Genomic DNA, 144,179 nt, shown 5'->3' with positions numbered 1-144,179 from the left:
TATGACGTATATTTCGTGAAACAAATTGTCACGCAAGGAAAGTGGGTGTGGCTTGTGTTTTTACTGTGCTTCAGGCCCTGTTTACACGTACATGGTTATTTTGAAAAACTGAGACTTTTCCCTTCGTTTACACCAAGCGTGCCGCACAAGCCTTGAAAAGTGAAGCCAAAACGTCTCGATCCCCCCCAGTGACTAGTCCCAGTATATAAACTCGGCCTCCCCATGTTATACAATGGGACTTGAGACCAACTAAAAATTGTAATTATACTTCAATTATCTTTTTTCCGAAGCTGGTTTCTGTCATTTACTGTAATTTTTATCACGCTAATTTAAATTCCAATGTTTGTTTTTAAAATAAGTTTGTTTTTAGTTAGTAATTTAATGATATAAAAACGGTGGTGTCACGTCATGATTGACAGCTGTGATATCGTGTGATATGCGCATTCTGCAAGAGCGAGGGCGAGGTCTTGATTCCGCGGCTTTACTTCCTGCTCACTACTGCGCAGGACTGGTCCCGAAATCACTGCTGCGCAGATTCAAGACACAAGATGTCAGCGCCGTATCGGGACACTGGCAGCTTCACTTTTCATCAATGGAAGAGAGCGAACAGGCGTTGCCCATCTTTTTTACAGTCTATGGTTTACACGTAAAGGGAGAACTGAAACCGAATATTTCTAAAAACTCCGGCCAGAGTGGAGATTTTGAAAATCTTCGGTTGTACGGTTGCATGTAAACTGAGACAAACGGATGTTAAGGCAGCCAAGGTCACAGTATGCGCCAGAGCTCGCACCTATGCCAAAAGTGCGAGCTTGTTCAAAATAGGAACAGGAAGTGATTTGTTGCTGTTTTGGGGATTCTGATTGGCTTACGTAGCCTTGAGCTTCTTGTTACACCGCCACCTAGAGGTTTGGGATGCTCTTGACGGCATATATACATGGGTACGTGTCAATGAGCACTTTTCTAAAAACGGACATGTGTGCACGAAGTTATTTTTGAAACCGGAGCAACCCATTCTCACCAAAAAGCATACAAATGACACGCAGTGTGATTATTGTGCAATAGATATGCCAAATTCCACTTTTGCGTGCATATGATACGCCAGTCCTTCCCGTTCACTTATATTGCGAATCGTTTCATGTCGTTTTATTTATTGGTCGCTTGGGTTTTGGGTTAGAACCATTTTTTGTAACATAAAATGACATCCTAACCCAAACCCTGATTCTAACCCCAACTCCAAGTGACCAATGATTTAAAAATAGACAAAACATGGAGAAACCTATATATTAAATTACATCCTAAAGCAAAACCCAAATCTATCCCTAAATCCAAGCGAAAATGGTTTAAAAATGAGAAACCAATAAATAAAATGACACGAAACGATTCGCCATGTAAGTGAACGGGAAGGACTGGCATATCATATGCACACAAAAGCGGAATTGGCGTATCTATTGCACGGTAATCACACTGCGTGTCATTTGTACGCTTTTTGGTGAGAATGGGTAGACCAGAGAAATGTTTATGAAAACGTGTAAACGTATTCTGAATCGATATAGAAAAGTAGGCATTTTATTCTGAAATTGTGTAGTTAAAGAATGCCCCCAAGCCGACTAGCTGACGTGATCAGGGAATTATTGCCAAAAGAGGACAGAAGTACATTTTCAGATTTACTTTGAAAATGTCCATATCTGGCCATTTAGAAAAACTAAGCATTTTTGGTTAAAACAACCCAGCATAGATATATTTAAACCCAACTTTTAGTTTGCCATACACAGAGGATTTAAACTACATTGCTTGTTTTCTTCATTATGAGGTAAATTCACAAGTTGTTCATTACATTTTCAGTGAAAGTAAGACCGTATATCCTTAATAGTGCACTGCTATTTTCTACTTGGGTGGTGAAAGCTTACAGTAATTACAAGAACGTTCCAATAAACTGCTACTCTTACTATTTTATTACACAAACAATATACTTCATTTGTGCAAACAGTTCATTGTCCACTGGGCTTGTAGTGGCCGATAATTGATTCATGTGGGTGATTTTCTTAAATGACTCACTGGTCTTCTGGGAAAGGTGCTACTACAGGCTAATTAAAGGAGGTGATTATTGCATAGCTACAATGGGATAGTCAGGTTGGGAAAGGGTTGCAGAGCATGCAAAGGTTAATGATTATCTTCTCCAACACTATAATGAGATCACTAATCACCTGAGGCAAGGAGAACTTCAATACTCCTTCTGGTCACACAACTAATATAAGTTGCCTCGCTGCATCTTATCACACAAACAAGTCACCCAAGACTAACTTGATGTAAACATGCTCTTTGTCATTCTAAACTCTAAATTTAGCAGCTTTTGTGTTTACGCACAAGGGATTTAGTTTCAAAAGCACTATAATGTACCGACGGTTTATCAGACTAACATCCTGTTTATGACTATGTGACACGTTTTGTAGATGAGCTAGATTAAATTCAAAGAAAATAAATCTTCTGAAAGGAATAAACAAACCATCGGGTGGAAATGCACGATTCCACAAACACTCCCTCTGTCTCAAAGCTCCGAGCAGAATTACATCCAGGGGAAAATAAAATGCACTGATGGGTTTGAATAAGAGCCAGGACTTGCCTCAAATATAAATCTAGCTTTGCCGACATATGTCTGCATCTCTACCAGTAAACACACATATTTGAGTTTAGATTGACAGATCAACAGCGGGACTCGCAGTTGCAACGTAATCTAAATCACAACTTAAGGTGGGTGGTAGATAAGAGGTGGAAATATTTGTAGTGCCCAGAAGTCCAGCAATAGAGTGCCGCAGGGATGATGTATTTTTGTAGGCCAACCTAGAAGTTAGCGGAAGTTGTTTCCCCTGATTAAAAGCCCATTCATTTTTCCCATATACCTTTGATCATCCCAAAAATATCCTCTGTGTTTGACAAAAGTTTATGACACACATTTTGACCAACAAGTTAATCTTCGCAGAAGAATACAACTTTTATGAATTTTGAAGTCTAAAAACACATTATTTTCCACATATCATACATTTATAGCCCCAAATATCCTGCCTTCCTCAAACGCTCTGATTTTGTACAATGCTCATCGATCTGAAAAGCGCTGTGTCCCTGATTGGTCAGCTAATCTGTACGTTGAGTTTGATCTGAATACTTCTGATGTCAGCCAGAAATATGACGCTTCTTATCATGTTGAAAAGATTCGCTCACAATGCAATGTGGACAGGAATTAATTTACAGGCTGTGAGTCTAAGCGGGAGGAATTATGATAATGTCGGTCTTGTCTACATCACCAATCCCAGGAAGTAAACTGTTGCCTACAATCCGTGTGTTTGTTGTAGTCCAAGCAAAGAGTTTTAACTTGTGTCACTGTTAACTTTGGGGTTTGTACCATTTGCATATCGTTAACATACTAATACACACTTACACACCAAAGAAAAGATAAAATTGTAAATCGGGCCATAGTTGCTCTTTACAGCTAACCTCAGGATACAAGCGAACTATACTATGGTCAGTCAACATCAATGTCATGACCATCAAGCTTTGGACAGCTCTTTCAAACATTATAAAATACATTTAAATCATTTCCTAAAGAGCAAATACTCTGAGGATGAATGTTGTTAGAAATTATTTCCATAGTTGTGTTGTTTTTGAGATCTTCATGCATGATGACATTTTAAGTCTCAGACAAAGTCTGTAGTCCCATGTAGCAATTACTCTTTTAAAGACACATTAAAGCTTTAAAAAGTCAAGAGAGAGGGTATTACTGGTGTGGTTTATGTCATAGAATAAAATGTGAAAATATCTTTGGCTTATGCTAACCCAAAATTAGAGTTTAACCAAAATCCCTTTTAAAAAACATTGATTTTAGGACGATGGAACAGGAAGTGCTAAAATGCTAACTCACTTCTGGGTTTTCCTACAATAATATGTCATCCCTGCGGCACTTTATTCCAGCCGAATTGATGTGGGATCCAGTATAATTTACTCAATATATTTTATATTAAAATAATATACTCTATAGAAGTTTATAGTTTATAATAAACTAAATAGAAGTTCAATATATGGTCTGGGACATTAGAAAGAAACATTAACCTATGGGGAGAGTACAGAGGAAAATGAAGGAATACTGGGGGAAAAGGAATAGTAATTTTCAAATTTGCAGATTTCAAAACCCACAGATATATGAGACGAATGAAAATAACTGCTTCCATTCTATACTTGAAAATAAGATGAAAAATGTTTGAATGAAAAGTTTGAAAATAAAGTATTAACCTGGGTACAGTTGGAGCTCAAGGAACCCAGGGGTTTGGATACAGATGTGGACCTTTGAAGGAAACAAAGTACCATAGTGATTTCTACCTGCTGGGTCAGTTGGCAAAAAAAGTTCTGTTTTTGCAGTTTTCTTTTGGCTTCCTCAGCAGCAGGGCTCTTACAGTACAAAATCACAGGTGTGACGTTGTTATATACAGCCTAAGTCCTGTATGGCTACTGCTGGCCTGTTGAGGCTTTAGGGAGCAGAGCAGGTCTGTAAGATGCATTCCACTGATGAAGTAAAATAAAATTTACAGGCCAATTCTGGATGGATTACCTGCTAAATGTCTTCCTCCTTATTTTTTAAACCTTATCAGCTCCTGCACCGTCCACACAACCTGAGAGACCGTGGCTACTTTCCAACAGGACAGCACTCTCTGCCAAGACTAAATTATCATACTTTCCAGGACGGCTGCATATTATTTATTGTTTACAGTTATGCTACAGCCACATTCTTTGGGGTTTCCAGGGCAAGCGACTAATGAAGCGTCAATAGATGGGTGCATAATGAGCAAAGCAGAAATGATAAATCAGTGAAAACTCTCATATTCAATGAATTATTGAGACCTTGACTCCAGTGGTCTGTAATGAAGACAAGGGAGTGTGATTGTATGTGCAATGTGTCTTTACATTTCTCTGTATAGACTTCTATTTGGTTACAGCCTGAAAAACCCTAAATTAATGGTTTCTATCACAAATACCATTGTGAACCATCAGTTAATTGTCATTAAAACATTACAAAATTCCTTGTACACTGTCAGAAAAGAAGTACCTGTACCTTTTCTGTCACTGGGGTGATACCCTTAAAGTTTTATTTTGTACCTATGTACAACAGATTTAAATGCTGTACCTTTTGGGGAACAAAAAAATACACAGGACCTATTTTGTACCTTTAGGACCAATGTTAGGGGTACAAAACATAAGGTACACAATAAGTCCAGTAATGTACCCAAAAAGGTAAAACCTGTGTTTTGTATACTTGTAAAGGTACAAAATTAACCTTTGAGGGTACCACCCCATTGACAGAAAAGGTACAGCTTTGTTCCTTATTTTTTCTGACAATGTAGTGTGTTTTGGTTGGACCTTATTCCAATAGGATTTAAATGCTTTTAACAAGTGATCTATACGTTGCTCTTTATATATATATGCTCTTTATTGAGTCACATGCCACACATTCCATGCACTAGCCCGTCTCTTTTCACACATCCAATTGTATTTTCTCAAAGCACCTTCTCTGCAATCTATCATCATATATCTGATGTGATCTTAAACTCCAGAACTGACAACAATGACTGTGGTGATGATATTATGTTAAAGTGGTGTCTATTTAGACTGATCAAGCGCGTGTGTTCTCAACCCGTGATCCGTGCGTTGTCGTACAACCTTACAGTTGGCGAGTAAACTCCAAGAAAAATATAGAATGGTATGCTGGTATGTGACAGCAATACATCATGGGTAAACATGACAAACATGGGATGTGCCCTTTTAACCAGTGTTGCTTTGGTTTTTATGAGCAAATACAATGAACACTGAAAGAGATGGTTATCAGGATCTGAAAGATGAGAAACGATAAATCAGAAATCTGAAAAGAATGTAAAACCAGAATGTTTTGTTTTATTTTGCAAAGTATTTTGGAAGCAAAGTAAAGTTGACACATAACATGTAAGATATTTTCATATTTTAAAAGTCCCGTTCTTCCTGATCCTATTTTTTTTAACTTTAGTTAGTGTGTAATGTTGCTATAGACGGTTTCAGCAGTAACAACATAAACAAGCGGCTTTCGTGGTCCTCACGTAACTTCCGGTTAACTCCACGAAGAATAAATAACAACAAAGTTCTTTTAAAGTAATTTATTTATATAGCAAAAAAATAAATAACACGTAGATTACATAGGAACCCAAAACATTTTTGTTATTTTTAATGAGGTATTTGTTTAAGATTTCAGTTTCAGCAACTAGTCAGACCATTAAACAAACAGAAACCGGAAGTAAAGTTCAGACCAGATGCGTCACCGCACGTGCGCCCGATAAAACTTTCTATAATAGCATAAATAATACCTGTAAAATAATAAAGCTCAAAGTTCACTGCCAGGCGATATATTTTCTTTAACAGAAGTCCTCTTTCAAAGCCTACAGCGAATGGCTGGTTTGGACTACTGCCCTCCACTTCCTGCTTTAATGACATCAGTAGAACAGTTTTTTGACTAAACTCCGCCCACAGGAATACGTCAGTCACCAGCTAAGCTAACAGCAAGCTAAGCTGCTATCGAATCACAACACACTAAACAAACTACAAAATCAGAACTTGTTACGTATTTCTGAAGGAGGGACTTCACAGAACAAAAAAGACATCAGCCCGTTTTTAGGACAGTGAAAACAGCGCTACACAGATAATTAAATTGTGTGAAAAATACAGCGCTTTTTACACATGAAACATGAAGACATGTTAAATTGCGCACTGTAAACACAATCAAAGCTTCAAAAACACAGAAAGAACGGGACCTTTAAAATCTTTTATCCATAATGTACAAGTAAGCGTAATGTGAGCTATTCCACAGAATGCTATTATAAGCATCACACGCTTATAGATTCAGCTTTGATAGGACGTTGTATAGGGGCTTTGTTTCTTAAGCATCCAGGGGAGTAAACACTCATCCAAACAAATCTATTTTCACCCATTTTTTCTCACAGCTATCTAGAGATATTAACTCAGGGATGTATGGGGGAAGGAGGGTGAATGAGGCCTAATACCTGTCTAAGAGTGTCAATCAAGTGTCAAAATCTGACAGAAAGTACATTATCCTACTGCCCTCAGAGGCTTACGGTGTCCACGGAGCCAGGATGAAGCTCGTGGAAGGGGAACGCCTGATGAGCTGTGAAAATGGCTTATTAAGTTTTCAGATGCCATATCTGTTATGTCAGGGGAACTGGATTTCAATTTAATAGCAAAAGAAAAAAGGTTTTATACCTATTCAGAGGCAAAGTGCAAACTTGGCGTGCCTTTGTTACATGCAGCTATAGGTATAGCGAAGAGCTTTCAGAATGAGAAAAATTGCTAATCTCACCCTCCAAACCGGTGAGTTCTCTGATCCTCTGATGCTAAACTATCTGCTTTGCAGGAATTAAAAGCGATTTTTCTGCCACTTTTTGTCTTCTTGAGTGGCGGTTTCAGATTTCACATGTTAAATCTTACATTTTAAGAAGACATAAAGCACAATTGTTTCTTGATTTAATTATCTGATATGATTGTGTTGGCTATGATTCTTCAATTAAATCCACGTTTCAGAGCACTTATGGTCGGAACCAAAATCCTATAAGTCGGTTTCATTTTCAAGGTTTAGAAGATAACTTTGCTTTATTTGTCACCACTGACACATTTCTAAAATATGTTCCTTGTCACGTAACACAAAAACTTGCTTTTAGAACAGTATCCCACCCAAGGCCAAGCTTTGAAAATTTGTGCAATTTAAAACTTGTTTTGTCATCCTGCCTATGTAAAAAACATTATTTACATTTTGCTGACACGTTATCCATAGCATTGCATTTCAAATGTAGCTTTATATCACTACATGCATTCCCTGAGGAATGCACCCATGACCTTGTCATTGCTAGTTCAACACACTACCAGCTGAACTTCAGAAACCTATGGTTGTATATTAATAGTGTTGCTGACCAATGTGTGCCAGTAAATCACCTGCAGCTCTCGCTCGTTTTCTTTCTCTCTGCTATGTAAATAGACAATGTTTGCCTGCATTGCTGCAAGTGCAAAAAAATCCTATTAATAATTTAACTGTGCAGCATACAGCATCTTTTGTGAATCATCATACCAAACACTGTTAAGATGTAACTAGTTGGAATGACAGAAACTATTGAAGTTTTTCTAATTTAACATAATGCAGTACGGCCATGTCATTGAAAAGCAGTTAGCACACACACTCCTGCTGAATATATTGTGCAGGAAAAACTCAATAATTGTTGTAGGCGGTGCTTTTGAAATGGAAATCTGCAAAAATCTTGCAGCTGTGCTTGCCAGAAAGTCACGGTGTTGACAACATCTCCGGCATTACAGAATGGTATACTGATGTCTGTTTATTTTACAGTTAATAATTAAATACAAACTTAACCAACCTACTTGAATCTGCTTTGTACTTTAAAAAAATACTGATAAGCACTATGTACATAATAAAAACACTCATATTGAATTTAAACTGAAAAATAATGGGAAACATATAATGTAGATGGAACCTGAATAAACATTGTAATGTAAAAAAGGATATAGGCATATCTGGCAAAACAATTTTATAAATAATACACTGTAAAAAAAAATGTGCCTCCCTAACTAAAAAATTTCTAGTGACTGGTAACATTGAAATTTTCACTTGGGCCAATAGATATTCTGTGAATGGAGTTTTATCAATTGTGGCAACGATCTGTAAACATTAGCCCAATGGGAAATAAAAGGTTGAGCCAATTGAAAATAAGAAACCATGTTTTTGCCCAATTAACTTTTTTAAATTGTGGTAGCATTCTTATTTTAATTGACCCTCACTGAAAATATTTAATCAAATGTATTGTCTTCTTGGAAAGGGACTGTAAGGGACTTCTAAAAGAATACATATTTTTGTTTAACTGTAAATTAGTGTGGCTAACTCTAATAAAAAAACATTTAAAAAAAAGTATTTGCATTGTGTGAAAAATAACCTTGATAAGAGGAGTTCAGAGTGCAAAACCCTCTAAGTGTGTCTGACCTGACATGGAAAAATTTAGAAACTGAACCACATATTTGGTGGCACTGTGATCCACGTCACTGACAGATTGGGGATGTATTCAGGTCCAAGTACTCACATAGGACACAAAAGCTGCATCCGAAACCCAAGGCAGATGATTTGTTGCCTTGTCGGCTCACGAGGCAATGACTTCTGTGCCATGAAGGCAGCTTCAGGAAATGCATTAGGACAGCCTTCATAGGCAGTGTAATGGAATTCTGTTTGAAATATAAACAGAGAGTGCCTTCGTGATAACTAATCTCATATTTGAAAACAGCAATTCTAATTTCTCTCTAGAAATGCAATAAAAAGATCAAAAGGTGTAAAAAGTTAAAATGAAGAGTTTGGATCCAAAACACAATAAACGCCATTTTTAAAAAATCAATATTGTATCAGATCAGTATTAAAAAGTAAATTCTTAATTTTACGCAAAATCCAATATCCGCCATGTTATTCTGTCATCTTTTCTCTCTATTTTCCCAAAACGCAATAGACCCTTTTACTGTTTGTACACAATGATGACGTGGCAACGCATGCACGCGCATATTGGCAACGGAAGTACGGCAAGAGTAAGCAGTGAAGCAACAGAGACAGAGAAAGTTATTTTAAAAAGTTAACTTTCTTAACTTTTTCAACACAGCCACCACATCCATGTACTATAATGGATAGAAGACGTTAACAGATGGCCAAATATAAAGTGGCCAGAAACATATGAAGAGTTTGGTTCCAAAACGCAATTAATCCATTTTGACTAATTTGGGTAAAAACGTGTTTTTTAAGTGACAAGATTAAAACTACTATTTTCTGTTAAACTTTCACATAGCATCTTTAGATTATAATAATATTAAAAATTCAAATCCATAACTTGATTTTCATAGATTTATTATAAAAATGATTTATTTTTTTCCAAGTTTTTTTTCCAAAATGCTATAAATCTATTAAATCAATATATAAATGTGCATTCATCTTTGCCATGTTATATTCATTTAGTTGAACAGTGGTATACACTGATTAAAAAATAAACATTAATGGCATTAACCAAAACAAGCAATCGGCTCCCAGGTGCCTCTCGTGTAAATTATTAGATGTTGATGACTTAACGTTTCTTTCCCGTCACAGAAAACCACCACAGGTTTATCAATGTCATTAAAGTATTATTTTGTTTTTGTTTGTTTGTTAATCACGAAATACAAAGTAGATGAGGAAAACTAGGATTCCTTGTAGTCAACGTGCCACCATTGTTTATTTACAAAGTGTGGAATGGTGCGGTGTAATTTGTGGAGCGGATGTATTGCATTCTGCAGAGAAGGAGGACTGGCGTTTATTGCGTTTTTGGGAAAAAAGGGAGAAAAGATGACAGAATAACACGGCGGATATTGGATTTCGTGTAAAATAAGAATTTACTTTTAAATAATGACCTGATATAATACTGATTTTGGCAGTAACTCATTTTTTTTAAATGGCGTTTATCGCATTTTGGGACCAAAATCTTCATATATACGTATATTAGTATATTGAACCAAACGCAACAACCAGACGTTTTGATGCTGGGAAGTTGCTAACATATTTGAACAACTGGGGAACAACACCACCCCCGTTGCCAAAATGCGCGTGCAGGCTATTTGATCACGTGGGCTGTAAAAGGGTCGATAAACACCAGTACTCCAGAATCTGCAGACTCTCTGCAGAATGCAATAAATCCGCTGAACAAATCACAGCCATTTTTTTTCTCGAACTCGACCAGGCTCAACTAATCACATTCTTTGTGCACCCACACGCATTGAATTGCGGGACAAGACGATAAAGGTATCTCGGGAGTCAGGAAGTAAACCAAACATTGGATTCGGACATGCCTTGATGCCTTACTGCTTTGGAATGAGAGATTTTGGAGGCAGCCAAGTTTTCTGGGATTAAACAGATTTCAAGCAAAGGTAGGCCTAACGGATGAACATATAATACGTGCCATGAGCATTCGCTTAATATCATTGTCTCGTTTTTGATGAAGGTAGTGTTTAGCAGCTTAAATGCGAATATAAGTCTTCTTAAAGGGGACATTTCACAAGACTTTTTTAAGATGTGTCCCCAGAGTATGTATGTGAAGTTTTAGCTCAAAATACCATATAGATACTTTATTAAAATTGCCTCTTTGTAGGTGTGAGGAAAAATGTGCCATTTTTGGGTGTGCCCTTTTAAATGCAAATGAGCTGATCTCTGCACTAAATGGCAGTGCCGTGGTTGAATAGTGCAGATCAAGTGGCAGTGTTATCCCCTTCTGACATCACAACGAGAGCCCAATTTCAATCACCTATTTTTTCACATGCTTTCAGAGAATGGTTTACCAAAACTATAGATATTGGGTTGTTCTTTTACACATATTCTAGGATGATAGAAGCACTGGGGACTCAATTATAGCACTTAAACATGCAAAACGTCAGATTTTCATGATATGCCCGCTTTAAATATGTGACCCAGTCTGTGTTTTTATGTGCCGTGATGCTGCATTTACTGTATGATGCTAAGGTCAATGCATATTTAACACTGCCATATCAGCCAGGGCAACCTAGACAAAAACTTACTAAACTTTTAATTACTTCTTATATTGTGTATTAGCTTAGGCAGACAAATCACATTTATAACCATTATAACTTGATGCACTTTGTTTTATTAAAAATACTGAAGGATGCCATAAAATGAACTTAATTGAATATTGAAATGAATTAAATATTGTCACAGAGGCTTATTTGCATTAATTCATGCTTCCAGTGATGTTTTTCGGATGCTTAACACAGTGCAGCTGTTCACCATTGAGCAAATTTTGCCCGTCTGCCAAAAATAAGAAGGTGCTTAGCTTACCATTCAGACAAGCATCCTGCCCAGGTACAGCAGCCGGGCATGGACCAAATGTAGCAACAGTCTAACATTACTCAGCCAACTTATTAATCATCCAGCCATGAGCGAGAGAAAACAGTCTGTGTGGGTTTTCCATGCTGTGAAATGGTAGAAGGTGGCCCTGTTTGAATGTGAAGGATGGCTAGCTGATAGGTGTATAATTTCAGTGTTACCCCAGCTGCCAGAGGCAGACCTTAAATGCTGACGGTAGTCAATTTGCTGATCCGTGACCCACCAGCCGGTGTTGCATCACATCACTATGCTACAATCTGCATGTGCGTGTTAGCAAAACATCACTCCCTTGGAATTAATGTTAATTTGTGTTTTTGCAAATATGCTGCATGCTAAGACATTAAAGGCTTTGTGTAATCTCCCCCGTGACTTTACGAACCAGCTCAATAAGTTTCACTTTATGACTACAATTATTAGCTAAATTTATTTTGTGTGAGCGTAATAACTTCAAATCGTGTAATAACACCAGCTGCCATTATCAAACGGAGTGGGAAAAAATAGGTGTGAATTTGTCCTTGAGGCGTACGGCAAATATGGAGTATATTGATTTTTAATTTTACAAGAGCACCACCAATAGTGATCCAGAAACCTTCAGCAATTATTGTTCAATCAGGAGGCTAATGACACGAAACACAGGCTCGAATGAGTTCACTTTAGGGAATGCCATTGAACACACACACATGATATCCACCAAAGCATCTGTTGTGATGAAGGCAAACAATATGCAATTGGTTTTCAGCAATCCAAGTTGCAGAGCCTTCCTGCATATTCATATGGGCTTTATGTTCATAGGGGTCTATTACAAATAAATTGCTTTGTTGTATCTTCATTCACTTTCATATGTGCAGTGTTAACTAGTGCTTGTAGAGCATTTAACACAAGTTAAATACAATGGTCAGCAGTATGTCTATAAAAAGCACATGTTTAGCTCTGTAAATAGATATGAATGGCTGTGTATAAGTTATTAATTTTGACAGGGATAGAATTGTAACAAAAAACAACATAGTTTTACAATTCCAATAAATTATAAAATGTCATTCCTTTTAATTTTTTATTATACATGTCAGACAAAAAGTACAAGCCTGCTGAAAAATCCAGCGATAAGCTGGTGAGCTGGTTTTAGCTAGTCTCCCAGCTTGATTTTAGCTGGTACTGCTGGTTTAGCAAGCTGATCTAGATGTGTTTTGGTCACCTTTTAAGCTGGTCTAGCTGGACTTAGCTGGAAGACCAGCTGACCCACCAGCTTAAACCAGCTACTGTCACCTTAAACCAGCTAAAACCAGCTACCAGCTTATGCTGGTCTTAGCTGGATTTTCCAGTAGGGAAGAGCTATCACTTGGATGGCACTCTTTACATTTTTTTTAAATGTGTACCATTTAGGTATATATATGTACCTTTGATGTAGCAATGTCCAGTTTTGAGGTACCATTATGTGCCTTAGAAGGTACAAATATGCACTTTGTAGGTAGAAAGGTAATTTATAATAAAAGATCATTTAAAAACAAATCTACAGTGGCAACCTTTTGTAATTTCATAGTTTTCAGATTAAATTTGTCATAAAATGTGATCTGATCTTCATCTAAGTCAAGGTTATTGACAAACAATGTGTCTAAAAAAAATAACAAAATATTCTGATCTTTCATGTCTTGTACTGAGAACAACCAAAAAAAATTCAAAAAACTTATCTGACCTCAAAAAAGCTAATTGGAGTCAGGTTTTAGCACACCTGGTGTCAATATGATAATACGTTCGGAGGTGTGGACTACAGCTACTTTGACTGATAAAAACCCCTTAAACTTTTGGAGTTTGCTCTGCACAAGAAGAACACGCTTATGTGAGCCATGGTTTCCCAAAAAGAGCTTTCAGAGGAGATATGATCAAGAATTGTTGCTTTACATAAAGCTGGAAAGGGTTACAAAGTTATTTCAAAGACTTTAGAAATTCACCTTCAAATGGAGTTGCTTCTACCAAGAAGTGGGCGCCCAGTCAAAATGACACCAAGAGCACAACGAAGACTAATCAATGAGGTAAAGAAACAACCCAGAATGACAGCCAGAAATTTGAAGGGATCATTGGAACTTGCTAACATCTCTGTTCACGAGTCTACAATACATAAAACACTGAACAAGCAGGGTATGAAGTTTGCAAAAGAGCACATTGACACTCCACAGTGGTATTGGCAAAATGTTTTGTGGAAACTAAGATTGAATTGAAATACATCTGGCATAGAAAGGGCACGGCGTATCATCATGAAAACATCATCCCATCTGTAAAGTATGGTGGTGGAGACATCTTGATTTGGGCCTGCTTTGCTGCATCAGGGCCTGGCCAACCTGCAATTACTGAGGGGAAGATGAATTCCCAAGTATATAAGACAATTTTTCAGGATAATGTGAGAATGTCTGTATGCCAGATAAAACTGTGTAGAAGGTGGGTGATGCAACAGGACAATGACCCAAAACACAGAAGCAAGTGCACAACAGAATGGCTTGAGAAAAACAAAATCTGCCTTTTGGAGTGGCCAAGTCAGAGCTCAGACCTCAACCCAATAAAGATGCTATGGATTGATTTGAAGAGTGCCATACGCATGAGACGTAAAAGGATATGACAGAGATAAAGCAGTTCTGCAAGGAACAATGGACTAAAATTCCTCCTTAACAATGTTGAGGTCTGATCCACAGCTAAGCTACAGGATGTGCCTGGTTAAAGTTATTTTTGCCTCAGTCATTAGTTCTAAGGGTTCACTTACTTTTCCACAGCCATTTTAAATGTTGAATGAGTGTGATCAATAAAGACATGAAAGATCAGAATGTTTTTGTTATTATTTTTGGACACATTATGTTTGTCCATACCCTTGACTTAGATCAGATAACATTGTATGACAAATATATTCAGAAAACCATGAAATTCCAAAAGGTTCACATACGTTTTCTTGTCACTGTATATAATAAATAATCTTATTTCTTGGTTTCTTTTTAGTTGAGGCTTCTAGTCATCGGACTTACTGGCCTGACCCATAATCCTTTCTTGTGTGAGGTTTGCTCTATACTGAGCTTCTTGTTTGACCTTGGGAAACAAATGAACAAAACAATCATACATTGTACTAAGCCTACAGAGGAATCATAAACATAAGATATCAGTTAAGGAACCCACTGAGGTTTTTCCTCATACCATTCCTAAAAGTGTTTTTATAGCTTCTTGGATTAATAATATGAACACATGAGTGAAAGTCAAGGGAGAGGGGAGGTGAACTTCTTTCACTCTTGCTGATAGCATGAACACAAATAATGAGATGCCTGCAAAGTTTGAAGACATCGTCATCATTAAAGAACCCACATGGACTTTTGACTTTAAACACAGGTAAAATTTCCTTGAGGGAATGAAAAGAGGGATTATGTAAGCTTTAAGGGGATTGGAGGACGTATAGCCCAGTTCCTCTGCCTTGTTTCATCTTTTGATTCAGTTAATTCTTTGTAGGGTGGTGAAAGCGCTGACTGTTGCCTGACTCTCTTTCATTTGTGCCCTTCTTTTTCTTTCTGTCCTTCTCTTCTTCAATTTTATCCCCCCACCTTCCTACCCCCCGCTCGCTCTCATTTTTAAATGAAATGCTGTTTAACTCTTCTTTATTTTTTCCCTAGTTTTTGTTCCTCCTGTCACCTCACAAGTTGCCTTCACTGTTTGCTCTTCTCTGCACCTCATTCTTTCCATCACAGCATGGTATAACATACTGATGCTGACAGGAAGACTCCAGAGTCACATCCGAGTTAGCCGGCAGCTCATTTTCTTAGGCATATTCCAAACACACTACTGTGTAGAAATAGGCACTGGTGACCCCACTCTGTGCCACATACTGTAAGTGCGGTGTTCACAAAAGCTATTCAGAAACTGTTTAACAAAATCATACAGAAAAAAAGAGGTTCCCTCAAAAAAAAAAAAAAAACACCTGGTTGATTAAGTGGATAAATGCATGGGTGTCTGAACCTTAATATGTGGGTAGGACAAGACCCACCCACTTTTTAAGGCCAATGATTTTGGACCCACTAACTTTTTCTCGAATTTAGCATTTAACAGATTTATCTAAACTCCATTTCGTGTTTTTAATACTTTTGCCAACTGCACTTCAGCAAGGGCAGTGACTCAAGGTAAACAAAGAATTTGTTTAATTAAAGGTGCTCTAAGCGAATTCACGCTTTTTAGACCATACTTTTTTTTGTTACATACAGCAAACATCTCCTCACTATCTGCTTGCTGCCTGTCCGCTGATCAAATGTCACACAGATTCGCTTAGAGAACCTTTAAAAGGCACCAAAATGCAAGAAAATGTTGTCTACTCCAGTAAATGTTTTTGACCCACCCATATTTTTTTGCTTTCGATGCCCACGGATAAATGTATCACCTTATCATATATGAAATGATATATGTAAGGAATAATTGACGACGGGCCATTGAATTATAAGAAAATAATGCACACCCAAGGGTTACACCACGGGTGTGCATTATTTTCAAATAATTGAAAGGACCGAAGTCAATTATTCCTCTTATACAACGGTTATCACAAACATTGCTCTGGTGCCTATTTTTTTAGACATTTAAAAGGTTAGGTGTGCATTTTACAGAAAAATAATCAACACCCATAGAACATTTCTCAGCCAATCAGAATAAAGCTTTTAACAGGCCCGTGGTATAAATAGGAAAATAGTGCATTATAACAATTATTTTCAAATATTTTATCTTACATTTACATTTATTCATTCAGATACTTTTATTCGAAGTGACTTACAAATTATAGCTTATTCATTAGTCAGTGAGCTAGCAATAAGTGTAGTCTCAACTTAAAACCTGAACTGAAATTTGTTATAGAAATTTTCTCACTTGGTTATACCCCAACTTTAAAAAAGTTTATGTAACTATTTGATTATTATTTTAAACGAATAACAATTATAATGCAGTACTTTTAAGCAGTGTTTTAGCCAGAGGGGTGTCTGGGGTGGCACTGGACCCCCCTCACATCCAACTGGCCATCCTGGGTGCCACCCTAAATTTAAGAGGAAAGAGCATAACGAAGACTAATCAATGAGGTAAAGAAACAACCCCAAATGACAGCCAAAGATTTCAAGGCATCATTAGAACTTGCTAACATCTCTGTTCATGAGTCTACAATCAAAAAACACTGAACAAGAAGCGTATCCACGGCAGGACTCTGTGAAGGAAGCCAATGCTTACTAAAAAGAACATTGCTGCATGCCTGAAGTTTGCAAAAAAGCACATTGACACTCCACAGTGGTATTGGCAACATTTTTGTGGACTGATGAAACTAAGATTGAAATATTTGGAAAAAACACACAGCGCTACATCTGGAGTAGAAAGGGCATGGCATGTCATCATGAAAACATCATCCTATCTGTAAAGTACAGTACGGTGGAGGAGACCATGATTTGGGCCTGCTTTGCTGCATCAGGGCCTGGCCATCTTGCAATCATTGAGGGGAAGATAAATTCCCAAGTATATCAGACAATTCTTCAGGATAATGTGAGAATGTCTGTACGTCAGCTGAAACTGTGTAGAAGGTGGGTGATGCAACAGGACAACGACCCAACCACCCCAAATTTAATGCACTACTTTCACTTCCTCCAATAATTCCCTTCCAAATAATCTGCGTGTTTACTTTCACATGCGGCAGCGCATTGTTAAAAACAAATATTAAGAGAATATTAATGTACCTTGCAAATTTTACATAATGAATTCAACGTAGGCTCATAAAGTGTGCCTTACATTATGTTTACATCTGTGTTAGTAATGCATGCAGTGCAGAATAATGATATTTATTTAATGTGGGGTAGTGTAAAGTAATCAGCAATCATAGATTTATTCATATTTTTATTATACAGGGTTACACATAGGTTTCGTTCATGGATTATGGACCACCTATAGAGTAGCCTTGGCCACCCGATTTTTAAATTCTAGTTCCTCCAATGTAGTACCAGCAAAAATACTGGATATATCAAGATTGAACACTCTTTTTACTATAAATAGGGGACAATGCAGCACTCAATATGGCCGTTCTGGAAACCAAAGTCCCGCCTTAACAATAATCAATCAATAAAGACTGATAATTATCTGGGGGAGGGGCTCTGTACAGAGTGAGGCGCTGACCAACCTTTGAACATGCACAGTAGAAATGACCATAAAATTATGTTTTTAGTGCAATTTATACAATACAATACAAGTTTATTTATATAGCAAGGTTTAAATACAAAACAACTGGAGAAAACAAATGAAAATGAATTTGTTAAAAACCTAAAAAAAAAAATGAAGCTTAAGAAAAGTTAAGGTATGGTTGATGTCAGGTTTAATTGTAAGTTGGAAATATTTTAACTGCGATTTTAGTCCATGAAATTAGAGATATCTGTCTTTTCCAACTCAAGTAGATAAGACTTCTGTCTTGCATGACTTAAATAACCGCCCGAGGTGTTGCAAACATGGCACAAGTGGCTGCCTACTGGTGCAACTTCCCTAAAGGGACTTGGGTATCAGGCAATGCTGATTCATTTTTATCTCTGTAAAATTGTCTAACAACTGTTTCAGTGGCAGTGCCTTCAATGGCACCGACCTTCTCCATACAACTCTCATGATTTTAAAGTGCTGTATAAATTCTTTTTTATATTATTCATTTCCTTTTGGCAGTTAAATTGTCCCTGGAGCATTCAGTGCTAGATATACCTTTAAGGAATTTGCATAGATCTATTAGGAACTATACATGTGAATGAGGTCCCATATCTGATCAACTGTAAATCAGGCAATTTTACTTTCCATTCATCTCTTTCATTTCCATTGATCCTAAAGGGAGCGAGCCATGTCAAATGAGAGGGAGAAAAAAGTTTTTTTGTAAATCACCTTGATGAAAGTCCAGATTTCTGCTTGTGATTTTGAAAGCCTCACTGACGTGTTTTCACATGAGCTTAAAAACTATTCATCTCCAGATGTGCGTGTCAGACTCCCCCACACTTGCAATGCAAAATGTGATTTGTCTGTTTATCCTGGGCCTAAGTTGTAACGTACGGTAACATTGCACGCTAAGCTTGTGGACTGACAGGGACCTGTTTCTAAGACCCTTTTTAATTCAGGCCAAAGCAGACATTACAAAATGGCCATAAACCTCCTTAGTCCTACATAGTGCACTAGTGTATCACGCCAGTGTGACTAACTCCTAGTGGCCATCTGGATGTCTTCATCTGTCAACTTCAAAATCAGTGTACAACTACACAAGTGTCCCTGTAGTCCATATAACCAGGCAAATGGCACAAAGGGAAATATAGATAGTCATGTTGTTGACACGATAATCATGTGTGGTCCAAGTGGAATTATAAAATCACGAAATGCATTTTAATTTATGCAGAAGCTTTTATCCAAAGCGAGTTACAAAGCTTATTCTTTCCGTATGTGTATTCCATAGAAATAAAACTCTATGTTAGCTTCCCAAAAAAGAATCTGATTTTACAATATTGCATGCTAACATCAGTAAATGCATTTGAACCAACGAGTACGTTTACATGCATATAATAAGTGGATATCAAAAACTGCTTATTATAAAACTGTTTTTATGCGTTTACATGCAAATCAATAAACCGGCTATGCAGACAACTGCGTTTACATGGGATTTGGAGATTTGTCAGGCTTCTTGCAGGTATGTCATTGCCTATAGTACATAATAGTCGATCAAAAAGCCGACGTCATATCTGTCTTAAGCTATATTGTTTTATCTCTTTTCGTGTCTCCAGAACCTGTAAATATAACATCAGTTTTTATTTTCGCAGTTTCTCTGCCATCTGCTTTAGTAGAGCAGAGACTTTTATGCGTTACTTTGCACTTACTTCCGCGTCTGATGTTTCACACGCGGAGACATGCGCACATGGACAAAACCGTGAGAAAGACGGTTAAGGTGTTTACATGCCACGCAAAATCGGGGTAATGAGCAAAAAAACTACCTGTGTCGATCTGTTTTTGCTTACGCCGTTTAAGGGCTTTTCCCGATTAAAGAAAACCGTTTTACACGTTTACATGACCACACGTGTTATCAGTTTATTAAGCATAATCGGCGTAAGACTGTGCATGTAAACCCACTCATTGAGCATGCAATATAGTTTTTTTTAGCTTTGATACATTTTTGTTCATGCTAGTTAATACCAATACAGTTAAGTTTATTGTGCATTAATAGTTACACCTTTAACTCCTATTAACAGTTACAACTTTTTATTTTAAAAATGTATTTGTTAATGCTTAAACAAACATAAACTAAGATGAATAAATGCTGTAGAAGTATACTGCATTGTTTGCTTATGATAGGACATTTCACAAGACTTTCAAAGATATAAAATAAATCTTTACTGGCGGTTTCCCGGACAGCGATTAGCTTAATCCAGGACTAGGCCTTAGTTTAATTAGGAAATATAACTTGTTTTAACAAACATGCCTTACTAAAAACATTACCTGCGTGCATTTTGAGGCAAAACAAAGGGCACTTTAAGATATGTCAGTTGAAGTTGTTTTCTGTTTGGACAGGTCTTAAACATTTTTTAGTCTAGGACTAGTCTAATCCCTGTCCGGAAACCGCCCCTTTTAGTGTCCCCAGAGTGCCTATGTGAAGATTTAGCTCAAAATATCACATATACAATTTATTATAACATGTTAAAGGAAAACACCACTGTTTTTCAATATTTTACTACAGTATGTTCTTACCTCAACTTAGATGAATTAATACATACCTATCTTTTTCCAATGCGCGCACTTTTAATCTTTGTACAGCGCTTTGTGAATGTGTTAGCATTCATTATGGCTCCAAACAAAAGTTTTTTTTTGTGCCACCATACTTACTCGTGTAACTACTCAGTCTTTAAAGGATTAGTCCATTTTCTTAAAAAAAATCCAGATAATTTACTTACCATCATGTCATTCAAAATGTTCATGTCTTTCTTTGTTCAGTCGAGAAGAAATTATGTTTTTTGAGGAAAACATTCCAGGATTTTTCTCATTTTAATGGACTTTAATGGACCCCAACACTTAACAGTTTAAATTGCAGTTTCAACGGAGTTTAAAGGACTCTAAACAAAACAAGGCATAAGGGTCTTATCTAGCAATACGATTGTCATTTTTGACAATAAAAATAAAAACTATCCACTTTTAAACTACAACTTCTCGTATATCTCTGGTCCTGTGACGCGCCAGCGAAACCTCACGTAATTGCGTAATGTCGTGGAAAGGTCACGTGTTACATATATGAAACGCACATTTGCGGACCATTTTAAACATTTTGGGGCGTATAGCTTCGCATTTGTCATCCGTGACCTCTTGATAGACGAGAAGTTGTAGTTTAAAAAGTGTGTTTTTTTTCTCGTCAAAAATGACAATTGTTTACTAGATAAGACCCTTATGCCTCGTTTGGGATCGTTTGAGTTCTTTGAAACTCTGTTAAAACTGCAATTAAAATGAGAAAAAATCCTGGAATGTTTTCCTCATTTCTTCTCGACTGAACAAAGAAAGACATCAACATTTTGGATAAATAGGGGTGAGTAAATTATCTGGATTTTTTAAAAGAAAATGGACTAATCGTTTAAATAGGGAAAACATGGAAGTGTTTGGTGGCTTCTCCCTGTTTGGAGCCATAGGATTGAATGGGGCTAGGCTAAATGCTAACACTTTCACGAGGCGCTGTACAAAAGTGAACGCAATGAAAATAGATAGGTATGTATTCATTTTGTTGTTGTTGAGGTAAGAACATAGTAAAATATTGAAAAACAGTGGTGTTTTCCTTTTAAATTGCCACTTTGTAGGTGTGAGCAAAATGTGCCATGTTGGGCGTGTCCTTTTAAATGCAAATGAGCTGATCTCTGAACTAATGCGGTATTATCCCCTTTTTAGAAGATTTCAATTACCTATTTTTTCACATGCTTGCAGAGAATGGTTTACCAAAACTAACTTTTATAAATTTTCTAAGCACTGGGGACCCAAATTATAGCACTTAAACATGGAAAAAGTCAGATTTTCATGATATGTCCACTTTAATGTTAACGAACTTTATTGCAGATGTTTGGCCAACCAACCATATTGCAAAATGTTACAATACAGGTGTTTGTTAAGACAAAGTTGTACACCTTATGCTTATGTGATAGTATAACCTGAGAAAGCAGACAAATTGTCTGAGAAATACAGACAACGTACAAATAAGTATTTAAGTCAAGCAGACCCTGACAAGCTTTGATTGTAAACAACACCCACACCTCCCTCCTCTCAAAACTGTATAGGTTTTATTTCACCCACATTTTGTGCAAGCTGCGGTTAAGAGCTTAAATCAGTTTTGTTTGAGCGATAATAATGGTCACATAAGAGACATGAACAGGCTTGAGTTCTTCTTTAATGAATGCAGATCAATCAATGCATGGAGTTTATTGCCGCCTCTGGTGACAGACTCACATAGCTCAAGATTCATGCAGTCCCTCTTCTGTCTATGATTTGTACTGCATGGCGACTGATGCTCTGTACATAATTCAATTACAGATAAAAGAGCTTTGTTTTTCATGTTACGCTGACAATTAGTGAAGTTAAACAGCCCTGCTGTCTGAACTGACAGATCACTGCAGCACGCTTTCACAGCACATAAATGAGGTGTCATTGTCTTTCCCTCAGACAAACACTTCGGGAATGACCTGCCACAATAGAAGTTTGAAATTGATGTACATGTTCAATTTCATTAATTGTTTGATTTGAAAAGGGCAAAGTGAGTTATGATTAAATTCCTACAATTTGCTTTACACTGAGATATTAGTTACTTGCTGTGCCAAATTTCATATCCCATATATATCCCATGAGTGCATACTTGTGACTATATACTTTCCCATATGTAAAATATTAGGGGTTAAACTAGTCATAATTTTAAGATTACAGTGAACTTAATACAGTAGATCAAGCTGATTAGACAAATTCATATTAGCTTTTTTATATTTTTTCTCAGCCATAACTTTTTACTTAACTGTTTAACATTGTTACACACATTGTGCCTACTGCACATCTGTGACTACACCAACAGAAAGTTTCAAATGCAAACGTTATTCAGCCTCCAACATTCTTAGAAGTAATATTCCAACACCCGCCTGGATCTGTTGGGACACCGTATTACCAAACTATAAAGAGGAATAAAAATTGCCCGCGAGCGCTCGCCAAGCCCATGTCTCTCCAGCCGTCCACCAGGGTTTCTGTCCCGCTGGATATTAAATCTCTGGGTGGTTTCCCTCCAGGCCCTCACAGAATTCAAACAGGCCGACAGTGCTCCACCCTGACTGAATGGAGAGATCAGGCTGACAGCATGCTGCTCTGAAGATGTACCACTCTCATTATGAATGAGCCGGGGTGAACTGAGATATTTAAAAAGGACTTTTGGCCTATCCCTCCATTCATTTCAGCTCAGTTGTGTAGCTGCTTCACAGTGACTGAGGATATATAAAGAAAAGCCATGTAGTTCTGAAGGAATATCACCTTTGTATAATAGCATGTGATTGTTTGCTTATAAAGAGATGTAGTCCAAAAACAACACTCTTTCTACTGTGAAAAATATAGAAAGTAGACGCCACAGGGATTAAAGAAATAAAGCGCCCGTCTTCTTATGCACGCGAAGAAAGTGTCTGGCATCTGGGGTCACTGTGCTCGCGGTTGTTTTTGTAGTACAACTATTGCCTTCTTTGTGCCTAATAAACATTTGTGTAACCCATTGTGCCTGATCACCGCTTCAAAGAATGCAGCTAATTTGTACAATATTGCTATAGTTGTCTAGTACGCTCAGCCGTTCCCATTTAATTGTATTTCAAACGAGTTTAGGTGAAATTACAATACCTCTCAATTTTATCTCTGAAGGGCCATATTTCTACCCAGGAAAGACGCACTAAAGACCTACTCAGAATGAAGTATACTCATAAATGATTAGCTCTTTGTGAAGGCTCAGCTTGGAGCTCAGGTACAACTTCGCTCGCACAAACGGTCATCTCCACATGACTACTACATTCTAATCTCAATTCAGACTAAAGAATTCAATTAACTGATGCCATGGAAACATTAAGCTGATGAGGACTTAATGTGCCAGCACCTAATAGTAGCTAAATGTGTATTCTGAGGTTCAATATAAAGATTTGGGGATTTTCTTTTTCTAAAGTAAACGAAACTATTTTGCATATACTGAACAACAATTCGTTTGTGAAAAGCTGCAAGGGGACCTGAAAAGCTTGATGCTGTCACTCGAGATTCAGTTGAATGAGAATGTTAATGAACATTTTGTTGGTTATAAATATTCAGATGTGAATTAATACATGTTTACATGAGACTAATTTGGCTCAGAAAATGAACAAAAATTGCTGAATCTTTGTCGTTTTCATCCAACTTTTCCATCAAAAAGGTGGCTAAATTTAGATGTTTGTCACTAAATAATATCCATCATAAACATTAATAGGTAAAAGTGGTTAGCAGCTAGTTTAATACGCTAATAATGAGCAACATGGAAATATGCAACACAGGAGCCTGCATCGAGGGTAAAGAGGATTAGAAATCATTTGCATAATAAACAGGCCAAACAACAAAAACAAAAAATAAGAAAACAGAGGTAAATAAACCTTGAAATGAGTCCTTGTCTGCCTGCATCCATTTGTGATGTACAGAGTTTATTAATCAATATTTGTGGGCCATAATTACAGTTGTTTTACTCGGTCTAGGAAATGGAGATTCATAAGTGACCTGTAACAAATGCATTATACGTTCAGGGGGTAATGAGGTCCCTTTCATGCTTTCATTTATCAGTGATTTGGCAAGTCATCTGAGCAGCAGGAAATTAACTTTACACTTTTTAATTGTGTTTTGTGTTTATCTCGATTCCTTGGCGCCGCTTAAAACCCCAGCAGTTCAATCTTCATAGTGCAAGGTTTTTTTTAGCAGAAATGCATATAATGAATCAATGCATCCACACCCATTGCCCAGAACCAGCAGGGTACTTCCCTTTCATTAGGTGACCTTCTAAAAACACAGCAGTCAATGTTTATTCGTCTCTTATCTGTTTCTATGTCTTTATATCTACACAACAGACCACCTGCCCTTCAGTCTGTGGACACAGGTTTATGATTTTTATAATAACTTTTTTCCTCAAAAGACACTGTATATATTTATAGTTTTGTGTTTTGCACATTAAATAGTACTTGCAAACAATTCTTGTCTATTTGTAATGTGATGCAAAATTAAAATGCAAAACAAAAAGTTTACATTTTTTCTAAATTTGTCATATTTAATTTAATGTCTGTTCCTTTGTAATACACATATAATTAATTTACAAACACATATGAAACAAATAAAAATGTTTACAGCAAAAAATCAACTTTTTAAAGTCTACAGTCAACTTAGCAAATAGTTAAAATATTTGCATTTTAATTTAATAAATAAATAAATAAATGAATAAATATAAACTAAACTGCATTGTTTTACTTGCTTTTATGTAATATGTCACAACATTTTTATTTTAAAGTTTGGGAATTCCCTGAAAACTTAAAAAAGTTATTTCTGACCAGGCCTTAATACTTAATAAACTTAATAATAGTCTAACTTATTTATCCTTATTAATAATAATAATTTCTTTAATAACGTATTAAATTTAGATGTTACCACATGAAGTACAGACATTTAAGGCTATGCGACCAACCTTTATTACAGTGCAGGTTATGAGTAGACTATTATTTCAAAACAGCAGCCAGACATGACAGGCACGATACAAAGTTTGCTAAAGCTTTATGCACTTATATGATGATGTAATACTCTTCAATGACTTGGGAAAAAATATAAACGTTTTCCTTGGATGTCGTGACATGCTTGAGTGCCCTACCCACGGTTCAAGTCTTATCTTGATAAAGGAGGCTTCTGAATTTAGCAAGTAGTTCTCTCTTAAACCACCCTCTGTCTCTCTTAAAGTTTTTTTTTTTACTGTCAGTAACGAGTAGAGTAGAATACGTTGCAAACTAAAATATTTACATAGTCTACTTCAATGTAAAATAAAACAACATTTTAATAAGCACAATTTCAACAAAATCATTTAAACGACTTACAACACTTGTCCATCAGTCTTTTCCTACATTGTCCGACAAGGCAAAAACAGCATTTAATCCGAAGGTTTGTTAATGCACACTTCTGTGTTTCAGTAGAAAACTAAAGCCCCGCCTTCGCTACAGTATGATTCGTCCGCACCTACACACCGAGTGCTCTTCGAGCTCTTCATATGGACGCGCTCACTGTCAATCTAGATGAGTGACACCCTGAATGTACCATGCCCCGCCCCTCAGCAGCCGACGCTATTTGAGTGAGAGACGGCTGTTTTATTCACACAGAGCTGGTGCCCGAGCGTCGTCAATGGGAAGGGAACGCCGCGTTGGAAAAAGCGCACAGTGTTTAGTCAACTTTTAACTGCACCATGATTTGCGCCTCAGTTTCGTGTTTGTGGACTATATTTTGCCTTCATTTATGTTTTTATTTGAACACTGGAATAGCACAGAACACGAGAGAGGTGAGTAGTAAAGTTTCCTTCATTGCAGTCCGACTAAATACATCGTGACAGCGGAGCGCGACATGTTTACAAGTAACCAACAAATCAAGTTGTCGAAAGTGAAGTATCTTAACATTGTTGTCATTATATAAAACATTACACATCATTAGCAGATACAGCATCGGCAGTGCGGTCTGTTAACGTTACTTCAGACAGACATACAGACAGACAGAGCGTTCCAACACTTTATATCACATTGTAATAGACAACAATACGGATCCTATACTCAATACAGTATGTGTCTAATCCATTTGGCTGTTTAGTTTAACGCAGACTTTTGCTATTTAGATGCGAAGATGAGCGATTCACTGCAACTGCACACGAGGACGTGATAACCATGTTTAATCTGGTTAAGCTCAATCCTCATCATGACCCTATGCCTCGTGTTCACGTTTTATCAAATAACATTACGCGCTTTCAAAACGATAACAATAGCATACGACGCGTTTGAAGAGATTTAACATAAAACTTGGAAATATCTACTTGATATGCATTGTTAACCAATCCGTCTATATGATCTGAATTTATTATTTTAGTCCGATATATGTAAGTTATGCTTATTTATTACACTGTAGGTAATATAGCATACTCTTGGGAGCGATCAGTTAAGTAGTAAAGGAAATGTCCTGGACGAAAATCACTAAGCAGTCGAAGTGCTTCTGTATTCGTACCAAGTTATCGGAGCAGATTATTGATATTCACAATGTAAAAGCACTGCTATTCTGTGATAGACTACATGTAGGGTACTGAACATCTCTATCACACATGCAGCCTACAGTAGGCTAACTAAAAGATCCTTAAAACGCATAATGCATTTTATTGCAATATGGATACAGAGTATAGCCACATGAAGTTATTTAAATTCGCATAGTTGCTGTTGTTTATATGTTTGCTTGCTGTAGTTTAGTCAAATTTCAGTTGATTACTTCCTAAAATAAGGTAATTTATTTATAAATAAGTTTTTTAGATTGCCATGCTGTTTCAAACAATAACCCTTTTTGGAATTTTTTATGAAGTATTTTATTAATATTATTTTAACAACCACAAATGCATTTACATTTACACTTATGCATTTGGCAGACGCTTTATATATATATATATATATATATATATATATATATATATATATATATATATATATATATATATATATATATATATATATAGAGCATTAAGCGATGTGCTACAATAACACAACGGTTTGTTAGTCAGCTCTATTTTAGTCATATGATTGTGCAATATCTACTAACACTTCAATAAAAACATGTGAATGGAAACGTAGCTTTTAATTTCACAAGTGATGAAGTCTGCCTTAATCCGCGCGCTTGCGTGCGCGTACGTGATATTCTCAACGGTGCGGACAAATAAACTTCATTACGGTTCACCAAAAGCAAAGGCTGGAAATAACACGCGTCAGTCAGTTATATTAGCACAAGAACAGGTGTCGCACAGGTTTCAGAGGCGCGAGGTGCTCATTGTCATAAATCTCAACCGCTGTCGTGTGAAAATGGGTCAAACTCGCTCTGTCACAACACACTGCGCTCATTCACACTCTTTTACATTTCCACTGGAATAGGATTGCGGTATGTGAGAGGTCACAAACATTAAACACAATTAAAGATGCATTATTTTAAGTGTGCGCTTATGTCTTGTCGGCAGTGATCTTGCTGGATTCAAAGGCGCAGCAGACAGAACTGGAGTGGATATCGTCTCCTCCGAGCGGGGTAAGCAAGAAACTCCACAACTTTGACTTGCAAACAAACAAACATTTATAATTTTCACTTCCGTATTTATTTACCCTGCTTGTTGTATTTTAAGCGTAAGCTACAATTATGTGGTGGTATAGTGTACTAGCTCATTTTTAATTGTCGGTGTTCGTACCACATCAAAACGGCTTATTTTCCAATGTCGATCTCTTTAAAATACTAAGCGATTGGGAGGCGTAATGTGGTTTTTAAAAAGTTGTTTGTCTTGTACTGATTTAAATGGTTTAACTGATTTATAAAGTGTAAAATAAACACATTTGTAATGCATTGAAGGCCTAAACATAACTTTCCTTCAGCTGAAATAGCCAAACTAAGTAAATACTTCATAGAAAAATCATAACCAGTAAGTCATAACTGCAAGAGAAAGAGTAAAAGTTTTGGTCGATTTTTATTGTTTCTTGAGTTGCATTGCAATACATGTAATTTACCTATAGATTTGTTTTACACAAGCAAAACTTTGGACACACTAAATTTACCTTTCGCGTTATCTTAAAAACCTTTTGATTTAAAGACTTATGCTTATTCATGTTTTAAGTCAATTCTGTAGATGTATATATATTTGCTCCAGTTCGTGAATAAATTGTTAAAAACTTTTTTTGTATAAATAATTCTTTTAATACTTGTTAGAAAGCATTTAGGATGCACCACATGAAGTTAGTTGAGAGAATGGCCCGAGGCTGTAGATTTGTATCTACTGTAGGCAGAGGGCAGCTAATTTGAAGAAACTACATTAAAAGACAATTTTAAAAGTTTTATCACTGCATAATATTGTTTTCCATTTGTCTTATTTTAAAGTTTTGATAACTTTATGATGATGAATTTTAAAGACTGAGTAGGTGTGACTGATAGTTTATATTATTTCTTGTGGGCAGGCGGTAATTCGCAAAAATTTACATTACTTTATTTAGACTTATTTGTGTTTGTATTGATTTAAGTCACTGATGCATTCTACAATTATTGGAACTGCACACAATGGCAAATAAAAATTAATGAATTTTTTTTTAATTACCTTCACACTCAAAAAGACTTAAAAAGAATAAATGCAAAACCTGCAAATTAAATAGTATAGATTGACTTTCATTTGGGGAGTTTATATTATCACAGAGGCCAGTTTTAACACGCTGAAACATTCTCCCTCGAGTTTAAATCAGAACATTTTTGCGTGGCAAACAAAATAATGTTGATGATTAACTGTATTTTCTTTTTTTTCAGTGGGAAGAGATTAGCGGCTTGGATGAAAACTACACACCCATTCGCACATACCAGGTATGCCAGGTCATGGAACCAAATCAGAACAACTGGCTACGGACTAACTGGATTGAAAAGGGCGATGCCCAAAGGATTTTTGTGGAGCTGAAGTTTACCTTGAGGGATTGTAACAGCCTTCCAGGGGTGGTTGGCTCTTGCAAGGAGACGTTCAACTTATACTACCAAGAGACCGATGTGGAGGTGGGAAGGAATATAAGGGAAAGTCAGTATGTGAAAATTGACACTATAGCCGCAGATGAGAGTTTTACTCAGGGTGACCTGGGGGAAAGAAAGATGAAGCTAAACACGGAGGTGCGTATAATCGGGCCTCTCTCCCGCAGAGGCTTCTACCTGGCCTTTCAGGATGTAGGGGCCTGCATCGCTTTGGTCTCCGTCAAAGTTTATTACAAGAAATGTTGGTCGATTATTGAGAACCTGGCCACGTTCCCAGATACGGTGACAGGGTCAGAGTTTTCATCGCTGGTGGAAGTGGAGGGCAGGTGTGTCAGCGACGCAGAGGAGGAGGCCGACAACTCTCCCAAAATGCATTGCAGCGCAGAAGGAGAGTGGCTGGTGCCCATTGGGAAATGTATATGCAAAGCTGGATTTCACCAGAAGGGAGATGCATGTGAACGTGAGTTGGCTATTTCATTTACATTTGCATCCTATACATCTTGTGCCGTGTGCATTCATGGGTTGCATTAGAGGGCCAGTGATTAACCTCATACATAACTTCGAACCGAAGAGAGTGCAATTTTATTACATGTAAAATGTCCTTATGTGTCCATTTACTGAAATAGTCCATGTTCCAAATGTTTCACCAGGTGCCCAAGCATAGAATCATTCTTGCGTGAGGTAATTCATACAAATTAAAGCAAACTGATACAATAACAAAACAAACCATGCTGAAAAATACGAAACGGCCAACAAATAAATCAAAAAGAAAAGCCAAGAAAAATGCTTACTGGGCGGAGATAATAATGATGGATTAAATGTGGGGGCAAAATCCTTGGCACAGTAATTGGAATCTCTGTTAATCGTTTGATTTGTGGGCTCTTAATTTATAGCCCTAGTTGCGTTGACACTGGAATTTAATGATAACTAGCACTTCAGCTTTGCTCACCGCTCTTCAATCTGAACCCAACTCCCTATTGCTCTCCTTCTTCGTCTAGTTTCTTCACTTTCCGCTTGGCATTGGGCCAATCCAATCACTCGCAAACGACATCAAGTCATGCGAAGGTTCAGCCAACGCTCAGTCTTTGAAATAACACCAACAGAAAGAGAAAACAAACAGTGGACATTCTGTAACAATGAGGCCTGGGGCTATTTAGGAAGTGTCCGAACAGGAAACGCAATTACAGCTCTCTGCATCATGCTGGTTACTCGAGCTGTGCTTGCAATTAAGGCTAAGACACTTTCAGTACCATCAGCTTCACTAATGTCGCTAAGTGTTGTTTTTTGACAGTCACGTGACTCCTGATTACATTTACGAAGAGGACCACTTGGTTTTGAACAATTTGGTTTAGCCGTCCACCCTAATTTTTTATTTTTTTCGCAGATGTGGGTCATCTGCACGGACCAGTAATGACTTATCAGAATATCTCCGGGAGGTTTGGATAGCTTTTACGCTGCACACATACACGTCCCCATCATTAAGTTATCATGTAAAGGGTGCTTCAGAACACTATTACGTTATCAAAAGCTAAAATGGGCAAGCCGTCCGGCACGGCTGCTTCACGCTGAGAGGTTGTTGGGAAGCTGAAAGCCGATTTTTAAAATCCAGAGAGGGAGCAAAGGAGAAAGTTAATGGTCCTTCTATATAATGTGGGTTATTTGGCGCACATTGAACATAATAAATGGATGTGCTTTATCTGTTTTATTTTTTAAGTTTTCAACCTATTGAACATTTCAGAATTTTGACTGGAAAAAAATCTGCATTTTATTCTAAGCAGTGAAATCGCATTGACACGTCCTCCTAATCATAATCCCTGTCTACGAAGCCATTTTGCATTCTTCACAAACAATGTGGCGTTTCTCATGCAGCGAACAACAAACAAACACTGTCACCCATTTAGATTTCTGCCCTTTCCATTGTCACTTTATGAGTTGTGCGTCGCTCCTGGCATGAGTGGCTGTGATATTACCGCTGTAGTTAATCTAAATAGAATGAGCGTGAGACTGCAGCATCAGCACTTCCTCTTAGTGTTTCTACCGATATTAAATTGCCTCTACCGAGTTTCCCCCCAGCACCGACCAGACTAAAAAATACTGGAATTTTCCCCCCTTCTGTCAGAGGAACAGTGTTGCAGTGCGCATTATCTTGGGTTGAAGGCCTGTGAGTGACAGGGGTCTCTTTAGTATGGAGAGCTGATCTTTTCAGGAGCACACAGCTCATGTTGCAGCTCTTCTTTTACTCTCTCTCCATCCCCTCAGGGGTCGGCCTAGACATTGTGACCCTGATGCCTTGGAAAGTTCATTTTTTTTATACCACCGCAACATATTCTCATATAAAACCGCACTATTTATGTACGGTATACACACACAAATGGACGCTCATGCATACTGAATCGAGTCTAAAATGTCTGGCATTAAAAATTGAGCGGGGAAACCTAAGAAGGGCCGCCGAAATGTCTGTTTTGACGGTGTCATTCATCAGATGCCTTATGGGGGATTGTGCGTCTCTCAGTTCCTCGTACTTTTTCTCTCTTCCTTTTCCTAAGGGGCAGTTTACACAGGACGTGTCCTTGCGTCCATCTGCAATGGTTTTTAATTGTTTTTCTATGTAAATATTTGCGAAGCAGATGTCTATGAGTGCTGCAACCCATCTCCCTGTTGTTTTAGCATCTTGCAGCACGACTCTGTGTTTGTGAGATACTGTGTCAAGGTAAAAACAGAACAGGTTTTCAAAATGCTTCTCAAGACACCTATATTTTTCTCTCCATTTTTCTTTCAAGTTGCTTTAAAATACAAAAACCCCTCCTGTGTGAACGCCCCCTCGAACTTGTTCTAACTTTCTCTTGCTTACTTTTGGATACGCTTTAGTCTTTTCTGTTATCCAAAACTCTGCTCCTCACAGTTACAAGAATCAGTGTTATGGATGTTAGAAAAAGCAATCTGAACTGTTCAATGGCATGCCATAGTTTATTTGCATAGAGCTTAAGTAAAAATAGTGGCTATTCATTTGCGAAACGCTGTTCAATAGTGGCTACTTAGAAATAAAGAGACACACTAAGCCCTTTAGTAGCAAAAAAAGAGTCCTTGTAGACAGACATTGATCTCTTTGTATTCGTTAAAGTTTTACAGACAATACGAGGACTGTATGTTGCTCAATTTAAACATGTTACAGTAAAATCAGTTAGATAGTGGACCCACTCCACTTACAAAGCAAGTTGTTATGTTTATTACTCGAACACGAAAGAAAAACTAAAATGGGTCTATATTTCTCATTGGTGTACACGCAAACAGGCGGAGGTTCTGGCAATGGTAGGTGCTAACACCATCCATCTCCCAGATGTCAAATAGTTGGACAGAAGTTAGTCAAAGCCTGATTGATTGCCAGAACACAGAAGGAGGGAGCTAGCTGTTGAGACAAGCTACTAAAGTAGCCAGGGTGGAGGGAGGCGAGCAGGAAGATTGGTCCCAGAGCAAGGCCCAAGCTCAGGGAGAAGCCTGCACTTTGCATTTCAAATGATACCACCAGGAGTTGGGGGTGGGCGGATTGCATAAAGCCCTGACACGCGAGTGATTGATAAGGTGTGAAAGTAAAGGCTACAAACGGTCATCCGTTAGAGAACTGTAAGTGAGCTTAATTATTCAAACGGAGGTAAGTTCCTCTGGGAACCCCATTGGGTCCAAAGCTGTCAGGGTTAGAATCATCTGCTGATGGATCACGGTCTTCACGCCTGGTCAGGGTCTAGGAGGACGGTGGCGTGCGCCCGGAGAACTGTTTATTTTTCCCCCTTGGTTTTGTCAGATGGATGGTGGCTTTGAAAACGAGAAGAGTTGTCGGTATGTTTTGTTAGTCAGGTGAAGCACAGCTGTCAGCTTGCTGGAGTCCAGTTATTGATGTGTTGTAGTGGCTTCATCACTTTAGCTCTCACTTTAATAAAAGTTTGTAGGTTAAATGAAGAAATAATACTCGGCCAATAAAAAAGTGAACAATAATAGGGGCTACTATCAGATTTTGAGGCTACTTCTAACGGTATCATCTCATGTGTACGCCATTTTCTTGACTTTTATTTTTTCTATTATTTTTCCTAATCTTTGTGTAAAATGTATTGTGTGAGGAAAAAACGACTTTTTCACCAGTATAGGCCTTTGGTACAACACAGTGCACAGTTATCGTAGTACGATAAAGAAAACCATCAGGCATTTAAATAAGACAGCACACCACCAAAAACTTCCTTTCTCTTTCTTTCTTTCTTTCTTTCTCTCTCTATATATGTCTCTCTCTGTAAAGGAGAAAAGTCTGCAGTTATGTAATAAGTTATTGATTTTGCTCTTAGGAAGAGATTGAGCTGCTGAGTCTCCTGCTTTGCCGGTTTCCCAGAGGAGCGTCTCTCTGACAACACGACCCTCCCTGATGTTCACTCAGTGTTAAGGCCTTCAAACCGGTCACATATCACTTTCACCCGGTCGCCCTGGGCCAGAGCTGTTCCAAGCACACACACACACACAGTCACATTGTTGCTTTTAACACAATGTCCGCTTGTCCAATTGCATCCATTAGTACGGATGAGCAGAGAGAGCAACCTGAAAAGAGAAGCGTGTGTGCCAGCGTTTAGGCGGTTAAAGAGAGCAAGCCTTTCAAAGTACGGGCCCATTTGTGTGTCTCTGTACGTAAAAAGAACGTTTTACTGGGTGTGTCAGGCTTTTCTCCAGCTTTTAAAGACTAAGCCTATCAAAATCTGTGCGTGTGTGAGGGTCGATGGAGATGTCGGGACCTGTTAGTGTTGCTGGAGCTGCAAGCAGGGCGGCTACTGGTAGGGGGTCTTTGTTTGGAGGGGAAAGAAGCCATAGAGTTGGCTCCTCAGGCAAGCCAAGGGTCAACTGCTTGGCTCATCCATCTTCCAGCCTGGCAGTGACCTGTCAGCCCGGCTGCTCACGTTACTAAGCAGAGCAGGCAGGCCTGCATTGTGCAAGCTGCTCTGTTTGCAACCATGTGTAAATGAAGTTAATATTCACTGACCCTGTGCTCAGCTCATGAGCGACCCCGGTGACACCACGGAAATCACGGCATTGCGAAACGACACACGCTCTATTCACATCAACTATTTCACATTGCTTAAATGTTTTCATTTGTTTTGTCTGGACATGTGCGATTGATCTAATGCCGCATTTCACTGCTGAGTCACATTCGGCTTTGTTGTGTTTTTTTTATTCGTGCTGGTGGATTGGTGCACTTATTCCTGCTTTTAGAAGGAACGAGAGAATGTGCTACAGTGTTGTCAACAGTTAGCGCGAGCAGGTTTGTGCTGAGAATTAATGCTTTCCCATGTGAAAAGCACTGTAGTGTTTATACGTTTGAAATCGTAAAGTAGCTGTTTATTTGTTCTCAAATTCTTTGTGATTGTGTAAATAAGACTTAGTTGCAGAATTTGATGGTTGTTGGATGAACTCAATTTCCTAGGCCTAAAATTGGTTGAACTTAGAGAAATAGTTTATAAGGAGGGCTCAAAAGTGCAACCAATTTGGTCGCCCATGCGCCCTCATTTCTCAATGGTGCGCCTTAAAAAAATATTAGGTCGCACCAGTGCGACCAGCCATTTGACGGATTAAAAGTCTCTACAACTCTGTCTCTGAAAGTCTATGTTTGGTTCAACAACAAGCACACATTAGGTCCATGTCATGGTATAACCCAATCAGAGATAGTGAAGGGAGGACCCCTCCCTTTGATTGGCCATGGTCCAGATATTCCTGTACGTGTGTGTGCTTTTAAAAATACATGTGGCGTGTTGCAGTCAAAACCGCCAAGAGAGGCAAGTGCCCCGTCCGATAAACAGAGTGGATGTAGCCGCAGATGTCAAGCCCCGGTCTCTGCATTAGGTAATGAACCACATACAATCGAATCCGAGCCAGAGCATATTTCTTATAGAGAAAAACGTCTCGAACGTTAATCTCCGCGTGACACTAGGGGCGGCAGTGGCTCAGTGGTTCATGTAGGTTGTCTACAAACCGGAAGGTTGGTGGTTCAATCCCCGGCTCCACCGGACCAAGTGTCGAGGTGTTCTTGAGCAAGACATCTAACCCCAGCTGCTCCCGATGAGCTGGCTGGCGCCTTGCATGGCTGACACCGCCATCGGTGTATGAATGGATGAATGTGAGGCAACTTGTAAAGCGCTTTGGTTGGCCATAGGTCTGTTAAAAGCGCTACATAAATGCAGTCCATTTACCATTTACCATTCTTCATTAAGTTGTCATAATGAGACTGTCTGTCATGAGCGCCCTCTAGCTTCACGTATAAATAAAATAGACAAACAGAGTGTGAATGGCTGTAGCCATTGCAGTGTATGGAATAAATATGGATTAAATATTACCCATCCCAAAAAGTAAATATTTAAAATGGAATAAATATTTATCTAAATATGCACACTTTGAATAAAAAAGCCCCAAATGAACAATGAGTTGTTTAGTGCTTTTATGACAACCGTGCAGGAGAATTTTTCTCAATGACAGCGACTGAGGGTCATACTTAAAAATTTTATACAAATTCATAACAAAAATGAAGATATTACTGTCACTATAGGGTTTTCTGAATAAAATAAAGGTCAAAAACTGAATAATAAGTCTTAATGCTTTTTAATGCTGTATAGTGTTTTGAGGTAAGTACATTTAAACTAACAGTAACTTTGAATTAATGTAAATAAAGAACTCTTTAGGATGCTTGTAAAACTGTGGCGTTAAATGCGATGCGGTCAAAAATTTGGGTGCAACTAACTTTTATTCTGGTGCACCTAAGAAAAAAAGTTAGTCTCGAGCCCTGATAAGGTTTACATGAGGAATATTGTTTTCCGATTACTAAGAAATTTTTTTTTTGTAATTATTTCTTTGTTGTTTATAATTACAATTGGATCAACAGCACCATTCGTGTATAAGGAGTCTGTCTTGCATTTGTGTTTCCATAAAATCATAAAAAAACAAACTAAGTTTGTGTCTAAGCTTTTTTTGTCTGGTGCATGTATCTAATTTTGCGTTTTAGAAAATCACAGCATTTTTTTCTTCTGTAGATTCCTCCCAGATCCATTTAAACAAATCGCATGTTTATCGAAGCTTTCCAAAATCACATTCGCTGTGCTCTGATCGCTCTGTGGGGGCAGAGATGCTGTTTGTTAATGAGAACCAGACTAAATTTTCTCCTGCTCATAAAATGAGATTATTGAGAAGAAATGTCACACACACATGCGCGCGCACGCACGCACACACACACCTACACACACACACACACACACACACACACACACACACACACACACACACACACACACACACACACACACTATTGTCTCTCTGCCAAGTTATTACTGAATGTAACTTGGAGTGAATGCATTGTGCCAAAGAAGAATCAATAAAATTAGAAAGTAATGTTTCTCTCTATTTTTACACAGATAGCTACAAGCAGCACAGTAACCAAGACCACATGAAACGATCATTTTTTCCTGAGGGGTTGATTATTGAAAGCTATAAATGTGTGATGCATGTTAGTTTTTCATGGATCACCAGGACGGATGCTGGGAATTGATTGAGTGCTCTATTAGTCTCTAGGCCCCATTCGGGAGTGTAGATGTGTGTGTGTGTGACTATGGGATTGTGTGGATGCACGTTTGTTCAAATTTGTGTGCATTCATGCACATTTAAACAGGTCATGGCAGCGCTTGGCTTTATAGTAAGGGACCTCAGCTGGTTTGCCATTGTGCGTTCACACAGTCACCTTTGTTATAGCTGCAAAGTCATCCAGGCTGTGTGAGGGATAACTTGCTGATGGTGACGGTTTGTTTAGATCTGATTAGTTGTGGTTGTAGAGGCTTCTGTAGGAGATTTGATCTGGTTTTTATCTTCCAAAAAAGCTTTTATCTTCTCAAATGTTTCAGCTCTTCACCAACCCCTTCTTTCCCCGCATTCAAGGTAACCACTGCGCTTCATTTCGATAGTTCTTATAAACACACACAGTAATAAAATACGTTTAGTCAGGGATGTGAAACAAGTTTGAGGGAAGGGGGTTAACTTGAGATGATAAATGGTCATTATGATGTCGTAAATGAAATAACTGAACGCACATTTTTTATGTTGTTTTGCATCCAGACGGAAGCATTATCCGCAGAGGCAGATCGTTTCTGTAAATGATGCGTGGCCCCTTTTATTTATTTAATGGTAAAATCATCTTTGTTTTCCATTTGCCAATCTATGCAATAAGTCAGTCTGAATGATCTGAAAGGGGGAAAACAAGTCTTTTGGGATATGCTTATTTTTTTAAATCACAGACCAGCATTTACACATGGAATAAGGCTTTTCACCCAAGGCATTTTAAATTCGATTGAAAGCCCAAAACCTTTTTCTGTGCTTTGTTCTAAAAGCATTCCTTTTCTCTTTAAAATTGACATTTTATGTTTTTTTTTTTCATCTCATTTTCCAAGAAAGCCATCTGGGCAGATGCTGCAGAATTTAACAGATACGCATCTTTTTAGGTCAATTTAACCACAATAACAGTTTCACGGATCTTTTTCATAACGTCATGTCCATCCAATATATAAGTGTGATTGACTCTCTTTTTAATACCATACCGTAATTGCATTAATTCGCAGTTCGTTGCACACACAAAAAATGAGGACCTAGTTGAAAGATCTGTTCTTGGCACTGAGGACGACCACCTCTAGCCAACACAAATGTGACTGTTCAAGCGTAATGTATTCAGCAGTAATTGCAGAGATGTATTGTTGCGATCCTCCTTCGTTGTTTCAAACGCATGCGTAAAAGAGTATTGTTTTGCCATTGTTCAGCGCATAATAGATCCCATTAGAAATTTTGCTTAATTTAGGTGAAATGTATTTAGCTGCGCTACATGCAAATTATTTTAACAGCTGCTTTTCCTGGAGGTTTGTGGTTCGACTACGCCAACCGCAGATTTTTCCTCAGCGTTTCTTTTTACCCTGCTGGGTTTTCTTCTATAATATCTTTCGCAATTAGCTTTTTTGTTAGCGCTCTATTCATAGACCTAATGTTCCAGAAAACTCCATTGGCAAATTTGAAAAAACATAGACCCTATTTTTACATTGAGCGTATCTGGCGGCAAGAGAACAGCTGGTTTTTGGCACGATTCATGATGTTAACATTTTAACTATATTTAGGAGAGGGCCTTGACAGGCTTTGATCTGCTCTTTCTTTACAAGTCTTTCCTCCGTAGGCTTCAGAGGGCATCCTAGTGTGTCCTTCAACACAGTGTAAGAGAATGCTAATCTTCTCTTTGTTTCTGATGGAAAGCTACTTATCTCTCCTCCACACAGGTAGCTGCCATGAATGAGATTCTTGTCTGTATGTAAGAAACACAGCCTTAATCCAACCTGTTCACCTCGAGTAATGTGCGGGGCACTATGTGAATAGATCCATTTTAATCTGGCAACCTTCTAATCCAAGTTTCTTTTTGTAACATTTTTCTGTAACGTTTACGGCTCTTGTCTCAGTCTAGCAGTTGTATCCAAGTGCATGCTGCGTAAGGTCCAGAACTGGACCCCATCCTGATTTGTTGCTTTCTTGTTGCCTTTTGATTCCTTCCCCTTCCTTTGTGTCCTCTGCCTGTTTCCTGGAGTTGGGTAGATTTCTTGGCCCCTCAGAAGGAAAGATTAAAATGCTTGCCACTCAAAGGCTGACAGCATGGAAACAGGCTCTGGGCTTTCTGAAGGGTAAATAATAGTATCTATAGATAACTATTTCCTTGTCATAGCCAAGTTGTATAAAGGATATAGGGCATTGTATAGGGTTGAAGAGGCCTTTACATGTACATATTAGAGAAGAGTTTGGCAATGTAACTTATAATTGCTTCACAGATTTAATTGTTCAAGAAAAGCTTAAATCCGAATTAGGCATGGGCCAGTTACCAGTTTTAAGGTATAGACGGTTTCATTGGAAGCACGTGATACTGTACATGTCTGGATCCGAACCTTACTTCCGGTTTCGTTTTTTTAATGCTCTGACTAGTTGCTAAACTGATCTCTTGAACAAATGCCTCGTCGAAAATAACTAATGTTTTGGTTTCCTAGGTAATCTATGTGTTATTTTTTTGCTTGTTATATAAATAAACTACGTTTAAGGAACTTTGTTGTTATTAATTCTTAGCGGAGTTTACCGGAAGCTACGTGCAGCCGCTTGTTTATGTTGTTACTGCTGAAACGGTCTATACCGAGGTTTTAAACAGTCAAGGTTTCAAAACCACTAAAATGTTCTGTGATACGTCTCCAATGTATGAACTGTGTTTCATAAATTCATAAAATCATTAAGTCATGTGTATAATTTAATGTTTACATCTAATATACATTACGAAAATATTATACATTTTTTGAAAGCATATTATAATTTAAAGGCTTTATTTTTTTACCTGCCATTGTTCCAATGGCAATACCGCAACACTGTGAAACCGTGGTATTTTTGCTAAAGGTTATCATACCGCCAGAATCTTATACCGACCCATGCCTAATCAAAATTAAGTAAAAATGCAAAATACCATGCCTTATTTTTTTACAAGATTTATAGCTGTTTTTAATGTCATATTTTAGAATTAATCATGTAACTGGTTGTCACTTGCACACAGTGTGATGTCATGTGATAGCAATGCAACATACTACAGCTTAGAGCATCTATTGTGAAATAATGCCTATGGTTAAAAAAAATGTAAGCAGTGTTCAGTGTAAACTATGAAATATTCAGTTGTATTTTTCCAAATGCAGCCTCCGATCAAAAATAACATACTGGGGTCATGAAAGGGCAGACTAAAGGTTTATTGGAAATTCATTGAAAGAAAGCCAAAAAGAGAAAAAAACGAGAGGCCAAGACAGCACTTGGTTTAGGAAAGTCTGTGATTAGGACATTTCTTCATTTTGCTTGGGACTGCTGTGAAAGGTAATCCTTTATTTAGCTGTCTATTCCAGTGGCTCTCAAATTTTTCGGCATGCGGCACACCTTGTGTAAGGTGCATCCTTTCATGCCCCCCCAAAGAAATTGTATGACATAAAAAATTACAAAACTTAATATTTGATTTAAACAAAACATATTTTCATTACAAAATGTAGTGCTGTTGGTTAGTACACTGTTAAGGGGATCGCACACCGGCAGCGCCGCGCCGTTCTAAAAAAAACGAACATATTGTTTTCCATGAGTATACACACATCGGCGCCGCCAGGTGGCGCCTGTCCGCGCCGCCCAGCTGTGACTCAGGAAGTTGCTCAAATCCCTGTCGCGCCACACAGCGCCACTCACATAGTTTAACATTACATAACATCATATGTGTCCCAAATCCTTAACAATTAACATTGGCTGCTAACGTATATTTTGCATTTTGAAGTAGATGCTATCTGACGAAGCTCGCACTATTTAATGTGGACTTCCGGTTTACAATACCTCTGAGTTGTCCTAGACGCAACTCGACGCGGCGCGGCGCTGAGCTGCGCGGCTGGTGTGCGATCCCCTTTAGAGTTAACTGTAATTCTACAGTTACTTACCACAAAATGCCCAGTAAAATACAATCATTTTCTTTTCCAGTTCATTACTGTAATATGCATTGCATTATGGGTATTAACATTTAATTTACAGTGATTTACTGTATGTTTTGAATTTGTGGTAGACTGCTGTAAAACAACAGTGTTATAAAAGCATATTAAATGGAAAAATAAAATATATCTATGAAATGAAATATATTTTATTTGTTATGCTTTTTTTGTTAACTGTTTTTCAGCAGTGTAAATAATTTTTGAGAATTGTAAATAGAAACAAGAAAAGGATTATGTATATGAATTTGACCTCAAGACTTCAAAACAGTAGTAATGCCAAGATTTGTGACTCTGTGGCACTGTGGTAGTGTTACGGACCTACGATATGGGCGACCCGGGTTTGATTCCCCCTCAAGGCAATGTATTTTTAAAACAAGGTTACAGTAAGAAAATGGAACTGCGGTAAAGGCATCATACTGTAAAAAACATGTACAGTTATGGTACTGTAATGGGGCAGTTACAGTAACTCAGTTACCGCATATATACAATAAAAAGTATAACAGTGTAGGCTTATTTTTCTAAGATTTAAATACACAGAAGTTATGATGTATTTATGTATTTTATAAAATGTCATTTAACTGGGGCCCCCTAGCACCATCTCGGGTCCCCAATTCGAGAAACACTGGTCTATTTAACTGGACATCACTGGATTTTATTTCTGGCTCATCTTAATCTCTGCAATATGTCTTTTAAAAAAGTATTCATAATTTTAAAATATTATAGAGGTCAGAATACTGTTCTGGTGCATTATCATTCATTTAAAGTGTTTGGACAAAATGCTGAGAAGTTAATATGAGAAAGGAAAATTCTGAATCAGTATCTAAACCCTTTAAACGCTTGTTTTTGTTGCCAGTGCCTAGATGTACAGAATACAGATTTTCACAGAGGTGTTTTTTATCCAAGTCTGGTTTTTGCTTAGCAGCGTCCTCCTATATTATGCTGTGTTAAAATGCTGACCGAGAGGCCTGTTTTCTTTCTCACTAAAACAAAGAGTTTGACCACTGAAAGGTAAATTATAGATGTTAGCAGCCGTTGCCTCCGAACCTGCGAGGGACGTCAGCCGGTTTGAATCATTTTCTCTGTTGTTCTGTTTAACCTCAACTTGTGTTTCTAAAGGCCGACAAATTTCTTTGTGCATTAAATGAGGTCGGCGTTGCCTGTTGTACGTGCCCGTGTCAACAAGCACATCCCATTAGCTCGCTTTCATGCTAGCGGCAGCTCAGACAAAGCCGTTGTAACTGAGTTCTTCAGATAACTTTTTAAACCGCTTAAGCTACTGTTTTTCCTTAGCGTTTGGCAATTTAGCAATAAAGCAGTTATGTTGGCAGGACATGTTTTCAATTCAGAGCAGAAATAGGCAGTAAAGTAGAGGATATTGTCTCAATGTCAGTTTCGTAGATTGGTTAGCATGCTCTCCAGAACTGCTGGCACACGAGGTCATGTAGCGCTAATTTAGTCGTGATTACATGCTAGCAGACATTATGCAGAATGGCAGAAGGAGGCATAATTGGGCAAGCCTCATCTTTTCCTCTCACAGAAATAAAGCTGTCAGGAAGGGGAAAACAAAGCTATCATTTATCTCCTCAGCGACGGGTTAGCACAATAGTAGCGTGGTTTTTGACTAGTGCACCACCACTATTTACTCGTCGGTGTTGGGAGGGCAGGAATTCGGCACCCTGGAAATGGCCGTGTTTGTGCATGTCACTCACGGTAAAAGCAGTGAGGTGGAGTGGAGACAGGTTCTCATAGGGACCCCCGTGTCAGCGCTACGTTTGATTTGAGGCCTAATTTGCTGGTTGGTTGCTTGTGTAAACAACTCGGGGATACTTGGGCTTCTCAGACGCCGTGATAAACAAATCCTGATCACACGGATGTAAAAATAAACCGTCCCTGCTTCGGAGACGTAAAAATCCAGCGCGTCGGCAGTCGAGAGTCCTCCTGTTTTGGTGATTTGTGATAGCGCTAATCTTAGTGTGTTAGCGAGAGAGCCGCTGGATGCCGTTGGCCTGGTCTTGAGCTCTCGGGCTCAGGCGGGATCTTTTCCCCATACCGATCAGCTCAAAGTTGAATACAAAAGACTCACCAGCTTTTTGGTAAAATGTTTTTCTTTCCTTTTCCTTTGCACAATCATACAGGAAGATTCCTGTGCCTTATCAAACCAACTCATTATCAAACCTAACAGATGTTTTGCCCCTACAAGTCGACTCTGTTTGCACTGACCTTATTTGCGCAATCAAAAATAAGTAACTATAAGTAAACTACCTTAACCACGACTATTTTACTATACACTTTGCCGGAATCAGCTTTTCTGTGCAAAAACTAGTCTTGCTGCTTTCAATTACAAGTCTTCACTGGTAGAGAAAATCCCAGATAAAATCACATCCCTTTCCTTCTCTTTCCAGCCTCAGAAGGCTCTTGTTCTTCGCGTCACACGGCCACTCTGCACCAGGTTTCTGAGCTAAATACACAGCGACAGGGCTTTCATGTATCTGAAATGGGGAGACCGCATCCCCCAAACCCCCCTCCCATCTCAACAAGGTGGCTTTTAAAATGAGGAAACCAACACGATCTCCTGTGCAATCTCCATTTTAGTCTCGTCACAGAAGCCTGCAGTGATGGAACTTCTGAGATTTAAAAATTTGGGTTTGGAATTGAAAATCGGCAGCGCTGTGTTTCTGGTAATGATATGAATGCATAGCAGTGAACAAAGTAATATTTATCTCAGGGATGCGGGTGTGGTTGGAGTTTAAGAAAAATTATGTGGGGCTGGTTCCCTGTTTAGGCTAAAGGGGGTTTTAAGAAAACAGCTGCTGAGTGTGGATTAGTGTCTCTCAGCAGTGCAGAGCAAAAGGCCGACTTAAAATAGCTTATTTCTCTCTGCTTACAGACTTAATGCCTCTGCCAAATCATCCTAAACTGTTTTTTAATATCATCCGTTCTGCAATTTCTTGTTTTCCGCTAAATTGATCAGCACAACAGTGGCTATTAATGAATTATCAAGGCGGGGAATAATAAAACATTGTAAATACACGAAACAAAATATGTAACTGTCTAATTATAATGCAAATAGTAACGCATGATGATAGCGCTTCATTGGAAATTCAGCCCATATGGGCTTATGAAATAAAGTGTGGGAATAAATGACTCGTTGTCATTGGAACGTGTGAGGGTGATTCTTGTGCATACCCTAAAGCCATCCGGCCCTAATTTCTGCTTTGTCTCTGATCCCCGGCTGCCTGTGGGATGTCCTTTTTTTCCCTCATAAAAGGTGAAATAGTGAAATAATCCATTTAAGTTTCCTATTTTCCACTGTAACCTTGCCTCTAGGACATTTTTGACTGCTAGAGGTGATGTGAAGGCAGGCATGGTAGTGCTTACGCAGAGATCAAGAATATTAGACCAGAGCAAACGCATGCAGATCTGCCTCTGGTTGATGTAACATATGAATGTGTGTGTTTATTTGTATGTGTGTCTGCTTGTAATGATGCTGTAATGACAGTTTGATCCAAACACCAGATGTACAAAATGTGAACACGCTTTAGGCACTGTCCTCTATTATACAAATGTTCACCGATGTGTGAATGCAGGGTCAGAGGAACGATCTAAAAATTTGGAGGGGACACATTTAAAGCGTTGGCTCATGAATATTAATTAGGCGGCATATCATAATTCTTTACCTGGGTGCCAGCCATAGCACATTACGCACATTACACTGATAAAGTGATTGTTTTTTGGAAAACACCACCGTTTTTCAATATTTTACTATGGTCTTACCTCAACGTAGACAAATTTATACATCCCTATCTTTTTTCAATGCATGCACTTATAATCTTTGTACAGCGCCTCGTGAATGTGTTAGCATTTAGCCTAGCCCCATTCATTCCTTAGGATCCAAACAGGGATTAATTTAAAAGCCACCAAACACTTCCATGTTTTCCCTATTTAAAGACTGTTACATGAGTATTTATACAAGTATGGTGGCACAAAATAAAACTTTTGTTTGGATCCTAAGGAATTAATGGGGCTAGGCTAAATGCTAACACATTCAAGAAGCGCTGTACAAAGATTAAAAGTGCACGCATTGAAAAAAGATAGGTAAGTATAAATTCCTCTAAGTTGATGTAAGAACATAGTAAAATATTGAAAAACAGTGGTGTTTTCCTTTAAAGTTGTTGTTTAACACGCAGGCAAAATGTATTATTATAGTGTGATGTATTATAGGGTGACCATACGTGCCATTCTTCCCAGACGTGTCCTGGCCAGGATTTCGGTGCGTCTTCCGGAAGTTGTATTTGTTGACCGCATACGCCATTCAGTTAAAAACATAAGACATACAATCGTAGTTTCATTTTTTCCTTAAAGGAACAGTATGTAAGAAATTTATACCAATTAGTCAGGCCCTGATATGTCACTAGACATTAAGAAATCATTTTCATTTCAAATACTTATAACACTGACAACAGTGGTCCGGCCAGGATATTGACATTTAAAAAGTGGAGTTGCAGCCCTCAACTGATGTTTATGTTGTCATTTTGTGTATTGGCCACCGGTTGTGTGATTGCAGTACCAGTTTTCAGCCACAAGTTTTGTGATTGCAGTACCAGTTTTGGCCACAATCCTACATACTGTTCCTTTAAAAAGTAGCGGTTGCTTTTCTGTAATAATAATAATAATCCTCTATGACGTATGCGGTCGACAAATACGACTTCCGGAAGACGCACCGAAATCCTGGCCAGGACGCGTCCGGGAAGAATGGCATGTATGGTCACCCTACGTATTATCATTATTTTTTTTAAAGTGGCAGGGACAAACGTGCACATATTTGAATAGTAGGGGGACTTAATAGCACCCTTGCTGCACCCTGTATGAATGACCATTCAATTCTCTCTTTCTCCATCACCAGCCTGTGGTCGTGGATTCTACAAGTCTTCATCTCAGGATCTTCAATGTTCCCGTTGTCCTGCACACAGTTATAATGACAGAGAGGGCTCGTGGAGATGTGACTGCGAAGATGGCTACTACAGAGCCCTCTCCGACCCTCCTTCAGTCGCCTGCACTAGTAAGTGAGCTGTTCGTGACAGTTTTTTATGTCTATGTTCACACAGTTGTGATTGACAATCAAAATTACTCACAGGGAGACTCTCGAGTTGTTATTATAGCTCAAATACTTGAATACAAATAATGAATAGTTAAATTCAAGACACTGTTCCTGTAACCATAGTGACAGTTACCAGTCATTTACAAATTTAAGTCATTTTGGTTAAGCTGGGTGAATGTTTTTATGACTGGCATGTTGGCACATTTGATTCCGACTCCTTAGCTCATGATCAGTCAGGCGATTGTTTGCTGTAAAATGAGTACGTAATTATAATCAGAAGTAACGGAAGCAGGTCCCAGAAGTACTTTGAACTCCTTCTCTCTATTGCTTCTTTATGTTCTCCTCCCTTCCCCTCTAATTTACACCTCTCGGTTCCTCCTCTCCCCTCTGCCGTTCTCCTTGAATATCACAGTTATGCCATTGATGACTTATTTACACAGACTAGGGCGAAAAAAGGCTGGGAGAGAAGTTCCTCTGGGTGAGGTTGAGCTACCTGAAAATATGCTCAAGGACAGGTTCAATAGAGCAGAATCCCAGGATGTCTTCTGCTTCTTTAAGAGAAAATAAAGAGGAAAGAGCGCAGCTTATGAAACGTGTTGGTGCTGCACTGTTTGGTTAAAAAATGTATGATAACATTAAAATCTCTTTTTGCCTATGCTTAGATATCAAGGCTGAAGAACAAAAAGGCATTACTTTGAAACAAAAATAGCAAATGACTAAAAGCTTTCGACTCAATAGTAGCTTGCCAATAGAAATTACTCCTACCATTAGATTTAGTTTTTAAAAGCGCTTACACTTCATTATTAAATAAACCAGACAGAGGCTTTCTTTAATTTGCCAAACACAAATATCATGAGCTTATATACTTTGTTATTTCTGCCACTTATATTCTTTCATTTAAGCCCATGCCAATTATAGATGTATGAATTACAACAGAAATTAATACAGATAGACCTGAGCTGTGCTGTTGTTTGTGAAGCAAGCCAAAGGTACAGGCTACCACAGAGCTGTCTATTCTGTGATGACACGCACATCACGCATGAACGAATTGTTACACACTACCTCTACTTTCCCTTCTGTCTCCACCCTCTTTTCCTCTTTCTTCTTTTTTTCCATTACGGTAACTGCCCAGAATTAACCTCACCGCTGCCTTCCAAAAGACATGATCACACAATAAGTGATTTAGTCTAATTGTTGCCCAGTGCCCTCCAATCAAAGAACCGAGAAAACACAGGCTTTAAATTCACCGCACAATATTGCTTTAGTCTCCTCTACTTTCCTTCTTTCTCTCTCCAAACACACAAGCGATCTGTCACTACCCTTACCGTGGTCTGGCTGTGGTTACTCTGTCTGGGCATGAAAACGTTGGCTTTACTCTTCCACAATTGCGTCTTTTGTTAATCAAGGGCAAAATGCCACATAAGGGAGGGATTAGGAATCATCTTGTTTTTCTCCATAGCGAATAATGGAGAAGTCACGCAACGTTGAAAATCATTAGGCCTTGATCACAATGGTGATTTAGAAACACAATGAGTTATGGAGATGACAAAGACCCACAATAATACTGGGTTTAAAAAAGAATAGAATGGAGAGCGTGCAATGTTGAGATCACATGACTGCAGAGGTGTAGCATTAATGAAGATATAGTAGGGCTGCAAAAATGAATCGGGATTACAATTACATAATCACCAAAAGCCTCAATTACAGCTGTCCATTTGTGCTTATGTTTGTGTTTGGGCACCAAATATAGTGGTGAATCAGAGATTTTAAAATTGATTAATTGATGTGTCCTTAAGCCATTAATTTTAGATTTTTTACTAACAACATAACTCCCATAATTATTTGTGATTTACAATGTATTATTTAATTTTGGATATTTAGAATTTACCATGCAGCTTTTTCACAGAAAGTTATAAAACATTTCAAAACTACAACGTAAAATCGATTAAGTAGGGAATAATTGACAACGGGTCGTTGAATTATAATATAAATAATGCACATCCAAGGAGGTAATGTTACATCGGGGGTGTGCATTATTTTCGAATAATTCAAAGGACCGGAGTCAATTATTCTGCTTATACCATGCTTACCAAAAACATTGCTCTGGTGCCTATTTTTAAGACATTTGACAAGTTAGGTGTGTGGTTTACGGAAAAATAATCAACACCCATGGGACATTTCTCAGCCAATCAGAATAAAGCATGCAACAGCCTCATGGTATAATCGACAATAATAACCGCATTACAATGTCAATGTGAATAATCGACAATTATTATTTTTTGTCATAATCGTGCAGCCATAATACACAGTAAATCCAGACATTTACAAAAGGGTAGGGGTGCTACATTTCTGAGAAAAATATTAAAGGGTGTCTTTGCAGGTCAAGGTTAAAGTTTGGCATCAGCTCAACTCAAGTAACATGACATCTTTAAAGGATTAATCCAAAACCCAGATAATTTACTCACCACCATGTCATCCAAAATGTTGATGTCTGTCTTTGTTCAGTCGAGAAGAAATTATGTTTTTGAGGAAAACATTACAGGATTTTTCACATTTTAATGGACTTTAATGGACCCCAACACGTAACAGTTTTAATGCAGTTTAAAATTGCAGTTTCAACGGAGTTTCAAAGGACTCTAAACGATCCCACATAAGGCATAAGGGTCTTATCTAGCGAAACGATGGTCATTTTTGATAAGAAAAATAAAAAATATGCACTTTTAAACAACAACTTCTCGTATATCTCCGGTCTTGTGACGTGCCAACGTGACCTCACGCAATACGTCATCACGTCAAGAGGTCCCGGATGACATATGCGAAACTACGCCCCAGTGTTTACAAGTGCGGAGAAAGAGGACCGTTCCGACGTTGTATGTGGAATGATACTAATTTATGTCTTTGTGTCAGTTTATTGTTTAAAATGGTCCGCAAATATGCGTTTCATATATGTAACACGTGACCTTTCCACGGCATTATGCAATTACGTGAGGTCGCATTGGCGTGTCACATGACCGGAGATAGACGAGAAGTTGTGGTTTAAAAGTAATTTTTTATTTTTCTTGTCAAAAATGACAATCTTTTCGCTGGATAAGACGCTTATGCCTCGTTTGGGATCATTTAGAGTCCTTTGAAACTCCGTTGAAACTGCAATTTTAAACTGTTACATGTTGGGGTCCATTAAAATGAGAAAAATGATGGAATGTTTTCCTAAAAAAAAACATAATTTCTTCTCGACTGAACAAAGAAAGACATCAACATTTTAGATGACATGGTGGTGAGTAAATTATCTGGATTTTTTTTTTTTAAGAAAATTGACTAATCCTTTAAGTGACATGGCAGCCATGTAATGGCCACTGACCTAATTTGATATCATTGACACTTTAACCACATTTCTAGAGACACATGTTTGTAAGGATCACATCATTATGTTCATGTTAAAATAATATTTTGAACTCAATGTTTACATTTCTCATAATCTCACACAGATTGTATATATCTCAGGAGAGACATTTAAGTCTGTGTAGGATAAAAATAAGAGCTGAAGTTTTGTGGATTGTGTTTTAAACAGAAAGTCAGTACCATTTAACACAACACTCAAAGTTTTTAACAATTGTCTCTAGAGTCGTTATAACAACTGATTTAGCAAAAAAGTGTTTTGTTAGGATAACATACGTATAGTTCTATACGTGACTATAACAATAAGACTTGATTTTTGAAAGGTTGTTAGAGAAGTAAAAGCAATGTAAATCAAGTAGGATACTCCTAACAAACATAAATCGCGTTGCTTTTGAAGTCGTGCCACAGCGTAGAGCGATCGAAATACTGTCCTTGGCAGACTTGTCTTAATTATCTCAGGATTAAGTTATTGTGGCCATCTGAATTGTCTGAGATGAAGATTTCTTTTTGGGATTTACCGCAGCATGGAACTGAATGGTAATTGGGGGTGAATTTACATTCGCTGAATAAACACCCTGATGGACAGCTTTTTAAATGAGCAAGGTGTAAACCTACAGAATCTTAAGCTCTGTCAATACGCACTCAACTCTTCAGAACATGGATTAAGACCTTCCCTAATGAAATTCAGATTTTAAGACTGAATGAAATTAATATTCACTTGTAGTGAGCCAAAGACATGTCTGTCATTGTTGATAGGAGAACGATAAATAGTGTAGTTGAGAATGTGTGAAATATTTGGTTCTGTGATTATTTCCATAGAGCACAAATATTCCCAGTGGCATAGCATAAATTCACCCGGTTTTCCAGAACCTGTGAGCCGTTAAGATAAATGGGCGATACTTAGGTGAGCCTGCTGTGAATGAGGGGGGCTTACGGGAAGTTTTTTCCTCCTGAGATAGAAAGAAAGAAGGGAGTTCTTGACGGGTTTCGGAGATGACATCAATCATTCGACAGCTGCGTGCGGTATGGCGCTGGCGAGGGTCTGGAGGGGTGGGAGAAGGGTGGGACTTTGTCAAATAGAGAAAAAGAGAGAGTGGGAGATGTTGGAAAAGTGAGACAAAGGGAAAGGTAAAGCGATTAAAAATTATCAACATTAAATGCTACTAGACAATATGTTAGTACCATGATACTTTTCAGAAATATGATCAGATTGTTATACTACGGTACTTTGATGTAAAAAATACCAAAGTAATTATTGGTACTTTTGTGAGTTAACGTAAGACAAATTGAAAGAGAATTTGAAAGTGAGAGTAAATACTTCACATACTCCATTCCAACCCTCCAAGATTCATCACCTCCATTTGTTGACGTGTCCCAGTGTGAGACTTCCTTTCTTCCCACAGTTGCTAAGGGACATGAGTACAGTAGTGAAACCAGTCTCACTCGCCCACTGCTCACTGGTTCAGTGCCTCATTCTATCCTTGGCACTTGGTATGAGTGAGGTCAAAGTTCAGGCACCATGTTTGTAGATTAGGGATTAGTGGCTAGACTGTTTGAACACGGCTCTCAAGTAGCAGCTCTCCAAGTCTGTCTCATTAGCGGGTTGAATCTTAATAGATGGAATAGCACTAAGACAGCCAAGAGCTTCTCAAAGTGCAGATAAGAACTGGATTCCTGAGTTAAGCCTATGCACTGCTTGGCCTGAGATTTCACATGCATACAGCCACTCCCCCATACGCACACATACAAGATCAGCAGGTTGACCTAATTATCATTCTCTCACAGGAAAACAGCAAGAGAAGTGGTGCTGTAGATGTCACAATCATTTTTTCTATGCAAAATTTTGTCGCGTATTACGTATATTCCCTCACATGTCGATCCACATTTTGTGCCCTTACTTCTGGTTGTTGCATAAAGCCAGCCAATCAGATTACAGCTTGCAGGATCAATAAACGGCTTCACAGTTTGTGCGCATCACGAATGCATCGGATAATGGACTGTGGCCAGTGGGCAAGCTGTTTTGAGATTACATTTCACTATGCAATCTCTATAGGAATGAGAGTGTGTTTTAAAATAAGGTGGAGTGGGAAAGCGAGAAAGTGTGAAAGAGGGGGAGGACGGGGGGTGTACTTTAAGCAAACTCCATATCCATTAAGAGAATAGTTTGGTTCGCCGTTCCAAGAACGAAACTGTCTGTGGCAGTTATTTGTCCCAGTTTCCCCCAGCTTTCCTCCAGCGTCCCTGCAGAACGTCTTTCAGCAGCCGACTGCAGAGGAGGTGACAGATTACATATATAGAAACACATACATACACTTGTATGTTAAAGAGCACACGAGAGCTGTAAACTCAAAGGGCATTTTGTTGTTAACCAGCAGCTGATGACGCCCACAGCAGCGTACCAAAATAAAAGCTGGAGCTGCTGGAATCTACAGATGGCAAACTAACACTGCAATGTAATGTAATTATGCTGGGTAGCCCCAGCCACGGTTGAATGTTATTGGCCCCAAACATCTTTTCATTGGCTGTATTACAGCCTCATATAAACTTTAATATCTCTATTATCAATTTTCATTTTAAAGGTACCTTATTGGCATGATTCAATTTTGTCAAAGCATATACATAAAACAGCATACAATAACACTTAGTATCAAGGTGCTAGATGATGGATGAAGTACTAAAAATAATTAAATAGTGGAATCTCTATCATTTCAAAAACAGATATTTTGACTTTTTGAAATGCAAAAAAAATCTGGAAAAAGTTAAAAGCTAGTACTCTCAATTTTTGGGTGCTGGCCGACTAAACGGTGTGAAAATGCAGCTTTAGTCACATTTGTCCCTAGAGAGCATTCCACGCTGCACAATCTTACCCCTAGGCCATGTGTACACCAAAGCATTTTTTCCTGAGGCCAGCGTATTTTTTCAGTTGTTTGCAATGGGAGTGGTGCGTTTTTCAAAAACACTGGCATCTGGCGAGGCACTGATGTTTTTAATTACTCTTCATTTTTCAAAAATGTTCAACTTTCAGTAAAGCGCTGCACTTGTCAGTGTCACTTTTTACTCAGACGTAGGGGTGGGCGATATGACCAAAATCTTCTTCACGATAGGATTCATTTAATATCATGATAACGATATGTATCACGGTAGAGTTTTTTTATGTTTTAATAAGGTTTTTCTGTTACTACAATGTTTAATATCATAGAAATTCATAATTCTCACAAAAACCTTATACAAGCATAAAAAGAAGATAAAAACAAACAAAACTCAAGCTCTCTGAAGATAAAGAGAGAATGATAAAGGAATGATAATAAATAACTATGTATGTATGTATATATATTTATATATTTTATTTAAGGTAGAAAAGTGATTTAGTCAAGAGCAGTGAGAGATTTTTTCTTAATGCTGTTTGATAAACACGAGTGAGCAAAATTAGGTAACTTCCCCTTTAAGACCAAAGTCCGGACCCTACTGCATGTTACACATGCGTTTTCTCTTTTAGCTGTTCACTTTCACTTAAAGGCGGAGTGCACAATGTTTGAAAGCCAATGTTGATATTTGAAATCACCTAAACAAACACGCCCCTACCCCAATAGAATCTGGACCTTCTTTTAAAAAACCCGCCCCACACACACGCAACCCGGCAAGGATGTCGGTTAGTAGACACGCTCCTTACTGCTGATTGGCTATAAGTGTGTTTTGGTAGTCGGCCCGTCTCCTTTTCCAAAGCGTTTTTCAAACATTGTGCACTCCGCCTTTAAGCCCTAATGGTCGTGTTTATGAGGATACTTGCAAAGACGAGAATTTTGACGCATACATGTATTTAAGGCCAATAAAGCGGGTGAAATGCTCACGAGCTTAAAGGCGGAGTGCACAATGTTTGAAAGCCAATGTTGACATTTGAAATCACCTAAACAAACACGCCCCTACCCCAATAGAATCTGGACCTTCTTTTGATAGACCTGCCCTACACATACGCAACCCCGGAAAGGATGTCGGTTAGTAGACATTCCCTTTACTGCTGATTGGTTACAAGTGTGTTTTGGTAGTCGGCCTGACTCCCTTTTCCAAAGCGTTTTTCAAACATTGTGCACTCCGCCTTTAAAGGTGCAGTGTGTAATTTTTAGAATGATCTCTTTGGAGAGAAATGCAAAATAATATACAAAACTATATTATCAGGGGTGTATAAAGACCTTTCATAATGAACCGTTATGTGTTTATTACCTTATAATGAGACGTTTTTATCAACATACACTGAGGGTCCCCTTATATGGAAGTCGCCATTTTGTGCTGCCATGTTTCTACAGGAGCTCTTAACAAACAAACTTTTTTTTACTAAGGTGTCTCCGACAATGACCTGTTTGTCCGGTGGTGGCTACAGTAGCGTCTCTATGTGTTTTAAAAGTGAGGGGTAAGCAGTGCACTCACCCGTTGGTCGCAATTCACAACCTCACCACCAGATTCCGCTTAAATTTACACACTGCACCTTTAATGAGCAGCGTTTGCGCGACTTGCACGCTCTTCACAGACAGAAAGAGCAGCAGTGTCGCGACTTGCGTGCTCCTCACACACAGAAAGAGCGCATATAGATCTGTTGTTTGTGTTTCAATGGCTTAAAATAACTTGTTTTAAAACTGCGGTGCTTAAATACGTGTACAACGTTACGTTTTTGGGACGACACGCACAGGAGGGTGACATGGGCGCGTAACCTCGATAGAGACTATAGTCCAAAATCTCTACGGGTTGACAAATTTCTACCGGTTAATCATGTCTACCGGTTTATCGCCCACCCCTACTTAGACGTCAAATCACATTGGGCACGGGGAGGACAAATAGCACACCTACCAATTGGCGCACTGTAACAACTGCTAAACAAACAGTTTCATTTCAACCAAAGCGCCTACAGTCGGCACTTTAAACGCTGTACACACGGCCTTGGTTTTTACGGAACTGACTATAGCTATTTATGGGATTAGAATAATATCATGCATTGTTATTAGATACAGTGCTTTTGTTTAATGTTTTGTGGAAATTAAATCAATAGGACCTCTCCATCTTAATGCTACCTGAGTCATTGAATAGGTCTGCTCAATGACAGCTTGACTTAAGTTCCTTCTCTGTCTCAGCTGTCCATTTAAAGATAAACAATCCCTTGATCTCTGCCACTCAAGGCAGAATGAATCATGCCTGCCAAATGGAGCCATTAGTGTTATTATTATGATTATTATCCTTAAAGGTACTAAAAGATAAAACCCTAGACGTATAAGTGTGTGTGTGTGTGTGTGTGTGTGTGTGTGTGTGTGTGTGTGTGTGTCAGATTCTCCCTGAGGGGAATGGAGTAGGAGGGACCTCATTAGCATCAGTAGGTGAAGTTGTGCTTCTAGCTTAAGAGATAGAGAGACAGACAGCATCTCTTCACCTGCCACAGGTGGCCCTTTCATGTCCGCCGTTCACACGTTCCCCTCCTACTTTAATGAATATGGATGGATGTGTGTCTGCCATTAGCCTTAATGAGAGGAGCAAATTTTAAGTGTCACATTAACCATTCGCACAATTCTAACGCTTGCTTTTTCCCCTTATGCATATGCACCAAGTGTTTTGTTAGTAAACGTCTCCGGTTTAATAGGCCACTGATGGTACACAGCTCAGAAAATCTATGATTTTGCATGATTTTGGGAGTTGAAATTTGGCCTTTGATCACATATTGTGTGATTAATTACCTTATGCACGGAGTACAGTCTGTTTTATTATGTCTACGCGAACAAAGGTGCACATTCGAAAGCACAGCCTTGCACAGTATAGTTTATTTGACTCATACGCGTACACAAACGCAATGCATCTATCTCTTGGGCTACATACTACTTTTTCCTGTAGGTGCATGCGTGACCTATGCGTACAGTGTACGTGTGGTTTCAAAAATGTAGTACATGCATTCTTCTGATGAAGAAAATTGCGTTACGCACACTATACGTGGACCCTCACATACGCTTAAAAAATGGACCATACTTCAGCCTTTAGTCTCCAACAAAGTTCTGACAGTGTCTAATAGATGGTTTCAGCAGTAACAACATAAACAAGCGGCGTCCGTGGTCAACACGTTACTTCCGGAAAACTCCGCTAAAAGTAAATACAACAAAGTACTTTAAACGTAGTTTATTTATATAACAAGCAAAAAAAAAAACAACACTTAGGTTACCTAGGAAACCAAAACATTTGTTATTTTCGAGGAGGTATTTGTTCAAGAGTTCAGTTTAGCAAATAGTCAGACCATTAAAAAACTGAAACCGGAAGTAAAGGTCGGAACCAGGCGCGTATCGCATCACCGCACGTGCGTCCAATGAAAGGGTCAATAGATGGCCGTGTAATCACAAATCAAAAAGTGCACAACTATTGTTAAATTAGGTTATTTGTTTGAGAGAGATGAAGAAACATTAAAACATTTATACTTGCATTTTTATGTTATGTAACATATACTTTCATAAGCTGTCTTTCACACAGTGATTGCGACAAAATTATATTTAATTTAATTTTAACTAAAAAGAGAATTTATGGACTCCATTTTCTGGCAAAACAGTACCAATTTCAGCTACCTAGTGTGTATGTTGTATCATTACAGTTTTGTGTGTCAGTGATGATGATGTTAAGACGTGACCTGGATTGATGATGCAAAAACCACGATGTCCTTCTTGACTAAAAGTCTTAAATAAGTTATGATGTTGCACAGTCTGCCAAAATCTCAGCAGACTCATATCGTACAATCTGTCAAACAGTGAATATAAAAGAGAGAACAAAGTCGCACAAAGTACACCCGGCTTTAGTTGTTTCATTTTGAGGGACCAGAATCGAACCTCTCCAAAACTCCTATCCCATGATGCAAGGCAACCGCAAAGAGGAGTTCTAATAAAAGGGATATTGAACAGGCAGTGGTGCAGTTATAAAAACATTAGGGTGATAAAAGCAAGGCTTGGTGGTTGGATAAAAGTAGCAAAGTATAAATCATTGCTTTATGAGACACGCCAGATTCTTTGGCACTGGCGGGGATTAAGGGATGATGGGTTGTTTTCCACTGTGGTCATCCGTCTGTGAGCTGGTTATTGTAGGCTGAATGGAATTCTGTGCCATTGCTATTGTAAGGGGTGATAACTCGTTCATGATCTGACTCTTAAATTGTGAAAGCGACTCCCTCTCCCTGTTTTCATGGCTTAGGCTTCTTGTCACCTTGGTGGTCAAAAACATTGGTTTTGCCAACTTACCACCTCTATAGTTTCCAATGGAAACTCATTATCTCTAATAAAGCCATCTACAGTGAGGACGAGTCCCATCAGCAGGAGGAAGATAATCTTATCTTAGGTTTTTCACCTTGTTGTGGTTTAAAACAGTATCCCATTGTTCATTCTTTCAATGTTTTGCTGCCACATCTCCCACTGGTCTACATTGACCTTGACAGCGCTCAACTTCAGCATTCTTTAGCATAACATCTCTATGTATCTAGGTTACAGTATAATTGCATGTCAGGATTTGCCAGGGATCTCCTTGTATCTCCTTAGTTTTTTTGTCCAAAGGGGAGAAAATAGGCAGAATCCATGAGCATCTAGAGTACAATTAATGTTAACATATCAGTTGCGTATATATCTAAACGTTCTCCCCGTGTCTCACTACAGGGCCACCATCAGCTCCTCAGAATTTGCTCTACAACATCAACCACACCACCGTAAGCCTGGAGTGGACCCCGCCGGCCGACACAGGTGGCCGCATTGACGTTACATACCGGATTATATGCCGTCGCTGCACCTGGGAGCCCGAAGAGTGCTTCCCCTGCGGGAGCAATGTTGGCTATTTTCCACAGCAGAGCGGATTAACGGACACCTACGTCACCATCACCGACCTGTTAGCGCACGCAAACTACACCTTCGAGGTCGAGGCCGTGAACGGCGTGTCCGACCTCAGCCGAACCCAGCGACTGTTTGCTGCCGTCAGCATCGCCACCAGCCAAGCAGGTGAGAGGTTTGAACATAAGTAGCTCCCTGTAACTCGTAAAGCATGCCGCTAACAATGAGTCTGATTCTCAGGAAACGCATTACCTTACACTGTAAGTTTCTTTTGGATAAAAGTGTCTAGCGTGCAAAATGTAAATTGAAGCTGATGTAACTACTGGACTGCAGATCGCAAGCTGCATTTCAAATATATACGGTTTTGGGTTTTTGGTCCCATACTGGTGTGGTTTTGAGGCCTATTTTAGGCTTCAATAAAGTTCTAGTTTATATAGTCGATGTTTTATTGTGTCGCTTGGGTGGACAACACTCAACTTGAGCCTGCGTCATTTCCAGCAGGCACATTTACAGAACAGCTCCCACTGTAGTTACCGCCGTTGGGATAATTTAACAAATTATCTGGCAACGGTTTTCCTGCAGTTCATAATTTGTGGTTTTGTGGTGGGGATACAGCGGCGAACAGCGATGGATGATAAATAATAGAAGTCACGCACAAGAATACCTCTCGCGTTTCCGTTTTCATTTTTATTGCCTGCCAGTAGAACCGCCACCTTTAAATATCACTTACAGTCGCCAAGGTTGACATTCCTGCAAGAGTCTTTGTTGAATTTGTGATAAATGATATGAGCTCTCACTTTATCCTCTGAAATTAAATGGGTGGCAAATGCTTGCACTGGTGCTGAAGTCATAGCCACAAACATTATTAGCTCACAGGCTCTCTTGTGGTTGGAGAATCGGAAATAGAGTGTGTCCCTCTTTTGTCTTTCCCCCTCTCTCTCTTTGTCTACACCCCTATTTCTCTCCATCTCTCACGTCTTCTCTTGGGATTGGTTGTAATGTAAGAACTGTTTCTGAGACTACACATGCTGAAGGAAGGCCACACGAGAGCTCTTTTTTTTTTGCTTTTTAATGAACTATTTTTTATGGAGCTGCAATACAAGATTTCTCTTTCATGCCCAAGCACCCATGAAATACAATTTGCTTTAGAATGCATACTGGCTGAGGTCATTAACAAGAGGTTAGTAGACACTGATAGCTTATCACTTCAGCAAACTAGCGCTTAGACTGCGCACGGACACAAACACACGTCTACTAAATCTACTAAGCTGTCTATAGTATGCACGCAGCATTTCAAGGCATCAAGTTAAGTCCTCATAAATATCGCATACATTTCTTCAAATCAGTCATGTATAAGGTTCTTATAAAGAAGCTATGTGTCATTTTTGGAACAGAGCCCTGCAGTATTTGACTACATCTGAAAAGAGATCCCACTGTAACTGACATGCCACCCCACCTGCATTCAAACTTCGCATTTGCATACTGTTGTTTTAATGGTTTGCAAACAAAACAAGGTCGGTGACAGGATAGTACGGGCAGCATTCACATCCACTAAAGGCAAATAAAGGCAAAAGATGATAATGACCGACATGTAGGATAAGAAATAAGGCAGTGGAGCCATGGAGGAAGGCAAAATGAGATGATATATATGTCATGACAGGGATCGTGACAGAGATGCACGCTGGAGTTAGAAGCTGCAAGGACACACCGACACCTTGGTAGGTTAGAAATGAGGGAGCAAGAGGAAGAAAGAGGTAAACAGAGAAAGGAGAAGACCCTTGTCTCAAAGAGAGAGCCGTACGTAATTGTGTCTGGCATACTGACAAGAGACAATTACGCCAGCCACCCTGGGCAATATTTAGTCATTAGTTATTGTCAGATTGAGAAAATAAATTAGTAAACCCTTGTTTTTGTTTTTTTAGTAGTGGCGGTAGTTATCGTTTCATGTCTTTCAAACTACAGAATGTGTAGTTTAGAGAATAAATAGCTTTGCGAGCATTCGTTTTCAAGATTTAATGACTCACCCTTTAATAATTTATCCCAGAAACAAGTTGAATACAACAGGTTGACTCTGAGGGCAAACTGAAAGGACCTCTGGACAATCAGGCCCTTGTTTGGAACAGAGATGGAAGAATTTAACCCTATCTGAGTGCGCTCAATTCTCTGCTCACCGGAGCCTTACGGGCGCAATTTTACCCCTGGATTGCCACGGCAATGGCTGACTACTTCATAATGGGTGAAAATGGAGCTTCCTGAAACAATAGGCTGTCGGCCGGTAAAACGGAGCAGGACACTCATTAACACTGATGGCTTTATCAGGACCTTTGGAGCTTTAAAAATGGCATCTTTTAAAATGTTCTCTTCTGCTGGTGCGACCATGGAAGATAATATTAATTAATAATATGGCTCTATTAAAATCGAGCGAGCTGCGTAAGGAGACCCTATGGTATTGCTCCAATTATTTTGTTTTTTCAGTACGTTCTTCTTGTGGTTTCAGAAGAAGGTTTAGAAAAGGAATAGTCGATTTGCCATCAAATAGGATTTATAAAGGTAAATATACTGTAAAACTACAACACAACCAACAGAGAGGGTACACATAAAAATGAGAGAGAAGGGAGATGAGACCCATCTGCATGTGAATAAGTCGCTGCTACCAAGCGTAGGAGTATAAACGGTAAGCAGAGCAGAAAGCAAAGGTGCGGCGCCCGAATCCAGATGGCTATGCATCTGACAGCAATTCACACCTCTCCTTAATTATCCTTCCAATACTGAGATATAAAGACACGTACAAAAAAGACGGCAGAAAAAGAAATGTGTCCGTATGAGAAAGAGGCTACTCGAAGTTCTCATTGTTCCCCCAAAGCCTAATTACTTCCCTGCTCCGCCTGAAATGGGTTTAAATAGTGACCGCTTCTGTATCGGCAGGTTCATAATCATCATTTTTTTTCCCATTCACTCTTGTCGCCACTTTTGTAGCCTCTTGTCATTCCTCCTTCACAAGATTTAAATTCCTCTCTTTTTCTTTTTAATGGCAATTTGTATTTGTTTTTTTTCTGATGTTCTAGAGAAGTTTTGGTGGAGAGCATTTCAATCAGCATTCCATTGTCTCTTGACATCTCTGTAGAGATGACCTTAGATCTGTCATTCTTTCTTCCCTTTCTCATTCCATCTCTCTCTGTGTCTGTCTAAACAACACCCATTGTTCTTCCCGATGCTCCTGAGCGGAAATAGCTCACTGAATAACCATTAATATTTATTCTGGAGAGTGCTTCTGACGAGAACAGTGTGGAATCAGGTGCTGAACAGCGAGCGCCCGAGACACGTGGTTTAGATGCGAACAGCGTGCGCGGTAAACAGAATCAAAGAGAAGGAGGGCGAGAAGCTGTGGAAATGGATTTTTGATGCTTAGGTTACATGTCAGAGGTGCACAATTTGCGTGTTGCCCGCTGATAGCTGCCTCCGACTGCAGCCTATTCTGTCTAGGATGTTGCAAAGTGTTGCAAAGTTGTTTAAGTGTTTGAGAGGGGAGCACATTAACCCAGTAGTCTGCCATGCTGGTTTTATCTATTGCCTTGGAGAGACACTGAGCAAGTAAATAGGATAAATAAGAAAGTTTCTTTCTTTACTAAGGTCTAAATAGATACTAAGGTCTCCGTTTTCTGAAGTCGAATTAGAAGACCTACTAGTTCAATTTTACTCTTTACCCGCCAGCATTTTTCATGATTTTCACAAAAGCTTAATGCCTCCCAGAAAATGCTTTTCTTTAAATATATAAACATACAATATATAAAATGAAAGAACAGACACTCTGCTTTAAAAAAAAAAAAACGTTTCATCCTACCTTCATTAGTTCTCTTTTTATCACCTCTCAAATATGGGTAGGTTTCTAAAAAACACCAAATCTAGATAATTCAGTTTTTGTGAAGGACTTTTGATAGAGATCAGATGCAGAGCGATCCTCAAAACTTACACGAACATACAGCTGTTTGCCCTAGGGCAATACTACCATATTTTATAAGTTACGGAAGATAATAGCGGTTTTGCGGATTGACGAGAACTTGTCAATGGCGGGCAAAGAGTTAATAAGTTAATCTTAAATTGTAAAGACGTGCGGGACCTTACATGGGTTATTCCCCGTCATCTCCAGAAGAGAATTGCTGTTCTTTAATCCTGAAAACCTTTGCATTTTGAGCAGTAAGAATGATGAAAACAACAGTGAGAATTTCATTCATCTTAGGGGCAGTCTGGTCGGCATTCACAGGGACTTTTGTGACTCTGTGATGGTGTTTAAATGAAGCCGAGCACAGGGGAACCAAATGCACCCCGAATTCATCTCATATGTCAGATTTGAAACGTTACAGCCGATGTCTAAATGTGTCACAAGAAATGTCTTAAAGTGCGAGAAACCATTCTCATGCCCCAGAATGAAAGATGATCCCTCCCACAACTCTTCTGTAATTAATATGGCCACTTTTTCGACACGTTATCACTGCAAAATGGATCCCGTTCAATACCCCTGAGAAGAATCACACTTTGGGGAACAATAAACCCATTGATTGATCTCTGCAAAGTCCTAATCTGCGGCAGGGACGTTAAACAAAATGGATTGATTGATTCCTGGGTTTCCCAGTTGGCCAGTGCTAGGTGGTGTAATTTTCTAGTTAAGCGGATCCCGCAAGACTCTTTTGTAGCATTTGTATGTCGTTTTATGTTACCTGAGAGCCCTTTCTCTCTCCCTTGCCTCTCTCTCGCTCTCTCTCTTTCTCATCCACCCTTCCTCCTTTTGGTAATTCCATCTGCAGTAATTTGATAAGAGCTGGACCAGTCACTGCGATTCAACAGCTGTGGTTAAATCGCTGGTGGTCTGGCTCACAGTGGCCTCGGTGGTCTTACTCTGGGCACTTAACCTGTGGCATTGTTCGGAATGCCTCCCGATTCGTCCGTCACCCAATCCGTCAGCAATGAATAATTTTCATGCAAGGTGCACTTTAATTACTTTCCCATTTAAATGGCATTGCGGTGGCCTATCTAGGTCATTAATCTCAGTGAGGATCCTGTTGCAAGCCTTTTATTGCTGGCAAACGAAGCCCCCCTCCAAATCCCCCAGAATCTTCTCTGCCTGACTGAGTGCAGACTCCCAGCGGCCACTGCTTCACAGTGTCCGTCTGTACTGGCCACTGTGTGACAAAAGTAAGAGAGAGAAAGACTACAAAAAGAGATGTACACTTGTCTCTCAGCGTGAGCAAGGGAAGGAGAAGACGTTTGTTAACCATCTTGAAGGAGACGAGTGCAGGCATGACTGCTCATGTCCAGCAAATACAGACTCAAGCCTGTTTGTAGATCCACATTTAATTAGCTGAAGCACTTGGCAATATATTGTAATTATATAAGCCATATTAATAAGTGTCAAAACCTGTAGGGTTTGATTGGATGCACAGTCTTTGACAACAAAAGCTACGGAAAGCGTGCTAACCTCTCTTTTAGAAGTTAATGAGGCTATTTATTTTGCTATGATTTATGTGATTATATGATTAATTGCCTTTTATTATTTGCTTAAGCATTGTTTTTTCCCCTGCTGTCTGTGATCCTATCAAGATCACACCTCTGCATTAGTAAATATATGCACCCTAACATAACACAATGTCGCTATGCAACCAAAATAACAATCCAATATGGGTTCTGTGATAAGGTGAACAGGTGTTTTGCAAAAGCTGTTACTTTATCTTGAATTACAGCACATCTAGAATGCAGTATTGAACAGTCTGCATCCGAGTCTATATTTCTTATAAAACTAGAACAGTTGTTGTTTTTTATTCTTGTGTACAAAAAATATAATTTCTCTCCATCAGAAGAGAAGTTTTCAGACATAGTCCCCCCCCCCATATCTTTTCCCATTGTAACCCATTGTATCAGATGCACTTTTTAAATTAAATTTTTTTTCCGAGTTCCAGGTGCCGACCATGCGCAAAAGTAAGGCTCTTTAGTCTCCCTGTAATTGTGACCAGCTACTGAATCTTGAGGGCCATAATGCCGGTGGCCGTAACGGCGGGTGCTTATTAACGGGCAGTTCTAACAGACAGGCATTAATTGAACAGTCTAAATGGATAATTCAAAAAGGCTTTGAGAAAACCGTTTTAGAGAATGGGTTTGATAAGGAGGTTATGAGGATATTTTTAAACCCAGACACACTCAAAACGTTTTTAGACACTGCATCAGATGCTTTTCTCTGTTTTTCCCATAGTATCGAATTTAATTTTACAGACTCAATGCAAAAGACTTGATTGATAAAGCTTGTTCATTTGTCAAAAAATATTGTTGAAAATTTTTTATTGTATAAAAATATGTTATGTGTAAAATGTGTTGTTTTTATCCTATAAAATCATTAGAAGTTATTACTAATGTGGATATAATGTCCCATTATTTATGGGCGGTAGATTTGAAGATAAAATAATATGGGGATATCAGAAAACGGGTTTGGGAAATAAGCCAGATTTGAAGCCTTTAAAGGGACACTACACTTTTTTGAAAATATGCTCATTTTCCAGCTCACCTAGAGTTAAACATTTGATTTTTACCGTTTTGGAATCCATTCAGCTGATCTCCGGGTCTGGCAGTACCACTTTTAGCATAGCTTAGCATAATCCATTGAATCTGATTAGACCATTAGCATCGCACTAAAAAACAACCAAAGTTTTGATATTTTTTCTTTTTTAAACTTGACTTTTCTGTAGTTACATCGTGTACTAAAATTTCTAGGCAGATATGGCAATGAGCTATACTCTCATTCTGGCATAATAACCAAGGACTTTGCTGTCATAACATGGCTACAGCAGACGCAATGTTATTACGCCTGAAAATAGTCCCCTTAGTAACTTTCAATAGCAGGGGACTTTTTTCGGGCAATGCGTAATATCATTGCGCCTCCTGCAGCCATGTTACGGCAGCAAAGTCCTTGATTAGTACGCCAAAATGAGAGTATAGTCATAGCCATATCTGCCTAGAAAATCGCAACTTTAAATTTTCTGTCAGTCTTAGTACACAATGTAAATACAGAAGAGTCAAGTTTTAAATAGGAAAAATATCGAAACTCTGTTTATTTTTGAGCGCGATGCTAATGGTCTAATCAGATTCAATGAATTATGCTAAGCTATGCTAAAAGTCGTACCGCCAATCCGGAGATCAGCTGAATGGATTCCAAAATGGTAAAAATCAAACGTTTAACTCTAGGAGAGATGGAAAATGAACATATTTTTAAAAAAGAGGAGTGTCCCTTTAACAACAACTTAACCACATAGCCGAACTTATGCCCTAGCAAAATATTTAAAATGTTCGCACATATTCACAAGTACAGACAAATGCACCGGTGCCGATGGCTTTTCCTGTTTACATGCAACATGTGTCCCATCATGCTGCTCTGGGGTTAGAGTGTTTCATTTCCTGAGGCAGAATGGTTGACATAAGGGGGTAATACTGTGGCGACTAAAGTGAGACTAAATCGAGATACGTGTTGCCCGTGGCCGACACCAGCTGCCGCACCTACCACTCAAGAGTCAACTCAACACCTTAACAGCTCACAAATTGTGTGCATGTGCGGGGATGGGAGTGCGTGTGTATGTGTGTTTGTAGTGGGTGTCAGAGTGAGTGTGTGCTGTGTGTGTAAAAAACAGCTGTAGCGCTGAACCAAGTCTTTTGCTAGTGTGACAAGCTCATATCGAAGTGCCAAACGGAACAGCATCGCTAGTCTGCTGATGTTGGGCCCATCTGATATCGTACCTCTCAATAGCAGCCTTTTCAAGCACATCGGAAACACTCAAAGTGAAGGTGCCAGACTTATAAACACATTTTGGAAGGAGTAACATCTAGTTTGCCATTTTACATAGCTGTCGGGAATACTGGATTCTGATTGGTCAATTGAATAATTTGGAAATAAATTTGCATAATGAACCATATATTTAATCGTTTGATTTGATCTCCATGCTAGTTTAATTTCTCGCATATCACTCTGTGCTGTCATCTCACATATATAAATAAAAAATTGCAATAAGCAGAATAAGGAACAGTCAGCAGGTTTTTTTTTTGCTAAATAAACCCAGCAGCCACTGGCAGACTGTATATTATAAATACATAAGCATTTATACATTTGATGCTTCCACGCATTGATGTAGAGCAGAAACATAATGGTATGTACCATTATAGCTTTTAGTTTTTTTAAGGAACTGGGCTATTTTTTGTGTGATAAAAGGCCAGAAGATGATGGAAAAGTTCTCATTATTCTGTTGTTCATTGTCTCATCAACGCACCGTCTCCTGTGGAGAGGGAAACTAATTATGTCTTCATCTCTTCCTGCTCACACCTCCTCTTATTCTTTCCATTAGCCATAGAAATTCTAATGAGTTTTAGACCAACTACTTTAGGCTTGGGAATAAGCGAACGAGAAAAAACATGGAAGAATGAAATAGAAAAAAAATTCCTCCAGGACCGGCACCTGCAAGGAATTCTCAACATTTCAGGCAACCTTTAGCTGTTTCATAAGCGTAGCGTGACCCTAAACTTGATTTTCTCCATCACACACCTGCTTGTTCCCATAAGCTGTATGTAATATTAACACACAAGTGCACGTACACCTTTCACCATATAACTCCAGTGCTTTTCATCAAAGCTGCAGGATGATATGAGGACCATCTGGTCTACTGGCTTTTAATGTTTGTTGTATAAAACAACAGTTAAAAGATTATAGCATCTACAAACTGAGAGAGAGAGAGAGAGAGAGAGAGAGAGAGAGAGTTATACTATAGCCAGATGGGGGAAACAGCTGGACTGGATACTTTAAAAGTCTTAACAGGAGACCGAGGGGATGCTGGGACATTGTATAGTGACCATCAGTTTTAAAAGACTTATTCGGTCTTATCTAGTACCAGGTGTTCTGTCATTACAGTGAAGGGAAAAACAAGCTGTTTTTTGATTTAGACAAGCTTTGATTTGCAATTTAAATCCTTTCTGTTTTGATATGCCAGAAGGCTCTTCTTGATATTTGTGTTCTTTGGATTAGCTATCAAACCAGGGTATTTAGTTCACCGAAAATACAAATTGTCATCAGTTTTTCATCCTCATGTTGTTCTAAGGAAACACAAAAAGAGAATTTTTTATGAATGTCAATGCTGGTTTTTCCCATAACATGAAAATAAATGGGGTCTGAAGCTGCCAGCCACTCACACTCCTTTTGTGTTCCACATAAAATAGTCATACAAGTTTGAAAGACATGACGGTGAGTAAATGATGACATATCTGGGTGAACTATCTGTTTAAGTATGTAGCTTAATGCTTTATTTGAATAAATGATACCAAAAAAGTTGACTTGACAGAACCGAATCGCGCTAACAACCATACCTGTGCAGATCAGAACAAAAGATTTCTAGCCCGAGGAAATGTTCATTTGTTTGCTCTATTGCTAGTTTCCCAACGTTCCTGGTTTATTTATAGGACTTTTTTCTTTGATACTTTCCTTTGCTGTGAAGAATGTGATTTTTCTTCTCTGACAGTTCAGAAGAAAAGCCTGAAATTGCGAAAATGTAGAGCATTATTTTTTCTGGCTTTAGAAAAGAGTGGGTGCCCTGTTTTACATGCTGTTAAAACAAAACAAAACACCAACTGCCGCCTTTGTCTAGCTTTGTGTATTTTGCTGACCTTTCCCCTGTAGTCTCTGTAGGAAAGAAAGAGAGATTCTGCGTGGTCTAGACAGGTGTGTTACCTTTTTTAGAAACATCAAAGACTGTAAACAGGTTAAGCCCTCAACACAACCCTTAGTACTAGCCAGGGACTAGACATATTAACTAGTTCAAATAATAATCCTTTGTTTAAAAAATGAATTGTTTAATGTATTTTCCTGATATCTCCTCCCATCCGGCTGTTTAATAGAAATGGTCACGTTATACGAGTCAGTTCTGTAAATGAATCCACAGTGTATTCTTACACATATTTACAGTGTAAATAACATGGTTATACAAGTAAATTCAGCCTAATATTTTAAGTTTTGACTTGTGATAAGTGCACATAACTTTTAAAAAGAAGTTGAAATTAGCTTTGCATTGTTTTACTCTTCATACACAATAACCAAAAACTCCTGCTAAGTTATTTTTATTGTTGAATGCATACACGCAAATGAATCTGTGTACTTTTATCTTTCAAACAGTGTATTGGTTGACCATATTAGTTGACTAAGTATTGTTTAAATGAGCAATGAATGTAAACAGTTTGCATTCGGCTGTAATGGCCATGATCTTTAACTTGCTAACATAATTTGTTAAGTTAAAGTAACATAAAAATATATAATAATTTGATATAATTTTTACAGTGTAAGACTGCGTATTTTAATTATTAATCAAATAAATCAAAGGAAAGTTCGTTCAAAAATAAAGTGTGCTATTTATTTACTCAACCTCAGGCCATCCAATATGATGGTGACATTTTTTATTCAGTCAAATAAAGAAGATATTTTGCAGAAACTGGAAGTAAACGGATAATGGCACTTTGAGATTTCAAAAGTCAAATAAATCCAAAACAAAAGTTCCCCACCACTTCTGGTGACAGACTGACGTCTTTTAAAGCCAATCGGTCGGTTTTTTTTTTTGCAAGAAATTGAACATTATTGCAACATTATTTACTCCCCAGAGGATAAATGAAGAGTTTCGTTGCAGAACGGGATAAATCCATCGTTTAACATTTTTGTCAAAACAGGTTTATTTTTATGTTATGGTGTTATTTTGTTTTATGGTGCTACTTAGCTGTATTTTTTAAGGTTTGAAGGTTTAAATAAAAACAAACCAACTGCAGTTGCATTGAAATAAATTTTAATGCACAACCAAAAAACGAGATATCTGAACAAATAAAAAACGGAGCTTATCTATTTTTGCAACGAAACTCTTCAAATAAACAACATATTTTACATTTAGTTTGAACTATTCCTTAAAGTATTTGTGAATATAATATACATTTTGTTTTTCAGTTGTACATCTATATATCTTTTTTTTTTTTTAATAAATCTTATGTATTTAAAATGCATTTATTTATTTATATATCATACAGGGCTCCAGACTGCCACCAAAATTTGAGAGTGTGCCACTGAAATGTACATCCAGCCACACATGTGCGACCAGTAAATTTGACCTTTTTGTGTGATTGACACAGAATTTGAAACAGCACATTGTACTTTCTGCATCTATCATTAAAGTATTTATTATTAATACAGTGGGAATTAGTAGAAATGTGAAAATTTGGTTAGCATGTTAATTTACCGTGTGTGCCCCTAAATTTTCTGGTTGCGCCCCTAAAATTTTCATTTGGGGGCCACTGTGCTCCTAGTGAAAAAAGTTAGTCTGGAGCCCTGTATAAGTAATCCTATACTTTAGACATCAGTATCAAATGGTACCCATTATGACTCAACCCCAAATTCTAAGAAGAAAGCTAAAACCATCTCTCCAGCTCCCATAATGTCATAAACATGTTTCGCTCACCCAGCCTTCTCTATTCCAATGGAAACATACTATCAAAAGTGATGGCAGCAAATAAGAAATCTCTTAACATTTCAGAACCCCACTACATGGATTCCACATTTGCATGAACCTGACAGTACATTGTGACCACCCAGTTTGATTTTTGTTATTAGAAATGGAAAGCCACAATGCCACCGTGGGCAGGTGTGGGAACATCGATGGCATTCTCACTCCTAACTAACGGAAGAGGTGGCTTGATTTAAATGAAGTGAAAACTTTTTAATTTGCATAACACAAAAGCAGCATCCTCCCAATTAACTGCTGACAAAGTAGATTTAGTTCCCTTAAGAAAACAAGTCGAGAGCACAAAGGCAGGCCAAAGCTTTGTTATAACCATCATTGTGCTGTGAGATGTCGGGGTGGGCACGGTGACAATTTATTCAGCATTTTAAAAGCAACAGTGGTGCCGGTCTCCCACTTATGATTGGACTTTGTCCTCTAACATGTAAAATCACCAATTACAGTAAATCTCCAAAGCTATTTCATTCGAACAAAAATGCCAACACCTGTTTAGTTGTTGCCCCGTAGTGTGGCCCGATCTACGGCTTTTTTCACCCTGACCCTTTATCTAGGCACTGTCCATTGTTGCTATTTATAAGCCACAGGAGCTACAGTGATGGTGGTCCTCAATTTCTCTCTTCACAGACCAGTGTGCCTGCATCCTGATTGGCCCAGTCTGGAAGCAGGCAGGATTATAGATCTGAATGGTTATTGGTCCGGTTTAATAGTGAGGGATTATAGCAATTCAGGCCAATAAACAAAGACCAGACAAGAGCAGCTTTTGTTAAAGATGTGTACTTTGATTAATGGTGCTTGTGTTAGGCAGACCACTTTAAAAGACAGCACCATTAAGAGTGATTCAAGGCTTCGGATACTTATTAGTTCCATACGGATGGAGAGTTCACTTGACTGAAAATTCAGAGACATCTTTGTTATGTGTCCATCGTATTCTCTGCATCTGCATTTTTAGGTTTTCCTTGATGAAAAATAAAGAAATGCTGAATTTTAAGCAGCTAAATCTGGCTTAGCTCCAGATTTTAATCAGCCGGGGAAACTTCAAAGGGTTTTCTTACTGTTTTTCCACTTACATCTCAATACTTTCCAATTACTGTCTTCTTCAACCTATAGATTGTAGCAAGATAGCCAAAGAAAGAGAAAGGGAGGTGACGGACGAATGATTAAGATGGCATGGAAAAAGAACATTCATATGAAACAAAGAACCGAGTTTTATTTGACTTCTCCTAATTTTTTACTTTTTAAAGCTTGCAATAACATCTTCCACTGGCCAGTAAGAGTGGGTTTGATCTTAAATTAGGAAGCATTATCTATTTAATGGAGCAATTTCAGCAACTACCTTCAATAATTACTTAATGACACAAAGTATGTTATCTAGAGGCCACTATTTATAGGACTATTTGTGGAGTTTTTTAAGTGGACTGGCTCGAAGTCACTTACTGCTGACCTGGGGCATGCTTTGTGCTTTAGATGTGTTATGGCCAGTCATTACCTGCTCTCAGTTCAGTGAGTTGCTACCAAATTTTTCACACGTAGAGCAATTGATCGTACCTCATTGTACCCGTCGTGTGAACTCCGCTGGGCTCCGTGACGATTCAAAAATGGACCCGTGGCTGTGTTCCTCATAAAAGCAACTAATAATAATGAAAAACATAAATGTACTTGAAACATAGACCTACTATGTAGTCCATTAGCAATGGCAGGCTTAAAAGCTCAATTTTACTGTCTTCTCCGACTCTCTGAGTTATTATACGATAATGACGCTGGTGAAATTTGACACTAAAGACTTTCATGTCTTAGTTCTATTAAAAATGTCAGAAATCCCGCCCGGCGCTCCCCTGCATTATGGAAAACTTGTACGACGACTGTTTGGAGAGGCTCGGTGCTAAAAACAGAACGGCAGGAGGAAAATACAGTTATTGCGAGAAGATTCTGTCTCTTTGTGTCAAGATAACGCTTTTATATGCAAAGTTCTGGTAGAATGGTAAAATGTTGTGTAACCAGAAATGATGATTACGCACATATTTACATACTTACATAAGGCGGCGAAAGCAAAAAGAAAATACGGCACATTTTTAACCACATATAGGTCAAACTTCAGGTCGCCCAGACTAGTCCTACTTAAGAGTCCCGTTTCAGCAGTGCAATGGATGTTGCTACTGCTTTATCTATCAAAATTGTTATTCTCATTTCATAAAGGTACAGAAAATAGGATTAGGGCCAGCTATCCTGGGGGATGAGACTCAACTGGCCCTCTCTTTTATCTCTGTACTGTGTATTGGGAGCTTGGACTGCTCACAGGCACTTTGAATTGGAACGATTAAGTCTGTTGAATCTGCAATGTACAGAGAGAGATATGGAGATATGAAGGGACAAAAGGAATTGAAAGGGAGAGAAAGAGAGACAGGGGAGCGTACTTTGCCGTCTGTCGACTGTAAGCCAGGATTTTAGCGTAACGTTTTGGCCCAAACACAGAGAATGGAAAGACACATGAAAGAGAGAGGGAAATGTCCACGGTTTATAAAAACGTTTAAGACCGCAGTGAAAATCTGGGATTTAAAATCTAATTTAAAACTAGAAATAAACATAGTGTTCGTAGTTAGAAATATTTAAAGCTAGGAAGCGTTCTGACGTAAAATGTAGGGGCAGTATTTAGGCTTTGTTCTCTTTTGACATCACAAAACCACGTTAACTCTTTATTAGGGCTGTCACAATGATTAAATAATCATCTCATCGCGATGATTTCAGATCACCGCAATGATTGCACATCTCTCTAAAAAACACAAGGGGGAGCTGCAGCGCCTGTATTAGCGAGACTGTATCAGATGGCGCTCCTTAACTGACAGTGTAACACGGAAAAAACATACAGTGGAAAAAAAAGCATTTAAAGAAATGCTGGAAAACTTTGATAAGCAGTATGAACTGCCAGGTCAAACATACATTTCCAAAACAGCAATTCCGAGTTTAGGAAAGTAAAGGATGCGTTCTTAAGGAATTGATTTTTTGCAGCCACTACAGACATGTGGTCCAGTACTAATATGACCTTAGTAGGATTGACTACTATTTAAGGCCTGTTTTGGTATAGTCAGTTTATTTTGATTGCATTTTTATTTTCAGTTATTTCCCAGACACTTTAATGTGTTTATTTCTTATGAAGAATTTTCAGATGTCCTTCACTCTTAGAAAAAAGGTACACGAAGGTACAAAAGTGGCACCTTTTCAAAAAGTACACTCAGAGATACAAATTGGTATTTACATATCTGTACCAAAATGGTGCATATTAGGACGTTTTTAAAAGATACTATCCCAGTGACAACTTTTGTACCTTTTTTCTGAGTGTTGGAACATCCTTGAATCGGGCTGGGATAACATTGATCCTTAGATTTTCCACAAAGGAGTTTAAGGAGTCCACGTTAACTCAATTCACTGTTATTAAAGCAGTGGGAGGACATAGTAAATTCTGAAATACCTGGATAGGAATAAAATATTTGATAATGCAAAAAAACACAACCAATTTAACTGCTGGTGTCAACTCAGGTTGTCAAAGAGAAAGTTAAAATGCAACAAAGGTTTGGCTTTCATGTTTTGGTTTGACTTGTTTAGTGGGAAAGAATGAAAGAGGAGAGGTTTGGAAAGCCACGGCTGAGTAAGAGAGAGCTTTGTTTTAGCTTGTAGAGAATCCGTCAGCAGTCCTTGGGTTCTCACACTAAAGCGAGCCAGATGGATACTCGAATCCTCTTCTCTTGTGAAAGAGAGAATAATCAGCTCTTTCTCACTCTGATCACCCTATTCTAAAAACGAAGTGAGGAATTAAACCTCCGAAATCAGCCTGAACTTTCAGCGGCCGTTACCTCAAACGTCTGTTTCCCACAGCCCAAGTTAATTGGAAAATAATCCATCCCGTTTAGAGTAGCGTAAACATCCCGTTAATTGATAACAAATCATCATTACAGGTGCGATCAAAGCGGGAATCGCGATCTATAGACCAGCCAATGAAAACTTGCGTAGATGCACTCTCTCTGTTTTGTATTTCCAGTACGAAAGTCTGATTAACGAATGTGTTTGTTTCTGGTTCCATTTTAACTCGACATAAATCACAATCAACACGAGTTTTTGTACGCTAACAGAACAGAGCAGCGGGTCTTCCAGAGCCTCATTATTCGTAATCCGATGTACTGTCACCGCAGAGTAATATCACAGGCCAACAGAAGCACGACCGATTGGAATAAATTTCAAAAAGCTTTACATCTGTAAGCACAGAAAAGGGCAACGTCTAGCCTTTCGTTTAAAACACGTTGGAGTCGTGGCATGCTTTCGTACGCAGCTACGTGTCAAAAAGGGGATTTCTTCACACTGTTTTTTTTCTATAAAGATGTCAAGACCAGATGAGACATCAAAATGACAGGGCTGCACACCTGCAATGACAGATACATGCAAACAAACACGACTCACATCCTCATGACTCAGGCAGAAGTCTTGCGCAATGATAGCCGCAGTGACAGACGAACAGCTGGTGGCGGTGTGTGAGCGTGTCTGGAATTAGTTTCGTGTTAGTCCAAATGACCTCCATCAAAGCCTGTTTACCACAGCTTGGATGAACGAAGCCAGACGCATCTCGGGAGTGTTCCTGTAGCACGACTGATATGGTGCTAGCAGCACCATAAGGTAACTTATGGGTTTGAATCATGGGGAAAGTATGTACTTTCTCAGTTGTAAAAGATAATCTTTTTTTTGCTAAAGTATTTTTGCTTTAAAGGTGCAGTGTGTCATTTTCATAAGGATCCCTTTGACAGAAATGCAAAATAATATACAACACTATATTATCAGGGATGTAAAGACCTTTTTATAATGAACCGTTATGTTTTTATTACCTTAGAATGAGACGTTTTTATATACAAACACAGAGGGTCCCCTTACGTGGAAGTCGCCATTTTGTGCCACCATGTTTCTACAGACAAATGGACAAACTTTTTTACTAAGTTGTCTCCGACGATAACATGTTTTTCCGGTGGCGGCCACCGTAGCTTTTCTATGCGTTTCAAAAGCGAGAGTTGAGCAGTGGACTGAGCCGTTGGTGGCAATTCGCAACCTCACCACTAGATGCTACTAAAATTTACACACTGCACCTTTAAAGCTTTAAATTAAGAGCTGCAAAGGATTTAAGTGTGCTGAGAGCATGTTGTGCTTTAGATAAAATACTCTCCTAAAAGTTGTGCCTTTAAATCCATGCCCTTTAAAGCACCACTGCTGCAGCTATCAAAACACAACTTGTATAACATTCACCACCTTTAACAATACAGCACATTTCAAAGACATTGCTGTCGGACTTTAGGTAGCCTGCTGTGAGCAATGTTTTTGTTTTTCAGCATAATCCATAAATCCATTCGTTTTGTGCAATAAAGGTTATAGATACTCAGTCTGTACTGTTTAATATGTATATATTCTGCATGCATATATTTAGTGGGTATCAGGTACAAAAACAAAAAAGTTTACACATAGCGATTCTATATTTGTTTCAAACCAGCTGAGCACACACACGCTTACGCACCGGAAACACACACACACACATACTTGATATGCATTGTATGGCGTGCGGCTGGATCTGTTTGTATAATCAAGCGCCCGCATTACATGTCCGTGTGCATGTTAACCACGGGATCCTAGCGAGTGTGCCACCCCATATCTGTGTGAAGTAACCGTGACAACCTGAGCAAATGTTCCTTTACCACTTGCAGGATAATAAGAGGTCATTAAAAAGAGAGAAAGAGAGACACCGAGAGAATAGACACGAGTGAGGGGGGGTCGAGACCATGGGGTGGAAAATAAATTTGGGCGCTTTGTTAAAAGGAAAAAGTATTTTCTTTGTTTGTTTTTTAGGCCCAGGCAGCCTCCTCTGTTTTTCATTTCATATTTTCTCTGGCCACATGCAGAAGTGGAGTGTTTGTTGAACAAGAGCAGCTCTCTCTCTCTCTTACCCTTCAATCTCTCATCTGTCTCTCTCTCTCTCTCATTTTCTCGACCTCGCTCGCTCGCTTTGATGCCAATTTGGCTGGAGCGGAGCATGTCCAGGCCTTTGCAGATGTGTCCCTCTCCTTGCCTCTGATTGCTGTGTCCAAGCCAAATAAAACATCTTAGGATACAGGCATATCTCACTCTCTCTCCGCTTTTCCTCCTTCATCACTCGACATGTTAAAAAAAGAGAGCATTCATTAATTGCAAACGCCGGTTTCATGTTAATAATTTGGTCTCCCATCGGGAGCCCGAGCATCTGTGCATGTGATACGCTCTGATCAACACACATGATCGTATTTGGGATTTTGTGTCTAAGACAATTTTTCTCAGTCAAGTCTTTCTGCGTCTTCTCTTAAGAAAGATCAATGACCCTGAATTTCGGTTTAGTCGGTCTATGATGAGTGACTATACCTTGGCTCTTACACAAGCCTTAATCAGAGGAATGCATGTAACCGGCGCAAATACAGAGAAACCTGTTCCCCCTCGGTAAGAGTGGTGCTGGATTCGGTTACACCCGTGTGGATCGCATCCAAATATGTGATTAAAGAGCACATGAGAGCTGATTAATATGATCGGATTCCTGACGACAGATGTTTTGGAATAATAAATGGTTGTTTATGATGGCATCATCGCTTTAGTTTAATTTAAGTTTCAATATGTATCAATAAGGTGTGATGTACCATTAAAGTATATATTAATTTGTATTAAAGGTGCAGTGTGTAATTTTTAGAAGGATCTCTTGACAGAAATGCCAAATAATATACAAAACTATATTATCAGGACCTTTTTTATGAACCATTATGTTTTTATTACCTTAGAATGAAAAGTTTTTATCTACATATATCAAGGGTCCCCTTACGTGGAAGTCGCCATTTTGTGCCGCCATGTATACAGAAGCCAAACTTTTTTAACTAAGTTGTCTCTGGCGGCTACCGTAGCGTCTCTATGCGTTTCACAAGCGAGGGATGAGCAGTGGACTGAGCCGTTGGTTGCAATTCGTAACCTCACCACTAGATGCTGCTAAAATTTACACACTACACCTTTAAGTAGTATATTTAGTATTAAAGGAATAGTCTACTCATTTTCAATATTAAAATATGTTATAACCTTAACTAAGAATTGTTGATACACCCCTCTATCATCTGTGTGCGTGCACGTAAGCATTTAGCTTAGCTCCATTCATTCAATGGTACCATTTAGAGATAAAGTTAGAAGTGACCAAACACATCAACGTTTTTCCTATTTAAGATGAGTACTTATACGAGCAAGTTTGGTGGTACAAAATAAAACGTAGCGCTTTTCTAAGCGGATTTAAAAAAGGAGCTATATTTTATTGCGTAATAGCACTTTTAGGAGTACTTCGACTCGGCGCAGTAACACCCTCCCTCTCCCATTATAAGAGGGAGAAGGGGAGCGGACTTTTCAGGCGAGTCGAAGTACTCCCAAAAGTGCTATTACGCCATAAAATATAGTTCCTCTTTTAAATCCGCTTAGAAAAGCACTACGTTTTATTTTGTACCACCAAACTTGCTCGTATAACTACTCGTCTTAAATAGGAAAAACGTTGATGTGTTTGGTAACTTCTAACTTTATCTCTAAATGGTACCATTGAATGAATGGGGCTAAGCTAAATGCTATCGAAGCGTCTCAGCGCGCTCCAGAGCTTACGTGCACGCACACAGATGATAGAGGGATGTATCAACAATTCTTAGTTAAGGTAATAACATATTTTAATATTGAAAATAAGTAGACTATTCCTTTAAGCATACTGTATATAAGTAAGCTATATATTCATTCATTTAGTTAGTTTTGCTTAAAGTGTTCATGAGAGAGAAGTCTGAAATATAAAGAAATATCTGAAATAAGATCAGACATGAGGCTAAGTAATGACATCATTTTTACTTTCAAGTGAACTATCACTTTAAGAGACTTTAAAAGAAATAGACAGTCTGAAGAACTGAACTGAACCGTGGGTGAAACTAAGATAAGTGGCCTTGAACGCATGCAAAATCCAAAATAATAGCTTTTGCTATGTGCTTCTGACCCTGGAAAAATCCATCAGTTTAAAGCGCAGCTTGTTTCACAAATAATTCTAGCTTTTCAGTTCAGATATGCAATCAGCGCGGCGTGCGGATGTGTTGCACAGGCCTGAGGCATTACTTTGACATTTCGCTGAGATGAGAAGGTTGAGGTCCTTCTGCCTGCTTAGTGAGCCCTTCAAATGCGAATCGTCACACAGCTCCTGTTTTATTAAGACAAACGATAAAAAGCGCAGCCCGTGTTAACAAGCGACTCGATGCGGCTCTCCATGCATCTTTTAGTTTCTTGTGTAGCCAAAGGTCAGATTGGCAGCAGATAAGATGTAGGAGCGAGGTGAAATTGGCCTTTGTCCCGGGATGTTCATCCCTCATTTAGGTTGTGAGCGTCGGTGGGTTGGGTTTTTGCTTTGACGGTCTGAATCATTCTACGGATATATTTTAATGATTACATAGCAACCTCTCACCTCACCATAGCTGTCTGTTTCTCCAAAAAGTTTGTGATTCGAATGAGGCATGCACTTTGTGCGAACATGTTCGGGTAAAGCAAAGCCAGTCTCAACACGAGTGAGCTTCCAGTGAAGTACAGCTTAATACAACAATAAATCAAACATTTCTCAGTATTTTGTCTTTTATTTCTGCAGATATGATCAAATCGAAAACAAATTCACATTTAAGGCTGTTTATTGGTTTGGTTTGATTTCTTGCTGGCTTTTGGCAACAGGTAGGGCTTGTAATGTCAGGGGTGGCCTAAGGGTTTCTTGAATGGAGTTGGGAATTGCACGCGCTGATGTGTGTATTGCAGAGATGATGAGGTGCTTATGGCCGAGGCCAACATGCTTGAGTGGAGGGGCTGCCGGGTAGCCTGTAAAAATCCGGAACGCTGTCTTTTCCAGCACATGGGAGTCGAGTCATAATCACACAATTTCTATTTGTCTTTTCTTCACCCACAGCAGAGACTTAGGGATGCATGGCGATGTCTCTCATTCTCTCCCTTAACGATTACTCATCTCAAGAAATGAGAACGCATCTCTGCCTTCGCTTGTTTTTTAATGTGTCTTTGTTGGTAATGATTTGTCATTATGTTTATGTACGTTATCTTCCAAATCTTCTTTGCTTTCCTATTAGTTCTTATTGATCCGATGTCCGAGTGTTTGTATAATGAAAAATATCTTCGTTACTTAGTGAGCAATGTTTCACACAGATGAAAGTTTGACACTACTGGCTTTTTAATAGCCATGGAGAAATAAATAGGAGCATTTAAGTGGTATATAGTGGTTTTTATATATGCAGGAAAATAAACCACCATCGAGATCAGTTTGATATCATATTTAATACTATTGGACAGTGAGATTAAATGGGGAGCAAATGAAAACTTTTTCTTAGAAGTTTTCTGCTTTTCATATTTTGCTCCTGAGAAAAAGATTTGAAGAATTTTATAGCTCTTATTTGCGTCTATTTTATTTACTCCTACAGAATTGCAGTAGGAACATCTTGAGGCGAAGCCGATACATAAATAAAACACAACCTAGAAAAACATTCACAGTGTGAATGCAACGAAATATCAACCTCTGAGCAATAAATTCTCCTTTTGATATGCACAATGCTAATGTTGGGTCAGTGAGACTGTATGATTATATAATTAGGTCTGATCTGGGGTCAGGTAGCTCTGGGTATAGGAGTCAGAGGATACGGTAGCAGTGGTAACTAATGACGGATAATAAGCCGCCAGCGCTAGACGGTTTGTGTGAGGGAGTCTGATGTAATGTAGGCCTTCATTGTTTTCTCTTTAGGTATCAAGGATTCCAGCGTCTGCTATTCGATTGAATGCCATTCCAATCTTATGAAAGGACTCGGTGCAGACAGCTGAGCTTCATGTTATTATGTTTGAGAGACTGTCAATTCCTGACCGTTATTTCTATTAATTACATTTTTCCACACCTGCCAACAGCAAAGTCCAGTAAGACAAGGCTTTGCTGCATCTGTTTTTGATGTGCTCCTATACTATCCAAATCCCTGTAGGAGAGTTACAAATCCTAATAGCAAAAACACCCTGTGTGTTGAGGAATTCTTGTCATTAATATTAGTGAAAGGTCGATGCGGGAGAAATCTTTCAGCTTGTCAGATTGTCCGGCAAAACATTACATGCGATTTATAAAGGCTGCGAGGCAGAAAACAACTGCTGCTGTTCTTTACATTTACATTGTTTAAGGATATGCCAGGCAAACTAGCCCTGAGTGGATCTTACTGTGCACTTTATACCTTAGCTGTAAGTTTAGTTGCAGTGGCCTTTTCACTTTTAAAGCATCTTGCGGTTTGCAGGAAAAACTCAGGCTTTGATCCCTGAGAGAAATGAAAGCGTTACTTAGCAGCTTGTGCAGGGCCGTAGGTTTGGTGCGTCCCCCGGCCCCGCTCTAACCAAAAGTGACAAAGCTCTCAGTAACGGTGTTTGGAAAAGCACCTTTTTGTATGGCAGCGTGCAGCGGAGGACACAGGGGCCACGGGGCGAGCGACATGCAGGGAATGAGAGAGAAAGAGAGATAGACAGCAAAAGAGAAAAGGTTGTCACAGCAATTCTGCTGGTTCCCTCAACACTGATACAAACACATGGCCATCCTATTCTGGCTACTTTATTTTCTGAATCACTCGGCCTTTACTGAAGGACTGAATTTTTTCTGTTTCCTTATTTCTCTTCATTTTGTCATCGCATTTAGGGCTGTCACGATTATGAAATTTGGCGGTTAATTGTCTAATAAATTGTGACGATTAATTGGCTGTTTTAGGGCTTTGACATTTAATAATGATACCTTTTTTGTTTGTTTATGAAATATTTTTCACACATTGTTGTGATTATTTTAATTAAATCTTTTGGAAGGTTTACCTGGCAGTAAATATTAATACATATAACACATATTTAAAAGTAATCTGATACTGTCTCGTTTATACAGGTGCTGCAGCTCCCCTTGTGTTTTTTAGAGAGATGTGCAATCATTGTGGTGATCTGAAATCATCGAGATGAGGTCAAACAAACTCGATGAGACAATTATTTAATCATTGTGACAGCCATAATCGCACCGTTTTTTCCCCACCAATTTCTTTCTCATGTTTAATTTAAACTTAAAGGCGGAGTCCAAGAGGTTTGAAAAACGCTTTGGAAAAGGAGACGGGCCGACTACCAAAACACACTTATAGCCAATCAGCAGTAAGGAGCGTGTCTACTAACCGTCATCGTTGCCTGGGTTGCGTATGTGTGGGGCGGGTCTATCAACAGAAGGTCCAGATTCTATTGGGGTAGGGGCGTGTTTGTTTAGGTGATTTCAAATATCAACATTGGCTTTCAAACATCGTGGACTCCGCCTTTAACTGTCCAATGAGTTAATAGCCTTAACTGTGAGGCCGGTCCTAGTGCACACATATATTTTGTTATGAATAAAATTTGTATTTGAAATATTTTTCTTTTTTTTTATTGTGTATTTAGTTTTCAGTCCAATTTTTTCATCTTCTGCAGTATAATATTAGAATTTTTGCAGAATTGGGCACGCCTAAATTTAAAAGACTCATCTACCCACATAATTTCGGGTTAATTAATAAAAAATATCTTATTTTACCGAAAACGTATTCGCTTGCGGGTCTGCAGAGTTTAATGGGTTAAAGTTTCATTTATTCAATGTATATTTAAAATAATAAGCATTTTGCTAAAACAAAGTTGTTATTTATATTGCTTGCAGTCATGACATAGTATTTGTATTTTTAGTTTAGTTATTAGTTATTTAGTTATAGTTTTGTTTTATTATTTACATTTATGCATGTAGTCAAAGCAGCAGTGCTACAGTACGCGTTTTAGTTCCTAAATGAAAACCACATACTTGCTGGTCCTAGTGTTTCTTTCAGATAATTTTTTTTTTTTCATTTTCGTTAACAAAACTGGGTATAGTTTACACACCTACACACAATCCCATATCTGATATTCATTATGTAGGTTAGTCTAAATAGGTACACAAACACACTCCAGGTTCTTAGGTGAAGCTAGCAGCAGCATTCAGGAGAAACACACGCACACTCGATGAGGTAGCCACAGGCAATAATGAAGCAGGTCTAACACCCACGCCATCCGTCTTCCTGCTCACATATTCATTTACGCACACTCGCATCACGCTGACTATTATTTGCTGCTCCGTCTCTTTCATGGTAGATTGCAAACATTGAATCTTTACGGAGTCAAAATGTCAAGTTATGCAGCTTCAGTTACGTCAACCCTCATTAGTGTCCGTCCTGCAAGGGCTCGGTCGCAGATCTTGATGTTTTCATAGGCCTCTGGAAAAAGCGTCTTTGGGAGGCCCAGGTCTATTAAAAACTGTGCTCTAGACGAGTGATGTCCCAAAAATGAAAAAATATTCCAGCTAACCGGGATCAGCACAGAGGACAACCCTAACCCCCCGCAGGCCCACCCTACGTGTCTGCAGTGTGTCTTTAGTTATGCATCAAACTGCATAATCTGCCTTGCGTATCGTGCATGAAGTTTCTACCCCGTCTGTCGCCTGGACTCTTTCAAAGAAAAAAGAACCGCAAAGGCACGGTTCATTGTGTCGTTACAGCCGCCGTCTCCCCGTTCAGCATTCAACACCCAAGTAAATTAATAGTTTTAAGTTGGATAAAAAAGTCGTGGGCTTGAGAGTGTCAGCCTTAAGTGGTTTAGTAATTAAAATACTTAAAAGCTAATACCGCGCAAGCAACACAAGAGTGGGAAATGATTTGTCTTTCATAATGAAATGACATTCTAGTGCTTTGCACTTTCAGATGCTCTAGAAACTCCAGCAAGCCAACAGAATAAGAGAGCGAGAGAGAGAGATAAAGAGAAAAGGAGTTAAGTGTATATAAAACATCCATGCATAATGTTTCCCTAATGTATTTTAATGCAGGACATGATAGAAACTTGCTTCTGCTTGAGTTAACTTATGCATTAGGAGGCTCTGGAAGGTCACCGATTTATATCACCCAGTCACCGCACGCAAAATATTCCCCCTAACATGTCACTTTAGGAAAGACAAAACAATTATACGATTTTCTGCTGCGGTTGGCTCCTTACGAGTCATAAATATGGGAGCGGGTTGGCTCGATCTGTGGTAAAAATGTCATTAATGGCTGTTATAGGGCACTGGTTAAACATACCAAGGGGAAAGTGGCACGGAGTGGGAGTGAGGGACACATTTCCTCCGTATTAACACTGAACTCAAGGTCTCTCATCCAGCTCGGAGATTTGAGTCGATATGAAGGCTGTCACCACGCTCGATTCTCAATTACCTGGCTAGTTCTCAGTGGAGAAGGGGGCACCGGCCATTTGTTTCAAGGGAGTGAAAGACAGCACTTTATGATGAAAGTCAGGTTTGTTTAATCTGAATTTGGTTAAATACTTTGGCCTGATTTAGTGAATGTTTCAGACCAAATCATTGCATGCATTTGGGTGTATACATCAAATTGATCGTTTGGTTGTTTTTAGTAGTAAGTGATGGCATTGTGTCTGAAGAGTAATGCTTGTGTCAAGGAAGATTTACTTTATCATTTGTGAAATCTAAGCACAAGCCACAAATCTACAATTTTTCTTTTGTTGGATGCTTTAAAAAAATGTTTCTGTTGTAGTATTTACGCAAAAATCTCTGATATGCTACATTATCAAACGAACATCTGGGAAGTGAAATGCTGTCTCATCTCACTGAGGCTTTACAGCACAGATGAGACTGAAAAATGCTGAATTGGGTTTTATGGTACAAGTGCAGGTGGTCCGCACACATTTCAACGTCGCTCGTAACACATTTGGGTGATTCTCACGAAATCCAGATTTAGAAGGTGTCTAGCATCAGAATTTTAAATATATATATATATTTTTTTTTCACATATAAGATTAAGGTCTGAACTTACTATAACCATTTTTTTTAGAGGATTTAAAAAATATTTCCTATAGAATTATTTAAATTTTTTTGTTTATCATTATCAAAAAATATCATTACCGCAACATGATATTACATTAAATATATGCATTTACAAACTCATGTTTCGGTAATGAGAACTAAAAGTTGTCTAGGTACTATGACAAACAAAATTTCAACTTTTATCTGGAGAGAAAAAATAAGAACTGCTTACCTGGTAGCCATCTTGAGTGTCAGTGTCAATTATGTCCCTTCCAACAATTTTTTTTTTTTAAATATGAGTTCATTAAGGGCTTAAACAATGATTGAAAATTGTTGCGGAGGATGAGAAAATTGGTCTTGGACACATTAATATTCCTTATTATTATCCCTACATTTACCAATGATCCCCAAATAGCACATGTTTCTTTACTGTAAATGTTAATAGTATAACATGCACTGAAGCTTTTTTTTATTATAAATTTTCCATGTCAAATAACTCAAATCCAGTCATGGACACGTTGCGGTAATGAAAATTGTCCTTTTAAATGTGGAAAAACAACAAAGTGGTTTGTATGATGTCATTTGAAATTGTGTGCAAAATAGTACGTGAAGAGATGTTTGAAACTGTATGCTTCTTATTTTGATACTCTTACTTTCCATTTACTTTTTTATCAAAATGTTTCATGACACCTCATAAGGCGAGAATCACCCATTTGAAGTTACAGATTAATGTAACTTCATTACTATTGTTACTATTAAGGCTTTTCGTCGAGAATAATTCAAATCGTAATTTACAATTCAAGACAAATCCGAATAATTTCTCAAAATGACATTAATTTTTACATGAGGCACAAAATGAGAAGTCAGGCAGACTATTAATGACTGTGTGGTGATTTTTATTTACTGTACCTTTAACAAACAACCATGATGACGCTGCACAAAACTAGCAGATGTTTGTTAACATATGGCTTAAGCTTAATGCTTTTACATGTGTATATACAAGTAAATGCATACGTCAAATTGACAAGTCAAAGCTCCCAAACAGATCCCGAGCATAGTGAGTGTTTACATAGTGTATCGAGATTCACAGGGTGGATATAGCAACAAATAAAGAAAAATAACAAGAAAACACTTCGCTTGCGAGCCTATTTATTAAAAGTAACACAGCAGAGATATTCACAACTTTCATTTCCCGAATCAAGTTAAAAGGGCCAACGCTATTACTCCGAGAGACAGTTCAACGTCTCGTACAAACCACTACCAAAGGAACAGTCAGTTGAAAGGGCCAAAAGATCCAATTACTCCAGTACAACCGGTTCTGTGCCATACAAGTGTGCTCTTTAAATTGCTGTGTCCTGCCTGCGTCGCCCCACTCCTCATGGGTAATTGACACTCTATGCATACAATGAATGTGGACAGAGGCGAAAAACAAACAGAGTTTCTGAGATGTTCAGACTGCTTTGACTGCTACTCAATGTGGGAAAACGTTGTGAAGACCTTACGCACTTACATGCATCGGTATGACTGCTTTGCTGTTAAATAGCAGCTAGTTGTTTCGATTGATTAATGAGAACTATATATTTGGCTGTTGTAGTTTATCTATAAGGACGCAGGCCATTACAGTGTGGATGCGTTTCTGGCTAATCTTCAGCACTAGATAATAAATTAGTTTGCTTACACTAAATGTCAAAACACAATTCATCTGTTGCGGCTTGGGATCAACCATGATATCCCTGGTGCCGTCAGCGTCTTGGATAGTTCAATCCTTAATCGCTTATTACCACGAGGTCAGCAGCAAACAAAATCCAGGGTCAAACCGGGTCGTGACCCCGGATCCCCCCCTTGACAGTTCACCGAGCACGATATGGAGACATTACCAGATCTCTCACTCACTCTCTCGCTGTGTCCCGCATCAGTTCAATTCCTCTCAAAGACTAATTTTCTTTTTCCTTCCCATCTACTTGAGGGAATTCCGTCTTTTCTTACTTTAACAGATGTCCGTCGAGAGTGGACACTCTCATTAATGGTGTACGCATGAGTGCTACATTTCCATCCGCTCCTTCCAAGATGTCCTCAGCCAAAGGTTACCTTCGGAGATTTGAGACGGATCTCATTTCTTTGGTTATTAAAAACAAGAAATTTAATTTGGGTTACCCACCATTTTCTCATTTATATTCAAACAGCATTTGGTAATAGTAGCTATAGCGAGTCAACGTACAAAGTGTGCAATAACTTTGTAATTTAAAGACAATTACAACACACTGTAAAAAAACACAGGGACATACACTGTTCGAGAAGAAACGCTAAAGGCAGAGAATAAATGCCAGAAAGTGGATGGCGGGGTCGTACGCGTGTATTTCCGTAAAAAGCAGTCAACGGGCTCACTCATCTGCGGGATATAAGACACGCTTCCGCCCGCATCTGCAGAATTAATTCGACTTAATTGACATTCATAAGCCAGACGTTGCAGTTTTACTCTGGCTGGGATAAGGGTGTATTCTGCTGTTTGCTCAGTAATTGAAATTTCCATTATGAGGTATAAACATTTTGGAGCCACCAAGTGAATATTCATCGGAGCTGGAGTAGTGACTGAGAGATGCAACAATATCTTTATGTGTGTGTGCGTGCGTGTGCGTAAAACAGGTACTGAATTTGCATTACTGCAAGGGAAAAGTTTTTCTGTTTTGCTTTTATAATGTGTTTATGAATATATTAAGCTGTTCTTGGCTCGGTGTGGGTTTTTTGTATACTAATGCAAATACCATCTAATGCTTGTTTTTTGTAATTATGTATTTATGTGTTTTGTTAATACAGGTTCAGACGGTGTTTATATAAAAACTCTTTAATGAAATAAAAATGCAATATAGTACAAATTTCTGATGCAATATACATAAATTCAAAAATATTTAAAAAGTTATTTCAAAGAGTAAAACTTTGCTATTTGTCTTATTTGTATTTCAAGAGTATTTGCAGCATGGCTGCATTTTTAGAGTACAGCAAACAGCCTAGTAATATTAGCAAATAAAAAGAAATCTCAGTAGTGCGAAATATAAGAAAATATGCCGTGAAACAAAATGAAATAAAGTAAAAGTGCAACTTTTCTTTCTCTCTGTTTCCTTCAGCCCCGTCTCAGGTGAGCGAGATGATAAAGGAGCGGGTACAGCAGCACAGCGTTCAGCTCTCCTGGCAGGAACCAGAGCAACCCAACGGCGTCATCACTGAATATGAGATCAAGTACTATGAGAAAGTGAGTCCACACCACCTGCTCCACAACACAAGCTATTAATGAATTTCTGTGTGTTTGTGTGTGTGTGTTTGTTTCAAAATGGTAGACCGGTGTGGAAGAGAAAGAGAGACTGTGTGTGTGTCTGTCTGTCAGGTTTTCAATTCCCATGCAACCTCTCCTGATTTTTTTTCATCTTTTTATTATTTGCATTCCATGCGCGCATAGCTTGCAGTCAAACGCTCTGGTCTGAGTGGATTCATCCAGCCTAATAGCTTTAATGAACGAGGCACTCCAAAGACTTTAATTATACGGAGGTCTTTCACAAACACATACAATAACATCCACAAGATCTTCAGCCGAAAGTCTAAGACCACTGCGTACGCACACGCAGACTGGCGCACATAGCTCTTAATGCCTGGGATTGTACCCGAGCATCTGTTCAATGAAAAACAACCCACAATCCCTCGCAGGCATGCACGCTCTGTCACTAAAACATTAATCAGAAGCGCAGTCCCAAAAAACATGAACACAAACACACTCACTTAATTTCCTTCACCTTTACTCAACCGGCTCTACTGCATTTTAGTTCCTCATCCATTATAAAGCCCAGCTTTATAGTGTACACGCTCAAATTCATATGTCAGCTAACCAAGCATGAGCAGATAGGTCCAGCGCATTTACTCACCGGGCCTTAGTGCTTGGCCTGTTGGGTTTGGTCTCCAGAGCAGCTCTCTTTGAAAGTGTCCAGTTTGAAAATTGCTTGAGTTCACTTCTAACAGCCTGTGGCATTAAATTTGAGATTTTCCAATAGAGATAATTTACAGATCAGCGGAGAAATTTTTGTGGTTTACTGTTTTCTACATAGCCATGAAATGAACAGGGTTCCCACTGGTCCTTAAATCCTTGAAAGTTTGTGAATCTTGGGGAAAAAATCAAGGCCCTGGGAAGTTTTTGAAAATATACATACATAGATACAGGTCATTGAAAGTGCTTGAATCTATTTTACGCAATACGTTTTCTGAAAAAAATCCATATTATTCCCTGTGTAGTGTAGGATAATATCATAAACATTCTAGACTTTTTAAGCACACGTGCTAAACTGTTCGCTTTAAATGCTTATATCTTTTGTATGCGAATGTTGATTCATACTAAAATGCTTTTTTGCATACTTGTGTTTGACACATGAAAACGTCTTGAGTTACGTATGTAACTGTTGTTCCCTGAGAAGGGAACGAGACGCTGTGTCTCCTTTGCCATACTTCCTGCGTCCCTGTAAGCCATCTTTGGCAATATTTCAGATAGCGATATACTTTCTGGCTCCCGCGTCATCCTGTCTTTGTCGTTAAGCCCCACCATTGGTTGAATATGATATACACATTCACACGCACTTACCCCTGGAGGCTTCCCCAAAGTGTCACCGCAGTGATGCAGCGCGAGTTCCCTCAAAAGGTAACTGTAACAATGTTTCTTAAAATGTAACACAATGTAACCTTGCTCTCACTTGAAATGTTGACATTTGGTTCTTGAATTTGAGGGTGTTGGACCTGGAAAGTCCTTGAAAGGTCCTTGAATTTGAAGTTAACTAAGGTGTGGGAACCCTAATGTTGGCTGAGTAAGGAAAAAAGTCAAATCAATGGGTTTCACAGGGAGGGTCACATTTGTCCTAAAAGGATAAGCAGGTGCACAAAAATAGACTAAAACTGAAATACCATTGGTATGTTTTCAACACACTAAGATCACTCATTAACCCTAATCTTGCTTAAATCGATAGTTCACCCAAAAATTTCAATTCTCTCATCATTTACTCACTCTCTTTGTTGTCTGTATAAATTGGAAGGAAGATATTTTGAGGAATGTTTGTAAGCAAATTGTTCACTAGCCCCATTCACTTTAATGGTATTTTTGTTCATACTATGGAAGCGAATGGGGCTAGTGAACGATTTGGTTACTAACATTTTCTGATAATGTGTTCATTAGAACAAAGAAATGTATACATGTAACAATATGTGAGAAAATGATGATAGAATATGTATGTGTGTATATATATATATATATATATATATATATACACATACATATTCTATATATATATAAATGGATTGTATGCAAGTTGAGATACAGGCATAAATTGAGTGTTGATGTGTATTTGTTTGTTTCCCTCATGCTCTCTGTGACATCCCAATTGTAAATGAAGCTCCTCCGAAACAACTTGCTTCTGGTTACCTAGGTTACGGATGAAATACTGTGATATTGCCTCTGCTTGCGCTCTTTGCGTGTGAAAAGGGCCAAATGCTCCAGTATTCGCTGCCAAACAATTCACCGTAACCACCCTTCTCTGTGAGGAATTGATAGAATTTGCTCTTTTGATATCCTTTGACAAAGTTTTCATTTTGTTTTTTAACCTGAAGGACCAGAAGGATCGCATTTACTCCACGGTGAAGTCAAAGTCCACTTCAGCCACAGTCAATAATCTGAAGCCGAACACAGCGTACATATTTCAGATCAGGGCGTTTACCGCCGCCGGTTATGGCACCTTCGGCCCCAGATTAGAGGTCACTACCAAAGAAGAGTCCACTGGATCTGGTGAGCAAAACAGTATGTGAAAAAGCTTTTTTAAGATATCAATTTGACAATTGCCCTTCATCTCTCAGGGTTCCTACGGGTCCTTGAAATTCTTGAAAGTTTGTGAATCTGAGGGGAAATTCAAGGCCCTGGGAAGTTTTTGAAAATATACATACATAGATACAGGTCATTGAAACTGCTTGAATCTATTTTAAGTTTTCTGAAAAAAAAAACTATATTATTCTCTATGTAGTGAAGGATAATATTATAAAAATTCTAGACTTTTTAAGCACACATGCTAAACTGTTCACTTTAAATGCTTATATCTTTTATATGCGAATGTTGATTCATACCAAAATGCTTTTTTGCATAGTTATTTTGTGTTTGACAAATAAAAACATCTCGGGTTACGTATGTAACTGTTGTTCCCTGAGAAGGGAACGAGACGCTGCGTCTCTCTTGCCATACTTTGTGCATCCCTGTAACGGCGTCTTTGGCAATATTTCAGATAGCGATATACCTCCGGGCTCCCGCCTGTCTTTGTCGTTAAGCCTCACCATTGGTTGAATTTGATATACACATTCAGACGCACTTACCCCTGGAGGCATCACCAAAGTGTCACCGCAGTGACGCAGCGCGTGTTCCCTCGTAAGGGAACTGTAACAATGTATCTAAAAAGGTAACACGATGTAACCTTGCTCTCACTTGAAATGTGTCCCTACATTTACTCCTTGAATTTGAGGGTATTTATTGGACCTGGAAAGTCCTTGAAAGGTCCTTGAATTTAAAGTTCACTAAGGTGTGGGAACCTTGATCTCTGGAATATCACTTTAAGGTTAAAAATAAAGGCAGATCTGGTTTAGCAGGTCTGGTTTACAAGAGATTTTGGATACGTCTCAGCGTATCAAGCTGGGAGACTGGCTTGCTTACCAGCAAGGCCATCTAAATGCAAAGAGACTTTTCCATGTAGTTTGTCAATGAGCGCAGTATTTTAGCATCCGAGAAACAAACCTAACAAGATACAATCCAACCTGAATGTGTCATTGTTTCAAATGCAAGGAGCTGTATTACCATCTGGGACTATTAAGCACACTTTCAGAAACTGTAGAAGCGTGCACTCAGCGAGACCCTAAAATAGACCCAGCCCCTCCTTTCCGCAGAGCCCCATGCTTTCATTACTGGTTTCAATAGAGCACACAATAAAAAAAAGTTTGTTTTTTGCTTTGCAACAGAGCTATCCTGCTGTCTCTTGTTGTCAAATATTTTATAAACTAAGATTATAGGATTACCATTGACAGCTTGTTCTGATTCAGTACTATCTTCTTTCTTCTTTTTTTGCTTTAATCACAGCAACAGTGATATCGACCGAGCAGAACCCGGTCATCATCATCGCCGTGGTCGCGGTGGCCGGCACAATCATCCTGGTCTTCATGGTTTTCGGTTTCATCATAGGGAGAAGGTACGCTCTCGCGGCCCCCATTGACTCTCCGCTACTGTGAGTCTCGTACGCTCTCTCGGTTTGCCTTTCTGTCCCTCAAAGGCCACCATAGCTGTGGAGTTCACTTCTCACACCCTCGTCCACCTGCGTGTGATCACACCCACCCATCATGTCGTACGCTGTGGGAATGACCTCTGATGCATTTTCCCCTGTCACACGCTCATGCTGTTAGCCCAGGATGAGATTCCAAACTGTGACTTCTCCCTTCACAATAATCACACCTGTTTTACCTGTTACACACACTACAGAAATCAGTTTTTAATCAGTGTTTATACAGGAACAACATATTTAAACATCCTCAAGCAAGATAAATGTACAAGAATTTAAAAGGTGAATGTACTAGATGCAAAATTATGTAAAATAATAAGATTTGTTCTTGTTTTACCCCATTGGTGCTAATCACAGGCTCAGTAAATTTTGTTTTATTTTTATTTTGCTTTAAAAACTTCACAATTTTCACAGTGTTGTTAGATATAAAGTATTTATGCTTTATACTTAAAACACAGAAAATTTTCTTCTTTAGTATCATATTAGGTACAGTTTTAAAGGTATTATTTTAGCGTGTTAATGATGTTTATATATTAATACAGGTAAACAAATTAAAATACTGATTAAAAATTATTTTTTGCAGTGCGTGTGGATAAACCAGAAATGCCTTTCATCAGAAAAATTCACTCATGCTGTTTGTCATATTACTGTAGTAAACAAATTCACATGATAATTGGTCACGAATACGCATATCAATCCTTTGCATGTCCATCAACATTGAATGCTCTGAATGCTTTGGTATTCCATGTTAAATTCGAACTGAATTTTCCAATAGTCAGATGGAAAGATAACGGCATATTATTCACGTATACCTCAAGTTCAGTGGCGGCTCGTGAATTCTCATTTGGGGCGCAACATCAAAATAAGTGTCGTGTGTTGCTTGTGTTTTCAAAATATGTGTTTGTTGGGTCATGTGAACCATGCGCATCACGTGTTTTGTCAAAATAAGGGCCTGCTGCACACGCGTCAAAACCGTTTATGATAAAAGACACGCTCACATTCACAAAATACACGCAAGACAATCCCTTAACAGTAAACCTTGATAACGCATGAGATTATGCGAGTATCTGGCAAACGCGAGCGTCTCTTTTATCGTAAACCCTCTAGACGCGTCTGCAGCAGGCACCTATCTTGACAGGACACGTGATGCACATAGGATAACTTGACGTGCAGAACACATATTTTGAACTTACGAACCACACACATGACGGGCTACATACATGTTGTGACGAACTTCGCATCGAGCGCCCTCAAAAAAAGAAGTCACCAGCCGCCACTGCCCTGAATCTTTCTAAAACAGTGAGCCAACACAAATATTTTGCATTTAATCGATCAATTAATTTCCAAGCCTGCAGTACAGAATAAAACACGAAACAGAAATAAATTTGCTGCATTTCTGTTCTGTGACAAAAAAAAAACGTTCTGATAGCAGATTCAGCAGAGACACTTTACCCTCCGTAGCCCTGTGATGTATGAAATCATTCTCCCGGTCACAGCATGTCATTAATTCGTTTCTCTTTGTTTTCTGTGCAGACACTGTGGCTACAGCAAGGCAGATCAGGAAGGAGACGAGGAGCTGTACTTTCAATGTGAGTGCCAGCTTTCATCAGCTCATTATACACATACACATCAGTGGTGCTCAGGCGAAGCTCCTGGAGACCCACCGCCCTGCCGAGTTTAGTTCCAGCTCTAATCTAACACCTGAACCAGCTAATCAAGGTCTTTGGGTTCACACTTGAAAATTACAGGCAGGTGTGTTGGAGCAGAGCTGTGACCGAACTCCACATTTGGGTACTGTAGAAGCAGATATGATGTGCATCTATGACAGTGTTCAGATTAACCATAACAGCTCTATACTCTTCAAATTCATAATGCAAAATCTAAAATAAGTGACTGTGGCTGTGGAAACCCAGCTAAAGTAATTTTTTGTGATTTATACTGTTTACTACAAAAATAATGTAAAGAACATAAATATAGAATATATATAATCTATATATTTTTAAAGGGGATATATCATGAAAATCTGACTTTTTCCATGTTTAAGTGCTATAATTGTGTCCCCAGTGCTTGTATTGACCTAGAAAATGTAATAAAGAACAACCCAGTAACTTAGTTTTGGTAAACCATTCTCTGCAAGCATGTGAAAAATAGGTCATTGAAATTTGGCTCCCCTTGTGATGTCAGTAGGGGATAATACTTCCCCCTAATCTGCACTATCCAACCACGGCACTGCCATTTAGTGCAGAGATCAACCCATTTGCATTTAAAAGGACACACCCAAAAATGGCATATTTTTGCTCACACCTAAAAAGTGTCAATATTAGCATGCTATAATAAATTATCTATGTGGTATTTTGAGCTAAAACTTCCCATATGTACTCTGGAGACACCAAAGATTTATTTGACATCTTAATAAATAGCCTGGATTTTACAGGTATGGTTACATATTATCTTTGAATCATAATTCACATAGGGTTTAATGAAAAACAAGTGATCATTTCCGCCAAATACAGTGTAGGTATATTAATGTGGAGGCCTTTTGCTTTGAAAACGAGAGGTTATATGTTAAAATGTTGCTTAATAAATTAAGTCCTAGTGAAGAAAGTCCTAGCGTCCAGTAAAAAGAGCAAATAGTCAATTGTTAAAGACCAAAGATTCTCCGGGGAGAAAAGTGTTGTGTGGTACTCGCCATCCTTGTTGCAAATATTGCCGCCAAGTGTGAAGATTTGCCTTAAAGGGCCTTTGCTATAACACAGTGTGCAATTCAGTGTTTTGGAACCAATAACTGTACATTGCTACGGTGTTCCAACTACATATTTTAAGGGGGGCTTAGATGAAAGAGGGGGAATGAATCCCCTCTTAACAGGATACAGAATTGCCTATGGTGAAAAGATAGGCCACAACCCTTATAAAAACAGGCCATTAGCAGATATTGAACCGCCAAGTCCTCTCGCTCCAGATCTAAAGAGAGCCCTTAGACCTCACAGACGTTCCTCTAGGTGTTTGACTCCTCCTGATTTTAAACCCCTGCACCCAGGCCTCTCGGCCGGTAAGATGTTTCCTCTCAGCAGTCCCTAATGAAGCCCCTGGAGATAGAGCTTGTGATGGCCTTCCCACACTTGCTGTGCTAATGATCAGTGCTGTAGGCAAACTGCTGATTTGGAAACAAAGGTTCAAGGTGGCACAGCTTGCTTGTACAGGGGCTGCTCAACCTCATAACCCGCTTGCCCACGCGCTACGGCAACCCCCTCTTCCGGCTTTGCCATTTCCCTGTTGTGGCAAAACTTTGCCAAAAACAACCCCAAAAGCTACAACTAACATCTGTCAAAGCTTAAAACAGGAAACTACTCTACAAGGCAAAACCACAAGGCAGGGTTGACAAACGGCAGATAAGGTGCGCACCTGCCTTGTAAGCCCAATTTGTCTGTCGTGTCGAGCGGGTAGCAGTGATAAACATGCTCTATCTGATTCACTGACAGCCTAGATGGACGAAGCAATTATAGCGGGCGAGAAAAAGGCAAATATCAGATGCCACTTCATATGACTTGAGCACAATGCCGTCCGTCTACTTATGTCATGGTCGTGGACCAACACGAAAGTAAAGGAAATATTAGGCAAATGCACTCCCTCTCTCTCTTTCTCTCTGTGTTCTTCAGCATTGCTTTGTTGCAGATTAGTAATTTAATTACTTGTTAGTAACAGTCCTTTGTAGTCATTTTCATCGCAGCATGATGTAGCCTATTAGTTTTTGCATCTCATTAATTGGAGCTTAATGTTGAAGTTGACAGGTAGCAGTGTATGTTGTTATAGGATTTGATTAGATGGTAAGAGTCGGTGAACACATTAATTGGGCGTAAAGTCAAGTGAAGCCTTGATTATTTTATTATTTATTTATTTTTTACATGTATGGCTAAAAAGCCTATTGAGGACACAAGCATACCAGTACCCAAAATACCCTAAAAAAGCAATTCTGGTAGTTTTGTCTCGCTCTTTGCCTCACTATGAATTGTATTGAAATATCTTTAACATCCAAATGAAAGTTTTGGCACATTCGAACAATAGCTCAGACTCACAAAACCCATTACCCATTGAGTGACAGCTACAAATGCTATTGCCATGCAATACAGCTAATACCCTTTCAGCTCAATTGTGAGAATGTTAACAAGAAAATGTATTACCGGTTTGTGCAGGAAATAAAAGCATAGGTTTTATTATTTGATGGAGACCTTTTGACATGCTATCCTCAATCACACTGGGCTCTTTAGCCCATAGCCCTGTGTTTCTACCCTCCAGTAATCGCATCCGTCCATCACGGTTTCTGTGTGTGCGTGCGTGTGTGTGTGTGTGGGCATGCATATTTAATCGTAACAGTAATCCTCTTACCCTTCTACAGTTAAATTTCCAGGCACCAAAACCTACATTGACCCCGAAACTTATGAAGACCCGAACAGGGCTGTCCATCAGTTCGCCAAGGAGCTAGATGCATCTTGCATTAAGATTGAACGGGTTATCGGCGCAGGTGAGCTTCTCCTGTCTTCTTTGCTGCCTCACTTTAGTCACCCACCTCTCTCATTTATCACAATGACAGCCAAATATTTACACTCTCGATAGCGGCCCGAACATCTCTCTGGCCCCTGGTTATTGATAGCGCCGCTGTAGGATTGGTTTATAATTAATATGTCTTCTCTTAAGGCCAGGATGCACATAAATGTATCAGCGTTGATGAATTGCCGCCGCATTCCTTTTAGTTACAAACCGTATAAGTGCGTTAGTGTGTCCTCTATATAGCATATCCAATTATCTGGTCTCTCGCTTGCACTCCCCTGTGTACTGATGCATCATATAATGCCGAGTCCTGCCGCCAGCTTGACTGATATGCATTAGGTAACACGGGCGCAGGTAACAGTGTTAAGGTCGGTGCGGATCTCTGCGACTCAGCTTGTGGGTGGTTGTGTTCATCGCAGGAGAGTTTGGCGAGGTGTGCAGCGGACGACTGAAGCTGCCGGGAAAGAGGGACGTGTCCGTGGCTATAAAAACGCTGAAAGTAGGCTACACCGAGAAACAAAGGCGGGACTTCCTGTGCGAGGCCAGCATAATGGGACAGTTCGATCATCCAAACGTGGTCCATCTCGAGGGCGTGGTCACCAGAGGTGAGCATTTCATATACTTCAGTTTTCCGAGCTTTCATTCACTTCCTCTAATTCCCGGATACATTTGGTTTTATTCTAGCAAATTAGGCTTTGAGAGAGTTAAAATGTTGGCTATTATTGGTCACATATCTTTTCACAATTTAATTCAGCTCAAGTTTCTTTATTTGAATACATTTTTGTATGAACTTCCCAAAAATCCTAATGAAAACTCGACAGTTGTTGAATCGTCTTCAAATTGTTTCTCATTACTGCTTTCGTACAGCGTCTGTTGGCTGCGCTTCACTTTAATAGAGTCTGTTCTTTGCTCTTTCAGGAAAACCAGTCATGATAATAATTGAATACATGGAAAATGGCTCATTAGATGCCTTCCTCAGGGTACGTATAAACCACCCTAGACAATCTGGTCAGTGCACACAATATCATTTCGGTTCTGTTCATTACACAGAGTTTTACCATTTCAAATCCTCGTATCTGGGCACGGATTAAAGATGGATAGTCAGTCGCGTTTCTCTTCTTGCACAGAAACATGACGGGCAGTTCACCGCGATACAGCTGGTGGGAATGCTGCGCGGCATCGCGGCGGGGATGAGGTACCTGTCTGACATGGGCTACGTCCATCGCGATCTGGCGGCGCGTAACATCCTAGTCAACAGCAATCTCGTATGTAAAGTGTCCGACTTCGGCCTGTCCAGAGTGATTGACGACGATCCCGAGGCTGTCTACACAACGACGGTGAGTCAATTAAGCTGGCGCTGTCTCGCCGTACCCGTCTTAGAAACCCACGCTGCTGTCAGGATAAACAAATCAACTCGTGCATCAGAGAGGAGCGAATATAGATGCTGCCTGCGGCTGCTTGTGGTGAATATGGTGTTGAACAGCCATACGAGGGAGTACTAGTATGACCTAAATATTTATATTACAGAATGCGTAAATAGATATCATGGTAACAGTAAATTACTCAAGCTCAAAGGAATATCAGTTCTCTTTTTTTGGTTAATGCTTTTAGAAAGGGGCGTATTGTAATGAATGTATATTTTACTCCCTTTTCTAAACAGGGTGGAAAGATCCCAGTTCGGTGGACAGCAATGGAAGCCATCCAATACCGTAAATTCACATCAGCCAGCGATGTGTGGAGCTACGGGATTGTCATGTGGGAGGTCATGTCCTATGGGGAACGACCTTACTGGGACATGTCCAATCAGGATGTAAGTTATTCTTTTATAGATACAAAAATGGGTGGAGGGTTTTAAGATGAAGGTTAATCATGCCCATCTCAAACTAGATTGATCAGATAAATGTCTGTATCTGTTATCATCACCAATGGCAAAATTACAACTGAAGCTATGTATATATGTGCTCATATTGACTTGTCTATCGACTGTATGCTATGATTGTACATATTTTAATTAGTTTCAAGAGATCTCTTAATCTTTGAAACGAGAAAAGGGTGAAATCTATGTTGTTTCCACACCATCAAGCCAGCTGTAACAGATTGAAAAAGACTCTTGTTAGTTTGCCTCACTTTATAGCCTTGTAAAACTAAAAGTAGTACTAAAATTCGAATCACCGTAACAAGAAGGTAATCTGTGGGTATTCAATTATCTAAACAGGTCTGATGCTTTGAAATTCCAAGGCAGATGTCAATGCCGTTGTCAGGAATGACCTAGTTGCATGATGCATTTTGGGAAAAAATGCTTTAATGGATTTCCGGAAGTGTTTCGCCTCCAGAGTTGCTTTTTGTACATCATTTCCAATGAGTAATGATAATGTGAGCGAAGTTCATCATTACCAGAAGTCATTCAATTCAATGATATCTGCTTAGCCATGCAAAACCTTCAAAATTGATCCTCAGGCCAAGCTTTTGTCTTGAAGAAATTGGTACGGCAGAGCTCTGTTCCTCATTCCCATCACAGCCGTTCATGGTGATCCACTTGAACCGGATTGAAATTCAGATACCGGGCTAATAATATGTGCGAGGAGAAGTGTTGTTAATCCATCGCTGTATGTAGGCACTCGTCTTGTGTACGCTGCTCTGTTAGGCTTATTCTTTGAATTCAGAATTACACAGGCTTCAACATCCTCAGAGAAGGTAAACAACCCTTATCAGCGAGGCTAATGATGACTTGTAATTCCCGCGTTTTAGTCAATTCAGAAACCGTCTCTCGCACATTGCTCAGTAAACTGGAAAAGACTTTCAATCTGGTCTGCTTGGCCTCCTCAAAGTCTTTATACATATTTTCTCAGCCATATCACCCTGTAGCCCAAGACAGCTTGCTCCCTGAAGCTAAGTAGGGTTGAGCCTGGTCAGTACTTGGATGGGAGACCTCCTGGGAAAACCAGGTTGCTGCTGGTAGAGGTGTTAGTGAGACCAGCAGGGGGTGCTCACCCTGTGGTCTGCATGGGTCCTAACACCCCAGTATAGTGACGGGGACACTATACTGTCAAAAAAGCACCGTCTTTCGGATGAGACGTTAAACCGAGGTCCTGACTCTCTGTGGTCATTAAAAATCACAGGATGTCATCCGAAAAATAGTAGGGCATCCTGGCCAAACATCATCCCCATATATACTAATTGGCTATATCACTCGGTCTCCTCTCCACTAATAAGCTGGTGTGTGGTGGTGGGCGTTCTGGCACAATATGGCTGCCGTCGCATCATCCAGGTGGATGCTGCACATTGGTGGTGGTTGAGGAGATTCCCCTATTCATATGTAAAGCGCTTTGAGGTCTGCAGAAAAGCGCTGTATAAATGTAACGAATTATTATTTCTTCATGAGTGTCATACCATTTTTGAATATTTTACACTGGTTTTAAATACTTTACATTGTTTTGGGACTTTATACATCATACCTTTCAAAATAGGGATATTGAGTGTATTTTAAGCTTTACCAATGTTTTACATGAAACAGTAAAGCACAACAGTGTTTCTCAATACGCAAAGTTACAAATAATGCACTGCACACTCCTACGCGCACATCCAAATGTGCGAGTTTGTGTACACGGGAAGTGGGCGGACGTGCCTGCTGAATGTGCGTGGCGGTGTGCACTGGAGTTTTTGTAACTTTGCACGCGGCTAACTAGGGAATCAGATGCTATTCTTTTTCTTTATTTATTGGCGGATGTCATTTGAGTGAGATGTTACAGCTAATAATCACGTTTTTTATAAGAAGATTAAAAATATAGAAAGATACGGTAAAATATTTAAACGGGATGATAGCAGGATAGAATGGTAAAATACGGGAGAATCCCAGGAAAAACGGAATGGTTGACAGCTATGCTATACATGTCGGTCAGATGCTTTTGGCGCAGTTACAAGACATTGCTAGCAACATAATTCTTTAATGATGCTAGCCACCCACAGCAGCGATCAACTAGCATAAATGTAAATGTTATTATGTTGTGTTTGAGCATGCACCTTAAAGAATTGTTGATACTTGTCATGCCTCAACGCCAGACATTTTTTCTAACTTTTTTGGGGGGAAGCCAAACAACTCCTTGAGGGCTTCCGAAAAAACGAATATTTACATTTCTTCAACTTTCTCTGTTTTGACACTTTTCTTTCCATAGCTCAAGCCTTGTTTGGAGAGACACGACAAGAATAGCAGATGAGGATTTGGGGAAAATAAACAGTCTGCTTTAGTTATTCCTCTGGAATAGAAGAGGGAAAAGAACGTAGCTCTGGACAACCCAATTCCCAGTTTAGTTGACTTATATCGTTTCATCTGTTTACGTGTAGCATGCTTAGTAAAAAAAAAACAGGTGGATTTATTATCTCACGGTCCCGTTACATTCATAAACCCTAGACATGTGGAGCTATTCAACTACACAGACATCCAAGCATCAATGCAATCATCTACGGTTTAGGCCATAGCCTTGTTAGCTCGGTTAATTACATGGGCTCGTGATGGTATGACGGTCACAGACAGCTGGTGAACAGACCCATCTCGGTGTGCTGGCAGTTTTGGCCAGTTTCAGCAATTGGTGCACTTTCCGTGTGCTCAGGAAACTCTAATAACCGGAGCAAGAATAATCACATCTGGTTAGCCTACTTTTCCTCTGTTGAAGCTCGTAATGCTGGAGGTAAACCACAGAAAGATTTAACCGGCAAAGCTGCTGTTTACAGAGTCCTGATTAAAGGATGAGCAAAATAGAGAGAGGATGTAAAAAGAGAGCTTGAGGTGCAGGAAAGGCTTCGTCTTTGTGTATATTGCAGTCTAGATACTAATAGGTCGTTTTCGTCTCTTTGTCTTTCTGCATTCACCAAACATTTGTGGCACTTTTGTGTACTGTTAACAACAACAGATAGGTGGACCAGCATATTCATTCATTCTTAGCGAATTCAGCACTGTGTCTTTTTTGTCTCCTTCCTACTTTTTCACACCTTTACTCATTTTTTCATCTTTCACTGTGATCTTGCAGGTCATAAAGGCTATAGAGGAGGGGTATCGTCTTCCAGCCCCCATGGATTGCCCTCCTGGCCTCCATCAGCTCATGCTGGACTGCTGGCAGAAAGATAGAGCCGAGCGACCGAAGTTCGACCAGATCGTCGGCATCCTCGACAAAATGATCCGCAATCCCAACACCTTAAAAACGCCAATGGGGACGTGTACGCGGTAAGGATGCCCATTTTGTTTTACACCCGACCATTATCTATCTTTGCTCAAGGAAAACGGCCCTGTTTATAGGACAGATTTGCTTTTATGATGTTTAGAAGTTGAATAGATTTGCTTTTATGTTGCTTGCAATGGTTTATACTTTATGCACATGTCTGCAGTCCTTCTATAGAGTCACGAGCACATTTGCAAGAAAAATCCATCTGTCCGGTATTTGATTTACAGATGAAAGATAAATCTGAGAGAATCAATAAAACGATACGGCACCCATGCCCTTATGTTCAGTAACAAGGGCTTTAAATCAATTGTCATGATCAGTGTTTGAGACATGTAAGCCTTGTGGGAACTCCAGGCCTTGGTGTAGTATTAATTTAATAAAGGATTCAGTCACAATGCATGTCACATTTTTGAATTAAACAATAACCTTTAATATTATATAAAAAATTAATGAATTATAGTAATACACAGTTTCCTAAATCAATAATTTTATTTAAAAAATTGTCTATAATAAAATGTTAAGGTTACAGCATTTGTATATTATGGAGCCCCTAAGGGAACATGGAGCAAAAATTAAATAAAGTTTAGTTTCACATGCGCACGTGAAACTATCGCGTGGTAACGTGAAACTTGTGCGTGCACATGTGAAACTAAAAAAATTCTGCACATGAAAGTTTCACGTGAGCACATGAAACTAAACTTTAGATTTTTTTTACTCCAATGTCACCTTAGGTGCTCTGTAGCATATTCAGTTGATCAAAAGAAAATGTTTAACTACAGTAATGCTGCATTTACACCAACCACGTTTCAGGCGTCAAAATCGCGTCTACCGTGCCTAGTTTGCCGCTTGAACAGTTTGAATGCATTGCATTCGCGCATTCGTATTTGGTAACCTTGCTATAGGGGGAAAATAAACGACGCGGGTCAAAAAGCACCATTCGCGTGAACTAGATGGGCGAATGAGGCGGAATCGCTTCTTCCGTGCCAAATGCCTCATCTGCGCCGCAAGACCTCCAGATGTGCGTCAACGCGTCTTCACATTGACTTAACATTGAAATCACTCGCGATTCACACCTCTACTGCGGCTTGTGTAAAAGCAGCACCCGACATCAAAACTGAACAACTTATGGCAGTACAGTATATGTGAAAATTGGGAAGCTGAAAACTGTAAATATAGCAAGAATTTTTTTATAAAGCGTGAAATAAACTCATTAACTTTAGGCTGACAGCTAATCAATTTTGGGCCATTCCTAGTACCAGTACTAACAAATGGTGGTAGCAGTCCTACAATTTTTGTCATTTTATCTCCCCAGACCCATAAGCCCACTGCTAGACCAGAACACTCCAGATTTCACCTCTTTCCGATTGGTTGGCGAGTGGTTGGAAGCCATCAAGATGGAGCGATACGTAGACAACTTCACAGCCGCCGGATACGGCTCGCTGGAAACCGTCGCTAGAATGACTATCGAGTAAGAAAACGTCACCACGAACTTTCCTGTACAGTCACAAAGCTCTTTAGTAATGCATTGTCTCACCTCAAGGAAACCTTCTAAGAGTAATTTTCTTAGCTTTCATTCACTATATAAACCTGGCATCTCGCTGAATTTTAATCAGAGCACTTGACTCATACTCATACGCCTTGTCATGCTGTAGTTAATATGGCCCTTTTTTCCATTTCCTTTTGCTCCATTAATGAAATACCTCTCAGGCGCTTCATGCTCCATCGCTGTGATTTATGAACGTTGTGTTTCTGCTTTAGGGACGTAATGAGTTTGGGAATCTCCTTGGTGGGCCATCAGAAGAAGATCATGAGCAGTATACAGACTATGAGAGCCCAGATGATTCATCTTCACGGCACGGGAGTTCAGGTGTAACGGGCGTCGGCCGCCCCTCCCCCCGCCCGGTCCGACCAATTGGAACTCTCCAGGACAGCACCGCAGAGCGCTGATAATCACAGGAAAATAATACCAGAAGACAACAAACAAAACACTCGCCGTGCCCTCCCGGGTGCGATTAACCTTCCGGAACTGGCAGAACAGAATCATTCCTTTGTTTTTGGCGAAGGATTTTTTTGGCGAAGGTGCTGAAAACCAAGAAACGGAGAGAGGACACAGCAAACGTGGAAAAGGAGAATCCTACATGGACATTGGACTCCCAAAGCTCCAAAGAACTCACCAAATCACTTAGAGACGGAGCGTTTGAGAAGATTTTTATGCTTTGTATGGACTGTCCTGACTTTACGGTCACAAATGTTTGCGAATTTACATAGAGTTGGTATAAATTTCACTGATTTAGTTTTTTTTTATCGAAAAGGGTGAATATTAAAATAAGCAAGTCTGATTCTTATAGAAAAGATTTAAAGTGAGTTCGGAGAGATTTTATTCGTTTTGATTTGGAATAACCGCATTGAGACGATGTGGTACGTTACTCTTCTGCTCAATTCGTGTTAGCTCATTTATTTTTGGATTGTGTTACGGAACTGACAACAGGGTAAAATGTCTCATCCGAGGATAAAAGAGACAGAACCAGAGGCTGAAAGTCGAAAGAGGAGGTTTGACTTCTCCAGCCAGCACTATTTACATGAAGCTCTCTCCAGACTGAAGCATCTGTCCTGCAGTAGTCTTTTATATCAAGTCGAAATATCCCACAGTTTTTTACAGACGTGGTTATATGAAGATCCTGAGGGTGTTGTTTTTCACTGGTTGCGTTTAAGAATAGCCCGAACAGACAGTTTATTTTATGATCCTACATGACATAGTAGACAAAGTACAAAGACAATTGAGAACCACTTCAGGTGGATTTTTTATCGTAACAACTATTACGGTGGCAATATTCTTTATAAGTTTATATTTACCACATGAATGAATTTGATCTTATCAGTGCTGTTGTTGATCGTGTCCTTTTTAATATTGATATTATTTACTATAAAGACAGGAACAAAAAACAAACAAAAAAAGCATTAGGTTATTTTAATTAAGAATTATTACATTTGTTCCACCAATGAATCCAGTATTTAGTTTTATTTTTTGTTTAATATCGGTTAGTTTATTCCTAGTGGCTGACTGACTTCATTGTTGTGGTGCAAAGGAGTAATACTGCCTTAAAAAAGTCAACTATTGCTCTTATTTTTAAGTATTACGATTTTTGTGAGATCAAGGCCGAGTTGGGGAGAGACTGACCAATATGAGCAATAATTACTCACGGTTGAGAGGTGCTGTATAGACTTTTACTATGTACTGCATAAAGTCACGAATCAGCAGCAGTATTGTAAAATTGAATGCGTTTGTCAAAAATTGTTATATATGATGTTGAATGTTGAATTTATTTGTTCTTGTTTCTTCCATCCCTCACGTTGTTGAAAGCTTGAACGTTTTAAATATGTTCTTTTAGTGCCAATAACCGCCTTCCACTTTGACGAACGAACTGCGTCAAGAGCATTTTGGTGGTAAATAGTTCGTTCAATTGCATTTTACCTTCCAAAACACTTGCTGGGCCGCAGTAGATTTCTTCCATTTTACTCAGCCTGGAGCACAAAAGTATGCGTTATTTATTCTGAAATCAGAAATGTGTGACATTTTCAACATTAACAACACAGTGTTTTTCATTATTTTGGCAAGTGGATGCCTATTTTAACCGCTGTGCAAACCTATTCTCGATTGTGTCGGAAGTCAAGGTATAGCCATCTGTACACAGCATCACGGGAGGATTAGCTGAATGCTTTTCAAAAGCCATCATTTAATGTCTCTTTTGTGGCCCAGCGTTACGGCCCAAACCCAGCTGGGTTTTGTGCATGTGCGCGAGTCCCACTCGGATTATATCACGCCCCGGTTAAGGGCCCATCCTGTATCTCGCAAACCTCAGCACTGAGCCCATGCCAGGCCTTTGAATTGAACGCAAGCGGAAAGGCTCTCGGTCAGCACAAACCTCCCGAGCTTCAGCGGTAGCTGCAGTCACGCAGTTCACTCTCCCCATGCTCTGATCTCACGCGCCGGGCCTCCCGGGTCCCTCGTAGGCCCTTAACTTCTCCGTATGGATCAGGGGCCCCTGTAGTGACAGCAATTTGAGCCAATTTGAGATTAATGCCTGGATTCAATCAATCCCACATTGAGGCCATTGTACGGGTCAATGACAAGTCTGTCGATTTTTGTTATTTTTCGCTATTTTGTAAACGTTTCTGGTTTGATAGTCTTGACAGTCTGTGCTGTGGATTGATTGAGTTCACGGTGCACCAGGGTATCTTCTTACGACGTAAGACAATAAAGAGACCCCATCTAGACAAAAATGAAATGGAATATTCCAAAGAGTTCAGCACTGTTGATTGTGTCAGAGTAATCACGAAACCAGAGGACAATTTGTGTATGTTCAAACTGTAAAACTTGTATATTTTATTTATAATTGTCGTTTCTTTTTTCACTCAAGTACTCTGTAGTGAGCTCATTGAAAATGCACTATATTTTTCTATCTCACACGCAGCTGATTATTGTTACCTTCACTATTTCAGTTGTACATAATTTCTCATTTAGGACCAAAGAGAGCTAATAGGTTTCCATTTTAGAATTTTTTTTCTCTTTTAGGTTGAAAAATGTACAGTTTTAATTGAATTGTCAATTTATTATTTATTTTTCTGTGGCAAGAGTATGGAGAGTATTCATTGGTCAGAAAAGTATTTTCCCCAATTGAGAAACTGTATGGTCATTTACCTAGACAATTTCTTGTTACATAGACCTCTTTTTTTTGCTTTGTAACCTTTGTAATAGACTGTACATATATTTTTGGAAATATAATGCAATCTCTTTAGCTGCGTCTGTGTGTTTTATTGCTGCAAATGATTGGTTTGCAGTATTTCAGTTTGAGCCCCAACGATTTCCACCACAGAGTTTGAGAGTTTCCCTATTGTGCAATTTAACAAACACTCAAAGTATATTTTAAATGGCTGATATACCATTTGGGATTTTTGCTCTCCTTCTTCGACCTCTATGACTCTCTGAGCATTAACATTACATATTGAGAAAAAAAAGAAAGCGAGAGAGAGGAAGAGAGAGATGTTTGATGACCCTGCTCATGACAGTATCCTGGATTGTGTCATTATAAAGACATTATCCAAAACCCTAGACATGGGAAGATTAAGCCGTGGCCCCTTTGGGAGTTAAACAGAGAAGACCTAATGGGTTTACAAAGATTAAATCTCTGTAGATATTCTGATATTTATTTTATTAACTTGGGGGTGAATTTTATCCTCATCTTGTTGAAAACGTGCAGCTAAACATGATTGCTAAAAGACTGGGACCCTGATACAGTACAGTGTTTTCTGACCACGGTCTAATATTAATCCTGCAAATCTTTCTTCTATCAAAAATGACTAGGCTCTGTTTTACACTTGATATAACTGTAAAATTAATTTCATGACATTTGCAGTTTATGTTTATATGTCAAATTTTTACTTCCAAATCTTCACTTTCCTACAGGGGTCCCCAGATGAAGGCTTATCATGTAAAAGACGAGCTTTTGTTTGTAGGAGGCACGTTTTCAAAGTACAAGATAAAGGGAGGAAAAAAAGGAAAACAAACTCAAACATGAACAATCAAATTGTTATCTTGTAATTTACATCTAATAAAACCCTCAACAATCAGATATCATTTTAGAAGCTTAAATTGCTTGCAAAAACATGGAAATGGAAACCGTATCACTTGCTTTTTACGATGACTCGAAAGAAGGATCACAACCCTCTGGTTTAGATAAGAAAAATGCACATTGGCCTCTGTTTTGACTATTTGGGGAAATCTGTCTTTCTTTACATGAGAGGAAAAATTCGATTCATCATAGAAGAGAAACATGATAGCGGATTTTTGATAGCAAATCAAGTGAGATCCAAAGCAAGATATTGGCCAGCTGTTACTTTAAGCTTCATGTCTGGATTCTTGCTTGTGCGTTCGGTCCAATTTCACATTCTGCAAAGTGTAACACACAGTGGCTATGTTTACATGCACAACATTTTGTCAACCTGACTGAATATAATCAGATTGAAGGTTACGACAATACAGTTTACATGCACCCTAAACATTGCAATCTGATTAAAACATTCATTTACATGTACTTTCTATAGAATCCGAATATCTGCGCAAGCGCACAGACAGGGTTGCCAGATTCAAAATGGACATTCAAAACTAGCCCAAAAGTATCCCAATGACTATCACAGTCCAAATACCAATAACTAATGAACAAAATCCTTTCATTATTAACACGGAGACAGTTTAAACAGTAGCCCAAATCGGAACTCAAAAAAAGCAGAGGACTTGGCAACACTAGCATCTCTTGTCGAGTTCACGCTTTATCTCTGGATAAATGTACAAAGTTGGGTTAGTGAAAGTTGTTTACCGTATAAGAAGTCTTCAGATATAGGCAATAAATACAATTTTCAGTCACAACGCTTTATGTAGCCTAATGTTATAAAAGTACACATGAATGCTGCAGAATGTACAGCACGTGACCCCATTACCTTAATAATGCGTTGCCATTGCCTTGCTATTTTATGTTTCTGTGATGAGAATTTTGTGAGATGTGAACTTAAGCACAAATGTTCTGCGCATGTGCACAAGGTATTTTGGCATCCGATTGAAAAAACTACAATTTACGTGTTTACATGTGTAGCCTACTTTTCTCCTGAAGATCGTATCACAGATCGGACTACACCATTTTAAGCACATCATTATCAAGTAAATGTACCCTGAGTCTCTGGTCTGTGGGTCTTCGGTCTGTGCAATATTTTACAATCCGACTGAATTTAATCAGATTGAAGGTTACGACAATACAGTTTACATGCACCCTAAACATTGCAATCTGATTAAAATGTTCGTTTACATGTACATTCGATAGAATCCGAACCGAACGTCTGCGCACAGCCAGGGTTGCCAGATTCAGATCAAAACCATCCCAATCGACATTCAAAACTAGCCTAAATGTATCCCAATGACTATCACAGTCCAAATACCAATAACTAATGAACGAAATCCTTTCATTATTAACCCGCAAGAAAAAAACAACCCACGGAGACAAGTTTAAACAGTAGCCCAAATCGGAACTTGGAAAAAAGCAGAGGACTTGGCTACACTAACATCTCTTGTCAAGTTCAGGCTTTATTTCTGAATAAATGTACAAAGCTGGGTTGCTAAAATTTGTGAAAACACAATTTTCAAAAAGGCACAACGCTATTTTCTTGCTTTATGTAGCCTAATGTTATAAAAGTACACATGAATCCTGCAGAACGTACAACGTACAGCGCGTGACCCCATTACCTTAATAATGCGTTCCCATTGCCTTGCTATTTCATGTTTCTGTGACGAGAATTATGTGAGATGTGAACTTAAGCACAAATGTTCTGCGCATGTGCACAAGGTATTTTGCATCCGATTGAGAAAATACTACGTTTCATGTGTTTGCATGCATACTTTTCTCCTGATGATCGGATCACAGATCGGACTACACCACCTCTTTCAATACGATCCAAATTTGCATCCTAATCAATCGTATTGATTAAGGTGTTTACATGAAGGCTTTTCAATAAGATTGAGCCATAAATACGATTACAAACTAATTATTTGGTTGCATGTAAACGTACCTACTGTCTCAGATTTCTGTGCTGTACACTACTGCACTATGGTTGTGTAGTTTGGTCCATGCTTGAAACAACAGCATGGCTCTGAATCACACTTTATAATTTTCCTTTATGTATTTTTAATCTAATCAACGTCTGAAGACATTAAAGTAAAGATGAGGTGTGTAATATTTCTCTCATTTCAGCATAATATGCAAAGACAATTATACATTTTTAGTAGCTTGTAACTCGAATAAGAGCTTGAGTTTGAGGTGGGATTGTGTTTTCCTCTATATTTGGGTTTTTTCTATATTTTTCATTATAGTGGAAAAATGTCAGTGTAAGCTCTGGTCTTTGCTTATTCAGCTTTACAGACGATTACTGGCACTTGTGTGCGGCATTATGTTCGCAGCAAAATGTGTCCTCCATAAACTAATATTTTTATTTCTTTTTTGCATTTTGACATTCATTTACACAACAACAGTATTTTGGGGTCTTCAAAACACAAGCTTCTAAGTTAAAGTTTTTGAAACTGATACTGTTATTGGCTCAATGTAAACTATATAAACTCCAATTAGTGAAATTGGTGACATCATGTGCATGCATTTGAGATATTTGGACATTATGCAAAATTGCCAGCTACTGGCCTTACATGCATAATACAGAGTTTTTACTTGTTTTTGGGGATCTGTGTAGATGGATAGTTTAGACAACACTGTCGTCGACACGTCGTGAGACTTTTCAATAACATTACCATTTTTAGCACATTATTATCAAGTAAATTTACCCTGAGTCTCTGGTCTGTGGGTGTTCGGTCTGTGCAATATTTTATTATTTTGGCATCTCTATAAAGGAAAGAAATAAAACAGGTACAAAATGATACCGTTTACTGCACTGTAGCTTAGGCATCGGGGTATGTGTATGTTTGACATTAATGAACTGGGTAACTGTCGTAAACTGTTCATTTTGTCAGGTGTACAAGTGCTACACGGCTTTAGCGCATTCAGATGTCAAATTCAACTAATGAAAACAGCTCAGCGTGAAACCTGCTGAAAGTTTCCCAAGAGAATCGGCCTCAACTCAGCACTATAACACAGCACAAGTACAGTTAAGTTTACAGTATATAAAGGACGGTTGATTACACGTTTCACTGAGAACAATTAAATTAATCACCAGTCATTCAGTTTCATTAATGTCATTGTATTGTCATATAAAAAAAACAAATTATTAAATTAAGTAAAACAGTTTGATGCAGTGTGTGTATATTTAGTGTGCGCGTTGTCCTTTCTTCTTTTATATTATCATTATTATTTTTTTCGTTTTAATATATTCCTTGCTGGTTATACAATACCTATGAAAATGGGATGTACCGTGTAATTGGCAAGGTGCAGAAAAGTTTCTGGGTAGTAATTACCATCCCTGTGCACTGTAATGCAGTAATGATTGTGAGTGCTTATTTTTGCCAGGGGAACCAGCGAGCCTGTTACTGTATAATAACATCAATAATCAGCCATTCCTATTAAAAGAGGCATCGTTCCCTGCCAGACAAAACCACTCTATGCGCAAAGATAACAGACCTATCCATTTACAATCTATAAGTTTTGGAGGGGCACTGATCTTGCATTATCAACATTATAGTTGTGTTGAATAGAGAGCAATGTCATGACTGGATTATTGTATCAAAGCAACATAAAGAAACAAGAGTGTCACAAACGAACAGTTTATCAGCTTACAGCTGTTTACACCTTCTCACAGCAAATGCTAATTTTTGGCGTTCTAAGTCGTACGTGTTTGTACGGTCTGCTTTAAGTGACTTTGGGTTTAGGGGTGGGGCTTTATTATTGCTTTTTCCTGATAATCGTACATTTTTATATGATTCACATCATACAACTTCCTACAAATTAACATGCCACCTTGTAAAATACTTACTGGTTATAACAACACAATTGTAGTATAGAGGATAATAATGGAAAATGTATAATTAAAATGAATAAGTATTTATGTGACCCTGGACCACAAAACCAGTCAAAAGTAGCATGGGTACGCTGATGTGTTAAAAACTACACACATCTATTGGAACAACACATTTTGTTGTCTTGTTGTCCTTTTTAACACAAATCAACACAAAATTACAAATAGCATGACACAAACAATGTGTAAAAAAATAACAAATCCTTTTTAGTGTGTCTATTTGTAAAATACATTGTGTGGGTCAAAATTATCAATTATTTCATGCCAAAAATCATACATATTAAGTAAAGATCATGTTCCATAAAGATATTTTGCACATTTTCTACTGTAAATATATCAGAGATGAATTCATCATTAATAATATGTGTTGCTAAGGACTTAATTTGGACAACTATAAATACGATTTTCTCAATATTTACATTTTGTGCACCCTCAGATTCCAAAATATCAAAAGGTTTTATCTCTGCCAAATATCCTATCCTCACAAACCATATATTAATGGAAAGCTTATTTTTAAGCTTTCAGTTGATGTATAAATCTTTTTTTTTTTAATTTTGATTTTCGCAGAAGTTTCACAAAATCCCTTATAGGAAAATTTTCTTCTAAAAATATATAAACATACAAATATATCAAAAGAAAGAACAAACACACAAACAAAATGGGAAAAAAGTTTAATCCTTTCTATAATTTTTTTCTAAACTCATAAACATGGGTATTTTTCTTAAAAAAAAAAAAAAAAAATTAAGCAAAAAGCTTAAATAATTGCATTTTTGTGAAGGAATTTTGTTAGAGATCAGGGGTCTCATTTATAAAGCGTGCATAAGCACAGATTTGATCATAAAGTGTGTCACAAAGTTTATAAAAACTGTCTTGGACTTGGAAAAGTGCTTAGCGCCATGTCAGGGTCTGAGCAGACGTACACACTTTTGATTGTCCGATTGTTGCAGGTTTTTGACAATATAAGCCATTCTTGCTGCTCGAAATTGGGTTTAAACATTGACAAGTGCTCTTTTATATGTCTATGACATTATTATGCATCGTTTAAAGGCGGAGATCTGAAAGTGCTCAGCTGCGCACAAGTTCAAGATCATTTGGGATTTATAAATTTTACATCTGAAAAAAAAAGATACGCATATTTTCTGTGCTTAAATTCGTTTTATGAATCACACGTACGCATTTTTGATAAATGACTGTAAGATCAAATGTAGGACGGTTTCCATGCAGCATTTTATAAATGAGACCCCTAATTCAGAACGATTATCAAAACAAACACAGAGTTTAAATTTAGTAAAAAAAAATGCTTCCGTTTTTTTATCGCGGTATTACAGATTAACATAAAACCTCAACACGAAGACGTTTCTATTTATGCAAATGTTTTCTCTTAATTGACAAGATAACTCGTCAATGGCGAGGAAAGAGCTAAAGCAAACAAACGATTCAGGATTTGCCATTGTTATTTCAAAGTGCATCCAAACTCTTGTCACAATAGAAATAACAACCATGGCTAGCAAATAGCATCTCTATCACAGTATTTGTTTTAGTGGTTACTGTGACTGAGTGATACAGAGCAGTAAAGCTTTCTGATCCTATCAGCAGTTTGGAAACCTCTCGTCCAATAAGATTTAAAAACCAGAACGTTGTGTGTTTATTAAAAGCCATTTAGATGTTATCATATAATGCTACACCTAAAGCCTTTCAGTCGTGCGTTTTCACTGCCGAAAAATCTCTTTCTTCTCATGGCACCTTATGGCATTAAGTATTTAAAGGGATCAGTAAAATATGTGTCCGTTCTCTGCCATCTTCTCCCATCTCCTGAGCAGATGATCAATTTCACAGGCTGCCTGATGCCTTCTGTGATGGATCTGGCAGATATGATAGTTTCCTCAAAGGCATGCAAGACCGGGATGAGTAATAGCGTTGCCACTATTAGCCGGCCTGTGGCATGGACAGCTCATATTTGGAAGGACAGAAATTCATTTATGATGGTGAAATGACTGCAGGTGTGGATGGAACCGAAATGGCTGCCACAACAATAAAACCCAAAGAGGTTTCAAAGGTCAGCAAGATAGATTAGCATTTTATTTTTCATGAATTTTAGACTGGGATAACTGCTTTTCATTTGCAAATCCTTTATTTCCTCTCCTTTATACAAGTGCTGTAGTGGAAAAGAAAGCTAGAAAACTATTCATTCAGACAAATTAAAAATGATGATCAAAGGATGTAAGTTGAATGAATAATTAAACATAAACGTCCTAAGGAACCCATTTTTCAGGGACAGAATGGACAGCAACAGGAATCTGACAGATGTGACCTCAACAAAACGCACAGGTCGGACCGTTGGATCTGCGTGGGCTTTCTGGATACAGGGGTCAGATATGGAGGTCACGCAAGTGTCTGCTATGCCTCAGACTTCACCAGACAGTAATGCAAGGCACAAAATGCTCAACAGATGGGAGAATAGCCCATTGTGGAGATGTGTGACAGCATTGTGACACCATTATCAGTTCATCTCGCAAAAGATGTGGGATATTACTCATAATAATAGGCAGCGCATGAAGAATCCCGGAGGCTTTGATGGGCTTGGATACGAGATGAATGGAGAAGATCTGTAAAACCCCATACTATCTGATCACTGAAGAACAGTGTATATATTTCTGACAGGTTGCAGCTGATTCCTGGTTGATTAAGAATGAGGGCAATAAATAAACATGGTGACACTTTACAATGTTGTGAAATAATAACCGAATAATAATAGACGACTCTGAAAAATATTTACGTTGTTAAAAATAATGTTAGTTTACTACATTTAACTTACTGTATAAAACTGTGTGTGACAAATAAACAAATTGAACTGAATAAATACTTGTTCCTACAGTAGATCAAAATAGTAGTGCTGGGCAAAGATTAATTGCGATTAATCGAATACAAAAAAAAGTTTTTTGCATACTATATGTGTGTGTACCGTGTGTAATTATTATGTATATTTAAACACGCTCACATACATATATTCATTTTAGAAATGTTTTATTTATATATATATATATATATATATATATATATATATATTTTTTAATTAATATATCATATAGAATATATAAAATATAAATAAATAAATACACACACACACATATATATATACACTCTAAAAAATTTGCTGTAATTTTGCAGCTGGTTGCCAGTAACTTACTGTAGAAGATAAAGTCAAAAAATGTTTCATGTTCATTTAACTTTGAACAAAATGTGGTCAGTAAATAACATAAATGTAAAATCTACAATAAGTTACTGGCAGCTAGTTGCCAGTAATACCCATTAATACTGTAATTTCTACAGACATTTTTTACAGTGTATACACGTGTAAATGTATCTTAAATACATACATGAATGCGTGTGTATTTATATATACATAATAATTACAGACAGCACACACTCATACATTTTGCATGCGATTAATCGCAATTAATCACAATTAATCTTTGCCCAGCACTATGTAGAGATGGATATCAGCCTATAAACAGCATCGGCAAATCAGACATCAACATGGTGAATCCCTAGTATAGCAATTTGTAATACAGTATGAAGCACATGAAAACATGCTATACATTGCTACATAAAGCTACACAATACAAAACATACAAGAATGCAGACAATATCATGTTTCTTATCAATTTCACATGTATAATGAAATAATTATTAAAGTATTTAAAATGTTTCAGCACTGTTTAACTCATTATTAGTTACTGTACATCAATTCTGATCATCTTTCAACACATGACCCCAGAAGTTGAACTAATCATGCATCACAATAATGGCCATAAGGCATGCTCTGGGAATCATTTGAAAATCTGTTCCTTTGATTATAAATCGAACTGGGCAGACGCACTCCTTGGATTTTTCCAAATGACCGTGTAAAGTTTAAGCATGGATGACAACCCAAACTGATTAATTTCATTCTTGCTGAACAGCAGTCATGAATATCACTGAGAAAGACATCTGGTGCATTGGCACGAAATTGTTTGACGATTTCTTACTGCTATTCCTATCCCTGTGCAATTGCCTTGTTTTTTCCCATGTCAGTAATCACATATCGCTCTGCAAACCACACAACAATCAGCCCGAATGAATGACATGCAGGAAAACGGCAGAGAGACTCTTGAATATGAAATGATTTATCTGCAGTGGTGACAGAGGCGCTAACAGATGTTTGGATGCTGCTCTGATAAACCCAGCTGATAATAACTCAACTGCAGCAAATAATCACAGCTTACTGTAACGTAACAAGTACCCACTCATATTAATGAGACGGTCATTTGACAAATGTGCTTCAAAGGGTTTGGATAGAATTTAGAGAAGCAAAGATGGATGACAGAATAGATGGATGGACATACAGACAGATAGACAGACAGACAGAGAGAGATAGGAAGATAGACATACAATGGAAAGAAAAAAAGAAAGACAGACAGAGACTAAGGAATAAGAAAGTTAAAGGGAAAAGGAGAAAATGAAAAAATGAAAGAAAGAAAGCACAAAAGAGAGCATGATAGACAGACAGACAGACAGACAGACAGACAGAGAGACAGACAGACATACAGGCTGATGGATAATAAGACAAAAAGGAAGACAAAGAAAACATACAGAACAAAAATACAAATTAGCACAAAAACCAAAGGACAGACAGACAAAGGAAGGCAAAGGAAAAATAAAAACATGAAAAATAAAAGAATGAAAGAAAAAAGAGCATGAAAGAAGACTAAATAAATAGATAGACAGACAAACAGACAGGCAGGCAGACAGATAGGCTGATAAATATATGGATGGATGAAAGCATGAGAGGATAGATGGATTGATGGATGGATGAGGATGACAGACAGACAGACAGACAGACAGATATATGGATGGATGAATGGATGGATGGAAGCATGTGAGGATGGAAGGATTGATGGATGATGGATGACAAACAGACAGATATATGGATCGAAGCATGAGAGGATAGAAGGATGGATGATGGATGGATGGAAGCATGGGAGAATGGAAGGATGGATGGATGAAAGCATGGGAGGATAGAAGGGTCGATGGATGGATGGATGACAGACAGACAGACAGACAGACAGATAGATAGATAGATATATGGATGGAAGCATGAGAGGATGGAAGGATAGATGGATGAATGGATGGAAGCATGGGAGGATGGAAGGAAGGATGGATGGATGACAGACAGACAGACAGATATATGGATGGATGGAAGCATGAGAGGATGGAAGGATGAATGATGGATGGAAGCATGGGAGGATGGAAGGATGGATGGATGAAAGCATGGGAGGATAGAAGGGTCGATGGATGGATGGATAGATGACAGACAGATAGATAGATATATGCATGGATGGATGGATAGAAGCATGAGATGATGGAAGGATGAATGATGGATGGAAGCATGGGAGGATGGATGGATGTAAGCATGAGAGGATGGAAGGATGGATGGATGGAACCATGGGAGGATGGAAGGAATGATAGATGGATGGATGGATGGATGGATGGATGACAGACAGACAGACAGACAGACAGACAGATATATGGAAGCATGAAAGGATGAATGGATGGAAGCATGGGAGGATGGATGGATGGATGGATGGGAGCATGAGAGGATGGATGATGGAGATGGATGGAAACATGGGAGGATGGATGGATTAAAGCATGGGAGGATGGAAGGATCGATGGGTGGATGGATGACAGACAGATAGATATATGGGTGGATGGAAGCATGGGAGAATGGAAGGATAGATGGATGGATGAATGGATGGAAGCATGAGGGGATGTATGGAAGGATGGATGGATGGATGACAGACAGACAGAAAAAAAGAAAAAGAAAGAAAGAAACAAATAAAGAAACAAATATAAAGAAACAAAGAAAGAAATTAACCAAGCAACAAAAGAAAGAAAGAAAAAAGAATAAGAAAGAAAGAAAGAAAGAAAGAAAGAAAGAAAGAAACAAATAAAGAAACCATATAAAGAAACAAAGAAACAAAAGAAACATAGTTTGGATATTGGTGCTCCACCCAGTGAGCAGATTGGGTCGATACCCGGATGTCTCTGTAGGGTGTAGCGATACTGAAGCCATTGATTGAGTCCCAGTGTGTTACTGATCTGTTTAAATGGGAACACAGCTGAACTTTAAGAAGGGAAGCAGAGTTCTAAGAGACAACAACAGAGATTCAGTATTGATTACTCCCAGGGGTCTGACGCAGTGTAATCCCACCACAGCACGAGGGAATTCGCCATAACATCCTCCTAAATTGAGCTATCTTCAAGATCAAAGGAGGACCATTATAGCTCTTAGTGCTGCAAGTGTCAAACTATAAACGTAGCTCTCATTGTTATCAGTGCTGTTTCTGGTTAATAGGTACACAGGAGCGCTTCGGCTTATTGATAAGCGGTTGTGGTAGTCTATACAAAATAAATCACTGTATTCTTTAGCCATTATATGATTTGCTGTTACTCTGTGCAGATTCTACTGTTATTATGCTTTGAACACAAATGTGTTTTCATGAAAATATAGATAGTAATCACTTTCCGAAAACATTTAATTATGTTTTCTTTCAAAACAGCTGGCATTTATACCAAAGTGGTCCAAAGAGCTCATAAAGTCTGGGTATGTAGGGTTTATGTTTAAAACGGGGGGTGTATGTTAAACGCTTTTACAGACTGGACTAAGAAAACTAAAATCCACTTACCAGAACTGCAATAAATTGGAGTTTCTGACTTATTTCCACACTTCCACAACAACATAAAAGCATTGCTGCATTGTGCATCGTCGACCTCCGGTCTATTGTCCTCCTTTGAAAAACTGCCTTGATGATGTATAGTGTACATATCCCCTTCTAACCTTATGTAGTGTGTTCATTGTAAACTAGGTTAGCTTACTGTCACCTTTACCTGTGGCGTATTGTGCTTAGTGATAAGGATCACGGGAAATCACGTCCCCCTTGACCAAAGCTCATGATGTTCTGGGTTTACTGTAGCATTATTATCTGACCTAAGCAATACAGTTACAGTATATTAAACAGATCAGTGAAAACATGCTCTACTTGTACCTTTGGGAGGTCACAGATAAGAAATTGCGCTTCACAATTTAATATTTCGGACTGTGGAAGCTACAAAAAGCCAAACGCTCAGTTTTCACTGCATTAACTGTTATCACATCTTGGTGAGCCACCATGCTGCCTAAAGGATGAAGTATGGTCCATTTTTTACACGTATGTGAGGGTCCGCGTACAGTGCGTGTGAAGCAATTTTCGTCTTTAGAAAAGATTTTTTAAACCCCGCGTACATTATACACATAGGTCACGCATGTGCATGCGCCTGCAGGAGAATTTAGTACTGCATGTAGCCCAGGAGATGCACTGCATTTTGTCGCAATGCACATGTGTCGAACATCTGTGTACACGTACAGTACAAGTCAAATAAACTATACTTTGCAAAACTGTGCATTCGACCATGTGTACATTCGAGTAGATGTGAAAAACAGACCATACTCCAGGCTTGAAGTCTACAATGGCAGCTTCCTTATAATTATCCTAACCAAGTATCCTAACCAAGTAAATGCATTGGAATGTTTTACACACAGCTACACAAATAAGTATCCACAAGCAAAAGCACCTTATAATAACTTGCAACAGGATATAAAACCTTTTATCTGTAATCATCAGCATACAAAGTAAACAAAATATGTTTAATTAAATCATAAACATCATCTGCTATATTTAATATATTTTCACTAAACTCATAACAATGCATTCTTTTCCAATAAGGATACACGGAATGCTGCCTCAAATGTGTCCAAAACGCATCATCTTAACAGGCAAAATTAAAAAGCCTACTTGCATACTATGGTCTTTGCATCTTAAAGCGATACTTAAAGCAAAAAATTAAAATTACCCCATGATGTACTCACCCTTAAAGAGCACCGATGGTCCGATTCACGGTTTTACATTTGCTTTGGTGTATAAGTGTGTGTTAGTACATGTTAACGATATGCAAAAGGTACATACGCCAAAGTAAACGATGACACTAGTTATCATCTCCAACGTGAATCTCTTTTATTGGACTACAACATACACACGGATTGTAGGCAACAGTTATTTTTTAGTATAAGTGCAGTGTTATAGATACATCTTTGACGTTTATAACAAACCAAACCGTTTGAAAATCGGTAGAAAATGGGGCAAGTTGTGGTCATTTAAAAGTACCTGCACCATTAAAACTCAATGCTAAGAGTGAGCGATTGCCCTGTGGTAAGATGGCCGCCAAATGCGGACGTTCCACTCAATTGGCCAGCAGCGCAGGAGAGACATCTAGCCTTTATTATGCATATCTATGATAAGGAGCGTCACATTTCCGGCTGATGTCAGAGGTATTTAGGCCAATCACAAAGTACAGATTAGCTGGCCAATCAGGGACACAGATCATTTCAAAGAGAGTGAAATCTGGAGCTACAATAATGTACGGTATGTGGAAAACCATAAATCACGCAAACACATTGTATTATACCAAATACACAAACTAACGTTGTTTTTGGCAATGAAATAAGTGCTCTTTAAGCAATTTAACATACAAATGTCCATCATCTTTCAGACGAACACATTTAAAGTTTTTTAGTAAATCTCCTTGCTTTTCAGGAGAGTCACTATGCAACATAGCCATGGCAGCGAACACTCACTACTCTAAACTCTTGCGTGAATCACGTGAGTCCAAGATGGCGCCATTACCAGAAGCTAGTTATTACATTTTATAAAGTTTGAAATATGGATCTTTTTATTACAAAATCTCATCGATTACCCGCAAAAGATGTTTGTGTTTGTCTGAAAGATGATGAACATGTGTATCTCGGATTGCTTGAGGGTGAGTAAATCATGGTGTCATTTTGATATTTGTCTGGAGTATCCCTTTAAGATTTTTCAAAATGTTGCCTTCGTAGTCAGCTCACCGCCAGAGCTCAACCTTTGGCTATTTCTCCAAATTTGTGTCTATATTATGGGCCAACATCTACAAATATTCCATCTCGAAACCCATTACGCATTTTTAAATCTGGTGAACGTGACCAAAAGTTTACATAATTCATTATGGCTCTCATTTATGCAGATTCCATGATTAGTAAATTAACCTCTTGGCCTCCATTCAGTGGTAATTGTTCAGGAGAAATCTTAATTTCGGTTGTGACTGTCGATGCGGTTCTGGTGACTAACACAGCTGTCAGCTGTGTCGTACATCTGCTAGAATCGAGGTTGACGTAGGGTACATTAAGTGCAGGTCGTGAAGGAATGTTCTGAAAAGTAATACAACTGATTTTCTGGCAGATGGTTTTGGACTGAGGAATGCTACACTCTTAAACATAAAGGTGCTTAAAGGGTTCTTGCAGCAATGCCACAGAAGATCTATTTTATGGTTCCCCAAAGAGGCTATTTTCCACTACAAAGAACCCATTATCCAACAAAAATGTTCTGTGGATGTTAATGGTTTTTTAGGGATCGATACAGACCAACATGTATGCACACCTCATTTACACACTGTCAGGAAAAAAGGTTTAAAACTGTACCTTTTCTGTTACTGGAGTGGTACCCTAAGGTTCCGTCAGGTAAACTAAACTTTAAACAATGTTGTACATTTTTGGGTACATTACTGTACCTTAAAGGGCACTTATGATCCGAATCACGATTTTACATTTCCTTTGGTGTGTAAGTGTGGATTAGTACATGTTAACGATATGCAAAAGGTACAAACCCCAAAGTAAGCGATGACGCGAGTTATCGTCTCCAGTGTTGGGGAAAGTTACTTTTAAAAGTAATGCATTATAATATTAAGTTAATCCCAAAAAAGTAACACATTTCGCTACTTAGTTACTTTTCATAGAAAGTAATGCTTAAGTTAATTTTTAGTTACTTTTGCGTTACTTTTTCTTGGCTGAGGCTTTATTCTTTCAGGCCTTGCAGGTGTTTTTTCAGCATTCAGAAATTGCATATTTAATAAAAAAAATGTCGAGCAAAAATGTTAACACCTGTTAGCTTTGCATTGTGACCGAATCTTTCAAAGATGGTAAGGAGAGTCACATTTCCGGCTGACTTTAGACGTATTTAGATCAATCACAACGTACAGATTAGCTGGCCAATCAGGGATATAGAGCTTTTTAAATCTATGAGTTTTCAAAATCAGAGCATTTAGGAAGAGAGCTACAAAATGTACGGTATGTGGAAAATAATGTGTTTTTTTAAACACATAAACCACGCGAACACATTTTCCTTCAAATATTGAGCTTCATTTTTAAAAATTCATGTGCTTTAATCAAAAACGCAAATCTCCTCACTTCCTCAAAACGTTCTCTCTTCACTTCCAGTCACAGGCTATGCCGAGTGGGCGGAGCCTGGAAAAAGATAGCAGCAAATAGCAACATGACCCAACTTCCAACGATCCAAAAAATTCTCGAATAACAATTTCAAGTCCAACCCTATGTTTTTCATTTCAGAAGCAGTTTTACTCGGGTATACTGTTCGTCCCCACAGAGAAAATAAAATAATTGCTACTTCTCTTTCATTGTGACTTTAAGGAAAGCATTACTTTCTTAATTTTTCAAAATCATGGTATGGTTTTTCCTCTACAAAGAGCTTTTTGTCCAACGGAAATAATATGTGGATGTTAAAGGTACCTTTATAAACCATACAGCCTGACATTTTTCTTTAAGAGTGTAGTTGAGATTTATTAAGAAATTTATTCCAAGAAGTTAGTGGGATTATTGAACAATTGCAAACGTCGCACTTACAGTATACCATCAAATTCATTTTACCCTGAAATAAACCAGACACTTTTGTTCCACATGACTATACAGTATATTTGACGGTGAAGTGCAGTGGTTGGTGAAATAGTTTCCTTCACTAAATAAATACGATCTTAAGACTATCAAGAAAGAGAGAAACATGAATTGATATTCTTCTTTGGTCTCCATGGACACGGACACAGCAGAGTGGGATATTTCCTCATTGCATTGTCCTGACAGTTTTCGTGGCGTGCATCCCAGGCAAAATGAAGCCTCTATAATACATCTCAGAGATTTGCATATGATTACTTCCCCGTGCTTGCGGCCATATGTTCTACGCGTGTTAATTAGTTTATGGGAGAGAGATGGAGAGGGAAAAGTGCTGCCGAAAGCCCTTCCGACGTGAATGTGTAGACTGGGAGGGGGGTTAAAACTAGACGCTTGCCGGCCAATCTTAAGTGAAAGGAACTGAGATTAGAGGCTGTTGTTGATGCTTTATCTGCGGTCAGTCCAGTGGATGTCAGAGTCAGTCTGCCTGTTGGCTAATGGGTCATCTCTCTCATCCAGGCTGTCACCATAGGCAAGCTGATCTCTGATCCTTCTCTTACATCTGTTGTTGACTCTCTCATGTCTTATTTCATTTGTCTGTTCTGATTTCATTCGCCCTCTTAAAGAAACCTTAACACTGTGGGTAAATGTCTTTTTCCTTAACTTTTGCTTTACTCTGCAGCTCACTGAATGCTTTCACACTGTAGAATCAATGTGAGATGAACATGTTAGTGATGTCCATTTCTTGAACAAATCGTTCTTTTGAACTGGTTATTTTCATTGAACGACTTTAATCATTACACATAATCGTACTTAATCTTTTAAAAATTTTGTTTCTCGAGACAGCAATGATCCACAAGTTACTCACTTTCAGATGTGCTCGACAGTCATTCCGATTCTAATTAAGACAGAGTAATCCGTATCCTAACTCGTAGAAGCTCTCCCCAACACTATCACTGACTAAACCGAGACATGGTGAATTTTGTTGATACTGAGCATGCGCAACAAACATACTGGTATTCCAGAGTCACCGATAAAATGAATACCTGAATCAAGAACGGTTTCTATCGGACGTGTCCGACTTGATGAGCTGTTAATACTGCACATGTGTTACTGAAAAGCACGATACAGCGACTCTCGAGTCAGGAACAGGTTGCTGCATTTATGGAGTCACCAGTCACTGATTTAAGAACAGTTTCTATCGGACGCATCTAAAGAACTAATCAAAGAACTGTGGATACTGAGCTAGCGTGATCCAAACGCTACGGACATCAGTGAGTTGCTGTGCTAATACTATAGCCTACATGAACTAAGATGATTGACAGACATGAAGTAAGTTTATTTAATTTTACCATAAAACTTACGCGAAATATGCATGGAGCAGCTAATTATATTAAACACTGTTTTGACTAAAATGTATTTGTTAAGTGTGTGTGTGCAGATTATATTTTAAGTTGCTATGAGCTTGATCATGATTTCTGTTAAAAGTTTTTAAATGTGCTTTAGTTGGAATTTTTGAATTTTTTAAATGTATTTTACCCTCCTGAATGATAGAATTAGATACGAATGACGTCATTACGTAAAGTACGTTAAAGAACTGGTGAATCTTTGAAACGAACTGTCCGAAAGAACTGATTCACAAAAAGAGTCGGACTTCCCATCACTAGAACATATGAAGAGTTTGGTTCCAAAACGCGATAAACGGCATTAAAAAAAAAATGTTACCATCAAAATCAGTATTGTATCAGGTCAGTATTAAAAAGTAAATTCTTAATTTTACGGAAAATCCGAAATCCGCCGTGTTATTCTGTCTTCTTTCTCCCTTTTTTTACCAAAGCGTGATAAACGCCAGTCTTCCAGCATTTTGAAAAAAAATCTTGTCATGGATTAATTGCATTTTGCCGAAAAATTACCAGTTTTTATACTAAATTTTTGAAAATCAAATTATGGATTTGAAATTTTAATGTTATTTTAACCTAAAGATGCTATGTGAAAATTCGTAACAGAAAATAGTGGTTTTCATCTTGTCACTTTCTTCCTATAGAAAACACATTTTTACCGAAATTAGTCAAAATGAATTTTTTTTGCGTTTTGGAACCAAACTCTTCAGATATAATAGCAGCAATTCTGCATCACAGAGTTCTTTAATTTTGCAGTCTTGTGTCTGAGGAAACTGACTACTCTCAGAGAGAAATAGTAATCAGTATGCTGTGAGGCATCTCTGAACACAATCGCCTGATCTCTGAGCTATTTCTGTATGTTGCCGCGTGTAAAGATGTCTATCGTTCTGCGGGTAGACAGTCTTTAGTTTGGCATCTGTAGGTCACAGGAGTTATTGACAGAAAATGTTTCCCAACACATAAGTGGAGAAAATTCAGAGTTTCTGAGGTCAATGCTTCTTCTGTCTCTGCATTGAAGAAAAGCTGTTATTATTCACTCACTTGTGATTCTCCAACCCCTTTTTCGGTTCTGTGAAACAAATGAGTAAATAATGCCAGAATTTCTTTTGTGAATTTTCCCTTTAAGGTTTCCATGCTGAGCAAACAAGAGCCTAGAAATGTGTCCATTATTAAACCAAAACATAACATAAACTCACAATGGCTCAAATTCCCCAATGTGAAACCTCTACTAAGTATAAACCTAGTTGCTTTAGGAGATCAGCCATTTAGGATTGTTCAATTCCAGCCAACGGGGAAAACATCACCACCCACCCTGCCAAACAACCACTCGATGTGGAAAGAGAGCGAGGTTGTCATTTACAGTTCTGGATTTTCATTGGAGGCCTAAAGTTTATATTGGATACCAATACTAATTGCATTTTAATGTGTCATTAAAATAAACCCATAAATCACCAAAAGTGCTGTAATTGGGGTTTGGAGATTTACTGGCCTCAATGGACACGTAATCCTACTTTTCTGGATAGGAGTGCACGGAAGGGAGCGGGAGACCTTTTGGCAAACATGAGGGAAACAGACTTTGTTTTTTTTCTTATTTTTTCCTCTTCCCACAATTACCACTTTCAGTGCCACTACAGTTGAGAGGAATTCCTCAGTAGATTGAAACACGGGTACTGCAGAGCGAAGCCGAGGTGTCAGAATGTAAAGTGAATGGAAAAATGTGCTGCTTTCAGACAAAACACGATAAGAATTTAACATTAGGTTAGATAGATATTGTTTAAGTAAGAACAGTCAAGTGTTAGTTCATGGACGCACGTTCCAAAACGCTCGTTAGACTTAAATATCCCCATAGCTAGCACGGATATGGAAAACATGCATATGAATACTGCAATACACGCCTCTTCAATTGATAATCAGGGGAGAAAAACTCAGGTGGACGCACCTCAAACAGTTTGGGCTTCGAATGAGTGGCTGGGAATGACAATGTCCCTTAAATATTCCATGCATTTTTGCCAAGGGCGGATGAGGGTGCAAGAGAATCGTGGTTTTATGGAGACGCATTTTAAGACAGCTGGATGTGGAACGCACATCGCTGTCCTGTTGGCAGGAGTTGGCTTAATTATACGAATACATATTACAGCTCACCCCATGAGCCTCAAATTAAATACATTCCAATCTGATTGCAACAACAACAAAATACTGCTAAGGAAACATTTTATGGCTTCAACGTCTCTACATGCTTCGGTTTTCTGACGAAAAACCAATCAAACAGTTATTTGGAAGGTTTCGTCTGAGGTTACATTACATATTTTTTTTGAGCTGTGTAATTTTGTTTCTGTTGTAGGTGCTCTAGAGATGAAAAGGGACATTTTTGGATGAATTCACAAAACAGTTGCAGCGATTGTGCATATCGCTCAAACATAGTCGTTCAAGTTTGATTTTTTCAAACAGCTTAACAATTATCATTTTGTAACAATTCGTTTATTAGCAATAGTAGTTTATTAATGTCCGCATGAACAGGAAGTCAAGATCAACTTTCCTTCCATGTTGATATAGAAGAATGGGCATGTAAAAACTGGGCATGTTTTAGCATTTCACTGAGCTTTATAAGGTACTTGTATTGAAGTTATAGAGTGATGTTTTAAGGTTTGCAATAATTCATCAGATCACAATAATTGTGTCGTTATCTGTAACGCTGCATTCAGAATCGGCCTAATGCTGCGTTTACACCAACCGCGGTAGAGGCGTGAAGCGTGAGTGAAGTCAATGTGAAGATGCGTTGACGCGCGTCTGGAGGTCCTGCGGCGCAGATGAGGCATTTGGCGCTTCGCGGAAGACGCATTTCCACTTCATTCCCGCGTCTAGCCTGTGCGAAAGGCGCGAATTGAGCGTTGTGCGTGAATTGAGCGTTGTGTGCGGTACGCGCGAATGGTGCTTTTTTGTGCATTTTGTGTTTGAAGCGAATTGCCGGCTGACGCCCAAGTTGAAAAATGTGAACTTCGGCGGAAATTTTGCGCCGCGTTAACCAATCAGGAGCCTGCTTGCTGCTGTGGAGGCAGCCCTGCTCAGAGTCACTCATTCAACATGAAGGAATGCTTGATATTGTCCGCAGCAGTCACCGGGAGCTATACGACACAAGTTCTTATTTCTATAGAGACAGGAATAAAAATGACCTCCCTCGCTTGGTAGAGTGTCAGTGAGGACATCCGGCAACCTGGTAAGTTGTAAATACACATTTCTTTATCGACCCGCGCCGTTTATTTTCCCCCTATAGTAAGGTTACCAAATACAAACCAGTAACTCTCTCGATAAATGCACAATTACCATCAGTCATCTTGCAAACAGACAACCGCATAGCACTTCCCCTCCCACAAGAAGCAGATTTTGCCTCTGAAGCGCATCAAATGCTTGCTTTTTCCACGCGTCTACTCCGCTCTACATGCGCGAATGCATTCAAACTGTTCAAGCGGCAAACTAGGCGCGGTAGACGCGATTTTGACTCCTGAAGTGCGGCTGGTGTAAACTCAGCATAAAGGATAATGAATGTTTGCATTGTTACCTGAAATCCATTATTTCTTAAAGCTGCAATCTTTTAAAGGGCCCTTTTTACAAGATGTATAATCTCAGGTGTGCCTAGAATGTGTCTTTGAAGTTTCAGCTCAAATACCCGACAGATCATTTGTTATAGCATGTCCAAAATACCCCTATTTGGGTGGGAGCAAAAAAGTGCTCTTTTCACTGTGAAGTCTACCTTTAAATGCAAATTAGCGATTGCTTTCGGAAAAATATATCTGATTCCTACGAATACAGTCTGGGACAAGCTTTTGAGTAAAGTTAAACAGTCAGTTGTTGGATCTGTGCAGGGCTTTGTTAGTGTGACATCAGATTAACAAGAGAATCAAAAACAGCATGTCTAGTAGATTTGAATTTAGCCTCTCTATCGCCATCTCTGTTTGAAACATATAAGCTGCAGAATCTACACTATTAGTATACTTCCAGTCCAAAGTGCATTTAACAGTCTATTATGCTATTAAATTTGTAATGCAAGTTATTTATTGGGGGGGGGGGTTCTATTTCGTGTTGATGATTTATGATGTTGTCAAAAGATTACTATGGTAACTAATGCTTTGTTTTGACATGATCCACAGTAACCAGCACTTAATATAAATAACTTGCAGTAGCCAACATAATATTAATGTCGGTTTGTTGTTAGTGCTACGCTCTAAAATATTCTGCTAACTAACATAAATAATCAATGATCTATCAGCTTGACTTAATCGAAGCAAATATACTTACTGATGTGAAATGCATCTCTGGGACGTTTCAGAAGTTGTTTATTTGATGAGACGTTGCAGTTTTCGTACAAATCCCATTAACCGGCTTCAGAAAAGCATATATTTGTGATCCAGCTGATGCAAATCATTATGATAAATCAATAGTGCATTAGAGTAAAGTTCAGTGTGCTAGAAAGAGTGGGAGTTGAGTCTCCAAGCTCCAGACTGGGCTAAATCATTAATAAAATGTTTGGAAAGGGGGTGGTGATGTATCGAGGTGCCACTTCGTCATTTTCTCAGCACTCTATCCTTGAGCTATGTTAAACTCACCAACAATCCGAAAAAAAAGAAAGACAGAAAATAGACAAAAAAGAAAAACACGATTTATGAAAATTTAAAATTCCAATAGTATTTTATTGGTGTCCCAAAGCTGTTTATCTTTGTCATATTGTTTCATCTGTCAGGTACATTGCAGCCCACTGACAACCTATTTTCCTCTGGGGGATTTCACTGTGACTTCTCCTCTGTCAACTTTCATTTAAGGTTGGAGGTGGGTTGAATGGCATCACAGCTCTAAAAGGTGAACTGTGACAATAAAAGCGCATTAACTCGCTTGCATGAGCTTCCAGCTCATTACTGTTGTACAGCTTAGTAGGTCAGGTTTGGCAAGACCACTGAGCTCAGCACCAGCATGACCTGCTGCTGTCGGCCGCTGGAGAGCTGTAAATCTGGCAGAGGCTGTTGAATGAAGATGTCAAGCTCACTGATGGGTTCCAAACCCATTTCAAATTAGCCTTAACCGAGAATATTAAAATATGCCCGCAACGAAACCACCTCTTTCCTAAAGCTGTCAACAAAAGAGAGGATAATAGCTGACCATAGACAGGACCCAGGGTCCCAGCTCCCAGCATGCACTTCTTTCATAGCCTTTTCAAAGCTACATCTAGAGACTTAAGACAGTGTGATCTAAAGCGGACTGCTGGGAAATTAAATGAAGGCGAGGGTAACAATGCCATAGAAGACTGCCAAACTGTGTGTGGAGACAAACCGAGAGCTTCATTGTCCGCCACCCAAACGTTTGTGCTTGATTCCTTCAAAAATTTGCAATGACCTCAATTATGGTCTTCTCCACTGCAGGGGCGGACTCCACCTCCCTCTCACCTCGCTCTAATCTCAAGCTATTCTGACTGAGTCGACCAATGAGATGGGTGTCCCAGCGCCCCCACAACCTGGCAGAACTGAGATAATTAGCCCAGGATCCCCAACGTTCCTCAAATGTCTCCAAGAGAATCGGCCCTTTGTCAAAGGCACACTCAGCCTGTCTGCAGGAAATATAATTACACAGCCTTGTTTTTCCTCGTGGAAGCCCACCACTACAAAAGGTTTAAGACAAGGGACGGGGCTCTTTTTAAAGACGCGCCTCTGTGTAATCCTTGGGATGACTTCATTTGATTATTTCTTGGACTTTATTCAATCATAGTTTAGCTTGGCTCAAAAGCTCAGCATGGAGTTTGCACCTTAGCCAGAGTTCGTGAGCGATGTGAAGTGGAAAGGGAATGGAGTGTGATTTTGCCTGGAGCGAAGAACATTTTGGTTTAAAGTTGAAGCGTTGCTATGTCTTTTCCATGGTCTATTAGTAGTCCAAATGAAGTAAATTTGTAAAACACTGTAATCTAAGCAACTGTCAATAAAATGTAAGATTTTTAAAAGGAATTTCTTATTATTACTCTATTGTTAAATGTTTTGGAAAGCAATTACCAAAGTAAATAAAATCAATCATAAGGTGTAGACAATCAGAGATCCCTAGAATTTAAAGAGACATGTCATGTAAGAAACACTTCATTAAGTTTTTATAAATTGGTGATACTTGTACGTATCTCTTTTATTAATGTACCTTCTGCCCAGACATTCATAATTTATTAAACAACTTGAGCTGTCAATTGAATGTTAATTAAAAGCACTATAAACATAATGGTCCGAATACAACCCCACAGACACTTACTTAAGTACAATAATTGCTGATATACTGTAGATCTTATGAAAATTTTGATACCCATGCTTAAATAGCACTATGAATTTGATCTAAGTAACCTGAGTGTGAACTTGACCCTGTAAAGGCCCAATTACAAGCCTACAGACAATTAAATTCACAGTACGTATCACTATTTCAAATCTTAAAAAATGGCAATAAAACTATTAAAGGGGACATATCATGAAAATCTAACATTTTCCATGTTTAAGTGCTATAATTGGGTCCCCAGTGCTTCTATCAACCTAGAAAATGTGAAAAAGATCAACCCAGTAACTTAGTTTTGGTAAACCATTCTCTCAAAGCATGTGAAAAAAGGGTCATTCAATTTGTTTCCTCTTGTGATGTCAGAAGGGGATAATACCGCCCCTTAACCTGCACTACAAAGTAGGAATTTTAACATGCTATAATAAATTATCTATATGTACTCTGGGGACACCAAAGATTTAATTGACATCTTAAAAAGTCTTAGGAAATGTACCCTTAAAATCTTTACCATAAATAGGGTGAATTGCCTGACACTGCGTCATATGGGATACATACGGTCTAGTGTTTGTAGTAGAGGTCTTCTCGTGTCCAAAGGAATGTAGCCGAGAAAATTAGACACGAGTCCGACATGTGTCACCGACATGTGTTCAGTCTGCAGCCCGCACGCAGCAGTCAGACCGAAAGAAACCCAGCTGGTCTCGCAACCGATTTGGCCCGCTGCTCAATTTGTTATCTGACGACGACACCAAGGTAATCGCTAAAATGTAAATATTTGTGGGTTATTTTTGCCTTTATTGGACAGAAAGTAATTGAGGGGGTGACAGGAAAGTATAGGGTGAAGGAAAGGGGTATGGGATTGGCAAAGGACCTCGAGCCGTGATTTGAAATCGGGTCGCCAGAAGTGCGTCTGCACCATGTGTCGGAGCACTGTCCACTACACCATCGGCTCCGACTAAAATGTACATTTTATATTGACTAACGTGTCTGTCTCAGCGAAAATGAACCTACCGCCAGCCACACAATGTTGCAGGCGCTCTTGGCAAACAGATGAGATGTTTGAAAAGGACATAGACGCGTACACACTTGAGAGTTCGGGTCTTCAAGTCGGTTCGGCAAAAACACATTCATTTTAAATTACCCGAGACCCGATGCCACTATTATTTTACCCGACCCGTGTCCGAGGCACACATGAAACTTCTAGACCCAAACCCGATTGGGTCTTGGGTCGGACCTTGGGTTTTCAGATCTAAGTGGACCCGTGAAGACCTCTAGTTTGTAGGTCCCCCAAAATACATAAATGCCAGTGAAACTATGACATCACAAAAAAACATGACCTCTCAAATGTCCAGTCATGTATGAGTGTGGAGAAATAATTAATTAGGAAGCACATTTCAAAGAAGTCTATAATAGAAAATTGACCCACCTTAGGGCAATTCACCCTACTATGTATTCCTACAAATATCTGAAGAGCTCAGATGGTAAAGCTGCTAAATGCCATCCAAAAAATGAGATAATGATATTGACCAAATGCTCGTTTTATACGTTCATCAAATATTTTTGCTTTAAATTCCATAAATCACTGCCTCAGGCATTCAGAAATGCCAGTTTGTTGAATCCATTAATGATTTTTCATCCAAGTTGCTATTTCAGTGCACATAAGACGAATTAGATAAATGACGGCGCATATGTCAAGGTTCAAGAGTTTTTAACCAGTTAAAAGAGGGTTTACTGAATATATTCGAATATTGACTGAATTTTTGAGCCTTGTAAATTTATTCAGAAAGGACAGTGAAGAGTGACTGTTGACTTTTTTTAGACATGTATATTTTTACATGCACTTGGAGGGTTTTGTAGCGAAACATTCAATTACTGACTAATAACTTTTTCAATGCCATTAAAGGGACACTCCACTTTTTTTTGAAAAAAGCCAATTTTCCAGCTCCCCTAGAGTTAACATTTGATTTTTACCATTTTGGAATCCATTCAGCTGATATCCGGGTCTGGCGTTAGCACTTTTAGCATAGCTTAGCACAATCCATTGAATCTGATTAGACCATTTAGCATCACGATAAAAAATAACGAAAGAGTTATTGCTATTGAAAGATACTAAGGGGACTATTTTCGGCTTCCGCAAAATATCATTGCGCCTTGATTATTACACCAGAATGAGAGTATAGTTCCTAGTCATATGTGACTAGAAAACGTTTAATTTTCCGTCTGTCATGGTATACGATGTAACTACAGAAGAGTCAAGTTTTAAATAGGAAAAATATACAAACTCTTTGGTTATTTTGGAGGGCAATGCTAAATGGTCTAAAAAGATTCAATGGATTATGCTAAGCTATGCTAAAAGTGGTAGCGCCAGTCATGGAGATCAGCTGAATGGATTTCAAAACAGTAAGAATCTAATTATTAACTCTAGGGGCTCTATCTTACACCCGGCGCAATGCAGCGCAATGCGTGACGCAAGTGTCTTTCGCTAGTTTCCACCCTAATTTTCACGTTTAGCGCCGCGTTGTTTAAATAGCAAATGCATTTGAGCCCCCTTTGCGCCCATGGGCGTTCTGGTCTGAAAAACGAGGTGTGTTCAGGCGCATTGTTGGCGCGTTGCTATTTTGAGGCAACTAAAATAGACTACGCCATTGACCAACAAAAACCTGGTCTAAAGTCTTAAGTCAATGGCGCAATATGTTTTATGTTATTTAAAGAGCGCATTAGTAATATGCGCCTATAAACGGGAGGACAACGCGGGTTTGCTTATCACAAAGTACATAAATGCGCAGCAGCACAAGAATGCTTTTAAATATGAAAGATTAAAGGATTGAATTTAAGAGATTATTATTGAGTCTCTTGGACATATTTATAAATGAGGACTGATTATGAGACGTTAGAAGGCGCAAAGAGCTGCTTTACCTGCAGCCTGATAAGTAAATAAATGCTTTGCTTTAAACAAATGCGTCTGTTTTTAAATGTTTTTTTTTAATGCTACCTCACGGATTTATTGTATGATGACTCTGTACCTGTGGATATGGTGAGATGAGAAACATTTCTAAGTAATGCTTAAAAAAACTCTTTGCTAAAAAAACCGCTGTCCAAAGTGCGTGAGGAGAGCCGTTTGTAATTTCTTTATCTCCTGTTTGTTACAAATAAAGTATTTTTAGAGTACAAACCTTATCTTACATACTTGTAAATTATTTTTTGATGATATTGGATAGCCAAACATTTAAAGCAATTACAAGCCTGCTTTTTACTTCCATGACTAAAAGAAAACGGGTTTTAAAGGTTTTAATAAAAAAATAACAATTTAAATATAAGGGAAAAACAACACAATTATTTAACCTTAATCTTAAAGTGGGGATCTTCTACCTCCGCTTAGTTTTTCAGTTTACAAAGTCCGTCATCTAAATAGGGATTAGACATAGCGCCACCGCAACTTGCTTTTAAAGGGAATGAGAGCTGTGACTCTCATTGGTTTACTGCACGTTACGCCCAAAATACTCCCATTACAATAGGACCTACCCTTTTCGACCATGTGCTCGGGGCAAAAACAATTTTTCCCGTCGTTAAATTAGCAAAAGTGGATTCGGACACGCCCGTTTAGACGTTGCGCTGTGCGCTTTAGACAATGCGCTTAGATCGTTAAAATAGGGCCCTAGGAGAGCTAGAAATAGCATATTTTCAAAAAAAGTGGAGTGTCCCTTTAAAGGGAAATTACTGAACCTAAACAGCAAAGCCTGATAAAAATCCCTGAATGCATTTTTGACCCACTTAGAGGGTTTTGCATCTGAGCTCTTCGTATATTACTTGTAAAACTGCTCTGCAACAATGCAAAATTGTGAAAAGCGCTATAAAAATAGCCTTTTTATTAAGTAACTAAATTAATTCTGTGCGATTTATTAAAAACAACAACAAAAAACACATTTGAACAATGCAATCCAATTAAAGTTGGAAAAGAGTGATTAAATAATGCTCAGAGTGGAAAGGAAAAATTGCTGCTTCCCTTCTCCACTCACAGATTTAGGACTTTTCAAACATTTTTGTCCCGAAGCTTTGCATCTTAGATTTATAGAACCTTAAACAACTTTAGTTAACTGAATTAACAATAATTAACATCCCCTTGCTTTAAATTAAAAACAAATTAAAACCCGAAAGTAATGACACCCTCCCCTCACTCCCTCTATGCTCATTACTAAGCACAGAACAGCACAGGGAACAGATTATAAATTCTATACAGGAAAGTGACAAACAACAATGGAGGATACAAAGAAAGAAGATGTCTGGACTGACTGCTCACTTTCACTGCGATCTAAACGTCAGAGGTACGACGCAGAATAAGCGAGGGAGGGATGAGTCTCATAGGACTTTAGCTTCTGCCCCTCGGCCACCTGAAAAGTGCTGAGCAAAAACTTCAATTTCTCACCAGAGCTGTAAAACTGGGTCAGCCAGCTGCCGCTCTCATGACGCTGCAGCATGGATCTCTGCAGTTTGAAAAAGGATGCAGTATAGACAGTGCTGCAGCGGTTCACCTCATGGTCGACAGGCTGGATGCCGATCTATGCATTTTACATGTTGCTTTATGTCCATACAGACTCCAGCTTTACACCTGGGTGCTGCGGCGGTAAGCGTACAGTAATGACCCAGCGTGCTGCATATAAATCAGATTACTGCGCTCCTTTGGGAACACCTGTATGTGTCTTTTATTTAAAACAGTTACCGGAGAATACACTTGAATTATATGTAAAAACATAAGGTGATAACCACCTGATCCCCGATGTTTATTTGCTATGTACCTACAACAGAGCAAAAGAAACCTCTGACGGGTTCATGAGATCACATTTCCCTTCAAATATGATACCTGGAAAGACATTACAGTATACGAATTAAAAGTGAAAGCCTCTCCCAGTATCCGTTTATCTTTCCTTTCCTCTTAAGTGCACTTAAGAGATTTTTTGAAGGAATAATGAATATACCACAAGCTCTGCTTTATAAAATTCTTACGTCTGTTTGGCAGTGGGAAGGATGTGGTGTACTATAAAGCCCTATCGAGACTGTTAGTTAGTATAAGAACAGACTGCAGCATAAGGGCGAAGTCACTGGAGAGGAATGCGACACGCCACATCCAAGACTTTCCCAACTGCTAAACTCTGCATAGTTTATTTTACTTTGACCAAAGTCGTCAGCCTGTCAGCCCACCACAAAAGTCACAGCACAATAAATTCCAGCGCCAATTACTCCAGCAAAATAAGGCTAACTGATGTTTTAATGCCACAGTATGCATCTGTTCTCTGTCATGAGATATTTATTTTATGTTTTTATACTTTGTTCCTACCACGCTTGCATCAGAATTGTAAGCTTGCCTTGTTTGAAAAAGGCAATTTATTGGCATAAGGAGTGCACTATGGCAACTGCTGTGGTTGCGTTTCAGAATTTGGGCCCAAAAGAGAGTCTGGGAATGATTTTTAAACATAATTGATAGCTATTGAAGTAGCAGGTCCATATACTGTATAAGTATATACAGTATCTATTGTATACATCACATTTTGAGCAAACATACTGTATGTAAGTGAGAAAATGCACTGGTCTCATAAGACTTGTAGCATGTTTTCTCATTTAGAATACGTAAAGCCACGAATATGCTGATTAGATATGCGGACCATCGATATGAATATGCTAATTATTCCACGCATGCACTTTTTAGTGCCAGCTGGGACAATAGATACTGTACATACTGTATGTACAGGACATAGATGCTACAGTCGAAAGTTTCTGACACACTGCTGCCAAGTCCAGTTTCACAATGCATTTGCAGCACTACTCTTTTAACGCTGATGTTAACAAATTAGAGCATTTACAGTGCAAATGTAAGCAAAGCATGCTCGTGTTGCAGAAGTAGAGCTGAAGCAGCAGCTACAATGTAAAAAGAAAATGCAGCATGAAGTTAAAACAACTTGGTTTTGCAGGTCAATTTAACCTCCAGTACTATTTTAACTTTGACGTTTGGTTGACATAACTTATAAAAACAAGTTAAAATTATTTACAAGTTAAAAAATATATGTTGATTTGAAATCATGTGCATCCATACACATCTATGGCTCAAAGTACTGATTCACTGCTGTTGAATGTGATTGGTTAGATGTTTGTCACATTGTGAAATGCAATTTCAAACCTCGCTTTCATTCGGTCTTTGAAACTCCAATTTTATGTAGAAATACTCAGCAATTGTGTTGACTGATGTTCAGATGTTCAAAATTAACATTTATGCATTTGCCAGACACGTTAATCCAAAGCGATTTACAGTACATTTAGGGCGCATTTTATCATTACAGTATGTGTGTTCCTAAGGTTTGAAGCCTACAACCTTTGGAATGCTATCGCAATGCTCTCCCATTTGAGCTACAGGAACAACATAACACCACATTTACAACCAGTCCTTCCATTAAAATCCTTGATCTTGGGCACGTTTTCTTAAAAAATGCGATGGAATATGCGGGATATTTATGCAATTTTATGCGATAAAATTGTGGTAACTTGCAAAAGCTGCGAGAACCTGCAAAAACTGTTTGCGGCATTTTCAGCTTTTCACTGATGTTCACGTCACATAATCACGTCACTTCATAACGTTCCCATGGCGACAGGTGACATGGCTGCGCTTGTGTAAAGTAAATGCAAAATTTTTCCACTTTCTGCTAAGATATATGTGATTTTTCCTACGAAAATGCAGGAATTATGTAATCATGCAAGCCCAGCATATTTTCTGCACGGAAATCTACAATTTCTGCTGTGAAAGTGCAGCGTATTTGAAAAAATGTGGCCCCGCATTAACATGCGGACTTTGGGTGTTTACGCGTTAAATCATGTGATCGCATAATGACGTTTTTCTGGAGGGACTGTACAATGATAAAAGCTGTTTTAATCTTTGCCTATTGTGTTATTTTTTTCAACTCAAAAAGAAAGTTGAAGGGAACTGATTGATAATTTAGAATAGAGATGTTATTTTTCTAATATTCCACTGAGAATTTCCCTATAGGCATGTTTCTTTCATTATTAATATTCCACCAATTAAAACATAATGGCTCAATCATCACAGAGTTGGCTTGCCGTTCCATTTGAAGATGATTTCTCCTTAATGTATCCGTTAACATGCCTGAAGACTTGAGAGGAATATAGCCAATAGCGGTAAACCACTCTAATAATGAAGGTACCCATTTACAATATGTTTTAAAAGATAATTATAAAAATCATTCTGTAAAACTACATGGGGTTAATCAAAAAATGCCTAAGGATTTTTTACCAACTCCAACTTTTGCTCTAAAGTAATCTGTACTGTATGAGTGTGCATATTATGGTTCTGTCTGTCTCTTGGAAAGATGCCTGCCCCTTAAAAGTATGTGATACAATTTAAATAGCTTTTCTTTCACAAAAATAAAGTGATATGGTAATTGCGCCCATAGGTGGGTGGAAGAGATGCTGGTTTAACTTCTGTTTTTCTCATGACCTGCAGAGAAAGGCCACTAGGCTTTTATTCAAACCCACCACAAAGGCCTTGAGCAAACATCCCGAGAAGAGAGAGTCAAAGTGCCGAATCCCAAACCTCGATTTCGTAACGCTCCGGACATTTGAATGTGAATGACGGTTTAATGACCCCTGTCAAGTACTCCCTCAATTCAGCGTGTGTTTTGTTGCCTTTGTAATTTGACTTTCAGTCAAACTCCCCGAGATCCTTGTAATTAAGGCCCATAATTAAGTTTGTGGAAATGTGATGCACAGCCAGGTTTGGGCTAAACGTGGGGGGAAGCTGAACAATTGAAATGTTTGTGGCGCGCTTTGACATTGACGCAGAGTTGCAAAGACAACAACTGCGGTGCACCGTTTAAATGTTTGGGAGAATGAAATGAGAGGTGACACTTTGGAGTTGGAGAAAAGGGGTGTGATCGACCGCCGACTCGCCCTGGGTGCTTGTAATTAACTTTGCAGGGATGGGTTGACAATTAACGCACAACACTGTTTATGACACTTCTACTAATGTTCCCACACTGAGTCCACAGGGAGAGCTTTGGGCTTTTATCTACAAAGCTTAAACCTTCTCAGTATACATTCTTTCCTGGTATTATGGATGCGGCACATTGAATGATTGATTTGATGCGGTCCATGCTTAAAATCTGTGGTCCACCCATTAAATTGTTGTACTATTGAGGTTTCTTAAAGAGGCATTGTGGAACAGGTGTGGGACCTACAGTACCAGATCAAATGGGACCATGTGGTATTGGTGTCCAAGCCCTGGCAGTCTTCCCTTTGGTTGCGGACCAAGGCCCAAAGCAACAGGTCCTCTGTCAGGTCAATACCCAGCTGTACAAACGGGTAAATGAATGTGTGTGAAGATCCAGCTAGATAACAGAAAATTAAGTCTAACCTGTCTCTTTTGCTATTTGCCTTCAGTATGGTCCCTGCCAGCTTCTCGCTCGGCATGCCAAGTGTTCAGGGCAAACTCCCTCGGTCCCTCAATCTGGGAACGTGATGTTCAAACAAGACACATTCAGATGTGCCGCGGCTGAACTTTTGCCCCATCCCATGGTTAAAGAGGTAACTGAGATTAACCATTAGCTTAGTTAATTGTGTGCACAGCTGTCCTCAGACCTCCATTAGTTATACGTTGCCATGCAGAGCAGGGCAAAAAATGACAACCCTGGAATTGTCTTGATACTTCTGGGTCAACGTGGAAGAGCCGGAATGCTTTCTGGTCCTGTCGGATTTAGTTCATGTCCCCCGAGAGCTGATATTTTTATTGTGGGTCGGCATGGAGTGAGATATTAATCCTAATTAGGTGGTACTTACGTCCCTATTGACCATCATGTTCTCGCTGCTAGACTAGAGGATATTCCCCGCTGTCCAATGTTGTGAAAGATTTTGTAGCCCATTTGCATCCAAAGGGAATATTCTTAGAAGGAAAGGGTTCATATATTGGCTTCACTGTTGTCTTTAAATGTTGACGTTTGTGGTTTCGGTGAAATTTTGATATGTATAGTTGCCTAATAGCTAATAGATTTTTACAGTTAGTACAGTTAGTACACTATGAAAAAAATTGATAAACGTGATTGTTTGGTAGTGCTGTTACTACGGCTGGATATTTTTTTGCAATTGGTACTGCTAAAGTATGTGCAATTTGTAAAAAATACTATATTTTCCTAAGCCTATTTGTACATTTGCCTGTACCTCTCTGTATTTAGTGTACAGATGCTTTGCTACAATGCAAAATTGTAAAATACATTTGAATTGAACTGACATTTTTAATTATAATGTCCAAGCTGTGTATATACATGCTACAGTGTTTATAACATAAATAATAAACATTCAGCCATCTGCACTCTCAGAAATAAAGGCATAAAAAGCTGTCACTGGGGTGGTACCTTTTAAAAAGGTATTAATATGTACCATTTTGAGGTATTAACCTTTAAGGTACCAATGTGTCATGACTGGAGGAGACAGAACCCAGCTGCAGACAGCTCTTAACCAAAACGACTTTTATTAAATAACCGAAAGACCCTCAAGGGGCAAACAATGACAATAATCAAAATATAACCATAACAGGGCGAGACATGGCACACACGATGGCATCAAAAGACACAACGATCCAGCACAAGACAGCAGATACATGGCATTAAATAGGGGAGAACTAAGCTAGGGAACGAGGACAGACAGGTGTAGGGCATAAACGAAAAATCAACAAGGAAACAAGGGGGCGGGGTCAAGACTTAAAGGACAAGTTCTGTATTTTACACTTAAAGCCCTGTTTTCAGATTGTTTATGATGAAATAGAATGGTTTTGACTGAAATTTCGACATATGCGGCTGCCCCGAGAATTTTCGGGTGTTTGTTGTTTACCTCCCACCTATACAATGTGTGTATAGGTGCACTGGAACAATCCTTCCTAAAATGCATTAAACTTTCGTTTACAAAGACGTGAGTGGTCAGGGGTGTTCACTGATATGCTCACACAAAAATCTCTGCAAAAGATGCGTTCCAACAGGTGTTTTAGCATTCGTTGTAAACTTGTGGACCTATTTTTTCAAACGCCTCACACCCGTATATTCTTCCGTTGAGAGCTTGATTAATAGACACTCCAGCCCAGGTGGTGGCGATAATCTTTGCCAATTGCAAGAATACAAACAAAGTTCCCGACGCGGAGTAATACCGTACCTCAAAGCACATCTACAAGTCAATGGATTGGTCAGTCAAACAGATTTAAACCGCAGCCATTACCATTTCAGATTTTCAGGATGCTTTAAGCAGAACAGAGCTTTTACTTTTTTTTGTTGAAAAATCATTAAAAGCATGGCCTAGTTGTCTTTGAATAGCAGAATATTTTGGAATAAGACAAAGTATTTTAACGTTGTAAAATGGCACACTTCACGTTTAAAGTAGCGCTTATTTCGACATTTCAACATAAGTTACTCGTCAAAAAATTTTTTAAATTAAATCAGAGTAATTTAATTTAAAAAGGCTGCAGCCTGTGACTTAAAGTATGGCATGTCAACCATTCTTGTGGTTGTGGATTAATGCATTCCATACACCAAGTCATGTATTTGGACAGCATTTGGGTCCTTAATTGCCCAAGTAATTCCAAAGTCAGATAAATCAAAAAAATTTAATCCTTTCTTCTCTCTGCTATTTTCTGGGAAAACTCAAAGCTGTGCTCCAACTGTGCCGAATTTGTCTGGTGTAACATAAATCGCTCATGACTGGTGACAAGTTTTTAAAACCTCTGATTTCCTCATCATAATATCTGGTAATTAACCTCAATCCACTGGTGTTTCATTCTGAAAATGACTGGGGACAACAATTACTCCCATTCACCAAAATTTGTCAGGGTTGGCACAAATCCCCGCATACAGAAACGACATTGTACTCATTGTTTTACAAGATCACTCAATGTCTGATACATTTTCCACATTTGATCAAAAACTATTACCAGTGATTTGTGTTCCTAGCTGTCTTCTGTAGCATAAATAGTAAAGCATGCTGCTAGCAATACCAAGGTCATGGCTTTAATTCCCATGAATTTACATACTGATAAAATGCATATACTGAATGCAACTAAGGATTAGTCCATTTTCTTAAAAAAAAAAAATCCAGATAATTTACTCACCACCATGTCATCCAAAATTTCGATGTCTTTCTTTGTTCAGTCGAGAAGAAATTATGTTGTTGTTTTTTTTTTTGTTGAGAAAAACATTCCAGGATTTTTCTCATTTTAATGGACTTTAATGGACCCCAACACTTAACAGTTTTAAACCAGTTAAAAATTGCTGTTTCATAAATGATCTCAAACGAGGCATAAGGGTCTTATCTAGCGAAACAATTCCCATTTTTGGCAAGAAAAATAAAAATATGCACTTTTAAACCACAACTTTTCGTCTTCCTCTGGTCCTGTGATGCGCCAGCACGACCTCACGCAATGCGTCATCACGTCAACAGGTCACAGATGATGTATCGAAACTACGCCCCAGTGTTTACAAGTGTGGAGAAAGAGGACCGTTCCAACGTTGTTGTATCTGGAATGATTCTAATTAATGTCTTTGTGTCAGTTTATTGTTTAAATGGTCAGCAAATGTGCGTTTCATATATGTTACATGTGACCATTCCACGTCATTACGCAATTACGTGAGGTCGCGCTGGCGCATCACACAGCCAGAGGAAGAAAAGAAGTTGTGATTTAAAAGTGCATATTTTTTATTTTTCTTGCCAAAAATGACAATCTTTTCGCTAGATAAGACCCTTATGCCTCGTTTGGGATCATTTAGAGTCCTTTGAAACTCCGTTGAAACTGCAATTTTAAACTGCATTAAAACTGTTAAGTGTTGGGGTCCATTAAAGTCCATTAAAATGAGAAAAATCCTGGAATATTTTCCTCAAAAACATAATTTCTTCTCGACTGAACAAAGAAAGACATCAACATTTTGGATGACATGGTGGTGAGTAAAGAAAATGGACTAATCTTTTAAGTTGCTTTAGATGAAGTGTCTGCCAAGTGTAAAAAGAGCCAGAAAACATCTAAAGAAGGTACAAAAGTTGTCACTGGGGCAATAACTTTTCACAAAGTACTTAAAAGGTAAATATTGGTACTTCTAAGGCAGTGGTTCTCAAACTTTTTAGCACCCCTTGTGTACCGTGCGTCCCTTCACGCCCGCCCAAAGAATATGTACAAGTATGACATAAAACATTAAACAAAACAAATGAATATTTTCTGAGGATTAATTACAGTTATGATAAATAAATGTACTTATGTACATGTAATTACTAATGTAATGTAATGCCACGGCCCCCAGTTTGAGAACCACTGCTCTAAGGTACACGCTGGTCCTTTTTTAAAAAGGTACCGTCCAAGTGACAAAACTTCTGTACCTTTTTTTCTGATAGTGACATTATTTATTCATGTTTGCTAAGGTCTGTCTTAAAAGAAAAACAAGCTCTAAAACGGTATAAGCGCAATGGCGATGTTTCACGTAGACTTGAATTAGTTAGAAGGTTATTGGTAGCGTGTATTAGAGGTGAGGACTCTAGGCCAATAGATGACTGATATGCATGGCTTACTTTAGTAATTGTCTTGGTGCACTGGACCCAGAGACAGACGTAGCAATCTTTGCAGTCCAGTAATGTACGCCCTAAAATGCTTTTCAGTGTGAGTTATCACTCCCAGCTTTGCCTTAGGCATGGGAACCTGCCCAAGGGTCTCAGGAGAACTTTATGCTGTCAAGGTGAGCATCAGTTACAAGAAACAAGAGTTCGGGTTGGTACTCAAACAGGTATGTCATAAACACACAATAATACAATTATACAATCATATAAAGATCATTTTCATGAAATGCTTATGAAGTCTAAAAAACAACAACAACAACAAAAAAGGTTAATGCAAACTTGTATATGTACCGTATTTGTATGCATGAGATGTCTGCCACGGTTTAAAAATGTAAGATTAGAAAGAAATCAATATCGCAGCATTCAACCATTAAAATACATTTTACATTCAATCTGGTTCACTGGCCTTTTACATTATGAACCAGCTTATTATATGTTTAACAATAAGTGATGCCTGTTCATCTGGCTCTGAGCCAAACTAAGGTCATCATATTCTAGTTTCAGTATTCATACTCGTTTCATCAGTTTTTCAGTGTGCCTGTAGGGCCTTCCTGAAGTTTATCTTTTAAATGTGTAAACATTTAGTTGCAGTTTCCCGGACAGGGTTTGGATTAATCCAGGACTAGACAGTTTAAGCAGTTTTTACAAACATGGCTTCCAAAAAACTAGGAAAAGCCCTTTCCGGAAACCGCCCTTTAGTCAAATAAGTTTTAGACTTACTATTGTTCAAAGCTAAACAAATGATGCTAAACAAAAAGAAAAAAATATTGTAAATTAAATTCATGCATTTGGCAAACACTGTTATCCAAAGTGAATTTCAGTGGTATACAGTTTAACAGTATGTGTGTTGCCTGGGAATAATTCTTTGAACATGCAATGAACTTTGTATAAAATGATTTCGGAAATGCAACCGATGATATATGAGAACATGTCGCATTGCGGGAATTTGTTTCGCCTTTGATCTTGTAGTGCCAGTGCATCAGTATATTGACATGAAATATTTATGTGGAGAGAGAGAAAAAAAGAATAAGGCAAACAGAGGGGAAGAAAAAGAAAACAAAAGGCTGAGCAAGTAAGAAATCTCCTACAACAATACTGACATCATTACGGGCCTGATATTCCTTTTCATCATGGAGCATGTTTACCTACCTATACAGACAATCCAGCACTGGACTCATAAAGATTGATGCCGGACCTTGTGATACAAGTGAAAGAGGCGACGGATGATGAAAAATGAACTTGTTTATTTCTTGTTCCTGGCCCGTTCAGTGGGTGTTCACTGCCTTCAAAACATCAATACACAATGTTCAAAACTTTTAGTAACAAGTACCATGATACACCGTGGACTGCAGATATAAGTTTGTAATCATTTTGGACAAAGGTTATATCAAAAAAACATTTGAACTGCACCAATTCAGTTAATAAAACTGGGTTTATCTATGTCTATAGCTTTTCTTTTTTTTATTCACCAGTCCATCATACGTTTTTGAATTTCGTATAATCCTCTTTATTTGCCTCATTTAGTAAGTGTAAGTCGAGTGGAATGTATTTTAGCAATTTTAATCCTGTTACTTGTGCATTTTAGTTCAGAGCAGTGAATGTTTGAACTCTGATAAGTGCTTGGGTTCATGGATTAAGCAAATCTAATAGGATTTGTGTTTCACTCCCTCCTTTATTTGAATGTCAGACACACTTTAGGGAAATGATATCATTATGTTTTAATTACATCATTTGTCGGTTAAGTGACGGTCACTGTTGCATATTTGGACATAATTAACTGTATTTGGCTTGCATGAAAAGTTTAACAGTATAGCTTTGCTGCCATTCGCAGAATCTGTTATTGTATCTTGAATCATGTCTTGAAATAATTGGTGCTTCAAAGTCACATATTGTATACCAATGTAGAAAAAAACATATCCACTTCACTTTGTTTATTACAGAAGCCGAGAGAGGCTGTGATTATTTTTGCTTGCTTGTTTTGTCAGGATCACGACTTACATTTTTTTGTGATCTCAACATAACAAGACAAAATTTGTATTCTTGTGATGTGATTAAAGCTTTGTAGACAACAAAAGCATATTTAGCAAAATTAGCACGGATAAACAAATTTGATTTTACTTGGATCAGGGATTCGCTCGAGCTGAAATAGATTTGGAAGTAATTGACAATTTGATAGTGAATTTAGGGACCATCTCTCAAGTTACACATTAATATACACATATAGGGGTGGTTTCCCAAACAGAGATTAGCTTAATCCAGGACTAGGACTTTAATTAAGAAAATATAACTAGTTTTAACAAACATGCCTTACTAAAAACAATACTTGTGTGCATTTTGATGCAAAACAAAGGGCACTGATGTATTTTAAGATGTCAGTGCAAGTTGTTTTCAGTTTGGACAGCTCTTACATTTATTTTAGTCTAGGACTAGTCCAATCCTTGTCCGGGAAACCACCCCTTCAACTTTTAACAGCATTTAAATGGAATGACTTACAGGCAAAAAACAAGCACATAAACACTGTACAGTTGGTTTTGTGACTGTCCGCTATAATACACACTTTAGATTTTTGATATTTATGAAAATAAACTGATAAATGCAATTAAAGATCACAAACATCAACCATACAACTTTATATATTAAAGGGGACATATCATGAAAATCTGACTTTTTCTATGTTTAAGTGTTATAATTGGGTCTCCAGTGCTTCCATCAACCTACAAAATGTGATAAAGAACAACTCAGTAACTTAGTTTTGGTAAACCATTCTTTGCAACTTGTGAAAAAAATAGATCATTCAAATTTGGCTCCCCTTGTGATGTCAGAAGGGGATAATACCACCCCTTAATCTGCACTATCCAACCACAACACTGCCATTTAGTGCAGAGATCAACACATTTGCATTAAAAAGGACACAACCAAAAATGGAAAATTTTTGCTTACACTTACAAAGTGGTAATTTTAACATGCTATAATAAATTATCTATATGCTATTTTGAGCTAAAACTTTTCATATGTACTCTGGGGACACCAAATATTTATTTGACATCTTAAAAAAGTCTTGTGAAATGTCCCCTTTAAGTCCATCATGGCCAACTATTAGCTACACTTCTGGTGACAGCGAAGACTCCAACACACTCCACTTTAAAACACA

The 144,179-nt window shown here is 38.6% G+C and overlaps 1 protein-coding gene across 4 annotated transcripts; it reads left to right on the top strand.

The window, feature by feature from the left end:
• Window positions 1-26,360: 26,360 nt before the first annotated feature.
• Window positions 26,361-105,096, top strand: epha7 (eph receptor A7). 4 transcript variants are annotated; one of them, XM_073856001.1, is made up of 17 exons: window positions 26,361-26,568; window positions 28,266-28,327; window positions 29,582-30,251; window positions 46,274-46,429; window positions 57,520-57,855; window positions 86,328-86,452; window positions 88,840-89,026; window positions 90,344-90,452; window positions 92,073-92,128; window positions 94,945-95,058; window positions 95,504-95,689; window positions 96,003-96,064; window positions 96,212-96,421; window positions 96,745-96,894; window positions 100,109-100,302; window positions 101,613-101,768; window positions 102,059-105,096. In XM_073856001.1, exons 1-17 carry the CDS (start codon window positions 26,472-26,474, stop codon window positions 102,171-102,173), a joined length of 2,985 nt encoding a protein of 994 aa, XP_073712102.1. In that variant the 5' UTR covers window positions 26,361-26,471; the 3' UTR covers window positions 102,174-105,096. The 4 variants fall into 4 exon arrangements, with proteins under 4 accessions (XP_073712102.1, XP_073712100.1, XP_073712104.1 ...); XM_073855999.1 differs by having other exon boundaries at window positions 94,933-95,058; XM_073856003.1 differs by having other exon boundaries at window positions 26,362-26,568; window positions 88,840-89,014.
• The last annotated feature ends 39,083 nt before the right edge of the window (window positions 105,097-144,179 follow it).

The sequence above is a fragment of the Misgurnus anguillicaudatus genome, chromosome 18, assembly GCF_027580225.2.
Source record: "Misgurnus anguillicaudatus chromosome 18, ASM2758022v2, whole genome shotgun sequence".
Lineage (NCBI taxonomy): Eukaryota > Metazoa > Chordata > Actinopteri > Cypriniformes > Cobitidae > Misgurnus > Misgurnus anguillicaudatus.
Note: the sequence above shows the minus strand (reverse complement) of the source record. Positions and strands in the feature narration are given on the sequence as shown.

Excerpts from the sequence above, each read along its gene's own strand:
- epha7 (XM_073855999.1), top strand. The coding sequence starts at position 26,472 with ATGATTTGCGCCTCAGTTTCGTGTTTGTGGACTATATTTTGCCTTCAT. Across the intron at positions 28,328-29,581 it reads TATCGTCTCCTCCGAGCGGG|TGGGAAGAGATTAGCGGCTT; the intron begins GTAAGCAAGAAA and ends CTTTTTTTTCAG. Across the intron at positions 57,856-86,327 it reads CATCGCCACCAGCCAAGCAG|CCCCGTCTCAGGTGAGCGAG; the intron begins GTGAGAGGTTTG and ends TGTTTCCTTCAG.